Raw genomic sequence first — 116,987 nt, 5'->3', positions numbered from 1 at the left:
ACTCTTTATCCGTCTAGATAATAAATAATCTTAACTAGTTTGGTAATTGTTAATTAATCCCTGTGGATACGATAATCTTTTATACTACTTCTGCGCTAGAGTACACTTGCTCTAAGTGTGTTTTTAACGCAACAAGTTTTTGGCGCCGTTGCCGGGGATTAATTTAACAATATTAGACGAAAAAGATTTTTTTTATTAATTTAGACATTGTACAGTTTTTGTCTATTTATTTTGTTATTTTCCATTCTTAATATCACTTCTGCGTACTCACCTGCTCTCAAGAGCCTGTTTGTAGTTGATTGTATTTTGCAGGAAAAGAAAAAGTCATGGCTGAGAGAAAAACAATGAGAGATTACATCATAGAAGCTAAATTGGATGCTATAATAGCTAAATTGGAAATTCTTCAAAGACAATGTGAGATATATACCTCTCTTCCTTGTGAACATTGTGATTTAGTGGGGCATGAAAGTGAAAAATGTCCGACAAGAAGTATATGGGATGATGGTGAAATTGTCCATAATGGGGAGCAACATGATCCTCACCCTCCCAAGCGGGACATTAACTATATACCACCTTGCTTGCGACGTTGGTCGCAGGAGCAACATGATCCTCACCCTTTCAAGAGGGACATTAATTACATACCACCTTGCTTGAGACGTTGGTGTCCAAAACAAGCGGAAGAGCCATATGTCAATGAGACACTTACAACCTTGAACCAAAACACTCTTACTGAGTTATCTCAAAAACCTCAAGACTCAATATCCACACATGTTGAGCCCAAGCAAGAGGAAGAATACGAAAATGTCACTCTCATTAGTGGTGTAGACTTAAATGAAAAGCTTGAACATGAGGGACTTGTATCAGTAGAATGTGAACAAGCTCTTACTGAAGAGAGCAATTGTGAAGAAAAATACCTTGTGGTTCAAGACAAAAAAGAAAGTCTAGAAGCCCCGATCATTTTGGGTCAAACTCTAGTAACCATTGGTGATGTGGTAATTGAGGTTCAAAAGGGAAAGGTAAGCTTAAGGCATGGTAAGGAAGATGATGTTTTGAAAGCTTTAAATTCTGTTGAAAAATTCTCTCATTTTATTTCTTCCTATTTTGACAATCTGGTTATTACTAATAATTTTAGTGATTTAAGGATGCAGGACCCTTTGGAAAAGACTCTTATTTTGCAGGATCCTAGCATAATGGTGGATGTTGTGGAAGTGAAAACTTCACTTTTTTTTGAAGCTCATCCACCACATGGAAAAAGAAAGAATAATATGAACCACATGATTAGAAAGTTAAGAAGGGGCAATGCATTAAAGGTGAAATTTGCCCTTGGAGAGCCACCTGATTGATTATTTGGCTCTCGTCAAGCTCAGGACGTTAAATAAGCGCTTCGCGGGAGGCAACCCGTGTTTATTGTTTTATATTTTAGTTTATTATATTTTTATTATGTTGGTATGTTTAATTTTATTTTGAAGAAAATCAGCATCTTTATCCCGAAATGTTGCACTCAAGATGGTTCAGACGTTACACTGTCACTGGAGTTCTTCCTCACGGAGCACTTGAGGTTTCTAAAGAAGATGACACTACTTTCAAAGTTAATGGGCAGTTGCAAAACATTATGATGAAGGGTTGCTCCAAGTGAGATATGTCGCTCGCCTCAATGGTTGAAAGCTTTCTCAGGGAAGCTACTTTTACTCTCTCTCACTTATTTACTTTTGTGTCTAGTTGAATATTTTGTTTTGAATTTTGACCATGTTCTGAACTAGTGTGGGGGAGGGTCTATATTTTGGCACTTGACATTTGCTAGTTCTAGTTGATTGCATTTTTCTGGCTTGTTTTGATTGAAATTATGCTGAACAATTGAAAAATAGAGATTATGCCTTTGAGGGCCTTTGAAAATTTTATTTGACAGACTTGTTCAATTGAGATAATGGGGTTGTCTTTAGGTAGCTAATAATTAGCATAATGGTTCGTCTTGACTATCTTTTTGTGAACCAACTTCTATATGTGAGATTTGAGCCTTTATAAAGGGGATTACTTGTTAAGTATATGTTTTGACCCCTTCTTTTTGTGTGAGTGTGTTTCCCATTTTGTCACATTCTAGAACTTGTCTTGTGACCGTGCTAAAGCGAAAATTGATCTGCATCATGTGAAAAATGTTGGGGCATTTGTAGGTATTTTTTCTGGCCTTTAATTTTATTGTTTTAAAATCATCCTTAGTTGCCCACTTTGAGCCTATTGATTATTTATTCCTTGGTACCTAGATATGATTAAGTATATTTTATTTTTTTTTTTTTTTTTTTGTGATAACCATTTGAAATTGAAAGTGGAGTAACTATTCAAAAGAAAATCTCCTATATTTGAGATGTTCAATTGTATGTGCATGGTACTGTCAAAAGAAAATATGTATGATGAGCAGGAAGGAAAGAAATAAAAGAAGTAGGTTGTGTCATTATAGTGAACATTTCTCTCAAAAGAATGAGAATTGCAAAACAAAAAGTCCAAAAAGAAAAGAAAAAAAAATAAGAATTTTCATGTTTGAGTTGCTCAATTGTTTTATGAGCATGATAGAAAGAAAAAAAATAATAATAATAATAATTGAAAGAGCACACTTCTGTAGAAAAGAAAGGAAGAGGGGTTGATTTGGAGTTTGAAGCAACAGTTAAAAGTAGATATAGGAGCTCCATTTTTGTTTCAAAGGTTGCTATTTGTTTCTTGTATTTTTACCCCTTTGATTATCCATTTCTTCTTATATCCCACCTTGCACGAATTAACCATGGCCCCGTTACAACCCGTAAGACCCCATCTTTTGCATGCATATGGACTATTTAGTGGAGATTTGGTCAAATTACAAGCTTATGGTAATGTGCATTTTGTGGAAACTTGAGTGCTTATTTTCCAAAGTCCCTAAACACTTAAAAGAGATCGTGAGAGAGAGCTCCTGTTCATTTAAAGGTAGTCTTCATGGACATATAAAACTCTAATTGGGCGACCTTTTGACTATTCCATATATTTTATATTGTCTGTCATTGTTGATTGTAATTTTTGGTCTCTCAATTGGCTATCTCTGTTATCCTTTTTGAAAATGTATTGAGCCAGGAAATTTGCTTGAGGACAAGCAAAGGTTAACTGTGGGGGAATTGATAAACTCCAATTTAGTGTATTATATGTAGATACTTTTTGTGGTATTTTAAAATAATTACTTATTATTATATAAATTACTAGCTTCACTTAAGTATTTATTATTACTAACTATTATTATTATATATATTACTAATTATTAATATTAAATCACTTAAATATATATTACTTAATATTATTATGTTATTTGTGTAGATATGAATGGCCCAATTAAAATACCTCACGCTGGCCCAATTTATATGAAAGGGAGGTTATGCAAGTTGGAAGGAAATAAGCTAACATTAAGTTACTGAGGCGGCAACATCAGCCAGAGGGGATTACAAATTAAAAAGGTCTGACAGCTCAAGAACAAGTGGTCTATGGCGGTGAAGATTAAAGGAGAAAGAAACTTAATGCATGAGGAAATTGGAGACCTGTATCAACAAAGAACAGAGTCGGCAACTGAAGCTATAAATAGAGCTTCTTGGTTTCAATTAAAAAATCACTTTTGTACATAGAAGACAGTTTTGGAGAGGCAGGGATTGAAGAACATAGAGGAGAATACCAACAACAATTGAAGCATTTTTGGGTTATTCTCTTCTCTTAATTTCATGAATCATTTAGTGTTCTTCATGATTATATGTAGCTAAATACTCTTTTAGGGTTTATGGTAGATCTTGTAATTGAAATTCCTTATACTATGTCTTAGTTTTATGTTCTAGTTTCTTGTTTGAATTTCTATTTTTAGTTCAATTAATTTTATCCTATTGATTTTATCACATGATTAGGAATGATCAACCTATGAATGTTTATAATCAATTGATTGATCAGCGACCGTACTGCAGTTAATTGGTGGACCTATAGGATAAATGAGACTTAGATTATTGCATGACCAAACCTTAATCTTAGTCTTCCAATCATTCAACCTTTTTGCACTTTATGCTTTTCTTGAATTTAAACTCTTTGCATGACCAAACAAGGGGTTAATTTAGGAAAAAGAATATTAATCACGAATGACCAAACGGATTAATAGTTTTAGTAAAGGGATTGGTAATTGAGTTAAAATAATGGAATTCAAGTGGAACTAGACATAGGGAATCAATGATTGCGAGTGAAACCATGACCCTAGACCTCTCTCTACTAGTTTACAACTTCACATTTTTATTCTTGTTCTTATTCGTACTCGTCATTATTTTCTCTTTAGTTATCATAAACAACTCAACTCTTTATCCGTCTAGATAATAAATAATCTTAACTAGTTTGGTAATTGTTAATTAATCCCTGTGGATACGATAATCTTTTATACTACTTCTGCGCTAGAGTACACTTGCTCTAAGTGTGTTTTTAACGCAACAGCACACATTTTGGGTAAAATTGGAATTATGACATTAAACATAATAATTGCAGTAAACTTTGGCTAATATTTGAGACTAACAATTTTTTTGTTTTGTTTCTTATATTCAAGACCGGAAGGGAGTACTATTTAAAATATTCAAATAGTATTCCGACACTTTTAGGGTGTCATCGGTAGAGGTGAAAAAGAAGAGAGGTTTGAAGAAAATATCACTTTTTCTCTTGTTTGGTTGTGGTGAAAAAGAGAGTTAAAACATCTGGGACCCATTAATTTTTTAGTCTTCTGTCTTATGAAGAGAAAAAGGCGAGAGAATAAAAAACTTTATTGCATTCCAATTCTGCCCTTGTATTCATCTATTGCCAAAAACATGAAAAGTGTTGTGCTGGTGATAATTACTTAAATACATGCACAAGGGACTGAAGATTTTATGGGATGAGTATTATTTTTCTTCTTTTATGAAATTGTTGGACCGTTATATTTTATTTTTTTTCGTCAATTTTTATTTTCTTGATAGAAAATGCTGATGGAAAATTATGTTTTTCTTTTTTGTTTTATTTAAGGGTATTTATGTCCTTTAATAAAAATTACACTACTCTCTTTTATTTTTCTTATCTTTCTCTTCTATCAAACATTACATCAAATCTACTCTATTTCTTATCTTTTCCTCTTCTCATACTCTCTTTCATATTTCTCTCTTCATAATTTCTCTTCCGAACCAAACACACCTTTAACATTTTTATTTTCTTTTTTATTCCAAAACTCGAAACTGCATTCGATTCCCCGCTAATCAGAAATCCCACTATGTTTGGATGCCAAAGAGATAGGGAAGAGAGAAACATTGAAGAGAGAAATAAGAGAGAAGAGAGATAGAAGAGAAATTGGATAAAAAATTTATATGGTTTGGATGAATAGAAAAGTGAGAAGAGAGAAATTAATAAAAATGAGAAAATAACAAATTTACCCTTTTCTACAAGAAAATAAATTAGTTGAATGAGGGTATTGTTGTAAAATTGTTTATTTCACTTCTTGTCACACAAATCTCTCCTATATTTTTGGCAGTTATTAACCCTTATATTTCTCTCCTCATCCAAATAGGCATGGCAATGGGGCGGGGCGGGGACGAGTTTTGCCCTCCCCAAACCCAAACCCATAAAGTTCGGGTTTCCCCAAACCCATCCCAAATTCGAGCGGGGATAAAAATGATAACCACAAACCCATACCTAACGGGGATCGGGTATCCCCATCTGGTTTCGGGTATCCCATTACGCCTCTTTCCACATGAATTTAGATTATATTTTAGTATTTTTTTTATTAAAAAAAAGTTAAATGTCCAAAATTATTTTCTCTCAACAATATTTTTTTAAATAAAGAAAAAAAAATAGAGAAAATGGATTGTTTATTACTCAAATTAAAATAAAAAATAAATATATGAACGTAATTTAATAGATTGTTTAAACGTTTCTAATTTAAAAGAGGTGAAATCTAATTTTTAGTATTAGCGGGGCGGGTTCGGGGTGGGTATAGTGTACCCATTACCCGCCCCAAACTCATCTTTTGAAATCGGAGAAAACCCAAACCCGAACCCAAACTCAGTCAACTCGAATTTTCCCCGTCAAAACGAATATGGTTTGGGTGAGTACCCACGAATATGAGTTTTATTGCCATGCCTACCTCAAAACCATAGAAATAGTTAATTTATTTGCTATCTCTTTCTTGTTTCTCTCTTTTATAAATCTACCTAAATAAACATAGTGTAAATTTCCCTCCTCTTTCGCCCTTTCTCAGGCCCGGTTTTGGGCCAGGGCAAGCAGGGCCCGAGCCCAGGGCCCCCACATTTTAGGGCCCTCAAATATTTTTTTTTTTAGCCCATCATAGCTATTAGAGGTTAAGTCTTTCTGAGGAGTCTAAATATCAGAAACTGACGGTTTGCTCTGGTGGTATCTTTGCATGCCTATTAATTACTTCTGCAAAGAGGGAGTCTGTTCAATTCCCACTTGTGACATTTTTTGTTTTGAGATCAGGTTTAATTTCAAGACATGACAATAAATCAAACTATTTCAAAAATTCTTTCCTTTTACAAAATGATGATTTTTTTCTATAAATAAATAACTTTATAACTAACTTTACTATTTTATTTTTTAAAAAAAACTACATTATGTTATTTATTTGAAAAATTTCTTTTTTGTTGGTAATCTTTAAAAAAATTATTTTTTGTTGGTAAGGGTTTGAAAATAAAGAATTAATTTCTAAAAATTTCTTTTTTGTTGGTAACTTTACTGCTTTTTTATGTTATTTCATTTTCAAAGGGACTCTTTGTCGAATTTGCCCGGGGCCTCCAAATACTCGGAGACGGCCCTGCCCTTTCCTCTTCACTTCGAGCTCCTCTTCCACCACCGTCGCCGTTTGCGCCACCTTCAGGTAAACCGTCGTTCCTCCTTCCTTTCATATAGATAGATTCTCAGTGTTATTCCCCCAATCTGCACCCTTATCACTGCTTTTTTCTCAATTTGTTTCAATTCTATGTTCTTCGTTTTCATTTCTGATTTTGCACTTAATTTTCATTCTTTTCATTGTATTCAGATTCAGATTATTTGCATATCCTTAATTGATTCTGTATCACACAATGCGAATAAGATTTTCAATCTCTTGTTTGCTTCGTCTCCAACACTGTAATAACAACTTCACATCTAACTTCCACTTCTCTTCAACAACAGCAACAAACTTCAACGCCGTTAATAACAGAACCCAGCTCTTAAATTCGATCAGAACCCTATCAAACGTTAATGCCGCCGTCACATTCTTTCACCAAATGCTAACAATGAATCCTTTCCCTAACACAAAAGACTTCAATTGCTTATTCACATTTTTAACCAAAACCAAACACTACACAACAACCATTTCCCTAATCAAACACGCGCATTCGTTTGGTGTCAATCCTGACATATACACACTCAACATTGTAATCAATTGTCTTTGCCATTTGGGGCACACGAGCTTGGGTTTCTCCGTTTTGAGCTTAATGTTCAAAACGGGACTAAACCCTACACTCGTGAGCCTAAACACTGTCGTTAATGGGCTTTGTGTTGAAGGTAAAGTGTCCGAAGCTTTGAATTTTACTCGCCACATGGAAAATGCGGGTTATGAACCAAACGGTTACACATTTGGAGCGTTAGTTAACGGTTTGTGTAAAATTGGTGACATGGTTAATGCTGTCGTTTGTGTTAGAAACATGATTGAGAGAAACTATGAACCAAATGTTGTCATTTATAATGCAATCATCGATGGTTTTTGCAAAGAAGGGTTGGTTTCAGAGGCTTTGAATTTTTTCTCAGAAATGAATGATAAAGGTATTAACCCTAGTTTAGTTACTTACAACTGTTTAATTCAAGGAATTTGCAACATTTGTGAATGGAAAAAAGCTTCTTTTTTGTTGAATGAGATGATGGAAAAGGGAATAATGCCTGATGTTCAAACATTTACTATTTTGGTGGATGGTTTTTGCAAAGAAGGGTTGATTTTAGAGGCTAAAAGTGTAATTTGTTTCATGGTGCAAACTGGTGAGGAACCTAATGTTGTGACTTATAATTCCTTGATTGGTGGTTATTGTTTGATGAATCAAATGGATGAAGCTATGAAAGTGTATGATTTGATTTTTTTAAGGAAGTGTTTGCCTAGTGTTGTGACATATAATTCATTGATTAGTGGTTGGTGTAAGGTTAAAGATGTAGATAAAGCTATGTGTTTGTTGAATGAAATGGTTAATGAAGGTTTCTGTCCTGATGTTGTGACTTTGACAACACTTGTTGGTGGGTTTTGTGAAGTTGGTAAACCTTTGGCTGCTAAAAAGCTGTTCTTTACGATGAAGGAATATGGTATGGTTCCTAATCTTTTGACTTGTGCTGTTGTATTGGATGGTTTAGTTAAATGCTATTTTCGTTTCGAGGCAATGTTGTTGTTTAGGGCTATGGAAGAAAGTGATTTAGATCTTGATATTGTTATTTATAATGTTATAATTGATAGTTTGTGTAAAGATGGAAAGTTGAGTGATGCAAGGAAGGTTCTTGCACGTCTGCTTGTTAAAGGGTTGAGTTTCGATTCATACACTTATAATATAATGATTGGAGGTTTATGTAGAGAAGGATTGTTGGTTGACGCTGAAGACTTGCTTAGGAAAATGGAAGAGAATGGATGTACACCTAATGCATGTTCTTATAATGTTATTGTCCAAGGATTGCTCCGAAAACGTGATATTTTAAGGTCAAGGAAGTACCTTCAAATAATGAAAGTCAAAGGGTTTGCAGCGGATGCTACTACCACAAAATTGCTTATAGGATTTTACTCTGCTGATAAAGAAAGCAGTGCATTTCAAGAGTTTCTGCATAATTGATGTTTGTTTGGATTTGATTGCCATCTATTCATTATTGGATGTGAATTTTTCATATCATGTTTTAAGAACCTATATTTAAGGTCGAGAAAACACCTTCAAATAATGAAAGGCAACAATAGATGCTACTACCACAGAGTTGATTTTATAGGATTTCACTCTGCTGATAAAGAAAGTAATGCATTTCAAGAGTTGCTGCAGAACCGATGTTTGTTTGGATTTGATTGCCGCCTATTCATTATTTGATGTGAATTTTTCATATCATGTTTTAAAAACCTATTTGATCAGATGGTATGCTATAAAGGACCAAGGCGACCATGTTATGATGTTTGTATATGAAAATCCGAACTGAATGTTGATATTGATGATGTTCTCAATGGTAATTGATCAAAGTGTTCAGAGCCGACTTTTTTGGCCAAGAGATCAGTACAGTTAAATCTATAAACAAAATGAAGGTATGTTTCGCATGACCTAGAATTCTTACTTTTCTGAAACAATATTTACTGTATTGCTTTTTGCTGACCTAGAAACTAAAGGAATAATTTTCCTTCAAATGTAAGATTTTACAACCTCATAGACACAAGCAGATCATGGAATAAAAAATGGCTCTCATGTTATGAAAAAAAATAAAAAATGCAGCTAGGTCACACATATACACTCACTCCGGTCTCATGTTTTGAAGGCTTCCTCAATGCCAAGTCACCTAGACATTCCATTACTTGATTATCTTAGTTCATCCATTAATTAACTAACTGTGATAAGAGAGTTCATAATAGTGAAGAACTTTTTTTAAACCAAAGGGGGGTTAGAGTAATTTAGGTTAAATAAACGACAAAATACACATTCTTTCAATAATAAATGTGTGGATAAAATTCAGGAACCTGTTGTCATCCTGTTAAAAACTGCTGGGAAATAACATAAGTGCACATTAATAGGTAGGATAGACAGGAAAAGAAGACGAGAGCAACATGCGTTTAGATATATCAAGTTTGAGTTAAAGTCCCACATTGGATGGAAGAGTTGAGGTTGAACAACATATTATAAGTGAGAGGATCCATAAATTCATCGCCTTAAGGTTTTGGGTGAAGATGTAAGTGTCCAACCTAGTGAGGCTTCCCCTCATAGCCAAAAAAAGATGGAACTAAGGAAATAATGAATTATTGTTTCAACTATAAAGGGAGACCTCCATTTGTTGCATCTGTTAAGGCCCCGTTTGGATTAGCTTATTTTTGAGCTTATGCAATATAAATTAGGTTTTATGCTATTTTATAAGTTCACACTAGTGAAAATTATATTTTTATAAGCTATTTTATCATAAACTACCTTGACAAACTTATAATAATAAGTAAAAATTGCATAAGCTCAAAAATAAGCTAATCCAAACGGGGCCTAAGAAAGATTAACACAAGCTTAAATACAAGCTTGCTGCTACAAAGATTTGCAAAGCTTGCTAGTGTTTCATTCAACAACTTTGAAATCAATTATTTTCTTTCAGAGTAATGGACACTGTAAAGGTCTTTGTAGTTTGTTCAGGTTAATTATATGCTTATTGTAACTGTCAATTAGACACTTCTTTTTATATGCATATATTCTTTGACATTGCTAGAGTTTTTTTTTTTATTCTTTTTCATTGTTGAGCTGTTCATATTAGAGTTTTATAGTAATTCAATGCTCTGGCGTCGTATAGGAAGTTATGATGAAGGTGGTTTTTCTTCTGAAAGGTGATCTTGTGGTAATAACACGAGCTCGACAACATTGATTACAAACAAAGTACAATGCAGAGGTCAGTTTCTAAAAAGTGTATTATGAGAGGCCTATCTGTCCTATAATTAAAATTTGTTATAAAAAACTAGTTACCATACATGTTTCACTTATTTGACACTTTGCTTCCACTAGTTACCATACATGTCTGAGCCTTACTTAAAAGGTTATTTTTAGAGAATCAAGTATTATCATATTTATCGAAGACAGTAATTATACAGAAAGAAAGATAGAACGCCTAACCCACAACTAGAACAGTCACATTCCTTATCTTTTTTTAATGAAAAGAGTGCAAAACACGATATCCCAACTAAGTTGACACCCCTTAGCTGCCAACATGACAAACCAAAACATCACATTTGCAGCACTTTAAAAATATTATTAAATAAAAAGGAAGATACAAAAGTACTTGGGGGGATTAGACCAAAACCCAAGTCAGAATAACTAAGAGAACTCAACATCTGCCTCATTAAAAACCTTTTCAGGAAAACCCAGAGGGATAAAACCTGGCAAGGAAAAAAGAGTACAGAGCAACCAACAACAAAAGCATGGAAAAATTGAAGTCTCAACAACCATAACTTTCGTGGAAATATGACAAACATAGCCTTCGGCACAAAGTTCAAAATAAAAGATATCATTACAAGCAACACACACATAAGAAAATATTGCGACTTATTATTGCTTCCTAAAATCTAGGAAATGATGATTTTAAATTTGCAAAGCCTTCTTTTGCCAAATCCCTCGCATGCTCAGCTTCTCTTAGGTCGACCTCTGATGAAGCAAGTGCAGAAAAGAATTTTTTACTTTGTTGGACCAATTCTGTGCATTCGGCCTTCAACTTCATCTTCTGAACATCACATTTGTTCGCCACCGACTTCAAACTATCTCTTTGATTCTCAAGATCTGCCAACTTTTTTGTCAGTTCATCAATTTGTAAAGAGAGCCCATGTATCTGAGCATTGGTAGTTGAAGTTTCACTATCAATGTGGGTTTGTATACTCTTTACACTCCAAAGCTTGTTCATGAGATCAGTTTTCGAATCAAGAAGTTGGTTGTGCTTCTTGAGTACTTGTTGAGCAGTGGCGTGTCTGATAATGTTTTCATTGAAGAAGTTCTGAACCTTCTCAACAAAGTCCTTCAAGTCAGAAGTTAACATCCCTTGATACTGATTCAATCGATGAAAAAGAGAATTCAATTTCGAAATAGACTCTTGGTTAGATACAAGATGGTCAAGGTCTGATGATGAGTCCATCAAAGTCTTCAATTCTTGAAGTAAAACTCGAGCAGAGGAATTCGAGAATTGTCCTGTAAGAAGCTTCTCAAGTGCAAGAAGTGCAAGAAGTGGGTCTTCTTCGATCAGCATGTTAATGTCTTCCATTGCTACAAGAGTTAATTTATTTTCAATTATATTCAGCTTACTCTCATGGAAGCATCATCAAATTTAACGAAATAAACACACGGTGGAAGGAGAAACCTTAAAATTTAAAGAAGAATAATAAAACTCACCAATAATTTCCTGCGAGTCTCCAATATCAACATATTTGGTGGCAGGAGGCTTTGTATTGACAGTTGAAAAAGAGGGTATGGATATTTTGCCATCTCCATCTTCCTAGAAATTGAAATCGATAAACACATGATATCATTATCTCCAATGTAGGGAAGACAACATAGGTTTTCGGTGTATTGATTTATTTATTTTATGGGTTTTCGGTGGACAAAGTTTCTGCTGCTACTGTTTTTTCTAACGTTGAACCCTCCAACTAATTGCATATCATGAAAATGTAAATTAGTTGCCAGCATATTTCTACGTAGTAGTTGAAGTAAGCTTTATATGCAGTATAAGGCAGTACTATATTAAAAGGATGTTTATATGCAGTATAATGACAGTTGACTGCCAAATTATAAATAAGTAGGATCGACCCAATAAATACATACGATAAACTCACCGGTGAAGATGTTTCCGACTTAGAAGTAGTTGATAAACCTGATGATGAACTCACTGATTTTGAATGAGTTGATGATGTTATTGTCTTGGCATTAGCTGATGTAGTTCCATCTTCCACACTTATCTTCATACCCTGCATTAAATTAAAAGGATGTTTAAGTTGATAGTATAATTCAACTCTTGCATTGAAAATTGTCTTTTGTTTAGGAGCATATAATTGTACATCTGGCTCATTCTTTAGTTCTGAAGTAGTAGACATGGTTGCTGCTTCTGTTGTTTTTTCTGATGTAGAACCCTCCAACTAATTGCATAGCATGAAAATACAAATTAGTTGCATCATATTGATATAAGAAGCACTTGAAATTAAATTAAATTATGTCAAAATTATGCTTGCGGCCCTTTAAGTTTAACTTTTTTTAGAAGTGAAGGGAGAAAAGAAATAGACATATATGACATGTTCATGTGAGGTTTCTCGGTATTTACTTGTGAGTTTGTTGGTGAATATACTGCTGATGGCATCTCTAAACCAGAAACTATTATTCCGTCATCTTTATGAAACTGTTGTTGAATAGTTGAGCTTACTTGCATGGCAGCATTATCATTTAGAGAAACTGAACAACATGTGAAAAACGAGTGTTCAAAATTAAAAGGGTGATGACGTACAAAAATCAAGGAAAATATTAATTGATCCTAATAGTCTTCACCTTGATTGTTAGTTTGAGTTGTTTCGTGTGAGTCTCCAAGATTAACATCTGCGATGTTAAGACAATCTGTAGTTGAAACTGGAAAAGGTATGCCTATTTGGCCATCACCATATTCCTAAACATGTTAAAATAATTAAATAATATCAACATCTGTAGATTGTTAATATTTGTAGGATTAGACAAGTGATGGTGATTTCACTATAGAAACAAATGAAGGAAATTTTTGAAAGCTTGGTTCCACTTTAAATCCATGTAAGTAATGGATCTGACGATAAACTTACTGATTCTAAATGAGTTGATGATGTTATTGTGTTGGCATAACTAGTTGATGCAGTTCCTTCTTCAACGCTTACCTGAATACCCTGCTTAAAATTAAAAGCATGTTTATGTTTTTCATATAATTCAGTTCTTGAAATACTAGCAAAGTAGGGGAAATGCCTTTTGTTTAAGATCAACTAAATGTATAGGTGGCACATTCCTTGTTTCTGAAATGGTAGACATAGAACCTTCCAACTAAAACCATAGAATGAAAATGAAGATTAGTCGCGAGGTATTGTTAACTAGTAGTTGGAGTAAAATTAATTTTCTGTATTACATAGTTTACCTGAGAAAGTTTGATGGTATTATCAATTTCTTCAAGTAAGTGTTGACTTGTTGATTCTTCACTTGTCAACTCCTGCGATAAGTACAGAAGCATTAGTGATATGAACATACTAAGTAAGAGAATTTTCATTGGCCCTGCAAATTACTTGGGAATTTGTTGGTAATGTTGTCACTGATGGTATCTCTAAATCAGGAACATTTTCAATAAATTCATGCTTTGTCTCTGGTGTTCGGTTCATTTCTTTCTGCAAACAAAAAAAAAATTAAAAAAATAGCTTCATTAAAAGAAATTGTCATGGTGATTGTATTTTATTTGGGTGTGGTTAGCTCGAATAAATTGAATTGTATTCACCTGTGAAGATGCTGCCATCATGTTTTCTAATTGTTGAAATAGACCAATCAGATTCACATGCACATCAAAATCTACAGAAACATATTATTAATTACTGTAACATTATTAGACAGTAATTCATACACAAGTGACATATCCTTCCTTCAAAAAAAAAAGAAAAGTGACATATCCATTGCCGTGTGCATGTGTAAACACATACATTCCTACATTTTGAGAAGCATCACAGGGAATAAGCATATAGTGTGTACCTATGCCATCTATTCTAAACGCGTGCCTGCCGAAATTTCTGCTAGATGTTAACGATGTCGGAGACAATTCTTTACAATTCTGTATGCAATGGTTTTCTACGGCCTGAAATTGAATTCCCTGGACATGGCACAAGCTTGGTAGGTTGACAAATACTACAGATTTCAGATTTGGAATCTCAACTTTCTGATTATCACCACCTACACTTTTGAATATTTCTTTCAGTTCATGTGCTTCACCTATCATCATAACCTTTAACTCAGGAGGAAGCTCTTTCTTCATGGAGATCGGAAAGACACTTTTCAACTTATTGCACATTGCTACTGCAAGGGTTTTTAGCACTGGGAAGTATGTCTTTGACATTCCTTGATTCTCAATATCATCATCATCATCATCTTCAATGATATGCTTCAACTCATTGCATTCTTGTATTCTTAGATGAGACAACTGTGATAGGCATCTTAGAATAGAGGTGGAGAAAACTATTTCCAATTTTTCACATTGAGAGATGGTTATACTTTTAAGGTTTTTGAGGGCAAATGCATTTTTAGGACCCATAAAAAGATATATCATCATAGGTAGATTATGCAAAATAATGTTTTGCAACCCCAAGTTTATCTGCCACTCACTTTCTTCACTGAGACATAATATACTTTCTACATTGGATTTAGATACATTGAGCATTTCCAAAGCTAGAAGATGTTCCATGTTCCCACTGAATTCCTGCAACAAAAGATGGGAAATAAAAATACATGCATAAAATAAGAGTAAATAAATCGTGAAAAAAGGATTTGTGCTAATTAAGCACTCGAGTACTTAGGTACTCTTTTGAAAGCTAATTACCTAGTTTATGGACTGAACCATAAATTTAAAAACATCAATTAACTAAACTTAAATAAACTAAACAGTTTAAATGAATTGTTTCTGAACTTTTAAACCAACCGTAATAAAACTTGTGCAAAATCATTGAATAAATAAAATATTTTATGCACTAAACAATATAAATAGAGAGATGGGAGGGAGAGAGATAGAGATAAAGAGACTTTACACTATCCTCTTTTCTTATGTTAAAAAATGGATGAACACTTAGTTACATATCTTTCTTTTTTATTTACATATCTTATTATTTGGATATGTACCAATATACAACTCAGCTGAATAATTCTAATAGGTCCAAAAATTAATAAATATTATTTGTGAGCCTATCAAAATTATGCACGTAAGTGGTGTACCAATACACATCTAAATAAGATGTGTATCGGTGAGTCCCATGTTTTTATTTTTCTATATTTATCAATAAGAACTAATTGTTTCGCGGTTGTTTAAAAAAACTATTTGTTATGTATTTTTTTTACATATCAGGGATCAACTTTTGACAAACATTCATCCCACAATTTTTTTTAATATTTATCGATACATTATTCTTGTATTCTTCATATAAGAGATAAAATTCAAATAAGGATAATGTTTTGTTTATTTAATGAAAAAATAGTAAATCTAGGTCTAGTTGAGTTATTTTGACAAAAATATTCCATCTTTTGCTTATGTGTCCATTTATTTAATTTAATTAGGTTGGTTTGGTAATTATTTATATTATATGTTATTTTCTTAAATATATAAATAAAAATATAGTAGAATTGAGTGAAAAATAAAAATGTTGTTTGTTGCAAATTTGAGGAAAATTCAAATAATGATAATAAAGTGTTGCATGTTTGACGATTAAATAGGACCATTAAATTAGAAATTTAATTGAGATTATTTGAGATAATTTAGTAAATTTAATAGTAATTAAATTTATTATATTAATTAATAGTAAATAATACTAATAAGGGTCTTGATAACTAACTAGTGTTCCAACCGCACTAATTAAGGAATTAAAAATAGAAATAAAAGAAAAAGATTTCAGAAACATTAATAAAAAATACATTGAAAGAAGGGTAAGTACCTTGATAGGTGTACTGTCCTGATATCTTGAAATTGAAGCAAGGAAGGTAAAATCACCAATAGATTTAACATCAACCTGAGAGCATTCTTTGAGTTCAACTTCTTTCAAAGGTGAAAATGTTATGTGATATTGTTTGGGCGACATGCCGATTAAACTTTTGAGATCAACAAGCTTGAGAGTTTTCAATGCTGGAAGATGAAGTTGAATCTCATTGCTGTTATGATCATGATCATCACTAGCATTAATGTGCCCAAATATGTATTTCAATTTCCTACAATAGTCAACATTGAGTTCTTTTAATTTTGGGAAGACATTGCCCAATTCAATTCCATCACTGCAATCTCCACAATCTACTACTATGTGCTCCAATTCATAACAACAATATATAGTCAAGCTCTCCAACAACATTTTTGGTGCAATAGACAACATAAACACCGATTTTATCTTTGAAACATTGGCCAGTGTTATCTTTTTAATATTGCAAATGATATGAGATAGTCTTGAAAGACATTGAGCACGTTTCCATATGTTAGGACAATATGAACTTGTTTCCTGTCATGTAACCCCAATAAAAAGGACGTAAATCAAACCAAACAATCCTTTAATTAGTATGCATATATAAAACTAAAGTCTTAGTGATAGAGATATCGCATATATTATGCAGAAGTCGGGATTCAAACCCCGGACACTGCACTTATTCACCTAAGGTTACTAGACCACAAAAAAAATAAAAATAAAACTGAAGTGAATGCATTCTATAGAGCTTTAATGTGGAGTATATAACTTTTCTCTTTTCATTTCATCTGTTTTTTAAGAGTATTTCTTATACTCTTTTTCTTTTTCTGTATTGGATTAGATCCTGTTTCTTCTCCTTTTTATTCTTATACATTCTATAGTATTTTTTACACTATGTTTTTGAGATAGATAAGACTAACGGTATTCAATAAAAATGCATAAACCATTAATCTTTACCGGTTTAAATAACATATCAAACGATTTTAGAATTTTGTAAAATTTAATATGGATGATCTATACGATATAAGCTTTCAATCCAACGGTGGATTTTATAAAATTTGTATTCGTTAAAGCGTTATTGAGCGGTGTAACATTACTCAAATGTTACACCGGTGTAATTTGATCCCTCCCCTATATATATATATATATATATATATATATATATATATATATATATATATATATATATATATATATAGGGGGCTGCTAATTTAGACCCAGTTGGGTCTAAATTAACAAAGTGCACCTTTTCAGTTGGACCAAAATACCCATTCTTTTTAATTAATTAACCAAATTACCATCAATGGACGCGGATCCAGTGTCGCGCGCGTACCGCAGGACAATGGTTACAGGCCGTTGATTTCCATCAAACAGCCAAGATCTGATCTCATCAAGACTGTCTGATCAATCAGACAGCCCAGATCATCCGAATCCATCAGATTCCAGCGCGTGCACCACACTGGATTACACCCTGGAGAGAGAAGAATCTACTTTTTAAAAGCAGGACACGTGTCGCTGTCTGATTGGCTGGGCGTGGTTTTTTTCCATTTAATACTTTGAACTCAATTATTTCGTTGTAAATTAATTTTTTAATTTTTTTTTATACCAAAATTCATAATTTTTTTTTTCTACAAATAGAGACTTGGTTCGTTTGATTTGGACACAGAAAAAAAAACCCAATTTTTCACTACCTTAATCTCATTTTTCACTACCTTACATCAACTCACTGAAACCATTATACCAGGAAAATGGTTTCAGAGTACAAATCTCTGAAACCATTCTACCAGCTAAATGGTTTCAGAAGCAAATAACTAAGAATCAACTTACTGAAACCATTCTACCAGCAAAATGGTTTCAGAAGCAAACACAATTAATAAATTACTCACTGAAACCATTCTACCAGTAAAATAGTTTCAGAGTACAACTATGTGCAACCATTCTACAAGCTAAATGGTTTCAGAAGCAAATAACTAATAATCAACTTACTGAAACCATTCTACCAGCATAATGGTTTCAGATTACAACTCTCTGAAACCATTGTACCAGATAAATGGTTTCAGAAGCAAACACAATTAATAAATTACTCATTGAAATCATTCTACCAGTAAAATGGTTTCAGAATACAACTATGTGCAACCATTCTACCAGTAAAATGGTTTCAGAAGCAAACATTAGTTTTTAATTACCGTTTTATCTCATTTAATTAACTAAAAATAGTTTCAGGTCTCCAAAAATTTCATAAAATATACCAAAAGTTCCAGAATATTATCTACTATTTTCCTGGTATAATGGTTTCAGTGAGTTGGTTGAGTGGTGCGTGTTAAATTACAACACACAAGTAACGTATTTAGTAGACAAAAAATGAGATTAAAGTAGTGAAAAATTGCATTTTTTTTTCGGTGTCTAAATCAAACGAACCAAGTCTCTATTTGTAGAAAAAAAAAATTATGAATTTTGGTATAAAAAAAAAAATAAAAAATTAATTTACAACGAAATAATTGAGTTCAAAGTATTAAATGAACAAAAATCACGTCCAGCCAACCATTGTGTGACACGTGTCCTACTTTTAAAAAGCAAATTTTTCTCTCTCCAGGGTGTAATCCAGTGTGGCGCACGCGCTGGAATCTGATGGATCAGGATGATCTGGGCTGTCTGATTGATCAGACAGTCTTGATGAGATCAGATCTTGGCTGTCTGATGGAAATCAACGGTCTGTAACCATGGTCCTTCGGTACGCGCGCGACACTGGAGCCGCGTCTATTAATGGGTATTTTGGTTAATTAATTAAAAAGAATGGGTATTTTGGTCCAATTGAAAAGGTGCACCTTGCTAACTTAGACCTAACTAGGGTCTAAGTTAGAAAACCCCATATATATATATATATATATATAACCTTCGTCGTATATATAAAATTCAAATTAGTAAATGTAGAATTTACAAACAAACATTTAACACAATCACTTAAATTCAAAAAAATTTCCGGCTTAAATGTGAAAAATAATATTATTTTCAATATATAAATAGCATAGTGTTATTATAATATTTTTTCCCATACATACATTAATAATGTTGTTACCCAAATAATGCAATAACTAAGTGTTTCAAACACTATTGCAAGAAAAAAAATAAAATAAAAAGTGTTACAAAGAGTCTCCATGTGAACACTATGATAGGGATGGCAATTTGACCCATACCCAGTGGGCACTCGCAAAAAATACCCATAACTGGTAGGGTAAAAACCCGCATTTTGGGTACGGGCACATGTATGAGTAATTACCAGCAAAAATGAATGGGTATGGGTGCGGGTACGGGTACCTTAGTACCCACCCCGCCCCATACCCACATAATATATTTATTTATTTTATATATGTTAATAACATATGTATATCAATTTAAAAAAATACAACAACAATTAAATTATTAGACGTTTAAAACTGTTTATTTATAATATAATACAAACACAATGTGACAAAGAAATGAACTTTAACATGAGAAATGAACGTTTAAAACTGTGTATTTATAATTATAATAAATTTTTTGTTTATAATTTTCCTGAGTCAACATTAAAATCTTTTAAAAAAAATAATTATATTAAAACGATATGATATTTTATAATCGATCGATTTATTTTTATCAAAAATGCGGGTAACGGGTACGGGTATGGGTACTTACACATAGGGTATGGGGACGGGGACAAAGATCGTTACCCACGCGGGTATGGGGATGGGTACTATAGTAACCTACCCATACCCTACCCATTGCCATCCCTACACTATGATGGAAAATATGATGGAACATTAAATTTATCCAAATTAATTTTAAATTAATTTTAATAGAAGGAGTGAACTTAGAAGGATGAATAACACAATCAAATTTATCCTTCAAAATCAGACCAAATTGACTCATCCAGTGTATAACAAAATTACTCGAGCACCAAATATGTGTTAAATATATAGTGCCATTAATTTTTTCAACGAAAACATCAAATTGATTTCCGTTTGGATCAATTAGTGTAGCATATGATTTACATTGTCATGGAAATCCGATGAAAACATTTTTGGCAACATGACCGCGCCCTAAAATAGAATCAATAAAAGTGTTAAATCGTTACCAATGTGAACTGACTTATTGCAAACAAATACATTCATTTGATATAAAAATGGGAGAAATAACAAATAAAATGAGGTAATTTGAATTTGGATTACATATATAAAATTGGATTTGTAGATAAAAAAAAAAAAGGATTTGTATCTAAAAAGAAAGAAAAAACACTTGGCCGGTAATATAAGACAATAATTATATAGAATAAAAAAAATTGTGCATTTACGATGTTCTGACATTATCAAAAGTTAACGGGAAAAAAATAGAGAAGATTACCGTGGAGATTGAGCAGGCTTGTGGCTGATCCTGAGAAACCAATGGGACTTTAGTACTTGTGGCACCCTTCAACTTGTATCTATAACAACATATATGACTCCAAGAGAATATAATATTGGATTTCAATGGCTTCACCTGCAATTGTGTTTGTGGCTTTGAAATGGAATTGGATGAGGATGACCCTTCAATGGAATTATATGATTTTGGAAATATGTCGATGAAATTTGACACATATTCTAGCTTCAATTCTATAAGTGAAGTTAGTTTGACTTCTTGGTCAAATATATAAGTCAACTTGTTACAACTTTCTATTTTGACAACTTTAAGCTTTGGAACTAATATTTCTTCAATCGTCCTTTCACATGTAAATATGTTTTCCAAGTTACCACATTCACTTATATTCAATTCTTCCAACAACGGCAGGCTTGCAGAAGTTGACAGATGAAAAACAGAAACTAATGTGGAGCATCTTTCTATTTTCACAGTCTTTAGATTGCAGAGATTTAGATTGCCTTTGAACAAACTTCTCAAATTTCCGCAAGACTTGATAGTTAGTTCCTCTAAATTGTTCATAGAGTCAAAGGAGATGGGACCATTGCATAATTCTTCTAAATTTTTCATTTTGATGAGCTCTAGTACAACCAACTTGGAAAATACATTTGGTACTTGAGAACCAGTATGTTTAGTGTCTATGAGGAACTGTAGTTGTGAATCATCATTCAAATGAAGCTCAATTAGATCATTCATACCTTGATCTATAGGAACAAATTCAGGCATAATATTTCTCCATCCCTTCTTAATTCTTACCAACTTAAGAAGCTCTGCTGTTTGCATCACATGCTTAAATGTTGCTTCTGACAAATAATCCTTTTCAAGAATCACACATTTTGATAGTGAAGAATCGCAAATTATACCATAAACATCAGTGAGATGATACCTTTCCAATGTAGGTAAGGTTATTTCCTGACAGAAACCATTGAAACTTTTAAAGAAGTACAATTCTTCAAGGGATGGGCATATCTGGATAACTTCAAATGGATTATTACTTTTAATTCTACAGTATTCCAAGTTCAACAATCTAAGTTCCTTCAACTTTGCAATTTCTTGAGGAAGTTCATCAATTGTACAATGATTCAAATCAAGTGTCTCAAGACTTTGCAGGTTTCCCAAAACAGAGATGTCACCCAAATCGGCACTTTCCACTAATAGAGAACGAATATTTGTCAACGACTGAATTGATTGTGGCAATGATATAGTAATTTTTTTACCCGCTATTAAATTCAAAACTCGAAGACCTGCAATATTTTCAAAGAATGAATCCACAAAGCAACCTGTGACCATGATTAAAATCAGAATCCTTAGTTTAGAACCATCAAACATAGGGGAACACAAATCATTTGGACTGCCATCAAATAACAAATATTTGATATTATTCCTTCCAACCAATGAATTTTGATTTTTGTTAGAAACATTTACTGCTAAAATCTCTTTGTTCGCTATCCATTGGGCTACTTCACGAACCAAGTCATGCATTTTTACATCTCCTTTATTTGTCTTCAACAGTAAACATGAATCAAGTAGTTTATCTTTTGCAACAACTACTAGATTTCGAGCATTGTTGTATTTGTCATAACTTTCCCCAAAGAGGCCAACTCCTATGCCAAGTCTGGTTAGAATTTGAGTACGGATTTCTGCATCTTCTTGGAATATAGAACATAAGAGGAACAATTCCTCGGCATTTTTGTTCTTGAGATAATCATAGCTAAACTTCAAACATTTATAAATATCAACCAAATCTTCATCAACACCGCGAATGGACATATGCTTCTGCAAGGAATTTAAGGCCACATCCCACTTTTCCTGACGTTGTTCGCCTTTTAAACTACTAGCGATAGCAGCAATTGCAATTGGTAACCTTTTGCATTCGTTTACAATTTTACGGCCCCTGTCAAGCAAATTTTTTGTTGAAACTTTGCTTAGACCAGCATGCCTTTGGAACATGATCCATGCATCCTCTTCAGATAAGAGATCTAGTTGGATTGTTCTACTGCATCCTAGTCTGTTGCACACCTGCAGATTGCGTGTGGTTACAAAAACACGGCAGCCTTTGCGATTGTCACTTTGTGGAATCCCTATTTCATCAAAATTGATATCTCCCCACACATCATCCAATATTATAAGAATCTTCTCACCATTGGTTAATCTGCTCCATAGTTTTTTGGGTCGATCTGATTCGTTACAGTCATCAAATTTCAATCCCAAGGGTCCAGCAATATCATCTTGAATCTTTTTAATATCAGGAGAAAATGACACCGTCGTATCGATAACATGAGTAAATTGATTGGACCGCTTAAGTTCCTTGCCCACTTCTTTGGCCAATGTAGTTTTTCCTGTTCCCCCCATCCCTTGCAACCCGACTATATAATTGTTGTCATCATACAATGCATCCAAAAGCTCTTTGTATTTGGATTTCCTACTTTCAAAAGGAATATAGTGTTGGGATGAATGACGTTCAATATCTGGAAGATAAGCAGGGAGTCCAATTGCAAGTTCCTTTCCAGTTTCCATCAATTTTTTGATTTGCTCCTTCTTATTTGCTAGTTCCTTTCCCCTTTTATATCGCCATATGCAGTCACAACAAAATCCAAAAAAACAATTTTGTTTTGTTTTGGTGTCTTCTTGAATGAGCTCTTCAACTTCTTTTTTCCATAATAGAGCATTAGCTTGAACATTTTCCCCTCTTCTAGTTGCCACATCAATGCGTTGATCGAAAGTTGTCCTTTCTACTTCCAACCTAATTTTTTCATCTTCAAAATCCTTAGCAATGCACGTGAAGCAACATATATAACTTGATTCTGTGATTGCCCCATTTATCAATTTCTCCACATATGGCTTCACCAAATCAGTAAGGAAACTCGCCATCTAAATAAGTTTCAATAGTTCAAAGTTAGGTAGTATCAAAAGAATAGGACAGTGCAGGCAATAAAAAACAGAAGACACTACATAACAGCGCTGTTTTGTTTCTTAGTTCTCAATGCTCATGCATCTTATCTTGTATAAGTTGGTTAGAAGTTTGTTATAGTTTATTACATGTATAGGTTCATTAGAACTTGCTATATATAGCTTGCAATAGTGATTGTAATAGTTAGATGAATTGATCAATAAATAATCTCTCAACTTCCTTTCTAAATTTTCATACTATTCAAATTTAGTTACATCTAAATTTTTAATGTATATATCATTGTTCAAATTGAAGTAGAAAATTGCTTGGAGTATAGTTTGGCCATATTGTCTACGTATACCAAAAATATATGATCTTGCAAATTATAAAGAATTTTTTTTCATATACGATCTTTCACATCATTTACTTTCAAGCTCTGTTATTTAATCAGCGTAGCGTTAGTACTACAAAACTTTTGGCACTTTCTAAAATCTTGACGTTTTTAATATTTAAATTCTTTCATTTGATCTTCTATAAAAAGCATAACTTTTGTTACCTATAGAAGATGCGTGGTGTTGGGCCAGCGTGCTCTTGAACCGAGTTCGACGCCTAAGTGGGCCAAATTGAGCCTGGGCACACTCTAGAATAGTATCAATCGCCATTACTTTTCCCTTTTTAAAATTAGAATGAAGCATATGAGTATGGTTATTGTTACCTTATTTCAGCGCATGCTCAAGTAGGCAGCTAGTATCTATGAATAATTTTCCTGATCACCAATTAATTAATCTGCAATAGAGATGGCATTAAGAGAATAAGTAAACAAGCAAAACTCTTGTAATCATGTCTTACTCTTGAAACACTTTTAATTATAGTAAATACCTATTTCCATCTTAATATTGTCTTGAGGTGTTTAATGTGTTCTAGATGGTAAGTCAAGAGAAAAGGAGTCGTTAGACATGGTTATTTGACATGGTTTCAGAGTCATTATGACCACTCACATTCTAATTAAAAACTGGAATTTAAGTATATGGTAGGTGGGCATATACATTATTCACGCTTCAAGCCCAAGTGGGCTCTTGTATGAGGGGTGTTAGAAATAATATAAAACTATTGATATGGCTCTATCGTAAGAGCTTAAGCTTTTGAGATAATCGGTTATTTAACAAACGCATCAGCCAACAATAAAAGGACAGAAAATTAAAGTTGAAAAAAATATTGATTGAAATCATGTAACTAACTCAAAGAATATTACCTCGTTTTCGTTATGTTCAGCCATTCCACTGCACACACAAACAATCTTTCTTCCCCTTTCTTTCTTTCTTTCTCCAATGGCAGCAGCACAGAGAGAGAGAAACTATACCATTTCTAAGCTCAATCTAGGCTTTAGAAATACCAACCATTAATTAATAATATCCCACGATTCTTTTACTTAATATTGTAACTACTCAACACCGACAAATATAAGGTCAAACTTACTTTTAATATTAATTAATCCCATTATTTCAATTTTCACAGCTTGCAATTCATTGTTTAATAGTACCATACGTTTATAATATACACAATGCATTTTATAATATGTACACCCATACCATAAACCTTACAATTTGTCATCAATTTTAAAATGTATTAAGTCCACTCTCCGTTTCACATGTGAAGCATATCACTTGCATCGGAAACCTCACAAATAGCCGATAAAACATAATCACGTGTAAGGATTGGATGACTCTGTGGCTTTCTTTCTATTTGTGAAGCCCCGGTACATCGGCGAAGTATCGTGTCTCATATGTATTCGATATCGATATTCGTTTGATATTTTCTGATGCACGTATCGGAAAAGTATCATAAATTAATATTATTTTAAAAAAAAATATAAGCAAATTGTTAGTATATTATATTGTTATGTTAGTTTTTCTCCTTGTCAAAACTTAAACCCTGAATCTCCAATTCCTTAACTCTTACTTCAACTAATTAACCATTAAGTTATCCATCTCACTCTTCTTTTTGGGTAGTGCTTAACTTAAGATATGTAATTGTTACTTGTTTGCTCAAATTGAGTAATTTGAATGTTAATTTTTTTATCATTATCGATTTTAGTTATATTTGTATATTGTGCCTTTATCGGTATATATATATATATAATTTTAAATTTAATTTTTAAATAACGTATCGCGGCTATATCATATCGAGAATTTTGAAAATTTTTCCGTATCGTCGTATCGGTGTCGTATCGTATCGGTAACATGTCGCGTATCAGAGCATCATAGCTCTCTATCTTTCTCTCCTACTTCCTCGTCCGAAAATGAGTGACCCATTTTAGCTATACACACTATTTACATATCTTACTTTGACCTTATTTTTCTACTAATAAATAAAAACAAATATCTATTATTTATATATTTAGGAGTTTCTCTCTCATGGTCTAATTCCTATGTGGCACAATTTCCTTGATCCATGTCTTATGTGGCATTCTAATATTTCTCCAATTCCTATGTGGCTAACTATGAAGGCCTTTGCAATTTCTCTAATACATGATGATATCATTTTACTTAGAATCTTTGGCTAATTTGGAAATTCAATCATTTTTCAATTATTGTTTATAAATCGAATTTAATGTTCTTCAATTAAATCAGGATATATTCAAATCATTTGATTCATTATATTACATATTAATTCGTTAATATATTATTAGTGTCAATCACGTATTATTATTATTATTATTATTATTATTATTATTATTTTTGTAGCAAAATTTTTGTGTGAATAGTAATTATGCTCTTTATTGACATTAATTAAGTTTTTTTATTTTGAGAAAATCCTCATTGACTTATAAAAAGAAAATTCTAATCATGATTAATATCATTTAACAGCAAAAACGTTTTAGTGTCTGGGATCAATATATATGTATAGTTTTCACCATTATTTATCACATTTTGTTTTTCTTCCATTTTTTTTAAAAGGTATAGCACACTTTTTTTTTTCTGTTCACTTACTTATTTTCACGTTTATATTGTTCTACTCTAACCATTTTTGTACATTTTTTTTTTTTTTTTGTTTCAGCTAACATTTAAAGGTACTCTCTTTCTCTATTCGTCTATTTTGTGTGAGTAGTATATTTCATTTTCATCTGCTTCATTGTTGGCTTATTTTTGTACTACTGTTTTTATACATCTCTATGACCAATAAAATACTATGAGCACTTATTTATGAATTTATTGAGCACTTATTTATGAATTTATTTTCTACGCAGATTAGACTATTTACAATGCATATGTCCTTAATATAGATAATTTTGTTTTGTTGATTGTAATTTTTTTTGTTGATTATAATTGTTTTCATTGTATATTGCAGATTCATGATCCTTGCAAATATTTGTGATCTTTGCATGTTAGAGACAAAAATTACAACACAATATTCACGTGTACAGCCGCATCGTAACCGCACCACAACCTCATCAGAAGTCGCATCAGACATTTTCGACGATGTTGGTTCAAATTTTCTCACAAAAAAATAAAATTTATGACATTTAAATCATAATTTGTGTTAAATCTAATGAAAAATCTTACTTTTAACCATCTCTCAACCGTGTATTTTAAGCACATTCAAATTAGTGTTTATGGAATAAACTAAGACTATGCAATGATGAATAAATAATATAGTTACATAGTAGTTTCATTTTATATAGCTTGTGAAATGTCAAAATGATTTCACGCCGCAATAGCCGCATTGCGCGTTGCAGCGACCGTAATGACCGCATTCGCAACAACCGCAACCACATCCATGACCGCAACCACAATTTAAAACCTTGACATAGACTAAAAAGATGGTTTAACTTTTTCATGATGACTAAATTGGATCCTTTATTGAAGGAATTGTGTCTTTTTTTTTATATCAGAAGAAATTATGTCTTTACTCCAATAACTTTTTAACAATTATATTTATTCAATTCAATATAATGACTTATTTATGCATTGACCATATTTAAACTTTCTATGAATAAGATCATCCTATTAAAATTTAAATTTCATATAATATTAGGGCAATAAAAATAGGAAATATGCTTAACTGTATTATAGTAATTATTGTAATACATTAGATGTTAATACATGTCAAAATGCATTTGAATATTCATATGTTGTATATCAATCAAATAAATCACTTGATACCAGAATTAACCCCGAATCAAATTAAACTGGCTGTGAAAACAGAAAAAGAAAGAAATAATTTAGTGCTTTTTTCTGCAATTTATAGAATTCTTTCTTTTGATGTTCAAAAAAATATGTGTAGATCCACATTATTTGTAGTGTTTACTATTATATAGTACAAAGTTTCCACATATATGTTACTTGACAAAAAACACCATGAACATGTTTATGAATAAAGAAGGCCAGAAACACTATTTTTTTTAACACTTTCAATTACTCGGCTCACTCTTTAAGTGAGTGACACTCATGTGAGTCTCACCACTATATATAGAATATATTAAGAAAATGTTATTAACACTCTTCTCAATTTTATTTTCTAAACAAGAGAATCATTTAAAAATATGGTCACGGGGAGGTTGATCTTCATATGAAAAATAATATAGAATTTATTTATTCAATTTGTTATGTTCATGAGATCCTTGCATTGTAGTAAAGACCAGTGAAGATGGCTACAAGGGAGAAAATAACACGTCGATCGGAAACGGAGAGTGGATGAGTTTCACTCTTCGTCAGACCATTCCGCCCTTCCCCTTTAAAATCTCTAAAATCTGTATCATTTTTCATATTTAGATAAATTACATTGAATATATCAAATAAATTTTGTTAATTAATAAATCACAAAATATTATTATTAATATTTTAATATTTTTCAATGAAAATTAACCCGTGCTTTGCACGGGTCAGTTATACTAGTTAACATATAAGATGTTGTTAGATTCATCTCGATGAACATTTTCAAAATATCATATTTTTATAATTTTTACTATTATGCAATTAAAAATATTAATCGTCAAAGTTATGCATTGACATGCGTGACGCAGTCAACTGAATTACTCATTGTGGTACGGAGAGAGTATATTATTTTCTTTCTCATCTTAATTATCAATTTTTTTTTTCATTTTTCTCTCTATCTCTCTCCTAGTATATTAGTTTCTTGGCTTAAATGCAGTTTTACCACTGTTTTCAATAAATCGGAATTTTACCGTCCTATACTTCAGAATTTTACCCACTCTATTTTATACCCCTGCAAAATATGCCAATTTTGCGTTACCCCCTGAAATTTTTATTTTTGAGATTATATCACTGCAATGTGAAGAATCCTGACGTGACATGTTTCGTGGAAATTTTTTTAATATTTTTTTTAAATGCCAACTCAGTGATGATTGTGTATTATATATTTTTTAATAAAAAAATTGAAAAAAATGTTTTTATTTAATAAAAAAACCTATTTACCCTTTATAAAATTTTAATAAACATTCTTTTTTTTGTCAAATTGTTCGGTGACAGAAATTTCACCCTTAAAGTAGATAAATGTGATGACTGAGGTTCAAACCTTGACTCACTACATATATAATGCAGTATCTTACCACCCGAGCTAAACTCACATGACTTATTAAACATTTTTTTTTATTAATTTATTCAAATATAAATACTACAACGACTTATATCAACAAATAAATCCACATAAATTCAAAATATGATCTTGTTAACGTCTGCATATGTTAAAAATCCAAAAGTAGAAACATTATCTTAAATTTTGTATAATTAACAAGGTTTTAAATTGCGGACCGCATCACCTGATGCGGCCGCAATATTGCGGATGCGGTAGGCACTGCAACCGCATCGGACCGCAATTGCGGTGTGAACTAAAATCACACGTGATGCCGCAACGCAACCGCAACGCAACAGCATTTCACCGCAACACAACGGAGTTTTGACTGCAACGGCCGCAACGGTTCAATCCAATATTCCTTTTCGTAAAAATTCAGAGAATCTCACCTTTATTTTTTCCTTTATGTCCTTTCATTTTAGAGTTTCTGTCTTCTTATGTCTCGATGACTTAAAAATGAATTAAAATTTATATAGAATTATAAGTAAAAGATATATAAGGAATTACAATAATTATAGTATTTTTTCTGTGTTTGTGCGGATAAAAAATTATTTCACGTCGCAACGGCCGCAATTGCATCGCAGTGTCTGCATTAGCCGCAATCGCAATACCTGCAACCGCAACCGCATCCACGACCGCAACCGCAATTTAAAACCTTGATAATTAATTTATTATTTTTTAAATCATTAACATATGTCATTAAGACATATTAATGTGTGATCAAGTTAAAAAGTGAATTAGATACACGGTAAAACATTTCAATTTTTGAGTGTTCTTAGGGCTCTGTTTGGATTGATGGTACGTAACGGAACGGAGCGGAATGAAACGTAATGGAATAGAGTGGAGCGGAATGGAACATAAACTTCGTTCCTTTGTTTGGATATTCAGTGATGGAATGGAACAAAATTACCACTTCAAACATTTACTATTTTGGTGGATGGATTTTGCAAAGAAGGTTTGATTTTGGAGGCTAGAAGTGTAATTTCTTTCATGGTGCAAATGGGGGAAGGACCTAATGTTGTGACTTATAACTCATTGATTAGTGGTTATTGTTTGATGAATCAGATGTATGAAGCGTGAAGGTGTTTGATTTGATGATTTTAAGGAAATGTTGGCTAGTGTTGTTATTATAATTCGTTGATTAATGGTTGGTGTAAGCTTAAAGATGTTGATAAAGCTATGTGTTTGTCTCTTTGTTGAATGAAATGATTAATGAAGGTTTGTATCCTGATGTTGTGACTTTGACAACACTTGTTGGTGGGTTTTGTGAAGTTGGCAAACCTTTAGCTGCGAAACGGTTGTTCTTTACAATGAAGGAATTCGGTCAGGTTCCTAATCTTTTGACTAGTGCTGTTGTGTTGGATGGTTTAATTAAATGGCATTTTCGTTTAGAAGTGATGTTTTTGTTTAGGGCTATGGAAGAGAGTGATTTAGATCTTGATATTGTTATTTATAATGTTATGATTGATGGTTTGTGTAAAGATGGAAATCTGAGTGATGCAAGGAAGGTTTTTGCACGTCTGTTGGTTAAAGGGTTGAGTTTCGAATCATACGTTTATAATATAATGATTGGAGGTTTATGTAGAGAAGGGTTGTTGGATGACGCTGAAGACTTGCTTAGGAAAATGGAAGAGAATGGATGTACACCTAATACATGCTCTTATAATGTCTTTGTCGTGATTACTGCGGAAATGTGATTTTTTGAGGTCGAGAAAATACCTTCAAATAATGAAAGGCAAAGGGTTTGCAGCAGATGCTTCTACTACTGAGTTGCTTATATGATTTTACTCTGCTGATAAAGAAAGTGCATTTCAAGAGTTGATGTAAAATTGAAGTTTGTTTGAATTTGATTGCTGTCTATTCCAAGGCGAGCATGTTATGATGTTTGTATCTGAAAATCCAAACTGAATTATGACAATGATGGTGTTCTAAATGGTAATTGATCAAAGTGTTCAGAGCCAATTATTTTGGCCATGAGATCAGTACAATTCAATCTAAACAAAATGAAGGTATGTTTCACGTGACCTAGAATTCTCACTTCTCTCAAAACAATATTTACTGTTTGCAATTTTACCTTCTGAACTCATTAGTCTCCTTTGCTTGCCTTCAATATGTGAAGTGATCCTTTGCAACTTGTAATATGAAATGTGTGAATAAGTTTGTTTCACATGATTGTGAAATTGTCGATTGGTTTTGAAGTTCTTAAGCACTCATTAATCCGTATTGTTTTTTGCTGTAACATTAAAATAGGGAAGCATGTGTTTTGGCCATTATCGCCACTGTGGATATAACTGTGCTACAACTCTGTAGCATTAAAGCCGATTTTGATGAATTCACCATGAAATCTGTGATACTATCCTAGTTTTTCTCTCACTAGTTTTGGCTCATATACAGTTTCACAGTCAGATCATACTCCAATATTAACAAAGCTAATGAAGTTTGATGTTGAAATCAATTTAGCCACTGAGATTAGAAGATCAACTAAATTGGACGAGTTAAAGGCTCAGTCTCTATCTCTCAAAACTAGCAAAGAGCGAGAAAAACCAATTTAATGCTAATTTTTAGGCATAAACCAATCCAGTATAATGTGTGTTTATATAAGTTGTCATCATTGGGCCAGTCTGTGTAACCTGAGTCATCATTAATAGGTAGGATGGGCAGGAAAAGAAGATGAGAGCAAGATGGAACTAGTCTCTCATTTATTTTGTGAAAACTTGTTAACAATTGTCTTGCATATTTTTACTTTTTCATTGTTGACCTGTTCATATCAGATTTACGACAGTTTTACTGTAATTCAATTGTCTGGTGTTGTCATAGGAAGTTATGATGCATGTGGTTTTTCTTCTGGAAGGTCATCTTGTTGTCATGTCACGAGCTGGACAATATTGGTTGCAAATGCAAACAATGTGCAATACAGAGGTTAGTTGCTAAAAACTGTATTATTTAATAAACCATGCTTTTACTTGTTGATTATTATTAGTATTTATTATGATTATGATATATTTAAGTTTCCTATTTATTCGGATAGTTAGTTTACTTATTTTATGATTCTCTCTTGTATATCTCATGTATATAAGTTTGAACCTCATTGTGAAATACAAGTTTTCATTATGTTATTCAACTTGGTATCAGAGCTGGTTCAAAATCCTTGTTTTATAAAAACCAGTTACCATGCATATTACTGAGTTGAGATTTTAGACGCAAAAAGTAAGTTCTCTTAGTATGCAATTCTAATGTGATTTAGCTCATCATGTTTCACTTACTTGACTTGAGTCATGACTTAGCTACAACTCATAACTTGAGCTAATGCAAAAAAAAAAATGTTATTATTTTTAGAGTTAAGTATTACCATATTTTTTTATCAAAGATAATAATTATACAAAGAAAGAGAGAACACCTAACCCACAACCACAACATCCATTCACATTCTTTTTTGTTTTTTTTTGACAAAAAGAGTGCAAACGCATCACATGACAAACCAAGAGGCCACTAAGTTGGCACCCCTTAACTGCCACCTATCACTAGCAGCACTTTAAAGATGTTATTAAATAAAAAGGAAGATACAAAATCACTTGGGGGGACTAGACCTAAACCCAAGTCAGAATAACCAAGGGAATTCAACATCTGCCTCATTAAAAACCTTTTCAGGAAAACCCAAACGGATAAAACCTGACTAGGGAAAAAGAGTACAGAGCAACCAACAACATAAGCATGGAAAAATCAAAGTCTCAAAACAACCGTAACTTTTGAGGAAATATGACGAACATATCCTTCGACACAAAGTTCAAACTAAAAGATATCACTACAAGCAACACACACATAAGTAAATATTGCAACTTATTGTTCTTTCTTTTGTTTTCCTTCCTAAATGTAGGAAACGATGATTTTAAATTTGCAAAGCCTTCTTTTGCCAAATACCGTGCACGTTCAGCTTCTCTTACGTCGACCTCCGATGAAGCAAGTGCAGAAATGAATTTCTTACTTTGTTGGGCCCACTCAGTGCATTCAGCCTTCAACTTCATCTTCTGAACATCACATTTGTTCACCACCGACTTTAAAGCATTTCTTTGATTCTCGAGATCTTCAATTTGTAAAGAGAGCTCATGTATCTTAGCATTGGCAGTTGAAGTTTCACTGTCAATGTGGGCTTGTGTACTCTTTGCACTCATGAGCTTGTTCATGAGATCGGTTTTCGAATCAAGAAGTAGGTTGTGCTTCTTGATTACTCGTTGAGAAGTGGCTTGTTTGATATTATCATTGAAGAAGTTCTGTACTTTCTCAACAAACTCCTTCACATCAGAAGGTAAGAGTCTTTGATGCTGATTTAATCCATGAAGAAGAGAAATCAATTTCGACTTGGACTCTTGGTTAGATACAAGATGGTCAAGGTCTGATGTTGAGTCCATCAAAGTCTTCAATTCTTGAAGTAAAGTTTCAATTGAAAAACTTTGCACTCCAGTAAGAAGCTTCTCAAGTGCGAGAAGTGGGTCTTCTTCGATCAGCTTGTTAATGTCTTCCACTGCTACAAGAGTTTATTTATTCACTAATATTCAGCTTATTACTCTCATTATCCTTTAATTTAAGAAACCTTATTAATATTTAAAGTAAAAAAAAAACTCACCAATAGTTTCTTGAGAGTCTCCAATATCAACATCTTTGGTAGCAGGAGGCTTTGTATTGACAATTGAAAACGAGGGTAGGCATATTTTTCCATCTCCATCTTCCTATAGAAATTGAAATTAAAAAACAAATAATATCATTATCTCCAATATATATATATATTCCGGCATAAAAATATTACGGCATAAAAATATTGTAGAGGAAGATAAACCGGAATTTGACATGGCATTCAAATTACTTCTGAATTTGTTGGTAATAATGTTGTTGATGGTATCTCTAAATCAGGAACATCTTCAACAAACGTGTGCTTTGCCTCTGGTGCTTTTTTCATTTTTTTCTGCACAAAATAATAGCACTTGTTTGATTGAAATAATTTGTTATGGTGATGGTAATCAGGTGTGATTAGCTTGAATGAGTATAGTTTGATATTTGACCTGTGAAGAAGTCAACTTGTGTCCTAATGTTGCTTGAACTTCAATCCACTCTGCAAATTCTTTAGTGGTTTGTGCATTTGGATTCTCATTACCATCATCGTGATATTTAGACTCTTGAAATTGTCGATAGGCACTCTCCATTTGCAAATACAAATCAACATCTACAGAAAAATATTATATAGATTAGCACATTATATGTAAACATTGAAATATAGAAGAGAGTTTGAAAAATTGATCCAAAAAATCTTCACCTTCATTATTAGTCCGAGTTGTTTCCTGTGAGTCTCCAAGATCAAAATCGTGAAAACTTGACTCAGTTCCCTGCATAAAGTGAAAAAGATATTTAAGTGTGTAGCATAATTCAATTATACTTATGTTGAAAGAATGAAAAGGGGAATGCCTTTTGTTTAAGATCAGCAACTAATTGTATAGGTGGCTCATTCCTTGTTTCTGACGTAGAACCCTCTTCAATACTTCGATCCTCAGTTTCTTTTAAACACTATATATCATGAACATGTAAATAAGTTGCAGTACATATCGAATAATTAACGCCTTAGAGTAATATAACGAAGAGTTTGATAAGGAAGGGACATGGCTTGAAAATTACATCTGAATCTTCTATTGAAGTTATCTCTACTATACGAGGAACATTTACAACATATTCTTGCTTTCCCTTTGCTGATTGTTTCATTTTTGTCTCTAAACCATTAATGTTTGAGTCAATGTCATTTTCATGTGAAAAAGTTAACTCATGTCCAGATGTTGCTTGAACTTCAATCCCATATGGAAAACCTTTATAAGGCAACTGAGATGAAATAACAGAGAGTCTTGATTTGGAAACTATTTGTTCATCATCATTTGGAATTTGTTCCTCAATAGTTGAGCTTACTTTCATAACAACATCATTTAGAAAAACTGAACAACACATAGAAAAGAAGAGTTCAACTTAATTCAAAACGAAAAGAGTGATGAGGTAAATTTAAATGAGTAAATTGATCTTGGAGTCTTACTAGTTTCGTGCCAGTTTCCAACATCTACATTTTGAGTGGTAAGAGGCTGTATTGTGACAATTGGAGGTGAATATATGACAATTGGGCCATAAGCATTTACCTACACAAATTCAAACAAACATATATATCATCATGTAGGTCATAATATTTGTTGCTATAGCCTCATCATATACTATATAATTTTGGAAGAGCCTAATTATAGAAAAAACGAAAGTATCCAAATGTCAAAAACAATTAAATAATAAGTTGATCAAAGCATCTATTCTTATAAATCCAATCTCAAGACAATTAAATAATAATTATTTTTTTTTAAAATCAAAGGTATTCTCCGCGCACAACTGGAGAGACTAATCTCCTCGAGGTAATTGAGATCTATTTAAGGGGTTGATCTCTCCCAACAAATGTTTCTCCATACGCATCGGCCAGATAACGAACCCAGAATCAAGTGATTAAGGGACCCAAGTATCTACCACTTATGCTACACTATGTTGATACACATTTTATTTGGACATGTATCGCTATTCAAGTGGACAATTTTAATAGGTCCACAAATATTATTTAATATAGAAAAATAATAAACACTATTTGTGAACCTATCACAATGATCTACCTCGGTCCAATCTAAATAAAATGTGTACATAATAATTCACCATAATTTTAAAACACAACAATATTTTTTTTAATAAAATAAAATTAAAAATAAAAAACACAACAATACTTATAAGCATTAGACAATGTTAATTTGAAGGTTTTATTTTGTTACATATCACAAACTCACCAATAAAGATGTTTTACATTCAGAAGTAACTAATGGGCCTGATGATGCTAATGCTATTGTGTCTGCATTAGTCGATGTAGTTCCTTCTTCAACATTTATCACCTGTGAAAAAGTCAACAAGTCTCCTGATGTTGCTTCTGAACTTTGATTTTCACTACCGGTATTGTGCTGTTTGGACTCTTGTTGGTGACGTTGTTTGGACTCTTCTTGTACCAGTTTAACTATGTCTTTTAAATCCCTTATCAATTTATATTCTATATCAAAACATTATACAAATCATTAACATCATTAAATAGTGAACTTTGGTCTTTTTAGGATTTTAATTTTGTCCCCAAAACCTTAGTCCTTTTAAAAAATCAAGAAACAATTACACATATTATTTCATTTATACCCTTATAAAATTATTAAACAAAATTTATGTTTACTAGGTGGAGGCGTGGAGCTAATTAGAAAGACAAATTGCAAGCAGTTGCCGTGTATTGGGAAAATCAAGTGAGCAGACAATCCAAACACACTTAATGCAAGTGTATATAGTATTAAAAATTTAATAAACAAATGTAAATAAAAAAATAAAAAATAATGAGTGGCAAATGAGTCTATACAATTTAGGAAAATGTTAACTTGTGCCCTCAAGGCACATTTTAATGAGATAAATATGGAAATATACTCTTGAAAATTGTGTAATCAACTCTTTTAACATTTAATATTTTGTATCATTAAATGCTAAATTTCTATATTTAGGTATCTTATCATGTGCCCTTAGGGCACATGTTAACATGACCCTACAATTTAAAATCAACTATTTCTTAATCTTTGTGCCCAAGTCTTAAAAGACTAACGTTCTGGGATGGAGGTAGTAACTCATAAGCACGCTATACTAATAAATAAAAATGTTCACTTTCAATTGTAATTCATCATTTTCAAGTTTAAGATGTATGGTTGTTAGAGGTGGGAATAGGCTAGGCCGGTCTACATGGGCTTATGGCATAGTCTATATAGGTTCTGGCCAGATCAATCTATTTCTTTAAACAGAGCAAACCAAAACTTTTTTACAATCTATTTGGTTAAATGGGTCGGACGGCAGGCCATTAAAAAACTCTTTTAGCCTATTAGGCCAACCTACTTAGTTAATATGAGTAATATTTTTACTGCTGTTATTGTTTATATATTAAAATTTGTAATTTGATTAAATTATAAATGTATTAACTTTTTCAGTAGTTTAAACTTATTAATTTACATTAGTTTTTCACATATATAAATCTATTATTATAAATTAAAATTGAAATATGATAATATATATATATATATATATATATATATATATATATATATATATAGTCAAATTCTCTAAAATATCATGTTAAATATCAAAAGGACATTGATTTATTAGTTTATAAGTATATTTAAAAATAAATATAATTATTTATTTAAATATATTCATTTGAAAGAGGCTTTTAAACTTACTAATGAACCACATTAGGTTTTCAAAATACCAGACTCAAAGCCTAAAAGATAAGCACATACTAACAGACCTCTGATGGTTGTTAACTGTCTGCCGAACAATAGATTTTATAGCACTTAGAAAGTGGCATATGCAGTATGCATGTGTAAACACGTACATTCATAACTTCTGAGAAGAATGATAGAAATAAGCACAAATTTGTTTGTTTTTTTTGTAAATATTACTACATGATATGAAATTATATATGGCAAACATGTAAAGATTTTGAAAAATATTGGATAAAGTGTGTACCTGATGAGTTAAAACCTAAATATCTATTGAGATCATAGCCATCGACATCGGTTGGTATAGTTGAAGTCGGAGAGAGATTTTGACAATTCCATACAAAACAGAATCGTATTTCCTGAGATTGAATCCCTTGGGTACGACGGAGGCTTGGTAGGTTGACAAATACTATAAGTTTTAGATTTGGAATCTCAACTTTCTGATCGCCGTCGGTTCCAAATAAATCTTGTAGTTCATTTGCTTCTTTTATCATCATAGCCTTTAGCTTAGGAAGGTCGTTACATATGGAGACATGAAACAAACTTTTCAACCTGTTGCACTTTACTACAATAAGTACTTTTAAATTTAGGAAACATTTTTTTGAAGAAACAACATTTGACAAGTTGTTATTCTCTGTATCATCTTCAATGATACACTTCAACTCTTTGCATTCTTCAATTCTCAGATAATACAACTGTGGTAGACACCTTGATATAGAAGTGGAGAAGACTATTTCCAATTTTTCACATCGCACAATTTCTATGCCGGTAAGATTTTTGAGAGAAAAATAGTTTTTGGGACCCACAAAAAGGCACATCATCATAGACAGATCATACAACTCAATGTCTTCCAAACCTAAATTCATTTGCTGGTCATTTGCTTCATTGAGACAAAAGATATTTTCTACTTTGGAGTTATTGTTTAGTGTGAGTCTTTTCAAAGCGACACTACTAGAAAAATCAAAATTAGAGAGGGAGCAAATCCGTCACAAAATCAACAAAATCCGTCACAAACCAGTTTAGCGACGGATTTAGCTAGTCCCCAAAATCCGTAAAGAAAACGAGCGTCGCAAAATATTTGTGAGGGAATTTTATACCCGTCACAGTTTGCGACGGTTTTTGTCTGTCACAAGCAGAATATCCGTCACTAATGGTAGACCAAAATTTAATTTCAGAGCCAATTTCCGTCACTAATTGTGAGGAATTTTATGACGGATATATTTGTGAGGAAATGTTTCCGTCACTAATTTCAAAGAATCTATTTTTTGTGAGGAATTGTTTCCCTCACTAATGTGAATTTTTTTTTAAAAAAAATTAAATAAATTTAGTTGTATCCAAAAGCATCTCATATTAATAAACAAAAATACAGCTTATAAAAAAAAAATTTTTTTTTTGATAATCAACAAAATACAAAAATTTGATTCATATACACCATAAGTGGTTTTAGTACATATACTACGTTCTTGAAACATTTACATCCAAATTCTCAAAACAAAAGTATCTCACAAATCTAAATAGTGAACATACAATAGTTGAAGACTTGAAGGATAATAAAACTTGAACTCTTACAACAACTATACAAGGAATGCTCCCACAACCTTACACATTCAACTCAAACCATACAAATTGAACTTTTTACAATGCTGGTTCCTTGAGCTTTGTCTCAATTTATTCCTAGAAACCTCCATCTTTTAAGGCTCTTAATCCATTATCGAACCCCAACATATTAGCTTCCCTTCATTAATTTTCATTAGCTGATATGCATGTTGAAAGTAAAGAATAATATAAAAGTCAAAGGCATACTTGAAAAAATTAGTAGGATTATACAAAGAACCATCCAAGTTCTTAACCTCCAAAGGCTGATATAAAGAGACTTGAGCTTCCAGTATTCATATTCTTCAACCTTCACATTGCAAGAAAGGTTTAATTGTCATAGAGGATAAATTCATGAACAATATTACTACACATGGCTTCTCAATTATCAATTAAGACTTGCAACACAAAACTGAAAACACCAAAGTTCTTAAGAAGCATGCTTACTCTGCCTCTATTTTTATAGCAGTTAAGAGAAGGAAAAATAACAACTTTTAGATTCAATCGTCTGAACATGAGGCCAGTAGTGAACCTGTGGGATCCCATTTGATATGATTTACTTCACTCTGCAATAGCAGAACAATTTGTTATCAGACAGTAAAGACTTATTATAAAAAAGCACAATATTGTATTTAGCATATCTTAATTTAATGCAGAACCGATAAACTCGTTAAGTAGAATTCAGTAAACCAAAGCATGTTACTAATAATGCTAACTTTGGTACCTCGCTTAAGTGTTGTACTGATTTTGAAATGAAATCTACCTATGTAGTCATATATACCTTAAAAATTTGGGATTCATCTAGAAAGCATCATCCCAAGGTTATCCAGCGATTTGTTTAGTTAATTCAGCAACCCGTTTTTTATTGGACCCTTTTCCCTCCCAAAAAAGGTATAATCGCGGCATCAGTGTTTCAGTGCAAAGCATAATAATTCAAAACAAGATAGGGTGTACAAACCTGGTGCCCAGCAAAAGTTTTTATCGGTTCGTCTTCTCCAATCTTGCAGACATGTATCAAGGTGTCAGTGGAGCATGTGGCAAATGACACATTATTGCGCCAATCAACACCAAGTACTGGACCTAAACAAAGCCCAAATTTCAAATATAAAAGTCCATAAACATGGCTTTCTTACCAGAGGAATCCTAAGGTGAATCTCTCAAACACTCTCCATTGGAACACTCTCAGTTATTGGACCGCATCAATTTTTTAAAACCTTGACACTGGAAACCGGCTAAGTCGTTTTAAACGAGCTTAGCCGTTTAAAGAGTGACTAAAGTAGACTAGAGTGTTCGAGAGACTATCCTTAGCATTCCTCTTCTTACAAAGAGTTCTTTTTAATAGAATTCTTCCTTGATTAGAGAATATTATAGTAAAAAATTTAATGAATGTGGACCAGATTTCTGATCACACCAACCTGTAATAAAATAAAATTCAATGAATGTGCACAATAAGAGAAGTGTAAAGACCAAACACAACAGTATTGCAAATTAAGAATATATAATTAAGGTTACACTAGTAATACCGCTTCATAATGAATAGCATTATATACATGTAAAATAAAAGTGCGATATATTTATTTGTTCAACATCTATATAGAGCATTTAACTCACATGTACATCCAATAGTTCTCACAGAAATATAGGGATGAATTGATATCAATCTGGAGCCTGAAAGTCATGGATCAAACCATACTGTGAATATCTCTTAAGTTTGCTAAAACTAACAAATCATAACTTCCAAAAGTGAACATAAATATTTACATAAGATAGTCTATCAGTTTAATGCTCTGCATGTTCACATATGAAATATGAACTTAGAGAATTCAGAGAAATAAAATAACAATGAATTCATATTTGAAATGAATACAATTTCTACATAAATTTAAACAGTTCATTATTGAACATTTGCAAACATACACTTATATAACTTAAAAACTAATTGAAACATACACTTTTATTGCACTAAAATCAATTCAACACCACAATCAAAATTCCATGCAAGTTTTTTGAGGTGAAGCAGAGCTATAAAATTATCCACCTTACCGTCCTTACAGTGCTGATGAGCTATCCATCCACTTCCAAACTCAATTTCCATCTTCTTCACAACTTCTTCAACCTATCATAACAACAATTTCATAAAAACATGTTCAACGCTTCAAATCATAATAAATAACTAAAATACATTACCTTGTTAGATTGATCAGTATCCAACAAGAAAATAACTCTACCACTCTCATGAGAAGAAATAATCCTTTCGTTACTCCAACCCTAAAACAACATAATCAAATCAAGAACATGAATAAAGAAGAAATTGACATTCCTAGTGCTCTCACAATGTTTAGAAAACATTCAAAACTAGCTAAACACTCCAAATTTGAACCCCTTCCTTCTCCAACCAGATCCGTAATGATGATTCAAAATTAGCTCTCACAACCTCTTCGAAAAAACATCACAAAATTAGATATTCAAAATTAGAAGCAAACAAAATACAAGATGAAAAATGAAATGAGAAAAGAACCTGAGTAATGATGATTGATTGTTGCAATGAAGAAAAATCCGATTAAATTGAATGAAGCGCGAATCAAGCTATATAACAATGAATTTGTATCCAAAAGCGCATGAATCGGAACTAAAAATTCAAACCAAATTGGGGAAAATTACAAGAACGGAAAAAGCCTAATCAGAGATTATCGATCCAGCGTTGATTGTGAAATGAAGGAAGCGAAAATCTCGATTGAGTTGAAGGAAGAATTATTGTTGTTGAGGTAAACTCGGCGAGCAGAGAGAAGCGCTACCGTTACGAGTGGTTTTGTCACCGATGAGTGGTGCGTTTTTTATATTAAGATTAAGAAACAACTTTAAAATACTTGAAAATTAATAGAGCAATTTGTGACGGAATATTTAAAGAGAATTTTGTTCTCCAAATCCCTCACTAACAATTACTTTGTTAGGTTTTGTGAGGGAATTTTATGACGGATTGTTAGTGAGGGATTTATTCCGTCACCAATTTTGTCGCTAAACCTTAATTACTTTAATTTATTAAAAAATATAAGATTCCGTCACTATTTCCGTTACAAATCGTGGGGGATATATTTCCCTCACAAATTTCCGTCACTAAAATGTGTTTTTCTAGTAGTGCGAGAAAGGGGTCCGTGTTCCCACTAAATTCCTACAATAAACAAATGAGAAATTAAAACATACACATTAGTTGTTGTGTTTTCAATTAGTTGAGGTATGCTTAGTTTACTTAATGCATTAAGTTATGAGGCAGTTATGTAGTTAGTTAGTTACAACTAGATTACTTAGTAGTCAAGTAGTGTTTGTGTTAAATATGTTTGGATCTCATCCCCAAAAGCAACATATTCAACATCCACCCTCACGCCTAGCGTGGTCCTGGGTCAAATGTCCACATTGCAGTCCTTAACCCGACTCTGATACCATGTTAAATATGCTTGGATCTCATCCCCAAAAGCTAGCTCAAAGGGTGAGGTTACCCTCACATATTTATACACTTAACCGTCCGGGAACCTAAGCAATGTGGGACTTCAAACAAACTCAACACAACAACATATTCAACAGTTTGTTAGTTACTTGATGTATAAATACAATGTAATTATGTTAAATTACCTGTGAAAATCAATATAAGTTGAAAATAGAATAATACTTATGAATTTTAACCATTAAAAGAGAGTGTGGTAAAATGAGTGTGTTGCTAGCACTCCTATAAGCAACAATTTGATCAAACGGTGTGAAATTCTTCCGGAGTTCACCATGCCGAAAAGCTAAGACTTGGGCGGTTTTGTAAAACCAACATCAAAACTTTTTTTTTTTTTTTTGACACAGCAACATCAAAACTTTATGAAATGCACAATTGGGTATAGATCAGGAGGTTTGAGATGTGGAGGTGGCGCATGAAGTAGATATGACACTAGAGGCACGAGTAGTTACGATGAATTCGGTGGTTCCGACTGTGGTCGCCAAACTAAGTACGTAAATATATAATGCAATGTCACCAATCAAGGTGAGTATCTGGGGTTCTAACACCAACCTCTAAACTAAACTCACGAGAACAAATAAATTCTACCTCTAACTTAACTATTTAAATTATTTAGTTAATCATAATTTAACTCTATCAAAGTCTAACTATCAATAATACATAAAAGTCTCCTCTCCTGATCGTCAACAACAACTCGGCTCAAAGATTGGACCATAAAAGAGCTTCGGTTAATAATTTGACAAACATTAATAAAAATATATGGCAAGAGCGGTGGGTACGTACCTTGATGGTTGTACTAATTTCCTGAGATATTGAAATCATCGAATAATTAGTAACCATGAAATCACCAATAGATTTGATAGCAACTTTTGGGCATTCAATGACTTTAACTTCAATCAAAGTTGGCAACGTTGTGTGATAGTTTTTGGTACACATGCCGATTAAACTTGGAAGACTGTGAAGATGGAGTTTTTCCAAAGCTGGAAGATGAAGGTGAGTCACCTCATTATTGTGGTTTTGATGATGATGATGATGATCACTAGCATCATTGTGTCCAAATATGTATTCCAATTTCTCACATTCTTCAACCTTGAGCATTTTTAATTTTGGGAAGACATTTCCCAATTCATTTCTATCACTTCCATCTCCAATGTCTACAACTATGTGCTCCAATTCATAACATTTTTTAATCGTCAAGCTCTCCAATGACATTTTTGGTGCAATAGACAACGTAAACACTGATTTTATATTTGAAACCATCACCAGATCTATCACTTTAATATTGCTCAGGATATGTGATATTGATTTTGAAAGACATTCACCGAGAAAATTTGAATTCAATACCTATAATGTCATCCAAATAAAAAAAAAAAAAAAAAAAACTAAATTTGAGCTTACAATTTAGAAAAAAGATATGTTTCCTCCGTAAATCATATTAAAAACAGAAATTATCAAAAGTTAACATGAAAATGTAAGAGCATTACCTGGGAGATTGAACAGTCTTTTGGTTGATTCTCAGAAACCGATGGGATTTCAGCACTTTTCAAATTTTTTCTATGACAACATATATGACTCCAAGAGAATTTATTGGATTTTGTTTGTGGCTTGGAAATAGAATCATATGACCCTTTAATAGATGAAGGCATGTTGGGATGATAAGATTCTGGAAATATGCCAATGAAATGTGACACACTAACAATCAGTAATTGTTTAAGTGATGGAAGTTCGAGATCTTGCTGTGGTTGGTCAAATATGTATTCCAGATTGGGACAATGTTGTATGCCGATAGCTTCCAACAACAAAAGGTCTTTAGCAAAAAGAAGTCGAAATATAAATTGTAATTGGAAACAATTTATGATATTGACAACTTGCAGCTTTGGAAACAATGAGTTGCAACTCTTGTTATTATCATTATCACCATCAAATACGTATTTCAGACTATCACACCGATGTATTTTGATAACTTTCAATAACAAAAGGTCTTCAGCAGCAGAAAGAACTGGAAATATGTATTCTAATTGGGGACAATTCTCAATATAGACAACTTTTAGATTTGGAAACATTGAGTTGCAACTCTTGTTATTATCATTATCACCATCCATTACCCTTTCTTCATAAGTAAATATGTTTTCCAATTTCTCACAATCACTTATTTTCAAGTCCTCCAGCATCAACAGGCTTCGAGAAGTTGACAAATCAAAAACAGAAACCAATGTTGAGCATGCTTTTAGTGTCACCGTCTTTAGATTACGGAGATCTAGGCTGCATTTAAACAAGCTTCTCAAATTTCCACAACTCTCGAGAGATAGTTCCTTTAAATTGAATAAATAACCAAAGGAGATGGTATTGGTACCATTGCATAATTCTTCCAAATCCTCCATTTCCTTGAGCTTTAGTACAACCAACTTGGAGAAGACATTTGGTACTTGAAAACCAATCTGTTTGGTGTCTATGAGGCATTGAAGTTTGGAATCACATTTCAAAATAAGCTCAACAAGATCATTCATACCTAGATTTATAGGAACTATGTCAGGCATGAGATTTCTCCATTTGTTAATTCTAGTTAGATGAAGACCCTCTGCTGTTTGGATACAATACTTGAATGTTTCTTTTGAGAAATTATCCTCATCACCCCCTTTTAAAACCAGATATTTTGACAGGGAATCATTCATTACATCAAAGCCTGTACATATATGATACCTTTGCAACTCATGCAAGGTTATTTCTTGACAAAAGTTATTAAAACTGTTTTTGAAATACAACTCCTCAAGTGATGAACAACTTTTAATAACTTCAAATGGATTTTTCATAATAATATTACAATCTGTCAACTTCAACAACTTAAATTTCCCCAGTTTTGTAAATTTACTTGGCAATTCACTGATGGTGCACTTAACCATATCAAGAGTCTCAAGACTTTGCAGGTTTCCCAAAATAGAGATGTCACCTAAATCGACTGTATCAAAGAACATTGATCGAATATTTGTCAATCGCTGAATTGAGTCTGATAGTGATAAAGATTGTAGATAATCATCACCTACAAAATACAAAACTCGAAGCTTGACAATATTTTCAAAGAAAGAATCTAGGACTTCAATACATGTGAGATCTCCATATTTTCCACCCATATCCACAATTAGAATCTCAAGTTTGGAACCATCAAACTTACAGGATATAAAATCAACGACCTTCCCTTCACATAATAAATATTTAACATTTTTCTCCTTTCCAAGCAACAACTTTTGATTTTTGTCAGACAAATTTACACATTGAATCTCTCTGTTCGCTATCCATTGAGCAACATCACGAACCAAATCATGCATTTTTACATGTGCTTCATCTACTGGAAACAACATGCAAGAATTTATGAGTGTGTGTTTAGCTACGGATACTTTGTTTCTAACCTCATCATAGCTGCTATTATCAACCTCAAAAACACCTGCTCCTATGCAAAGTCTGGTTAGAACTTCAATATGAATTTTTTCATCTTCTCGGAATAGAGAACATATGAGGAACAACCCCTTGGCCTTTTCATCCATCATATTTTCATAGCTAACCTGCAAAGATTTATAAATTCCAACCAAATCATCATCAACACCATGCATAGATCCAATCTTCCTAAAGGATTGTAGTGTACCCTTCCACTTATCCACATGTTTCCCCATTAAACTGCTGGCAGTAATTGCAATTGCAATTGGCAATTGTTTGCACTCCTTTACAATCAAACGTCCATAACCAATCAAATCATTTGCAGAACTGCTGGATATACTGGCACATCTTTTAAACATGATCCACGCTTCCTCTTCAGATAAAAGATCCAATTCTATTATCTTATCACACTTCATTTGGATGAGTACTTGTTTACTACGCGAGGTTACAAGAACTGTACAACCTTTACGATTGTCCCGTTTTGGAATTCCTATTGGATCAAAATCAAAAGGTGGCTTTTGTTCCCACACATCATCCATTATCAGAAGAATTTTCTCACCTTGTGTTAATCTACTCCATAGTTTTGTCGATCGGTCTGATTCAGTACATTTCTCCCATTTCAATCCTAAAGGTCCAGCAATTTCATCTTGGATCTTTTTTACATTAGGAGTAAAGGAAACTGTTGTATCAATGACAAGAGAAAATTGTTTAGATTGCTTTAGTTCTTTACCCACTTCCATTGCCAACGTAGTTTTTCCTGTGCCACCCATCCCTTGCAATCCAATTATATAATTGTTGTCATCTTTTAGTGCATCCAATATTTCTTTGTATTTTAACTCTCTGCTTTTAAAAGAAATGTAATTTTCAGATGAATGCTGCTCAACACCTGGAAGACGGCAAGGGAGTTCAATATTTACAAGTCTGTTTTCCTCCTCTTCTTTTAGTTGTTTAATCAGTTCCAGATTTTTTACCAACTTCTTTCCCTCTTTATATCGCCATATGCAATTAGGACAAAATTTAAAGAAACATGTTTGTTTGTTTTTGGTGTCCAATTTAAAGAGCTTATCAACATTCTTTTGCCAAATATCAACCTTAGCTTTAATATCTTTATCTTTTCTTTTTGCTACCTGTACACGCTCCTCCAATGCTGTCTTTGATGGTTCCAACGTATCCCTTTCATCTTCGAATTCCTTAACAATACATGTGTAGCAAAATACATAACGTGCTTCTCCTATTGCCTTATCTACCAATTTCTCCACATATGGTTTCACCAAGTCACACATGAAACCAGCCATCTAAAACAATTTAAATAAAACAACAAAGTCAGGCATATATATAAGGGGTTTTCTAACTTAGACCCTAGTTAGGTCTAAGTTAGCAAGGTGCACCTTTTCAATTGGACCAAAATACCCATTCTTTTAATTTTTGAAAGAATAGAGCAACAGGGGCATTTCTGTAATTTTACATAAAAAAAAAAATACTGACACGCGCCCCCACCTTCTTAAAAATTAATAGACGTGGATCCAGTGTCGCGCGCGTACGGAAGGACCATGGTTACAGACCGTTGATTTCCATCAGACAGCCAAGATGTGATCTCATTAAGGCTGTCTGATTGATCAGACAGCCCAGATCATCCTACCATCTTGTCTGCGCCACACTAGATTATAAGCTGGAGAGAGAAAATTTTACTTTTGAAAAAGGCAGCCACGTGTCAGCATATGAATGGGTCTGCGTGATTTTTTCCATTTTATGCTTTAAACTCGATTATTTCGTCGTAAATTAATTTTTTATTTTTTAATTTTTATACCAAAATTCATAATTTTTTTTTCTCTACAAATAGAGACTTGGTTTGTTTGATTTGGACACCGAAAAAAAAAACGCAATTTTTCACTACTTTAAACTCGATTATTTCGTCGTAAATTAATTTTTTTTTTTTATTTTTTATACCAAAATTCATATTTTTTTTTTTCCTACAAATAGAGATTTGGTTCGTTCGATTTGGACACCGAAAAAAAAACGCAATTTTTCACTACCTTAAATGAGATAAAACGATAATTAAAAACTAATGTTTGCTTCTGAAACCATTTATCTGGTACAATGGTTTCAGAGAGTTGTAATCTGAAACCATTTTGCTGGTAGAATGGTTTCAGTAAGTTGATTATTAGTTATTTGCTTCTGAAACCATTTAGCTTGTAGAATGGTTGCACATAGTTGTATTCTGAAACCATTTTACTGGTAGAATGGTTTCAGTGAGTAATTTATTAATTGTGTTTGCTTCTGAAACCATTTATCTGGTACAATGGTTTCAGAGAGTTGTAATCTGAAACCATTTTGCTGGTAGAATGGTTTCAGTAAGTTGATTATTAGTTATTTGCTTCTGAAACCATTTAGCTTGTAGAATGGTTGCACATAGTTGTATTCTGAAACCATTTTACTGGTAGAATGGTTTCAGTGAGTAATTTATTAATTGTGTTTGCTTCTGAAACCATTTATCTGGTACAATGGTTTCAGAGAGTTGTAATCTGAAACCATTTTGCTGGTAGAATGGTTTCAGTAAGTAGATTATTAGTTATTTGCTTCTCAAACCATTTACCTTGTAGAATGGTTGCACATAGTTGTATTCTGAAACCATTTTACTGGTAGAATGGTTTCAGTGAGTAATTTATTAATTGTGTTTGCTTCTGAAACCATTTATCTGGTAGAATGGTTTCAGAGAGTTGTAAACTGAAACCATTTTGCTGGTAAAATGGTTTCAGTAAGTTGATTATTAGTTATTTGATGAGATTAAGGTAGTGAAAAATTGAGTTTTTTTTTCTGTGTCCAAATCAAACGAACCAAGTCTCTATTTGTAGAGAAAAAAAAATTATGAATTTTGGTATAAAAAATAAAAAATAAAAAATTAATTTACGACGAAATAATCGAGTTTAAAGTAGTGAAAAATTGCGTTTTTTTTTTCGGTGTCCAAATCAAACAAACCAAGTCTCTATTTGTAGAGAAAAAAAAATTATGAATTTTGGTATAAAAATTAAAAAATAAAAAATTAATTTACGATGAAATAATCGAGTTTAAAGTATAAAATGAAAAAAAATTAACGCAGCCAATTAAAATGTGACACGTGGCCTGCCTTTTAAAAAGGCTTTCTCTCTCCGCGTGTTCCTCTCCACCACGCGCGCCTGTCGGCGCGTGTGCTGCACGCGCGCGTTTTTTGTCAAATGAGAAGCTGCCACGTGTCTGGGGGGGGAAAAAGAAGTGGGGGGCCCGTGTAAAATTGCAGAAAATTACAGAAATGCCCCTGTTGCTCTATTCTTCCAAAAAATTAAAAAATGGGTATTTTTGTCCAACTCAAAAGGTGCACCTTGCTAATTTAGACCCAACTGGGTCTAAATTAGCAGCCCCCTATATATAAATGCCTAAAAAGGTGGTGATCAATAATAGAGATGAGTTTTCCATGTTATTTTTTGGTTTTTTTTATGCTAGTAAAATACCCGTGTATAATTTATTTTAATTTGCCATTTTGTTCAATAGCATTCTTCACTCTTATCCATGTTGCCTCAAAAAATAACAACATCAACTTATATACATCGTAAATGTTCATTTTCATCGGTGACAATTTGTCCCATATTTTTTTTACTAGTGCCAAGTTTCGAACCAAGTACCTCTAGGTTGCAGAGTGACTCCTCAGTCCTCAACCAAGTGGCTACTTGGGAAACAAGCAACTTGTCCCATATTTATAATACTTATTATAATTTTTTTATCAATGCAACTTGTATAGTGGTATAATCGTTATTTTTAATTTTTTTTTTATCAAGAATATAATAGTTATTTTTTTTGGGTTACCATGTTATTTGTACGAAGTTTTCATCGTTATTAGCGACGACTAATCTCCGTCGGGGAACCTGTGGGGGACACAAGGTGGTTCTCCCCTCCCAACCGAATTTTCTCCATACGCATGAGCCATAAATCGAACTCCTGATCACATGCTTAAGGGGATCAAGACCATTACTACTTCATTGTTGGTACTTTACCAGCACCCCATTTGCTTCTCCGGTGATTATTGAGAAAATGTTCATGAGCAACCATCCAAATAAATATTTGAGACATTGCTCTTAAACTTGACATCAATAAACTTCTAGAGGATCGCCTGACATCTGTTGAAGTGTAATTCAAATGTGCTAACAAATGATTGAGCATCTGCAGAGTACAGATGCCCACAGTTGTGATACTTTGTTAGTTTGGATGTTAGTTTAGTTTGTTAATAAGTTTGTTACAACAAACTGTTAGTTAGTTAGTTACAACCAATTGTGAAGTTAGTTGCTTTATGTGTAAGTGACTTGACTCACAAGTTAGTTAGTCTTTAGATAGTATAAATAGTGATCATTTGTACTCTTTGTAAACAACATTCACATAGATTACATTGGCCCTATGTGGATGAATAAAATTTTTACTTTTCTTTAATCATCATCTTCATTCTTTCATCATTCACAATTTTCTGGTGTTACTTATCTTGCCCTATATTTTCCGCGTTCTTGCTCATAAGAGCGTCGTGAGCCTATAAGCATCAAGCCTGCAACATTGTACAGCTTGCTAGTTTTCCTTGATTGTTTTGCTGTGCTAACAATTGGCATCGAGAGTCTGGTTCAATCAAAGGGAAACACGAGTGATTTGTGAGGGGAAATCAATCTTTGGGAAACACTGAGTGAGGTTTGTGATTCGATTTCTTTCTTGATAAGCAAGATGAATGGTGGTGGTTTTTCAACCAATATTCTAGTTCTTGATAACAAGAATTGGGACAAATGGAGTGCATTGATGAAATCTTTGTTTGGTGCTCAAGAAGTGAGTGAGATTGTGCAAAACGGTTATGAGGAATTGGGTGCTAATCCAACTAAAGCACAAAGAGCAGCATACAGAGAATCAAAGAAGAAAGATTGCAAAGCCTTATTCTACATTCAGGAAAATGTAGATTCTCAACACTTTGAGAAGATTGCAAAAGCTACAAAATCCAAAGAAGTATGGGATATTCTTGAAGGTTATCATACTGGTGGTGATAAAGTGAAGAGAGTGACGCTGCAAGCATATAGAAGGCAATATGAATCTTTGCAAATGGAGGAAGATCAAAAAGTAAGTGATTACTTCTCGAAACTTCTTGCAATTATGAATCAAATGCAAACATGTGGAGAGACAATCACTGATCAAATGGTTGTAGAAAAGGTATTAAGATATCTTTAAATCCAAAATTTGATTTTATAGTAGTGGCTATAGAAGAAGAAAAAGATATAACCACCGTGAAAATCAAAGAATTGCAGAGTTCATTAGAGGCACAAGAGATTATGGTAGTGAATAGAGGTTCAGAAAGATCCAACCAACAAACACTGCATGCTCAAACCAGTAAGAAAGGGGGGGTAACAACAAGAATTTCAAGAAGAAAGGAAAGGGAAAAGGTAGCTGGGCAAATGGTGACAAGTCCAAGGTAGATGACAAACTTGAAACTTCTAAAGGAGGAGGGTTTGTCAAGAACCAAAACAATAAGAAGAGGGAATTTGATAAGAGTAAGGTAAAGTGCTATAATTGTGAGAAATATGGTCACTTTGCTGATGAGTGTTGGTCAAAGAAAGATCAACAAGAAGCCAACATTACTGAAGGCATTGAAGCCAATGTTGTGTTGATGATGGCTACTACCTGTGATGATAATGTGAAAAGTGAAGAATGGTATCTTGACTCAGGATGCTCTAACCATATGACTGCACATCGAGAATGGTTAACCAACTTTAATGCAAGCAAGAAGACAAGCATATAAGGTTGGATGATAGTAATAAACTTGCAGCACAAGGTACTGGTAACATTGTCATCAGAAGCAAGAGTGGTAGAAAAATGATAATTGAAGAGGTGTTGTATGTGCCAAAGATGAGCTGTAATTTGATGAGTTTGGGTCGATTAGTGGAGAAAGGGTTCTCAGTAACCATTGAAGGTGATTCAATGAATCTGTTTGATGCAAAGAAGGATTTAGTGCTCAAGTCCAATTTGTCAAAGAACAAGACCTATAAATGCAACATTACAACTGATGATATGATGTGTTTGTCTACAACAATGAGTGAAGATGTTGAAGTATTATGGCACAAAAGGTATGATCACTTGAACTTTAGGAGCCCGAGTGATTTGAATTCTAAGGAATTGGTGATTGGCTTACCTAATATTAATATCAGAAATGAAATCTGTGAAGTGTGTGTGAAGAGTAAGCACAACAGAAATTCATTTGTGTTTGATATGCCTAAAAGAGATAGTGTAACCTTACAAGTGATTCATTCTGACATATGTGGTCCATTTGAGGTTCCATCACTAGGTGGAAGCAAGTATTTCATCACTTTTGTTGATGAATATACAAGAATGTTGTGGTTGTATACAATAAAGCTTAAGAGTGAAGCTTTAGATGTGTTCAAAACATTTAAAGTCTTAATTGAGAAGGAGTGTGAGAAGTCAATTAAGATTTTAAGGCAGATAGGGGTGGTGAGTACACATCAAAGGATTTTGAAAATTTCTGCATGAGTCAAGGCACTGTGCATGAAGTTACAGTTCCTTACACACCACAACATAATGGACTTGGTGAGAGAAGAAACAGAACTTTGTTGAATATGGCTAGAAGTATGCTGAAGCAGTAACTACACAAGTTCTGGGGTGAAGCAGTAACTATAGCTGCTTACATCTTGAATAAGTGTCCAAATAAGAAGTTGAAAACAATGTCAGAAGAAGCTTGGTGTGGAAGGAAACCAAGTGTGAAGCATTTCAAGATTTTTGGTTCATTGTGTTATAAGCATGTGTCAGGTGCTAAGAATATCAAACTTGATGATAAAAGTGAGATTATGATACTTATAGGGTATCATCCAACAGGTGCATACAAGCTTTACAATCCAATGGCACATAAAGTGCACATGAGTAGAGGATGAGAAATGGAAGTGGGAGACAGATCCTGTGTACAGAGATGAGATTCAATATAATCATGTCCATCTAGAGTCAAGTGATGAATCAGATGGAGAAGATGGTTATGAGGAAGAGGATACTGTACAAGCAGAAAATGCAAATGTGCTAGATGAAGCTGAAGCATCTGTGAGGCCTCAAAGAACAAAGCTTGTACCAACTAGATTGAATGATTACAGTGTAGTTAATGATGAAGGTGGGCTAATTCATTTTGCACTACTAGCTGATTATGAACTAGTGAATTTCAAAGATGCTTTGAAAAACAATGTGTGGAAGAAGGCTATGGAAGAAGAGCTTAAGTCAATTGAGAAAAAGCAGACTTGGAAGCTAGTTGCCTTGCTAGATAAGAAAAAGAAAATAGATGAGAAATGGGTGTTCAAAGTGAAACTGAACCTGATGGCACAATTTCAAAACATAAAGCAAGGTTGGTGGCAGAGGATTCTTGCAAAAGAATGGTATTGACTACAATGAGGTGTTTGCACCAATAGCTAGACTTGAAACTGTGAGACTTGTAGTAGCTCTGGCTTGCAAGACCATATGGTTAATGTACCATTTGGATGCTAAATCAGCATTCTTAAATGGTCCACTTGAAGAGGAAGAAGTGTTTGTGTCACAACCTCCTGCATAAGACACCGAATATGGTGTACAAACATGATTTAATACCTTAATTAAGAGAGATTATCTTTGTATAGTGTTCATTCATCTATTACTAATATATTAAAATCGATTACCACCAAAGTTACTAATTTATTCTTATTACTTTTAACTATGTTGCAAGTTTTATATCCTTCATTGTAATTTCACTTAAAAAAATAAAATAAAAAAACATATAAAAAGAATATAAGATAAATACAAAAAAAAATATGGCATGCTTAAAAATAGAAACAAAACAAATTATAGATTGGAACAAAACAGAATAATCTATACTTATAAAAATATCAACAAAACAGATTAATATGATCAACTCAAAAATCTATTAAAACAAAAAAGAGAATAACATAGTCAATAAACAAAAACTATAGAAAAAATAATAAGATGAATATGTATAAAATTAGGAATATAAAAATAGAAACATAAACAATATTTTTCATAAAAAATAACCAACATACTATTAACTATTAATAATAATAATATAATAATAATAATACAATAAAATTAATTACTATCAAATTTACTAAATTATCTTAAATGTTCTTAATCAAATTTCTAATTATTTATTAAAAAATATAAACGAGACTATTATTTGTGACGGATACATAAAAAATTGAATAATTTATCATTGATAATTATAGTCAAATTTATTCATTTAATAAGTTTTACAAAAAATAGCACAATAATTTTACTTATATTTTTACAATATTATATAACAAATAGTTATATATTTTATTCTAAATAAATTTTATACCATAATATAATGATAAACTTAAATATTGAATGAAAGTCAATGATCCGTGCGAATGTACAGGTCTTTAAACTAGTTAAAAATAAAGATCAAACTCGGTGCTCTTTGAAATCACATAAATGAATATAATATACACATGAAAAAATAGATGTAAAACCTGTCACTGCTCTTTGAAATCTTGAAACTTGTTCATCGAGACTCCATTCACCTATATTTGGTATTATATAAATAAAATTAGATATATATATATTTCAACATGTATTTATATAACAGTCTATCAATTTAATAGAGTAGAGTATATCAAAGTTGATCACTTTTATAAAATATCACTTCAATCCCCTTATCTAACAAAAAGTTAGTCAAATTAGTCCCCAATATTAAAACTCTTAGGCAATTTTGTCATCTATTTGGGTCCTATAAAACTTAAGAGATTAGCATTTGTATTTATTGAAATTCAACGATTTTTTTAAAAGTTCGTCGTACGTTCAATTGAAGTTATTAGAAAAAGTATCAAACGATTTTGAATTTTTATAAAAATTTGTGGAGTTATCTACTCAATGAGATCTTTGAATTCAACGTTTGGATTGAAGAAATATAATAGCGATATCAAGTTATTAAACAGAGTAAATCAATAGAGACTTACTCTTGGAGTCAACGGATCCCTCCTCTCTTTTAATATATAGTTTGGAACCTATATTTTGGTAAATTTTCTTAGAAATGCCACATCATCATAAAGAAGGCCTAAGAGCAATTCAAGTTTCTTTTTAATAATAAGTAAATATATAAATAAAAGATATCTAATAGCCGGCCATTTATTTTAAAATCCAATTATTGATCTGACCGAGGTTTATAATATGCATCTCAAAGTCTTGGTGTTATAATTTTATTTCACTGTGCATCAGATACATACAACCAGAAGAAAACGTTTTTCTTTGCAAAAAAATTCTTTGCTTTTCCAGAAAAAAAAAACTTTGCATTACATATATAGGGACAAGAGTTCGAACTCCAATCATCTCATTTATTCATTTTAAGAATAGAATTTCAAGCCACTAGCATATAAGTAAAAAAAAAATCTTTGCTTTTAAAAAAAAAAAAAAACTTTGAAGGAATTAATATGTTGGATTACAAGCCAATTGACACTCATTTGAAGGGGGTGTCATTTCCTGATCCGGGAAGGTAGATGATTTAGAAAATGTTAATAAATGTCGTCGTGGTACTCTTTAATGATCTCAAGTAGCTAATGATTTCTCTCTAGGATGAATTCTTTAGGAAAGTCTGATTTTAAAATATTAGTCAGATTTTAATTATTTTACGATCAAACTTTGAATTATCAGGATTAAAATTCGAAGAGCTAAGCTCTCAAGTTACTCGGTACTAAAACTTGATTCTCAAGTACAACTACATAAATTAATATATAATGACAATATGCACATAATAAAATAGATATAAAACCATGTACAATATATATATAATATAGTCATATCAAATGACACTAAATAGTTTGACATCAAATGTTACACTTCTCAATAACGTTTTAACCGATATAAATTTTATAAAATTCACCGTTGGATTGAAAGTTTATATCATATAGATCATTTGTGTAAAACTTTAGACAAATCCAAAATCATTTAATATGTTATTGAGATACATCAAAATTAACGGTTTGAGTATTTTTTTATATGCCGTTAATCTTTATGTGTCGCAATAGCATATCAAATGATTTTGAATTTGTCTGAAATTTTACTCAAATGATCTATATGATATAAACTTTCAATCTAACGGTGAATTTTATAAAATTTATATCGGTTAAAACGTTATTAAGAGGTATAACATTTGGTGTCAAACTATTTGGTGTCATTTTATCCTCACCCAATATATATATGTGTGTGTGTAAAACCTTTCTTAGTTGTCAAGGTGTCATTGATCTTTGAATTTTGAGATTTGTTCCGATTCCACTGATCTTTCGAAACTATTCACCTAAAGTTTGAAAACTAAAATTAGATATATAAATTAAATAGAATAAATAATAAATTAAATGCAATTTATATTTAATTTCATAAAAATAAATAAAAGAAAATTTTTAAAATATTAAAAAAATTGTCTTTTTTACTTGTATCTTGAAGAAGGAAAAAAGTAGATTTGGTACATGGACAAAGTGAGACATTAAGATGGAATTTACTCTTAACAAATAAACAAAATAGAAGTATATAGCAATCAATACCAGCAGAAGAACTGATCAGAAAAAGTTGAATCAAAATCCGTATATATAAGATTAAGAACTGATGAGCTAGCAATATATTAGAATTAATTAACATAAAGAATATTACCAGCAGAAGGTCGTTACTCGTTATGTTCAACCAACCATTGCAAAGAATCCTTTATTTCTCCAATTGGCAGCAGAGAGAGACTATACCATTTCTAAGCCAAACTATGGATTTATAAAACAAAACCCACTTAATTTGTGTACTATACTCTCCATTGTTGAATTTAATTTTAAACGGCGATTCTTTTTTTGTTTTTGTAACTACTGATTGATATATACGAGGTCAAACTTTTTAATATTAATAAATTAATCCCATTATTTCAAACTTCACAGCTGGTTAAGGGTCTTTTAAAATAGTATGGATCTCGGTATATCTCCCACATTTTTTTTTTTATTTTTTATAATTGTTCGGTTATAATGATAACATCAAATTAATAAAGTGAATTTTTGAACCTTATTATCTTCCTATTATACGGCTCATCTTATTAGTTCACCAATAAATTCCTTTTAGTTCACCTTGTTATCATATTATGTTTTTGCATCTTATTAGTTCACCAATAAAATATATTTATTGTTACACAAAAAAATATATTGGTAACAAATTCTGTTTAAATTTGAATATAACAAGGAAGCAACAAACTTTTCTATCGTAAAAAAAAGAACAAATTTTCTTTTTTTTTTTTTAAAAATAAATTTAGTTTTTCAAATATATATATAAAAAAAATTATTGAAAAAGATAAGAATAGTTGACAAAGAGTATAATTGACAAATCGTATCCTTAAAACACAAACTGAACAGTTAATTAGATAGGCTAAATAAGATGAAACTGGACAATTATAAAAAAACGGAGGGAGTATTATAAGTCATAAGTCGTTATATAATATCAATAACATTTCGTCTATTTGATAAAATTGCACTATGTGCAAAGTCATCAATGGATAGTCCGCAAATCTTAGTTCGATTGATAAAAATAACAAAATTATTAGGTTAGACGTTATGATCGGAATTCAACCCTTATCATTCCACTTTATGTGTGTGAATACGGAGAAGAGTATGAGAGAATGTATTGTTCTTTTTTGAGTTGGTTATCGTTAAAAATATTATGGTTACTGATATGTATAGGAGAGGTTTGCTAGGGGTAATGGTTGGAGATGGCGTAGACATCTCTTTGCGTGGAAGGAGGATCTGATTAAAGTGTTGTGCTGGTTTTGATTTTTTTTTTTTGCAGGTTAATGATTTAGATAAATGGGGCGTTCTGATCCTTCTAACAGATACTGAGTCAAAAGTGCATACCATCTTTTAACGCGTATCTGGTTCCAGTCATGATGACATCACACAATAAAATATGCGTTTCCAAAGTCTTGGTCTTTTTTTATATCTTATTTTTTGACGCATCTTAGTCTTTTTTAATTGTCAAAAAACAATAATTGAATGTCTTGGTCTTTATTTTTAAATTATTTATTTCGTTTTCATGACTCCAAGACAATAAATTACAGCCGACTATCAATTTAATAGTGAGTTTTTATTTTTTGGGTACAATAGTCTCAACTCCCATGGCTTTATATTCGAGTCCGATTATTTCATATATATATATATATATAATATAAGGGTTTGTTAACTTAGACCCACCTAAAAACATGAAGGTCTAAGTTAGCAAGGTGCGCCTTTTTACTGACGCAGTACGGAAGCGCTAGGTTAGCAAAACGCTAAACCTAATGGATAAAGACAAGCCGCAAACACAAACTTCGAATATTTTATTGAATAAAAAACTGCCCCTCAAGGCTACAATGGTTTGGTTTAAATAGTAAGGGAAATAATAAAAATAGCAAATCTAGAATAATAAAAATAGCAAATCTAGAATAATAAAAATAACAAATCTAAATAAACCCTCCTACATCATTTACTTTAGACCAAAACACCATTTTTTACTATTTTAATATAGTTTCAAGTCAAAGGAAGTTTAGTAAAACTGATTTGATGTTTTAACATGAAGGTCTAAGTTAGCAAGATGTACCTTTTCAAAGTTGAGTAACATGTTTTCTTAAGTTTTTTTGATTTCCTATGTTGTTTATTTAGATTGCATATATTTATAATTAAGTGGTGTAAATTAGCAAATGAGTGCACCAACATTTAATAAAATTTACCTAACTAACCCTCAATTTTCTAGTGTAAAATAACTAAATGTCAAAGTTTTTTTGTCCAAAGTCAAAAAGTGCAACTTGCTAACTTAGACCTTCATGTTTTTAGGTGGGTCTAATTTAGCAAACCCTTATATATATATATGCGTCAATTTAAATATAGTTTTTTGTCCCTAGATGTGTTAGAGGTGCTTTGTTTGGGTCCCTTCCCAGTTTTATCTATGGTGTTGTAATTTTTTGTATGAATTTTGAACACATCATTGTGTGACGCCTTTGCAACCCTTCGTGGAAGGTGGATAGAGTGTCTTCACTTTGATGTTGGGTCTGGACCTTTCATCAATGAAGATCTACTTATTGAAAAATTTTCCTCCCACCTCTACATTTAATCGTTTATCCTACAAAAAATCTAATATTCCCCTTTTACCCTTTTATTATTTGACTTCATCCTACATTTGTTGGAACAAAATTGACTTTTGTAAATTTTCCAATCACTTTTAAAGGTTTTGATGATAACAAAGTATTAAATGTACAATTGGAGGAGGTACTTGACGGTGGTTCTGCAAGTGCACAGAATCGCTACCAAGTAATAAAGTGATAAGTTTATCGTTCTCCACAGGGATTGTGCCAAAATTACTAGTTTTGCTTAGGAATATAGATAGTTGCCTTTGCTTTGTTTGTTTGACAGGTATCTTTGCAGGTAATAGTAAATGACAGGAAAGTAAAGACTGAAATTAAATGACAGAAAAAGAAAATATTGTGTGTGTGACACGGGGTGGTTAAGTGTCATAAGCCATCACGTGTGCCTCTAACTAGTTCTAACTCTGTTCAGGTAGAAATTATTGTGCGTTCTAATCCTATACTAAGACCTCAGATACTGAATTTAATGGTCTCATATTGGCCATAACATATCGTCCTTCGTTCGGGATTACTAGCTTCGTTTACTATGTGATATCCACTAGGTCCTTAGATTTTATTCTAATGTGATCAATATTAAAATAAATATAAAATCGGACAATAAAAGAGTTTGCAATCAGAAAGCAATTGAATTTATACCCAAATTGTACAAAATACAAAAGCAAGCATTAGTAAGGGAGTTCCTCGACTCCACCTAACCTAGGAAAAATAAATTACAAAGACAGAAAGAAAAGAACCTTGTTGTCTTTGGAGTTCCTTGGCCTCCTTGCCTCCTCCTTAGAGTTCTCCTAACTCTAGAGTGAATATTCAATGTCTCTGAATATTTTGGAATGAATAATAGTGGAGGAGGAAGACTCTATTTATAGTTTTTCAGCTGAGTTTGAGCTTTTTCTGCGCGTCCATCGCACCCATCATGGCCACGATGGCGTGTATTTTTAACTCATCGTGGCCACAATGGATCAAATCGTGGTACGATGGAAGATTTTTTCAGGATTTTCTGCGTTCTTTTCAAGTCATCATCGTGCCACGATGACAAACCATCGTGGTATGATGGCAAAGATTTGTTGCAGATTTTCTTCAATTTAACCACTGATCAGTGCATATTAATGCACATTCTTCTATTATTGTAATTAAGTATTCCTATGGTTTATTTTATTATTTTCACTATTTTAATGTGTTTTTATATTTAAGTTTATTTCTAGCTTTATTTTATTTTCGTCACTTATTTTCTGAATTAATAATAACTTGACACTTTCTCAGTCTGTAGGTCATAACTGGAGGTACGAATATCGAATTGAGGCGCGGAAAGATGCGTTGGAAAGCTGAGACAGAGAGCTACAACTTTTGTGTTGAAGCCTAAAGTCAATTCGGAGCACAAATAAGTCGAATAATTACGTTTATGTTCCAGACGTGAATTAAATTATTAACTTTCAGCACAACTTTATGTTTTCGGCCCAATTATTTTAAGACCCGTTTCCATGTACTATTTAAACCGAAAGTAAAGCAGCTAGGAAAGGCCTTCATGATTCACGAAAATAAACCCTAGCAGCCACTGTCTCATGGAGAACTAAACCTTAATTTTGATCCATTGGTGTAAGGAATTTTGTTCTTGATTCTTGAGGTTCAGTTTTATTATCAATTCATATGTTTATGCTTATCATATATCAATTTTCGTGTCTCCTTCTTTATGTATGAGTTTGATACAATTGATGCTTAATTATTCTGTTTCATATTCATATTATAGAGACTATTCGAATTCGTTCATCGCTTTTATAAATTAATTTGAATAGAAAATAGATATATATATGCTTTTTCGCTTGTAAAAAGGGGCTGAATGAATTATTGTTATGATTTTATCTATGTTATCGGTGACGCTTAATCATCCCCATAGTCAATTGAACACGTTGGTGCTTAATCAACGATTCTTTATAGAATTGATTTTCGCTTGTTAAATTAGTTCTATAATCAGCCCAACATAAACTAAACGAACAATCTTATGAGAACCTAGGATAGATGATAAACAAGATTCCCTAAAACCAATGGATTGATTGCTTTTACATTGATTAAATTCGTCATCTTTGTTACTGTTTTCAAAACCGAAAACCCCCAATTTTACAACCTTAAAATTGATTCTAACATTGTTAAACTGATTGTGAGTCCTTGCGAAACGACCAAGGTTACTACCTTATACTACCATTCTTTTGAAATTATTTTGATCAACCGCCTTCTCATCGCGCCACGCCAAGATTCATCGTGGGTACGATGGCTGCGCTGCTTTATTACATTTTTTCCCTTTTTTGCTGCTTTTTCCACTTTTCTTGCTTCTGGGCCAAGTAACTTCACTTTTCCAGGTATTTGCTTGCTTTTGGGCTTCAATTGCTATTAAAACTACCTAAATTACTACTAAAAATAACATATAATTGACTGTCATCACAACCCCACACTTAAACTGTTGCTCGTCATCGAGTTACACGTCTGCCAAACAAAATTGTCAGTGAAACAACATATAACTCAGATGACAGGCAATTCACAACCTTTTATATTTTGTCGGAAATGGTACCACCGATCTTCACTGCAGTGATCATGCTTAATCAGCACTTGGTCCAAGAGACGTCAATATAGCAAGTATAACAGATGTCCACAAGAGTCCATGTTCAACTTTTTCTCTCTTCTCACATTTTCGCTCGAAATTGAAAGGGTATCTCTCAATCAATGTGAGACTTGCCATTTTACTATAGGCTTGCAACGACTCTAAGCAACCAATCAAAGTTCGAACATATACGCATTATAAGAAGTCTTTATGGGTTATAACGTGGCATAGGTAAAGGTAAGATATTTTTTGGAAAGTAGGTTTAAAAATTGGAGTTAAGTATGACTACTTGTCCTTATTTAGGTGCAACCTGTTATCCTGTAGTACCTTTTTGATGAAGTACATGAGAAATTTTTGTTTTTGGAGGACCGGATGTGTCTTTGTGTGGTCCTTATTCTATCACTATTTTTTTTAAGAGACTGTTTTTTTATGGAATTTTTGATGTATTCCGTCTCTTTTTTTTTATTTTATTTTTTTCTTTGTGATAGTTCTCTTGTACACCACCCCACACTTAGATGTTGCTAATTCCAGGAGCAACCCCACACTTATAATGTTGCCAAAACAAGAGAACTAGATCTCTACCTAACTCCTAAGAGGGTAAAAACTTTGTTTTTCAGGTCTTAAGCTTATAATATGGTTTGTCACCGAAAGAAAGACATTTTATTTTTAGGCTCAAAGAGGTTAGCAAAGGATAATAATATATGTGTGGCTTTAAAAAGGCTCTAAGTTAAATGAATAAAATGCCTCAATGCGTATAAGTTAAACCAATTGGTAAGCAGAGAATAATCGCAAGTTCTAGAAAATAAACAAGTACATGGATACTCTTATAAGTATATAGAAAGAAATTGGTAATACCGTGGAAATATTTGGCTCAAATTCTCACTTGGCTTCGGTATCTGGAAAGTCGAACATTTATCTCGTGGACACTATATTCCTTACTCGTCTTGCTGTCTCTCGAACTTTTGCGCTTTCTCGAGCAATCACCTGAGTGTTCTTTTGTATCAAGGTGTGAACTGTTATCATAGAAGTTGTTTCTGTCGTCGCACTGGAACTTTGCCTATAACTTAAAACATGCACTCAATAATAAACAAGCAAACAATTATTTTATTTTTTTATTTGGAGGTTGTCAGCAAATGACATTATTACATAATTGTTTTGCTTAAAAAGAAAATAAAAAGTACATAAATGAAAAATGCATAAAAAATAAGATAGAAGGGAACATCGGGAAAAGATCCGCATCACTGCCCATGGTGGGATGAAGATCCACCAGCAGAAAAGAACTGAGTCGAGGCCTCTGGTGTAAGACTGTCATATGCCTCATCTACCATCTCTCTATCTCTCCATCGAAAGCAAGAAAATGGTGTTTAAAGCTCCTTCCTAATAGGGGGAGCACTATTTTGATCCATGTAGATACCGGAGACTTGTGGGGAAATTGAATTATCTCACCATGACCAGACCTGACATATCTTTTCCAATCAGTGTAGTAAGTCAATTCCTCAACTCTCCTTGTGACAGTCATTATAATGCAGTTATTCGGATAATATAGTACATCAAAGGATCGCCCGGAAAAGGGCTTGTTTTTACTGATAGAGGCAACACCAATATTATTGGATATTCTGATGCTGATTGAGCAGGAGATGCAAGTAATAGACGATCTACATCAAGTTATTGTGTTTTCATTGGTGGAAATTTGAATTCACGGAAAAGAATAAAGCAAAGTGTTGTTGCTATATCAAGTACAGAGGCTGAGTATCGAGCTATGGCTCATGCCACATGTGAGCTTTTGTGGTTAAAACACTTGTTGCAGGAACTTCATTTTTGTGAAATTGACCCAATGGAACTGGTTTGTGATAATCAATCAGCTTTGCACCTCTCCTCCAATCCAGTTTTTCACAAGAGGACAAAGCATATAGAAGTTGATTGTCACTTTCTTAGAGAAAAGATACTCACGGGAATCATCAAAACTACTTTTGTCAACTCCAGAGATCAACTTGCTGATATTTTTACTAAATCTCTACAGAGTCCTCAAATAAGCTACATATATGTGACAAGATGGATGCATATGATATATACGCACCACCTTGAGGGGGAGTGTTGAGATATTTTATATTTATGACTAGGATATTATGGTTTTATGACTTGATACTTATTACCTATTTAGTGACTCATGTATTTGTATATATACAATGTAAATTCCTCTTTCAATATATGAAATAAACCAACCTCAGTTTTAAGAAGTTCAAAACTGAATATTTAGGAGAACAATCCGAAAATTTCTCATCCCACCTACCCACTTTCTCACCCACCCCTTGTTTTTCCATTTTTGCCCTTGGTCAAAAAATTCGGAACGCGTTTTCCGAATTTTTTTTGCCTTTAAAAACAACTTCGGAATGTGTTTTCCAAATTTTTTCCAAATTTGAACTAAAAAAATTCGGAAAATGCGTTTCAAATTTTTGACCAAGGGCAAAAATGGAATTTCCAGGAAGTGGGTGAGAAAGTGGGTAGGTGAGATGAGAAATTTTCGAACAATACTCCCCCCTAGACTAATGAATTTATTCCCCCAAGTCTTCAATTTCTTCTTTAGTTTCACAACATAGGTTCCCAAGTTTCCATACTTCTTGGGTTTGCCTCCACTGGTAGCCCAAGATAAGTGAACGGAATTGTCCCTTGACTACGATTCAGGAAAGTGCTCTTCATTTGCTCTTCCTTAAAAAGTATAATTTTTGTTACTTAAATCAGTATCAATCCTCTATTATTTACCTTTTTTTTTTTTTACTGGAATAACTTTACCGCTATAGCTAGTCAAAGTTTTTGATTGAAACCTTCAATAGATCATTCTCTCAGATGTGGTCATAAGGATTTAATCTCTCTATATAATGTATATTTTTAATATAATTAAATAATATATATGTTTTATGTAAGTGTGGATAAATAAAGTGACCAAATCCATATAAATATTTTTCATTCACCCATATGATGTGATAATGCGGTAGCCTCTGCAATCGTATTGGACCGCAATTACGGTGTGATCAGAAGTCGCATCAGACGATTTCGGCCATATTTATTCAAATTTTCTCACAAAAAAAATAAAATTTATGAACGTCAAATTCTAATTTCTGTCAAATTAAAAAGGGAACAATATAATTATTCACTACCTTATCTCAGGCACTTTCAGAACATGTTCTAATATCAACAATTTTCCTGAACTTTCTACAATTTGCAGTAGCTAGCATCAACAGCATATGAGGTGTAGTATTGACAGCAATTCAAGTTGTGCAGGAGTAACAGTTGTAATCCTTATTTTATTTATTTTTTATTCCTTATATTCCACCTGTGTATTGTATGATGACTTGATTGAATGAAGAAAAGTGATATAAAAATAGTTAAAGTATAAATACAAGTGCACAAGAGCAAGGTTTTAAAACACTGTCATTTACCGCGAAAATGGCCACGACAAAACAGTATAGGTAATTTCCATCTACCGTTTTGACAGAGTGAATAAAAATTGCGGAAACGACTGCAAGGAGCTCCATTATGGCCGAGACCAGAATTTATTAATGGTTGATTTCTTTTATAGAAGAAACAAGTTCAAAAGAAAATAATTACGGTTATGAAATTATCAAGAAACAATAAGAAATTAAGTTATTATTATAGATTATATGATAATACCAATAATTTTAATAAAATTTGTGCAATTGTGATTAATTTACACTGTGACACCACAATATGTAACCACTGAAATGGCAAAATGCTTAACGCAACTGCAACCTTGAACGTGACCGCTATTTAAAACCTCCACAAGAGTGTTTGTATAGCTAATAACCCCAATTTAACTTGTAACTAACTAGCTTATTTCTTTTTTTTGGTTACCATGATATTGATACGAAGTTTTCATTGCTGTTAGCGATGACTAATCTCCGTCGGGAAACCTGTGGGGCACACAAGGTGGGTTCTCCACTCCCAACCGAATTTTCTCCAACGAATGACCATGAGCACATGCTTAAGGGACCAGGACCCTTACCACTTGGACCAGTTCATTGTTGGTATAAGTAGCTTATGTCTAATAGAGGATAAATCAAAACATATATTTGTATCTGCTAATGGAGGAGGCTCTTCCAAATTGAGCAATTCACTTTAGAGTAAGTGAATAACATCAATAGTTGATAAATAAATAAATTTTTTTTGGAGCTATTCTACCATCAGCATTTTGAATTCCACTTTCTAGGTTATGAGGCAATTGTTGTGACTACATGGATAATAATTAAAATTATGAACTACTAAAATAATATTTGAGAGGTTTTGTATGAGCAACAACAAATATTTATATTTATTTATAAATAAAGAGAAAGGATTTGTTATTTACCTTATTTCCAGCCAGAACTTTCGGCGAATAGCAAATAGTGAGGCATTTGAAGTTCTGTTGTGGTGTGCCGCCGAGACTATATATAACAACTTTTTTTTATGGTGCATTCTTCTATTGTGGTTTTGGGACATTGGCTCGTTGATTTTCTCGACACTACTCTGGCCTCTCTAATAAATAGTATCAAAGTCTTGGTTCAGTTTGGGAGGGGGAGGAGGATGAGCAGATCTTGTATTCGATCAACTATAGAAAGAAGATAGTTGGATTTTAAGTGTGAATAAAAAGTCTCACATAGATTTAGTGTCGGTTTGATCCTATTTATTTTTTACTTTTCTACTTCTTTTAATATGGCCAAATACGATTTTGATAAAGTTCTTAAAATAAGAATTGTCTTTTTTTAATGGAAAAAAAAAACACAATATAAGTGACTTAAAAAAAAAATTTAGTAAAAAAAAAAAGAATTTATGATAATTATTTTTTTTTAAGTTGTCATTATTAGTTGTTATTATCTTTTTTTAAGTCTGTTATTAGTAGGATAATTATCTTTTAAATTTAGATGATAATGAATTTATGTTAAGTTAGTTATTAACCTATTTTAACTAGGATTTCTACTGTAAGTCTATTTAAAGGCATTCGGGTTTGAAATAAAGTAATTGAATTATCGTTTATCATAAAATAGTCACTAGGTTGTTTGGAAAACAAAATTGTTTAAGTTTGTGATGATTTATAATTTTAGGGGACTATTTCCTAAGATCTTAGAATTCACGTCTTTTATAATTATGTTGTATATGCATTATAAAAAAACCACGTCTTCCGTCAAAAAAGAATCACGTATCTCATAGTCTATGTTGCATGGGTACTCCATTTTAGACCGAGTACCGGTACCGGGTACGTACCGGGTACGTACCGGGTACCGGTACGCGTATGGTACTCCCCCGGTACGCACCGACGCCGTACCTAATTTTTTTGTTTGTTTTTTGCAATGGGTACACGCGTGGTACACTGTGGTACGCGCGTGGTACACCAATCCAAAAAAACACGATTTTTTTTTCTCCTTTTTCTTTTATTATTAGTTTTCTTTTTATAGGAAGATTTACGTTTTTTATTTGTTTATAATATATAGTTGATATTCGTAGAGATGAATGAGATTTATTTAATATATAGTTGATATTCTTGAAATTGCTAGTCTTACTCGCGGTGAACCTAACTAGAGGTCACTCTTTTTAGTGATGATGAAGAGGGAAATAATTGACTCTTTTTGAGCTAATTGGTTTTTAATTCCATATTTTGATGTTTCGAACAATTTAAATTACATTTAAAGTGTGGTGTGATCTTTTTTATGTTTAATTATTTGTTCTAACAATATAACTATATTATTTTATATATATAATTATATTTTTAAAAAAAAATTATAGGACGTACCCGTACCTTAGTTTTTCTAAAAATGACGTACCCCGTATCGGTACCGGTACCGGGTACCGGTACCGTACCCGCACCCGGGCAACATAGCTCATAGTATAATTTTTTTATTAAAAAAATATGAATTTCATAAGCCTATTATTATGATAAATTTGTATTAAAATATCAAAATTTTTATAAAAATATTTTACTAAACAGATTTAACTTAAATGATAATTAAATTAAAAAAATAATAAATTATCAAACAACTTCAACTTTAAAAATACATAAGATTTTAGGTTTGATTTTCATTAGATACATTATTAAAAAATAAAATAAAAAAACACTTATAAGCTGTGTCTCCAATCATGTCCATAGACATATTATATAGATAAGCGCTTATGATATGCGCTATTGCAATATGTGTGTTTCAACCTGCACACAATGTGCCAATTTTCATTGAGTAATCAGTCAATTTAGTCTCTAAACTATCACTCTCTCATCAACTTAGTCCTTAAACTATTAAAAACAACTAAAAAGTCCATAAACTATATTTACATCCTTCAATTTAGTCCTTTGTAAACATCATTTTATGACCTGTTATAATATCTCCAAGGCACTTCTTAACACAGTAGTATAGATGAAAAAAGCTAGCTCCTACTAGTATTACCAATAACACAACCAGCCTGCAAAGATAATTTACCATATAATGCTTGGAATTTAATAAGACTTTGTTAGCATACTATATACAATGACACTTTTATGCCCTTTATGTCATCATTATACACACTAACACACCCAAAACATTCCTTATAATAACAGAAGAAAAGGAATAGAAGGATAAAAAACTCTCAGACCCGCAAGAAACAAGAGATCACAAAATAAACTTCAAAGGGATAAAACAAAATCACAAACCCTTACAAATTTACAACAGTGAGAACAAAAAACAGATCTGTTTTTAGCGGCAACTAGAGGTTATATTTTCGTTGCGAGCAAAACGGTTGTTGCCGGAGAGTGGAGTGGTTGGCGGCGAGCAGGGTGGTTGTTTCCGTCGAAGCACGTGGAAGAAGAAAGGGTGATAATATTTTAGGGTTTTATAGACAAGTTAACTGAGGACTAAATTGACGGATTGATAATAGATTATGGACCTTTTAGTTATTTTTAATAGTTTACGGACTAAATTGGTGAGAGAATGATAGTTTAGGGACTAAATTGACCTATTACTCATTTTCATTTTTATCCCCAAAATCCAAACTATATTCCCCTGCTGAATCAGAAATCGCCAAATTTCCCTACCTTTTCCTCTTCGCTTCAAGCTCGTCTTCCCTTCACCATCATCGCCGTTTTCACCACCATCGCCGTTTTCTGGTAAATCATCGTTCCTCCTTCCTTTCACATACATAGATAGATTCCCAGTGTTATTCCTTCCCTCTTCGTTTACTATCGTCACTGTTACCCCAATCTCCACCGTTTATCGCTGCTTCTTTTTTCTATATTCATTTGGATTCTATGTTCTTCTTCGTGTTCACTTCTGATTTTGCACTCAATATTCATTCTTTTCCCTCTTATTCTAATTCAGATTCAGATTATTTGTTTTTCCACAATTGACTCTAATTCAGATTATTTCTTCTGAAAGGTGATCTTGTGGTAAGACAATATTGGTTACAAAAAAAGTACAATGCATGCAGAGGTCAGTTTCTAAAAATTGTACGATAGACCTATCAATCCTTAAGATTAAAATTTGTTATAAAAAACTAGTTACCATGAATATTTGTTAGTATTGTTACATTGAGAGTTTAAGGACACAAAGTAGGTTCTGTTAGCATGTATGTTTCACTTATTTGACATGAGGCATAACCTAGCTTCCACTAATATCTTGATTCTCAATAATTCATGTCTGAGCCTTACTTAAAATGTTATTTTTAGAGTGTCAAGTATTATCATATTTTATCAAAGATAGTAATTATACAGAAAGATAGAACACCTAACCCACAACTAGAACGGTCACATTCCTTATCTCTTTTTTAACGAAAGAGTGCAAAAGCATCACATGACAAACCAAGATATCCAAACTAAATTGGCACCCCTTAGCTGCCAACATGACAAACCAAAACATAACATTTGCAGCACTTTAAAAATATTATTAAATAAAAAGGAAGATACAAAAGCACTTGGGGGATTAGACCAAAACCCAAGTCAGAATAACTAAGAGAACTCAACATCTGCCTCATTAAAAACCTTTTCAGGAAAACCCAGAGGGATAAAACCTGGCAAGGAAAAAAGAGTACAGAGCAACCACAAACATAAGCATGAAAAAATTGAAGTCTAGGAAATATGACAAACATATCCTTCGACACAAAGTTCAAACTAAAAAATATTATTACATGCAACACACGCATAAGAAAATATTGCAACTTATTATTCCTTCCTAAAGTCTAGGAAATGATGATTTTAAATTTGCAAAGCCTTCTTTTGCCAAATCCCTCGCATGCTCAGCTTCTCTTAGGTCAACCTCTGATGAAGCAAGTGCAGAAAAGAATTTTTTACTTTGTTGGACCAATTCTGTGCATTCGGCCTTCAACTTCATCTTCTGAACATCACATTTGTTTGCCACCGACTTCAAACTATCTCTTTGATTCTCAAGATCTGCCAACCTTTTTGTCAGTTCATCAATTTGTAAAGAGAGCTCATGTATCTGAGCATTGGTAGTTGAAGTTTCACTATCAATGTGGGTTTGTGTACTCTTTACACTCCAAAGCTTGTTCATGAGATCAGTTTTCGAATCAAGAAGTTGGTTGTGCTTCTTGAGTACTTGTTGAGCAGTGGCGTGTCTGATAATGTTTTCATTGAAGAAGTTCTGAACCTTCTCAACAAAGTCCTTCAAGTCAGAAGTTAACATCCCTTGATATTGATTCAATCGATGAAAAAGAGAATTCAATTTTGTAATAGACTCTTGGTTAGATACAAGATGGTCAAGGTCTGATGATGAGTCCATCAAAGTCTTCAATTCTTGAAGTAAAACTCGAGCGGAGGAAATCGAGACTTGTCCTGTAAGAAGCTTCTCAAGTGCAAGAAGTGCAAGAAGTGGGTCTTCTTCGATCAGCATGTTAATGTCTTCCATTGCTACAAGAGTTAATTTATTTTCACTTATATTCAGCTTACTTTCATGGAAGCATCATCAAATTTAACGAAATAAACACACGGTGGAAAGAGAAACCTTAAAATTTAAAGAAGAATAATAAAACTCACCAATAATTTCCTGTGAGTCTCCAATATCAACATATTTGGTGGCAGGAGGCTTTGTATTGACAGTTGAAAAAGAGGGTATGGATATTTTGCCATCTCCATCTTCCTAGAAATTGAAATCGATAAACACATGATATCATTATCTCCAATGTAGGGAAGACAACATAGGTTTTCGGTGTATTGATTTATTTATTTTATGGGTTTTCGGTGGACAAAGTTTCTGCTGCTACTGTTTTTTCTAACGTTGAACCCTCCAACTAATTGCATATCATGAAAATGTAAATTAGTTGCCAGCATATTTCTACGTAGTAGTTGAAGTAAGCTTTATATGCAGTATAAGGCAGTACTATATTAAAAGGATGTTTATATGCAGTATAATGACAGTTGACTGCCAAATTATAAATAAATAGGATCGACCCAATAAATACATAAGATAAACTCACCGGTGAAGATGTTTCCGACTTAGAAGTAGTTGATAAACCTGATGATGAACTCACTGATTTTGAATGAGTTGATGATGTTATTGTCTTGGCATTAGCTGATGTAGTTCCATCTTCCACACTTATCTTCATACCCTGCATTAAATTAAAAGGATGTTTAAGTTGATAGTATAATTCAACTCTTGCATTGAAAATTGTCTTTTGTTTAGGAGCATATAATTGTACATCTGGCTCATTCTTTAGTTCTGAAGTAGTAGACATGGTTGCTGCTTCTGTTGTTTTTTCTGATGTAGAACCCTCCAACTAATTGCATAGCATGAAAATACAAATTAGTTGCATCATATTGATATAAGAAGCACTTGAAATTAAATTAAATTATGTCAAAATTATGCTTGCGGCCCTTTAAGTTTAACTTTTTTTAGAAGTGAAGGGAGAAAAGAAATAGACATATATGACATGTTCATGTGAGGTTTCTCGGTATTTACTTGTGAGTTTGTTGGTGAATATACTGCTGATGGCATCTCTAAACCAGAAACTATTATTCCGTCATCTTTATGAAACTGTTGTTGAATAGTTGAGCTTACTTGCATGGCAGCATTATCATTTAGAGAAACTGAACAACATGTGAAAAACGAGTGTTCAGAATTAAAAGGGTGATGACGTACAAAAATCAAGGAAAATATTAATTGATCCTAATAGTCTTCACCTTGATTGTTAGTTTGAGTTGTTTCGTGTGAGTCTCCAAGATTAACATCTGCGATGTTAAGACAATCTGTAGTTGAAACTGGAAAAGGTATGCCTATTTGGCCATCACCATATTCCTAAACATGTTAAAATAATTAAATAATATCAACATCTGTAGATTGTTAATATTTGTAGGATTAGACAAGTGATGGTGATTTCACTATAGAAACAAATGAAGGAAATTTTTGAAAGCTTGGTTCCACTTTAAATCCATGTAAGTAATGGATCTGATGATAAACTTACTGATTCTAAATGAGTTGATGATGTTATTGTGTTGGCATAACTAGTTGATGCAGTTCCTTCTTCAACGCTTACCTGAATACCCTGCTTAAAATTAAAAGCATGTTTATGTTTTTCATATAATTCAGTTCTTGAATTGAAATAGAGTCAAAAAGAAAAAAATACTAGCAAAGTAGGGGAAATGCCTTTTGTTTAAGATCAACTAAATGTATAGGTGGCACATTCCTTGTTTCTGAAATGGTAGACATAGAACCTTCCAACTAAAACCATAGGATGAAAATGAAGATTAGTCGCGAGATATTTTTAAGTAGTAGTCGGAGTAAAATTAATTTTCTGTATTACAAAGTCTCCTTGAGAAAGTTTGATGGTAGTATCAATTTCTCCAAGTAAGTGTTGACTTGTTGATTCTTCACTTGTCAACTCCTGCGATAAGTACAGAAGCATTAGTGATATGAACATACTAATTACATCCATTATTACTACTAAGAGAATTTTCATTTGCCCTGCAAATTACTTGGGAATTTGTTGGTAATGTTGTCACTGATGGTATCTCTAAATCAGGAACATTTTCAATAAATTCATGCTTTGTCTCTGGTGTTCGGTTCATTTCTTTCTGCAAACAAAAAAAAAATTAAAAAAAATAGCTTCATTAAAAGAAATTGTCATGGTGATTGTATTTTATTCACCTGTGAAGATGTTGCCATCATGTATTCTAATTTTCTAAATAGACCATTCAGATTCACACGCACACCAAGATCTACAGAAACATATTATTAATTACATAATAATTAATGAAATTTCATACACAAAAAAAAAGATATATCCATTGCCGTGTGCATGTGTAAACACATACATTCCTACATTTTGAGAAGCATCACAGGGAATAAGCATATAGTGTGTACCTATGCCAGCTATTCCAAACGCTTCGAAATTTCTGCTAGATGTTAACGATGTCGGAGACAATTCTTTACAATTCTTTATGTAATGGATTTCTACGGCCTGAAATTGAATTCCCTGGACATGGCACAAGCTTGGTAGGTTGACAAATACTACAGCTTTCAGATTTGGAATCTCAACTTTCTGATTATCACCACCTACACTTTTGAATATTTCTTTCAGTTCATGTGCTTCACCTATCATCATAACCTTTAACTCAGGAGGAAGCTCGTTCTTCATGGAGATCGGAAAGACACTTTTCAACTTATTGCACATTGCTACTGCAAGGGTTTTTAGCACTGGGAAGTATGTCTTTGACATTCCTTGATTCTCAATATCATCATCATCTTCAATGATATGCTTCAACTCATTGCATTCTTGTATTCTTAGATGAGACAACTGTGATAGGCATCTTAGAATAGAGGTGGAGAAAACTATTTCCAATTTTTCACATTGAGAGATGGTTATACTTTTAAGGTTTTTGAGGGCAAATGCATTTTTAGGACCCATAAAAAGATATATCATCATAGGTAGATTATGCAAAATAATGTTTTGCAACCCCAAGTTTATCTGCCGCTCACTTTCTTCACTGAGACATACTATACTTTCTACATTGGATTTAGATACATTGAGCATTTCCAAAGCTAGAAGATGTTCCATGTTCCCACTGAATTCCTGCAACAAAAGATGGGAAATAAAAATACATGCATAAAATAAGAGTAAATAAATCGTGAAAAAAGGATTTGTGCTAATTAAGCACTCGAGTACTTAGGTACTCTCTTTTGAATAGGCATGGCAATGGGGCGGGGCGGGGACGGGTTTTGCCCTCCCCAAACCCAAACCCATAAAGTTCGGGTTTCCCCAAACCCGTCCCAAATTCGAGCGGGAATAAAAATGATAACCCCAAACCCATACCCAACGGGAATCGGGTATCCCCATCGGGTTTCGGGTATCCCCATTACGCCTCTTTTCAAATGAATTTAGATTATATTTTAGTATTTTTTTATTAAAAAAAAGATAATTGTCCAAAATTATTTTCTCTCAACAATATTTTTTTAAATAAAGAAAAAAATAATAGAGAAAATGGTTTGTTTAATACTCAAATTAAAATAAAAAAATAAATATATGAACGTAATTTAAGAGATTGTTTAAGCATTTCTAATTTAAAAGAGGTGAAATATAATTTTTAGTATAAGCGGGGCGGGTTCGGGGACGGGTTCGGGGTGGGTATCAATGTACCCATTACCCGCCCCAAACTCATCTTTTGAAATCGGGGAAAACCCAAACCCGAACCCAAACCCAGTCAACTCGAGTTTTCCCCGTCAAAGCGGGTATGGTTTGGGTGGGTACCCGCGGGTATGGATTTTATTGTCTTGTCTACTTTTGAAAGCTAATTACCTAGTTTATGGACTGAACCATAAATTTAAAAAGATCAATTAACTAAACTTAAATAAACTAAACAGTTTAAATGAATTGTTTCTGAACTTTTAAACCAAACCGTAATAAAACTTGTGCAAAATCATTGAATAAATAAAATATTTTATGCACTAAACAATATAAATAGAGAGATGGGAGGGAGAGAGATAGAGATAAAGAGACTTTACACTATCCTCTTTTCTTATGTTAAAAAATGGATGAACACTTCGTTACATATCTTTCTTTTTTATTTACATATCTTATTATTTGGATATGTACCAATATACAACCCAGCTTAATAATTCTAATAGGTCCAAAAATTAATAAATATTATTTGTGAGCCTATCAAAATTATGCACGTAAGTGGTGTACCAATACACATCTAAATAAGATGTGTATCGGTGAGTCCCATGTTTTTATTTTTCTATATTTATCAATAAGAACTAATTGGTTTGCAGTTGTTTAAAAAAACTATTTGTTATGTATTTTTTTTACATATCAGGGATCAACTTTTGTCCCGTAACGTTTTACGTATCAATGACAAACATTCATCCCACAATTTTTTTTAATATTTATCCATACATTATTCTTGTATTCTTCATATAAGAGATAAAATTCAAATAAGGATAATGTTTTGTTTATTTAATGAAAAAATAGTAAATCTAGGTCTAGTTGAGTTATTTTGACAAAAATATTCCATCTTTTGCTTATGTGTCCATTTATTTAATTTAATTAGGTTGGTTTGGTAATTATTTATATTATACGTTATTTTCTTAAATATATAAATAAAAATATAGTAGAATTGAGTGAAAAATAAAAATGTTGTTTGTTGCAAATTTGAGGAAAATTCAAATAATGATAATAAAGTGTTGCATGTTTGACGATTAAATAGGACCATTAAATTAGAAATTTAATTGAGACTATTTGAGATAATTTAGTAAATTTGATAGTAATTAAATTTATTATATTAATTAATAGTAAATAATACTAATAAGGGTCTTGATAACTAACTAGTGTTCCAACCGCACTAATTAAGGAATTAAAAATAGAAATAAAAGAAAAAGATTTCAGAAACATTAATAAAAAATACATTGAAAGAAGGGTAAGTACCTTGATAGTTGTACTGTCCTGATATCTTGAAATTGAAGCAAGGAAGGTAAAATCACCAATAGATTTAACATCAACCTGAGAGCATTCTTTGAGTTCAACTTCTTTCAAAGGTGAAAATGTTATGTGATATTGTTTGGGCGACATGCCGATTAAACTTTTGAGATCAACAAGCTTGAGAGTTTTCAATGCTGGAAGATGAAGTTGAATTTCATTGTTGTTTTGATCATGATCATCATCACTAGCATTAATGTGCCCAAATATGTATTTCAATTTCCCGCATTTTTCAACATTGAGCTCTTTTAATTTTGGGAAGACATTGCCCAATTCATTTCCACCACTCCCATCTTCAATGTCTACTACTATGTGCTCCAATTCATCACAACCAATAATAGTCAAGCTCTCCAACGACAACATTTTTGGTGCAATAGACAACATAAACACTGATTTTATCTTTGAAAGTCGCTCCAGTTTGATCACTTTAATATTGCAAATGATATGAGATAGTCTTGAAAGACATTGAGCACGTTCCCATATGTTAGGACAATATGAACTTGTTTCCTGTCATGTAACCCCAATAAAAAGGACGTAAATCAAACCAAACAATCCTTTAATTAGTATGCATATATAAAACTAAAGTCTCAGGTGATAGAGATATCGCATATATTATGAAGAAGTCAGGATTCAAACCCCGGACTGCACTTATTCACCTTAGGTTACTAGACCACAAAAAAAATAAAAAAATACTGAAGTGAATGCATTCTATAGACCTTTAATGTGGAGTATATAACTTTTCTCTTTTCATTTCATCTGTTTTTTAAGAGTATTTCTTATACTCTTTCTTTTTCTGTATTGGATTAGATCCAGTTTCTTCTCCTTTTTATTCTTATACATTCTATAGTATTTCTTACAGATTGATCAAGATTAACGGTATTCAATAAAAATGCATAAACATTAATCTTTATCGGATTTAATAACATATCAAACGATTTTAGATTTTTGTAAAATTTTATATGGATGATCTATACGATATAAGCTTTCAAACCAATGGTGAATTTTATAAAATTTGTACTCGTTAAAGCGTTATTGAGCGGTGTAACATTACTCAAATGTTACACCGGTGTAATTTGATTCATCCTCTATATATATATATAACCTTCGTCGTATATATAAAATTCAAATTAGAAAATGTAGAATTTACAAACAAACATTTAACACAATCACTTAAATTCAAAAAATTTCCGGCTTAAATGTGAAAAATAATATTATTTTCAATATATAAATAGCATAGTGTTATTATAATATTTTTTCCCATACATACATTAATTATCCAAAGAATGCAATAACTAAGTGTTTCAAACACTATTGTAAGAAAAAAATAAAATAAAAAGTGTTACAAAGAGTCTCCATGTATGAAAATATTTTAATTATATTTGTTCCTACATGTTCATTTGAGAGTGACTCTCACTATATATTATTTTACGTAGTGTTGTTTACAATTTTCCAGTGAGGTAGAACTATAGTAGAAAATTTAATACACATTAAAGTGTCAAAATTAAATAACCAACAAATTGAAAGTATGATCACTGTTTAGTTTGTAAACAAAGAATCGTAGAATCATATGATTAAGAGATATTTTTTAGTCGATATTTGTGAAATGAATAACATTAACCTTTAACACATAACGACCTACAAATATAAAATTAGTATTTGAACCATGTGAAAAAAAAGAGCATTTGAAAGGGATTTGTATCTAAAAAGAAAGAAAAAACACGTGGCCGGTGATATAAGACGATAAATATATATAGGATAAAAAAAATTGTGCATTTACGATGTTCTGACATTATCAAAAGTTAACGGAAAAAAAGAAGAGAAGATTACCGTGGAGATTGAGCAGGCTTGTGGCTGATCCTGACTAACCAATGGGACTTTAGTACTTGTGGCACCCTTCAACTTGTATCTATAACAACATATATGACTCCAAGAGAATATAATATTGGATTTCAATGGCTTCACCTGCAATTCTGTTTGTGGCTTGGAAATGGAATTAGATGACCTTTCAATGGAATGATAAGATTCTGGAAATATGCCGATAAAATTTGACACACATTTTAGCTCCAATTCTATTAGTGAATCCAGTTTGACTTCTTGCTCAAATATGTAAGTCAACTTATCACAATGATCTATTTTGACAACTTTGAGCTTTGGAAACAATGAGTTGCAGCTCTTGTTATTATCATTATCACCATTAACTTCAATCGCGCCATCCACTCTTTCAGATGTAAATATGTTTTTCAAGTTACCACATTCACTTATATTCAATTCTTCCAACAGCGGCAGGCTTCCAGAAGGTGACAGATGAAAAACAGAAACTAATGTGGGACATGCTTCTATTTTCACGGTCTTTAGATTGCAGAGATTTACATTGCCTTTGAACAAACTTCTCAAATTTCCACAAGACTTGATAGTTAGTTTCTCTAAATTGTTCATAGAGTCAAAGGAGATGGGACCATTGCATAATTCTTCCAAATTTTCCATTTCATTGAGCTTTAGTACAACTAACTTGGAAAATACATTTGGTACTTGAGAATCAATATGTTTCGTGTCTACGAGGAACTGTAGTTGTGAATCATCATTCAAATGAAGCTTAATTAGATCATTCATTCCTTGATCTATAGGAACAATTTCAGGCATAATATTTCTCCATCCCTTCTTAATTCTTTTCAACTTAAGATGCTCTGCTGTTTGCATCACATGTTTAAATGTTTCTTCTGACAAATAATCATTATAAAGAGACACACATTTTGATCCTGAAGAATCGGAAATTGTATCAGTGAGATGATACCTTTCCAATGTAGATGTAGGTAAGGTTATTTCCTGACAAAAATCATTGAAACTACTCCAGAAATACAATTCTTCAAGGGATGGGCATCTCTGGATAACTTCAAATGGATTATTATTTTCAATACTACAGAGTTCCAAGTTCAACAATCTAAGTCCCTTCAAGTTTGAAATTTCTTGTGGAAGTTCGTCAATCATACAAAAGATCAAATCAAGTGTTTGAAGACTTTGCAAGTTTCCCAAAACAGAGATGTCACCCAAATTCGCACATTTAACTAATAAAGAACGAATATTAGTCAATGACCGAATTGATCGTGGTAATGATATAGTTATTTCTTCACCTCTGTATATTAATATCAAAACTCGAAGCCCTGCAATATTTTCAAAGAATGAATCCACAAAGCAACCTGTGACCATGCTTAAAATCAGAATCTTTAGTTTAGAACCATCAAACATAGGGGGGCACAAATCATTTGGACTGCCATCAAATAACAAGTATTTGATATTATTCCTTCCAACCAATGACTTTTGATTTTTGTTAGAAAAATTTACTGCTAAAATCTCTTTGTTCGCTATCCATTGGGCAACTTCACGAACCAAGTCATGCATTTTTACATCTCCTTCATCTGTCTTCAACAGTAAACATGAATCGAGGAGTTTATTTTTGGCTACAACTAATAGATTTCTAGCATTGTTGTATTTGTCATAACCTCCCTCAAATAGGCCGACTCCTATGCCAAGTCTGGTTAGAATATAAGTAGGGATTTCTTCATCTTCTGGGAATACAGAACATAAAAGGAACAATTTCTTGGCCTTTTCGTCCTTGAGATAATCATAGCTAAACTTTAAACATTTATAAGTGTCAACCAAATCGTTATCAACAGATTCAACACCGCCTATGGCCATATGTTTCTGCAAGGAATTTAAGGCCACATCCCACTTTTCCTGACGTTGTTCGCCCTTCAAACTACTGGCAATAGCAGCAATTGCAACTGGTAATCTTTTACATTCATTTGCAATTTTACGGCCCTTGTCGAGCAAATTTTTTGTTGAAATTTCACTTAGACCAGCATGCCTTTGGAACATGATCCATGTGTCTTCTTCGGATAAGAGATCAAGTTGGATTGTCTTACTGCATTCTAGTCTGTTGCACACCCACAGATAGCGCGTAGTTACAAAAACTCTACAACCCTTGTGATAGTCAATGTGTGGAATCCCTATATCATTAAAATCAATATCGCCCCACACATCATCCAATATTAGAAGAATCTTCTCACCATTGGTTAATCTTCTCCATAGTTTTTTGGGTCGATCTGATTCATTACAGTCATCAAAATTCAATCCCAAGGGTCCAGCTATATCATCTTGAATCTTTTTAATATCAGGAGAAAATGACACTGTCGTATCGATAACATGAGTAAATTGATTGGACCGCTTAAGTTCCTTGCCCACTTCTTTGGCCAATGTAGTTTTTCCTGTGCCCCCCATCCCTTGCAACCCGACTATATAATTTTTGTCATCGTTCAGTGCATCCAAAAGCTCTTTGTATTTGGATTCCCTACTTTCAAAGGGAATATAGTGTTGGGATGAATAACGTTCAACATCTGGAAGATGAGCAGGGAGTCCAATTGCAAGTTCCTTTCCAGTTTTTATCAAAATTTTTATTTGCTCCTTCTTATTTGCCAGTTCCTTTCCCCTTCTATATCGCCATATGCAGTCACAACAAAATCCAAAAAAAATATTTTGTTTTGTTTTGGTGTCTTCTTGAATGAGCTCTTCAGCTTCTTTTTTCCATAAAAGAGCATTAGCTTGAACATTTTCCCCACTTCTAGTTGCCACATCAACGCGTTGATTGAAAGTTGTCCTTTCTACTTCAAACCTAGTTTTTTCATCTTCAAAATCCTTAGCAATGCACGTGAAACAACATATATAACTTGATTCTGTGATTGCCCCATTTATCAATTTCTCCACATATGGCTTCACCAAATCAGTAAGGAAACTCGCCATCTAAATAAATTTCAATAGCTCAAAGTTAGGTAGTATCAAAGGAATAGGACAGTGCTGGCTGCAATTCAAGTTGTGCAGCAATCAAAAACAGAAGACACTATATAACAGCTGTTTGGTTTCTTAGTTCTCATGCTCATGCATCTTATCTTGTATATATACAAATTTATGTAGTAACAACTAGGGATGTCAACGGGGCGGGAATGTGCGGGGAAGCTTCCCCATTCCTCGCCCCAAAGTGCACGCAGGGGAGATTTTGCCTCCATCCCCATCCCCACGGAGGAATATTTGTCCCCATCCCCACAGATCCCACGGTTCCTGCGGAGATCCACGGATGTCAAATATTAACAAAATTTCTATATTTTTCGGTCAAATTATGACAGTAGTATGACGTTATTTTTTGTCTTATTTAAAAAACAAATATTTTGCATCTTTCTTTTTTAAATAATAAAAATAACACATAATGCATTCATAACCAAAAAACATTACAAAAACATTTGGCTACTAATAATCATACAAAACCTAACGGCCAAAATATTTCATAGCAAAGTATGGCAGTTCGGGAAATGGACTAATAATCATACTAATAATAATCATACTAAAAACATTGCAAAAACATTTGGCTACTAATAATCATACTAAATTACTAATAATAATATATAGTGTGTATATGGACGGATTCAGGGAATCCGCGGGGACGGATGCTTCCTCCCCGATTCCCGCCCCAAAGTGCCTGCGGGGAGATTTTTGCCTTCATCCCCATCCTCCACCGGATGCAAATTGACAACCCTAGTAACAACTATTCATTAAGAAACATCACAACTAGCTTTTCAAGTTATTGATTTAAACCTTGAATTATTAGTCTCAATTCATTTCCACGTTTAAGGAAATCCAATTGTCAAGAATTGGTGTGGACACTAATTTGTTCAATTGCAATTCATATTTTTTTCTTTACTACCCATAAATTTATTTTTTTTAGTTTGTTCGAGCAAATATTTGAGAAAGTTGTAACATGAATTCCATCACATATTTAAGTTTAAGATACTATAAGGAGGTTTCTAAATACACAATTTATAGTTGAAAATGACAAACAAGTTATGAAAAATTGATGATGTAGAAAAATGGAGTGAAGACCAAATGTGGAAATCATATACAAATTGAAAATCATTATCAGACAAAGAAACCAAAGAAAATGTTTCACAGTTATCGGCACATACTCAAGTCTATTGAACAATCTTTTCCTTTCTCTGCATCAGCTAGCATCTAGAGAATAAGGAGTAAATTTCATTGCAATTCATGTTCTGCATCAAACAGAAGTTGCAGAGACAATAACAATCGTTAATGTATACTTCCCAAAACTTTTGGCACTTTCTAAAATCTAGACATTTTTAATACCTAAATCATTTCATTTCCTCTTCCTTAAAAAGCATAACTTTTGTTACTTAAATCAGTATAAATCCTCTATTATTTTCCCTTACTTAAATTAGAATGGAGCGTATGATTGTTTGTTACCTTATAATTTCAGCCCATGCATGCTCAAGTAGGCAGCTAGTATGTATGTATATGAATAATTATCCTGATCTTTCACCAATTAATCTGCAATTAAAGACAAAATTATGAATAAATGAATGATTAACCATGAGATTCCAATCTGCAAATGCTGAGTACAAAATAAAATTCTACAGCAAGCAAAAGCATCAGATCAGATTGTTCTTTACCTGTGTTATGTAGTCAACCATGAGATTGTTCTTTGCCTTATAAGATTGTTCTTTTATGGTCTACTGTACTATCTTACAACATCCACTACCGTACAGTTTTTAAGTATAATTCTAAATAGCTATCCACAATACAATGTATGGTTCAAAACAAAACTGAGAAAGGACGGTACTACTGACTAGCTAAAGCTAACTAGGCAGGTCATTCATTACTCACAAAATTTACAGCTATAGCTAGTCATACCATTCATTATTCACAACTACTACTAGTTACTCCCTCCATTTTTAATTATAAGCAAAATTCAACTTTTCAGATTCATCGAATAATTTATGTATCTGAACTATAATGTAAACCAGATACGTCACTTTTTCAATGAATCTAAAAAGTGAACTTTTGATTATCATTACTACTACTACTGTGGATGCAGATCTGCTCCGATTCACAAATTGTCCAGTTCCCAGTTTGTTTCACTGATGTGTGACACGTGGCAAACTAAATTTTAACGCTCCAGATCCCAGTTCCCAGTTTGCTTGTCATTATTTTTATTGTTGATGTTATAATCTTTCATCGTTCACTCGAGTTCATAAAAGGGAACTGAGACTCGAGGTAGATGCTTCGGGGGAGAAGCAAACTGTGCTTCAAATAAATAGGGTAGGAGAACGAAACTGAAAATACAAAAAAAGTGCAGAAGCTTAAATGGCCCCACGAGGACGGGTGGAGGAGCACAAACGCTGTATTACATGAAGAAGAGGAACAGTGAATGTTGGTTGCAAGGGAGAAGGAAGAAGATGAAACGTGTTTCCTCTTATTTTATTATTATTATTATTATTAATATTATTATTCAATTTTTTTTTTGACAATATTATTATTATTCAATTAAACAAATACTTCTTCGGCTTTTTTAAAATATGTGATTTCACCGAAATAAAAATGTGATTTTTATTAAGCTAATTTATTTAATATTTATTTTATTGCTTAAAATAAATATTTAAATTATGAAATGTTAAAATTATTTTAATTAAACTAGGACCCGTGACCCGTGCGTTGCACGGGTTTGATTAAAATATATAATTAAAATATTTTTATAAATAAAAAATAATAATTGTGATAATTATAATCGCATATAGTTAAATAATAGATATTATTTTAAAATATGATTATATTTAATATTAGTATATGAGTAAAAAAAAGTTGTTTAAAAATATTAGATTTTTTATTAATTTATATCGTAGTTTGTTTATATTTTAATGTAATAGATCTCTTATAATATTTCATAAATTTGAAAAGATGTATAATTTTTTATTTTATTAGTGTTATCATATAAGATTTTAGTTTTCTTTATATGAGTTGAAATTTTATAGTCAAATGTCACTTTGTTTTTTATTTTTGATGTATCCCTTATTTTATTATTTTCAATAAGAGTTTGAGGTATACCTAATTATACTTGTAGACAATATTGCTCATGAGAAATGTTAAAATAAGTTTTGATTATAGAATATGATTCATATATGGTGTCTTTGACTATTTGTTCCACGTGATCTCATTTTTTGAAAATTATGTATCAAATAATGTATTTGCTTACTACGTTTTATGCAATTTAAGGTTCTAAATAGCTTATCTACTTACTGATCTCTCGTTCTCTTGGAGTTTATTCTCACTTATTCACTTGGTGAAATTTTATTCCAACTTTATTAGTCCCAATTTTTTAGTCTATTGTTTGGTTCATTTTTTTTTTCTTAATCCTTTTGTCTTTTGTTTGTTTTCTTTTTTCTTGGTGAGGTTCGCGTCTCTTCAAAATTATTGTAAGCTGCCATTCATTTTGATTGAAATGTTCTTGGCCGACTGTCTCTCAGTGCTCGGGTTTCTATTGATTGTCGTCCTGGTATGTGACTGAATTCTCAGGCACTGGAATTTTTAGCTCTTCCTTTGGATGGTGTGCATCTTGCAAAGCTGCTGTTTTTCATATGATTTTGTTTTTATTTTGTAATTAAGGACTTGGTAGTTAATAGTTATGGTTCCTTGTAGTTTTTTTTTTTTTGCATTGAGGTTCCTTGTAGTTTTTCCAATAGTGATTACTTCTCACATAATTATATTGGATTTTGTATGTTTTTTGTTACAGAGAATGCTTGAATAAAAATTTGCTGATTCTAAAATAATAATATTTGGTCTAAATTAGAGTGGATGGCTATGAAACCAAAAGAAGGATAAACTAAAGGAGCCAAAATAATTTATTTGAAATTAATTAAAGAGATTAAAATTGCACAATTAAACCATTAATTAATGATAATTTCCTCAATTTTTACAACAACAAAACTTAGTGTCTTAAAATCACTTACAATAATTCTCAACTTTAAAATATCCTCTAGATTGTGGTTGAAGTGATCAACCACATATTTATGAGATATATGAGTAAATATTGAGTTCAAATCTCAACATTTCTCTCATCAACTATCAACCACATATTTATGAAATAACTAAATATTTATATCATATATTCATTATTTATTAGATAAGTAAATATTTAGTTCAAATAATAACATTTCTCTCATCAATGTTACTAATATCAATTGAAAAGAAATCTCTCACAATACAAAAAAAATGACATAAAACTCTTCATGTATATATTATATATATAAAGAAGTGACCAGCGGGTGCTACCTAATCACCACAGCTACTTTGCAGACCAATAAAATAAAACACTGGCCTTTCAAAATCACATTGCAAATTTTTTTCAAGAATCATACCTATAATGATACTTTTTTTTTTTTGGGTCTGCAATGGATGAATAATGAACTTACTACATAAACAAACTTTTTCATATTATAAAGTCTAAAATTGAGCTCCTTGAAAAGTTTGACCAAATTGCCAATTGCCTGGTGCCACATTAAAACTTGTCATAGTTCTACCATCACTTGTTGTAACTTGAAATGAGAGAGTTTGTCCATTAAGATAAGAGTTACTTTGCCAATTTTGTCCCCAATTTCTTGACATGGGTTGCCACCCAGTTCTTGATCCTTTGATGGAAACTGAATGAACATCCCCAGCACCACCCACATTGGTGACCAAAACTAGGTTGAAGTAAGAGTGGCCATTGATTGTGAACCTTATTCCTCCCTTTTTGACACATGGTACCCTATCATTATCACAAAAATAATAAAATTATTAGACACATAAACTAATGAATAAAATAGGACATACAGATTAGAAGTCGTAAAAAATGAATGTGATTTTAGTTTTACTTATCAAAGATTTTTATGTCTCTCTAACAGTAATTGAAGGAACATTTGACTGCATTTGATCCTCCATCTACTTTATAAATATATATTCAGGTCTTCTTGTAACTGATATGAGACTTTACCATTTTAATTAAGATGACTATTAATACCATTAAGGGGCGTCTTAAAAAATTTCCCCATCCTCATTTTTTTTTTAAGAAAAATGACATGTTACCGATGAGGGAGAATTTGTTTTCAACATTTAATCTCTTCACTTTATAAATTAGGTAACTAATTAATTGTAGCTTTAAGTTTGAGAGAGCAAAGCCAAATTTAAGGCTTAACTAACCTTCTAAAGGCCACAGGCACAATTCCAGCTCTATATTCAGCAATTTGAAGGTAGGCAGGTTCAGCCATATCAAAATGTTGCAAAGGAGGGTTACACCAACCACCATTGTTGTTAGCCAAAGATGGATTTGGTGGACAAAAATTTGTAGCAGTAACAATAATTGAGCCAGGTTTGCACCATCTTGGATCATCATTGCATCTCATTTCATAACAAGAACCACAGCTTAAGCCATTGTTGAACAAAGCAGTGCTTAGTGCTGCTGTGTTTGTTCCATATCCTTGGCTATACAAATTTCCATATCCACATGCTCCTCCTGATAAAACAAAGGAATAAATTTCATTTCAATTCTCAATAGCCACACCGTTTTTTTGTCCTTAAAGATGAATAAGTTAATTGTTCGGGGTTCGAACTCAGTTAATGCATAATACGAAATATATGAGATGTCCCTACCAACTGAGCTAAGCTCATGGGGACAATAACCACATTTTCTATGACAAAGTAAAAATTTATATTTTTCTTAACAAAGATAAAAATGAAAATATATATATATATATATATATATATATATATATATATATATATATATATATATATATATATATATATATATATATAGCTTTCTTTACAAAGATAAAATAGTGGTTTATTTTTTCTATTTGTTTTATAATGAAAATAGTGGTTTGCTAGTGTTGACTTTGTTCAACTTGAATTATTTAAGTGATGTTTCTTTGTGACACATAGGAGAAAGGAAATATACATACAAAACCAAAAACAAAAAAACACTACTAAAAACATTTTGTTAATTATAGATGTGTATTTATACTTAAAAAAAAGGAAATGGGAAATTATATTAAATTAAAGTGATAATGATCATTATACAAATGCCTACGAGAGAATTTAAACTTCGTCCTTGAGATTATAAGGTCAGCACTCAAACTCTTACTATTGACTGAACACTTCATTGGTAAAAATAAAATTATAAATGTGTATATTTTAATTATAATTATGAATTTTATGTATAAAACATTGCACCAATATAACACAAAAAAAAAAAATCCAAAAAAGTTACTTGCATAACCATCACAAAATCAATTCTTCTATTGGTTGTCAATATTGTGTGTAAATTTGAACTAAAATATATGGAATGAAACATAAAAATAAATAAAAAATAAAAAATATGACTAAGCTAAACTCACCCATTGTGCCAGAAGCATCACCCCCACCATAGAAAGTAGCATGAGCACTCTCCCAACCACCATAATCAGCCATAGCATCTTGCATATTCATGTTAATACATAAAACAACTAAACTCACTAGAGCAATGGAAATTTTTTGGTGTGACATTCTAAGCTTTTGAGCCATTATGTTAAAAATAAAACAGAGGAAAAAACAGGGGAAGTTGTACTTTGTTTTCTATGTTATGTTTGTGTAGTGTTGTGATGTCATAAGCTAAAAATGGACCTCTATTTATAAGCAACATTTTGTAAACAACATGCACATATTCATGCTTCTTTTCCCAAAAGCCACATAACAAGTGACAAATGAAGTGCACATGCGTTTGTTCTAATTGGGGTTCCCAACCGCTAATATTGTGGGCCATATTATTGCACATGGATCCCCAACTATCTTTCTTCCCAACTTTATAGACCAACATCAATATCATTTGATAGTAATAGTTTAATATTTTTTAATTTTATTTTTTCCATTTGTTTATATTGGATAATTTTGGATAAGAGCTTATGTATGATTAGCTAGTGTTTGGTGTTTAGAATTCCAATAATAAAATAATCAAAAGCTAAAATCTTTTATGTTTAAATATCCTTTTGGTTTCTTAACTTGTCTTTTAACTTTCAAATTGATTAATTTCGTTCTTTAATTTATGTAACTTAATACAACTATATGTTTTTGGTTCTGTGGTGGATAGAATTGATTTTGACATAATTGAATTTGACAGAATTGATTTTGATAGAATTAAGTTTGATAGAATTGATTTATGTTTTGATATATTCACACAAAAATTAGTTGAACAAATAATTTAATTGTAAAAATCAATTTTATAATTAGAAACTACGATTTCTAGCTTCAAGTAGAATCAATTCTACTTTTGAGAAATCAAACAAGCCAGAATCAATTCTCAACGTCTAGAATCAATTCTGACTGTTTCAAAATTGAAACCAAACATACACAAGTCTCTTAATATTAAATTGGGTTGATTTGGTCTTTCAACTTACAAGTTAATGGGAGTTATAAGGATTGAAAAATGGGTCAGGATCAAATGACACCAATTAGTGTGACACAAAAGGCCACACCTCTCAATAATATTTTAACCGATATAAATTTTATAAAATTCACTGTTAGATTGAAAGTTTATATCATACAGATCATTTATGTAAAACTTCAGACAAATCCAAAATCATTTGATATGGTATTGAGATACATCAAAATTAACGGTTTGACTCTTTTTTTATATGTCTTTAATCTTTATCTGTCGCAATAGCATATCAAATGATTTTGGATTTATCTAAAGTTTTACATAAATTATCTATATGATATAAACTTTCAATCCAACGATAAAATTTATAAAATTTATATCGGTTAAAATATTATTGAGAAATGTAACATTTTGTGTCACACTAGTTGGTGTCATTTGATCCTAACTCTTGAAAAATTTATTCAAGTTAAAGGACCAAACTCATCTGTTTAAATCCAAACTGAATTTTTAAAACAAGTTATGGGATTAAATTGAACAATTTTAAAGTTCAAGGACCACTTAGGTATTTAAGTCTATCTTTTATTTTGTGAAAATAATTTATTCTCTTTTTCTATTTAAAAGTTTGTATTAATTTTATTTTCTAATAATAGAATCTTGAAATTAATAGTTATATGTATTTCTAAAAACCAATAAAATTGTGAAAATAATTATTTTATTATTTTTTAAAATGCATTATCTCTATCTAATATTTCATTGTTTGTCCATCACAATAATGCAGATAAAGAGTCTTTCGTTTTATCATCAAATTAAAAAAATATATATTAAGAATTGAAAACAAAAAATGAACTGTTTACAAAGTAAAGAGACCCTAAACTGCACTTTCAATTGAAATATGTAGGGTCTTAAGGAAAAGATAAACATATCTTAGCACATGGAGGATTATCATCTCTATAAGAAATCCTTAAGCAGATTTTAATGATACAGCTCCCCTGTCCAATACTAAAGACTCAAGTGGGGGAAGGGAAGGATAATATCTTGTATGTGCTTGAAAATTTGCCACGTTGATATATAGGAGTACAACATATGCATGTTAATTTATTCAGTTCTTAAATGTAATTTAAGTGTTTGGTTGATAGTTTAAAAAGATACAGCTTTGCTTCTGGTTGGACAAAGTTATGCATGTTATGATTGCAGTGGTTGATAGGATTATACAAAAGTAATCTCATCAAGTGTGAGATAAATGTATTGATGGTAGTTTTTGAACAATCGAGTGAAAAGATAAATATACTTCTTCTATTTTAAAGTAAATAGTTAAGATTGTCCTATTTTCTACCAAGATCAAAGATAAAATAAATTTTTACCCTAATACATATATTTTGCTCGAAAGTGAGTCTTCATCGAGTACTTTTATTAGCATCCCGCCTTTTCTAGCCTTATTCACTCGGAATGGAATCGAACCACAAAAAAATTTTAGTCCTTTGCTCTAACCAGTTGTGCTCCAGTTCTCCAAAGACAAGGTTCAATTCTTTGTTGAGACCACTTGTGTAAGAAAGCCCACAAAGAGGCTTTTTCGAGTGAAAAAATATAGTGAAATCTTCGAACAAACAATTCGAATATGTACGCTCGTACTTTTCAGAAAGGTTGTTATTCCTTCTCCAATTAGCATCCCGGTCGATCGTCCGTTGAAAAATATAGACAAGAGTAATTTACTCTATCATGTTTAAATTTGAGTATTTTTATAAGTTGACACATAATTTCTCTTCTACTTTAAAATTAAATTAAATTTGTATAACATTTCTAAAATAATATATAATTTGAGTAAAACAAGTGGAATATTAAATAAAGCTAAATTACTTCATTGCATTGATGTGGTAAGTATTTTTTGGTGGAAAATAAATGTTAAAAGTAATTGCATATATTTTTGCAAACCAATGTATGTATTGAGGAGTGCTAGTAACATACTATTTAACACACGCATCTCGACACATTCTTTTTTTTTTTTTTTGTTAAAATTTATATGGGTCCTATAAAATTTATATGAGACCCACATTTTTTTTATAGGATCCATATGAATTTGAATTTTGAACCAATAAAAAAGAGTGTGTTGAAATGTGTGCGTTAAAGAGCGTGTTCCTAGCATTATTCATGTATAATTTTTTAAAAAATTCAAAAATAAGAGACCATTATATTAGAAAGGTCTATGTAGTTGTCCCCGTGAACATAGGTTAGATGGCATAGGAACATTACATGTAATATGTAAGAACTGGGGTTCGTATCCTGATACTTCCACTTATTCACTTTAAAGAGTGCAATTCTAGTTAAAAAAAAATAAAAAGCTCTTTGTAGCTTACTTGAAGTTTTTTTTTATGAAATGCTTATTTGAAGTTCTTTTATAAAAAAAGAAAAATAAAAGGAAAAACCCCTAAGACACGACTATAGGAGAACAGACTCCTCTTAAATCCTTAACAAGAAGAAGACTAATACTATTACTATAAGGGATATCATATCTAGCATTACAGGGGAGAAACCAACACCATTTCCTCTAAAGAAGACTTCATAAAGAAGAGTTTGGAGATGAATGATGGAAGTAAACCGCTTCTGAATCATATTGACAACATGAGTTAAGCCAGATTCTAGGATAACACGAGTTACTTCCATTTCTCTAGCCATTTAACAACCAAATAAAATACTCCATAACTCAGCAATTAGGGCATTTTATGTTCCAAGATTACATGTGATGGTGGCTCTGCAAGTGTATAGAATCGCAACCAAGTAATAAAGTGATAAGTTATCGTTCTCCACAGCGATTGTGCCAAAATTACTAGTTTCGCTTAAGAATTTAGATAGTTTTGCATTCGCTTTGTTGTTTAGAGATAATTGTGCTGATAAAAATAAATGGCAGGAAAGTAAATGACAGATAAAAGTAAAAGGGTGTGTGTGTCCACACAGGGTGGTTAAGTGTTTTCGAATTCCTCTCTTACTTCTGCTTGGTGGTTAATTACCTGTGTCCCCCTCTATTAGGATTAGTCTTATAAAATAGGTTCGAAAGCACTCTTTCCCTATTTCTATTACAAACTGGTTAGAGCCTAGTTCAGGTTACCTCTACTGCTTATATGTATCCTCGCCCCAGTTGGTTCCACTTTATCTTTTAAACTTAGCTATCCTTACCCTTAAGGCTCAATTTCGTCGCAAGTTGTCACGTGTGCCTAAACTAGTCCTCACCCTAACGTCAGGTAGAATTTATCGTTCTTGACTTAGCTTTAATCCTACACTAAAACCTCAGATACTGAATTTAATAGTCTCATGTTGAATCCTAGTGTACGTCTTTCGATCGGGACAATTAGCTTCGTTTCCTATCTGATACCCGCTAATATCCCTTGAGTTTATTCTAATGTGATCAGTATTAAAATAAAGAGTAAAAATCGGACAATAAAAGAGTTTATATAAGAACAATTGAATTTAACACTAAATTATACAATACCAAGCATTCGTATGGGAGTTCATCGACTCCACCTAACCTAGGAAAAATAAATTACAAAGACAATAAAGAAAAGAACCTTATTGGTCTTGGAGTTCCTTGGCTCTCCTTGCCTCCTCCTTAGAGTTCTCCTAACTTTGGAGTGAATATTGAATATGTTCCAATATTTCTAAATGAATAACAGTGAAGGAGGAATGCTCTATTTATAGTTTTTCAGCTGGGTTTGGTCTTTTTCTGCGTGTCCATCGCACCCATCGTGGCCACGATGGATCATATCGTGGTACGATGGAAGATTTTCTCCAGATTTTCTGCTTTCTTTAACCGCCTTTCATCGTACCACGATGACAAGTCATCGTGGTACGATGGTAAAGATTTGTTGCTGTTGGAACATGATGAGAATTTGGAGGGAACTTGGTATTGAAATAAACACAAAGTGTTAGAACCATGTATAGTGTGAATTGAAAAAAGACTCTTTGAGTCCCACATTGGAAAGATCACACTACTTGGTAGTGTTTATATACCACAAAGTGGCAACCAAGGGTGTACCCTTGGGGTACCACTTTTGTAAGAAAGGGAGACCGCACACCATGTTGAATATCACACACGCGCGCGCCGCCGCCATCCGACCGACCGGCCGGGCTTGGGCTTGGGTCTTGGTGATATATTAATTTTTTAATAAGAAAAAGAAAAATAAAAGGAAAAACCCCTAAGACACGACTATAGGAGAACAGACTCCTCTTAAATCCTTAACAAGAAGAAGACTAATACTATTACTATAAGGGATATCATATCTAGCATTACAGGGGAGAAACCAACACCATTTCCTCTAAAGAAGACTTCATAAAGAAGAGTTTGGAGATGAATGATGGAAGTAAACCGCTTCTGAATCATATTGACAACATGAGTTAAGCCAGATTCTAGGATAACACGAGTTACTTCCATTTCTCTAGCCATTTAACAACCAAATAAAATACTCCATAACTCAGCAATTAGGGCATTTTATGTTCCAAGATTACATGTGATGGTGGCTCTGCAAGTGTATAGAATCGCAACCAAGTAATAAAGTGATAAGTTATCGTTCTCCACAGCGATTGTGCCAAAATTACTAGTTTCGCTTAAGAATTTAGATAGTTTTGCATTCGCTTTGTTGTTTAGAGATAATTGTGCTGATAAAAATAAATGGCAGGAAAGTAAATGACAGATAAAAGTAAAAGGGTGTGTGTGTCCACACAGGGTGGTTAAGTGTTTTCGAATTCCTCTCTTACTTCTGCTTGGTGGTTAATTACCTGTGTCCCCCTCTATTAGGATTAGTCTTATAAAATAGGTTCGAAATCACTCTTTCCCTATTTCTATTACAAACTGGTTAGAGCCTAGTTCAGGTTACCTCTACTGCTTATATGTATCCTCGCCCCAGTTGGTTCCACTTTATCTTTTAAACTTAGCTATCCTTACCCTTAAGGCTCAATTTCGTCGCAAGTTGTCACGTGTGCCTAAACTAGTCCTCACCCTAACGTCAGGTAGAATTTATCGTTCTTGACTTAGCTTTAATCCTACACTAAAACCTCATATACTGAATTTAATAGTCTCATGTTGAATCCTAGTGTACGTCTTTCGATCGGGACAATTAGCTTCGTTTCCTATCTGATACCCGCTAATATCCCTTGAGTTTATTCTAATGTGATCAGTATTAAAATAAAGAGTAAAAATCGGACAATAAAAGAGTTTATATAAGAACAATTGAATTTAACACTAAATTATACAATACCAAGCATTCGTATGGGAGTTCATCGACTCCACCTAACCTAGGAAAAATAAATTACAAAGACAATAAAGAAAAGAACCTTATTGGTCTTGGAGTTCCTTGGCTCTCCTTGCCTCCTCCTTAGAGTTCTCCTAACTTTGGAGTGAATATTGAATATGTTCCAATATTTCTAAATGAATAACAGTGAAGGAGGAATGCTCTATTTATAGTTTTTCAGCTGGGTTTGGTCTTTTTCTGCGCGTCCATCGCACCCATCGTGGCCACGATGGATCATATCGTGGTACGATGGAAGATTTTCTCCAGATTTTCTGCTTTCTTTAACCGCCTTTCATCGTACCACGATGACAAGTCATCGTGGTACGATGGTAAAGATTTGTTGCTGTTGGAACATGATGAGAATTTGGAGGGAACTTGGTATTGAAATAAACACAAAGTGTTAGAACCATGTATAGTGTGAATTGAAAAAAGACTCTTTGAGTCCCACATTGGAAAGATCACACTACTTGGTAGTGTTTATATACCACAAAGTGGCAACCAAGGGTGTGCCATTGGGGTACCACTTTTGTAAGAAAGGGAGACCGCACACCATGTTGAATATCACACACGCGCGCGCCGCCGCCATCCGACCGGCCGGCCGGGCTTGGGCTTGGGTCTTGGTGATATATTAATTTTTTAATAAGAAAAAGAAAAATTAAATTTTTCTTTAAGTGTGTGAGTTTTTAATTTCGCACATGTTAATTGTGCATGAAACCAAGTCTTCGAAGCTGTGTCAGCGCTTATCCGTTGCTCAGTCAAAAGAAAAATCCGTTCCTACAAAACAGGTCACGTGTGATTTGTTTTTTGAAATTCAACTGATTCCTCAAATGTAGAAAATCAGTTCCCCACTATTCAAATTCGTTCAGAATTACATTATAAATAGCAGTCTTTGGTTTCATTATTTTTCATCAGTTCATACAGTCTCTGAACAATTATTTTCCCTTCTATCTCCTTGCTTTCTTTCACGAAAATATTTCCTTTCCTTGTTGTTTCATCGAGTTGATACTCTTGTATCAATTATTGAATTGATTCATCGAATCAATATAGAAGGGTGTACTTCTGCCCGAATTCTACAGTGCAGTAGCAATTCAGTATTTATATTTGTGAAGGCTGTTTTATCCTGGAGACTTCACGGTTGATAGTCTACTCTGCACGTACAATTTGAGTAGTACCGTGAAACGTCTTAAAGAGAGCGTATTCACCCGCGACTCAGCCGATAATATTTTACAGTAGTAGCATTTTTTTCGAAATTTTTAAAATCAAAAACAACAGTTGCAGATTTTTTTCAATTTAAATTGTCTTCTCATCACCCCACGCTGGATCTCATCGTGGGTACGATGGCTTGCGCTGTTTATTACGCTTTTGCCTTTTTTTTGCTTTTTTTTCCACTTTTCTTGCTTCTAGGCCAAGTAACTTCACTTTTCTAGGTATTTGGTTGTTTTTGGGCTTCAATTGCAATTAAAACTACCTTAAATTACTACTAAAAATATCATATAATTGACTTTCATCAACATGAAAAGCCCTTCACGAAGTGAACATGGTGGTTTCTAATGAGGTCTCCACAAGTTGTTTCCCCATGAATGTAGGATTTGTCTGAGTTTACTTTAAAAAATGCAAAAGGACGCTTAGCCCAATGAATATTATGCCTAGATGTATTTTCATCTCGAGATGCAAGAGGAAAAGTTATTTCCTTCTTAATCTAATAAGCCATGTTGACGACCTTGAAAGTAATGTGGTTACCAAATTCAATTTCTCTAGAGAAGACCATATTATTGCGGTCCTTCCAGAGAGTCGAAACTAAAACTCCAAAGAAAGTAAGCCAATCACATTTGCTAACTTCAATGTTCTTTGTTGTGATATTTCATTGAGGCCAAGAATATATGCCAAACGTAAGTAATTTAGCCCAATTGTCTTCGGTGATGAATTGAATCCAATATAGTTGAACATCTTGACAATGTCAAAGCATATGCATAATGGCTTCAGGTTGAGACTAATACTAGAGGCACATGTCATCATTTGTCATCTTTTGGTGAGCTTTCAGTGTATTTGTAAGTAAAGATCCATGAGCAAGCTTCTAGAGAAATGAACGAATTCGAGTAAGACCACTTCATTGTCAAACCTTATCAAACAAAGAATCGTTATTAGTAGTATCACTATTTGAACCACTAATGACATTATAAACAGCTTTTAAACTAAAGCTTTCATCGTTTCAATGGTCCCAATTGGGGATAACACTAATGGTTTAGGATATGACCGCATTAATGATTTTATATTATTTCTAGCAATCACATAGATAGAAACAAAAAACTCTCCTTCTTTGGAGGGATGGAAGACGCTAGTGATCCTCTAGAGCACCACAATTAGGGATCCAATAATCTCTCCAAAAGTGAGTTCTGTGACCGTCTATTATTCCCCATATGATATGAGACTTAACTTTTTCCCAAGCATCTAGAAATAGCCCTCCAAATGTTAAAAGACTTAACTTTGGCTCTCATCACATGCATCCAAAGCTTTGTGGGTTCCGTCACCAATTGTCATGTAAGTTTATAAATTAACCGGTTAATTTTGCTTCCTACGAGTAGTTTTAAAAGCTTCAGGCAATGCATCATTTTCCATATTTATATTTTTACTCATTCCACTAATTTGTTTTGGCTATAGCTATAGCGTCAGTGTTATTTATTATTCTTTCATTTACAATTTTTTATATTATTGGTGCAATGGTTGTTACTAATAAAAATTTAATTAATTAATTACAAACTAAATTAATAATCAAATCAATATTTAAATAATAAACAATGGACTGATGCCTTATTATAAAATATTATATAAATATGTACCATATATTAAAATACATTTACATAAATATCTCTTTTTTTTAAAATAAGGGTAATTATGTCAATTAATAAATATATATACATTTATTTCCTCTCAATTTCTATTCATTTTCACTCATACCAAATAACCAAAAAATCACTTTACTTTCCACTCACTTTCCACCCACTTTCATTCCTTCAACAATCATTCGTCTTATTTTCTTTCCTTCTACTTTCTCTTCGCATCCAAACAAAGCATTAATCTCACCCAATTTTCTCCCAATTTTAAGACGCACAATAATTTCATGTCTTGAATTTCAAAAAATAAAAACTTTATGTTTATCCTTTATCGTTTGCATACTATGTATCCAGACTCAAAACAAAAAAAATCATGTGGGCAAATATTGCTTAAAGTAAAGTCTAACAATAGATTTATTAAAATCCTTTTTCAGTGTGTCAGACATTATTAGAAGAAATCTTCATCTCAAATGTTTCAAAATATATGGGAATTTATTTTTTAATAGAGCATTGTATCATGTGTCAGCATTTTGTTCATGAATTAAAATTAAACTAAACTTTGGAATATGGTAAAACTATTATCTGAGGATCTCCATTCTTCATGATATCTTCAATAAATAATTTTAATATTTTTTTTATTTTCAAAGAGATTTTCTACTGAAATAATGGAACAAATTTGTGTTACACATGTGAAGAGACACACCTTGTGTATATTTTGCTGAGTCATTGTTGTATATAATGTTTTGTTAGGTCACGTGCAATGCCATGGCCATGCATAATCTAGTAGTCTAGTATTAAACATGATTCATTTTTCATGCTTGAAAGCTTACATCGCCGACCAAAAATCATAACCATGTGTGTGTTTGGTTAGCAGTGACAAATTAATATTTAAGAAATTCATTATGTAAATTTGATTATGTTAAAAGTGATCCTGTTTGACATTTTTTTTATAATGAAGCTGATGATCGAACCTACAATCTCTAACATACTATCAAAATCTCTTACCACTCGACCAAAACCAGTGACTTGATCCTGTTTGATTTTTGCAATGATAGACCTTGATTTTGATTAAATTAAAATTATGTGAAATTAATCCTCATTTATATGTGTATACGCGTTCATATAAAAATAGATTGAACAACAAAATTAAAGTTAAAACTTAAAACTCAATTGCAAAGGCAACCTCCAAATTCAGGGTAAAATTAATTTTTTGTCGAAGCATCGAAATTAATTCTCTATATTTGGTTGGACTCAATTTTGTCTCCTTTTTAAGTGTTTTCTATTTTATTTTTTATCAATGAAATTTCAAGTCTAAACTTTATTTTCTATTTTATTTTATCACATTTTTCACATTTTGTGATATTTATTTTCTCTTTTTATTTCTCTCTTATATGCCCCTTTCCTATACCTACATTTCAAGAGTATCATATTCATGAATAATATCGAATAAATTATAATTTTAGTTATTAAACTATCATTCTCTTCGATTTAATCTTGAAGCTATATAAATATAATAAGTGATCTTTAAAATACTCCCTTCGTCCTTTTTTTATAACTACCCGTTGTATATTTTACATATATTAAAAAAAAGACCATACAATAAATGTGTACATTTGAGTATAACTATTACTTATAAATTATCTTTTGTGTGTGTGGAAACTTTGCATCTACAAATTTTAAATGGGCATATATTTAAGTATTTTCTTTTCATCCATTAAGTGTTTAACTTATAATTTAAAACCGAGGGTGTGTATGAAATTTTCGATTTAATATCTACTAGTCTCACACCCGTGCGATGCACAGGTGTTATGTTGTGTTTTATATTATAATGTTGAAAAATTATTTGTATAAATTGTAACAATAAGTATTATAAAATGAAAATTATAATAATAATAATAATAATAATAATAATAATAATATAAAAGTGATGTACTTATCACTTCCTCCAACCAATATATATATACCTATATATGTATAGAGAATGAGTACGGACCATCAAAATTGAATGAAATATGATAATGATAATGGTTATATATTTCAATCCCATAACCCAACTTTTTGCATAACCTTCACTCTTCTCTACAATTATAATGTAATTAAGTCAATAATGTATACACTCTTCGTATTTTTTTGTGTGACTAAATTATAAACTCTTTGTTGTTTCTATGAAAACGGTTGACATTTAAATGAGATAAATGTTGAAAGAGAATCCAACTATGCTCATCTTCATTGTCACTAAGGAATGTTATAATAATGTAGAAAAGTGTAACATCTTGTGACATCAATTTTTGAATAATTGGAGAGGTATAATTCAATAATCTATATATATAATTCCTAGATAGTTCTCCTACTATCCATCTTAACCCTAATCCACATCACTCATTTACATCCAATTAAATCACACAATAATGCCACATCACTTCCTTATATTATATCATTTTCATCTCTATTTTTTTTGTTTCCACATCACTTCCTTATATTTTTTTTCAATATAATCAATATTATATCATTCTCATCTCTATTTTTTTTTTATATTATATCAGTCTCATAATAAATAATAAAGAATTATGCTACTCCAATTATCCAAAAATTGATGTCACAAGATGTTACAATTTTCTACATTATTATTGAATTATACCTCTCCAAAAATTGATGTTGTGATGTTACATTTTTCTACATTATTATAACATTTCTTAGTGACAATGAAGATGAACATGGTTGGATTCTCTTTCAACATTTATCCCATTTAAATGTCAACCGTTTTCATAGAAACAACAAAGAGTTTATAATTTAGTCACACAAAAAAAATACGAAGATATATATTATTGACTTAATTACATTATAATTTTAGAGAAGAGTGAAGATTATGCAAAAAGTTAGGTTATGAGATTGAAATATATAATAACCATTATCATTATCATATTTCATTCAATTTTAGTGTGTCGCCTATGCGTTGCACTATTGCATTGGCTGGCACACCCCACCAAAAAAATAAATATATTTCATTCAATTTTGATGGTCCGTACTCATTCTCTATACATATAGGTATATATATTGGTTGGAGGAAGTGATAAGTACATCACTTTTATATTATTATTATTATTATTATTATTATTATTATAATTTTCATTTTATAATATTTATTGTTACAATTTATACAAAAAAATTTTCAATATTATAATATAAAATACCACATAACACCTGTGCATCGCACAGGTGTGGGACTAGTAATGTAGAAAACTGTAACATCTTGTGACATCAATTTTTGGATAATTGGAGAAGCATAATTTTTTATTATTTATTATGAGATTGATATAATATAAAAACAAAAAAAATAGAGATGAGAATGATATAATATAAGGAAGTGATGTGGAAACAAAAAAAATAGAGATGAGAATGATATAATATAAGGAAGTGATGTGGCATTATTGTGTGATTTAATTGGATGTAAGTGGGTGATGTGGATTAGGGTTAAGATGGATAGTAGGAGAATTATCTAAGAATTATATATATAAATTATATGAAAATTGTCAATTTAGTCATTAACATCTTAATAACATAGACTAAATTGCCTAATAGTTTTATATGTTTTAGATATTAAATTTAGTCATAATATCATGGACCTATCACTTTTTATTCAAGGAGATGTTTTTTTTGGATTATGATGGACCAATTACTTTTGATTCGAGATCGAAAGTTAGTGTTTTGTGGAAATTTTATGGGTCGGGTTGATGTTTTCTCTCGTAGTTTGGAAGTTGAAGAGTCTCTTTCTTAAAATGAAATTATAGAAGTAGACCTCTATTAGGTGGTGTCTATTTTGGTAGTTTCATCTCATTTTTTACGGGTTTCTGTTCGTTTTGTACCTAGACCTGATAATTATTAATAATAACATACACTATAAGAAAACATGATATTATTAATAATTATTTAAAAATTTTCAATTTAGTCATCCAACAACTATTTATTGTCAAATTTTATTCACATTAATATTTCTAACAACATGTTAAAAATTAAATTTGATAGTAAATAGGAGTAGTTAAACATATGTACCGTAAATTGTTAAATTTTAAAAATTAATTGATATATAAAAATAATTTAACAATCTAAAGCCAAAAACGTTTTTTTAAAATTTTCATAATCTTAAAGCCCTATTTGATAGCGAAGAACAATTTTTATTTTTTCTGGTTTACTTAAAAGGATTGGGATGAAAGCCAACCTAAAGTAATTGACATATGTCACTTCTAACTATAAAAAGCAAAGAAAGAAAGAGCCCATGTACAGTGTTTTAAAAACCGGACCGGACCGGCCGGTCGAACCGGTCGGACCGTGAACCGGAGGGGTCACCGAGTTGGTTCGTTAACTGGACCGGACATGTAATCAAACCGGTGTGAACCGGACAAAACCGGAAAAACCGGACAAAACCGGTGACTCGGCGGTTTTCAAACCCGGCCGGTTTAAATGCATATTTAAAAAAAAAAAAAAAAAAAAGTATAACCCAAACATTTTTACGGTCAAAACATGGAGAAGAAATTAAATAGAAAATGAACAAAGGAAGTGAAGATTTAGAAGAATTTTTCAGTTTTCTAAAAAAAGAACAATATATGAAACTGAACAGATCTAGAAGAAATTAAATAGAAACAAAGAAAGTGAAGATTAAAACTGTAACATAGATTAATCTTGTAATTTTAGAGTCAAAATTCTCTTTGTTTCATGATGATTTTATTACTTCTCATAAGTATAATAATGTATGTTATGGGAACAGAAGTAGAAACAGGGAAGAGAAAAGTGAAGAAGAAAACTGATGGACCAGAAGAAGTGGTAGGCGGCTACAAGAATAATAATGATTATTAGGGTTGTATGACTTGTCTCAATTGGTGGTTTTATTTCAAGGCCATTGGGTTCTTTTTTTTAGGCCCATATATTATTTTTTAAGCACAGCCCATATACAATAATGAGAGAAGTGGGTATTGAGTTGACTTATATTACTGTTCTTTTTTATTAGAATGAGTACTATTCTAATACTCACACTTATCATTGAATTTTTTTTATAATAGAACGTGGGGATATTTAAAGTTTTAAACCATAGAGTGGGGGAAATTTAAACCATTATTAGGGAGAAACAAATTACTTAAAAACTTGCTCAACTTTCTTACACCATCTACTTTTTTATTAAAATAAATTAGAAAATAGAAATGACTTTATTCAAAACTTATTTGTATTTGTATTTTATTTTGTACTATATTATTGTAAGTAAAATGACAATGTTTAAAATTTGAATTTAAATAATAAACTTGTGAAATTATGACATTTTAAAATTTTCATAACTTTTTAGAGTGTGAGTCATCCGGTTCGACTAGTTTATTAACTATATAGTTTTATTATAGATACCGGTTTATTCAACCGGTTTATCCGGTTTTATCCGGTTTAGTCGTGCGGTTCGACCAGTGACCCAGTGGTTCGACCAATGAACCAATGAACCAGTACTCTTACCGGTTTGATGACCGGTCCGGTTTTTAAAACACTGCATGTAGCTGATGAAATTATGCTAGACCCTACCATGTTAAGGGCACATGCAAGTTTCGGTTTTGGCTCTCTCTTAAATCTTAATCCATGTCGTTTAGCCCCCTTTTTCTTCTTTGATGTTATGTACCAATCAAACATACAAATAAATTGCTCTTATTTTTATATTACAAAATCAATCATATATATGAGATACTCTTATTATACTATACACATACACCATGAACTAATTAGTATGTACATGAACTTGAAAGATACTATAATCCTCCACTTCAACTCTAGTAATATTTGTTTTCCCTTACAAAAAATCGAAATTTTGTCTCTTCTTTGAAGGAATATATGCTCTCTTGGCCGGTTTGGATATTCTATGCAGTACCTTCCTAAGGTTATGGACAAGGGTAATCATATCTAAATTAAAAAAGACATGCAGATAACTAAAAAAATTATAAATAAAAATTTGATTCCTTAACAAAATATGATATGAACCTTCTATGTTGTAATGCTACTATTGGCTTTTGTGTAAGGTAGATATGGACAACTTTGAGACACCAACGGTAGAGGTTTTTCACTTGAAAACAAGTTTCCACTTTCACACCCTCTAATTATAGGCAAAATTACTATTATGCCCTTTAATTTAACTTAATTTTGAGTTCTAAAATATCTTTTATTTTTTGTAACAAATTACTCTTATAACTTTTTTTTTTTTCGTAAATCAGATATCCTCTTCGCACAATTGCAGAAACTAATATCCCTTGAATCTTGTGGAACCCAAATGGACAACAAACTCCCGAAGAATTTTGACGTTGTTGCATGTTCGTGGCACAGATTGAACTCATAATCTTGATTATGCTAGAAGAGACACGCACCATCTTCGAGTAGTCTAGTAGCTAGAAATACACCTTTTTAAAGTGAACAAGCAGGTGTACCATAGTTCGAATCCGGTCTCTGCATATTACATATGATATCTCTATCAACTGAGTTATACTCTGAAGGTGTGAAAACACAAAAAGGGGGGTTGAATTGTGTTTTAAGACAAACTAAAACTTTTTCAAGTTTAAGCGTGGTTCTTGGATGCAGCGGATAACTCAACACAATATCAAAGATAAAGAGATCAGGGAGAGAAGATGAACACAAGCAATTTATACTGGTTTCTCTCACAAACCGAGAGTAGTCCAGTCCCCTTGCACTTCTAAGGGATTTTCACTATAATCACACAATATTACAAATGCTCAAGCATACAACAAGAGACTTCTCAATCTAAAGTATAAATAAAGATTGTTGTGATAATACAAAGCACTAATGAAACCTTTAGAGCTAAAATACAATGAGTTGAAATAGACTTCAAAGTGTTTTTTATGTGAGTGAAATTCAAAGGTTCAGAACTTGAGTGCTTGTAGTATCGAAGTGAGTGTGCAAATGGTAGATAACTTATTCGTCAATGATCGTCACAATGGAGTGTTGTTTATATAGTCAAGTATTACGCTCCATGTGTAGATGACCGTTGTGCAAAGACGTTGTAGCCAACTGATTTGGACTGAGCGGTGAAAGCAACTTGTCATACCAAAGTGGTAATGAGTTTCTCATACTTTGTGTCTTAAGAAGTTGTTTATACCAAACAGAGAAACTTTCACAGTTTGCTCCACGCTCCTCCAAACTTGGAATGAGGTTGATAAGTTTGATTGTCCTTTTTAGATTCCTTATGTCAAAACAGAGAAAGATCCTTTTAGCTTAATCACAACGTTCTCTGAAACTTCTGGCATGAAAGTTACTTATCAACTCAATGTGCGCTGATCAGCTTCTGATGGCTTCTTGTCTTTGATAGCTTCTTGCTTCAGAGTCTTCTGAGTGGACAAGAGTCTTTTGTTCATCTTTGCTTCTGAATCCCTTTCAGAACTTGTTTCTTTTCTTAAGAACTTAAGAATATTAGAATATGCTTATAAGATCCTGCACACTTGAATTAAATGTTAGTACTACCAATTGCGCATTTTAATACTTATTGTTATCATCAAAACTTATAGATTTTATTTGGGACTTTAGAACCAATTTTGTTCCAACATACTCATCGAGACACTCCCTTTATTCTTTATTATAAAGAGTGTATATTTTTTAAGTTCATTGATGTATTTAGTCTATATACATCAATCATGAATTATAAAAACAAATTTTATATATTCTCAATTATAAGAAAGTGAACCACAACCACAAGCCTAATTAAGACAACAATATTAATATTTGAGGACATGTGGAACTAATTTGTTAAAGTGAAATTTAACCAATTTGAAATAGAAAATTATATTTTTTTTAATAAAGAAATAGTAAATTATTTTAAAATAACCTAAAGTTTAATTTTGGCATTAAAACAAAATAATAAAGAGGTAAAAGGGTAGGCTAAGGAGCAGGGGATAGAGACCACACGGCAAAGTCTAATATTTTAATTGAAATAGAAACTCAATAAGATATACCAGATTTGTTTGGTTTCTGCTGTTGGTTTAGGGATCACTGAAGGTTCCCTTCACAAGGGATTGTCCCAAATTTGGTCCCATTGTTTTGAAAAGGACATTAATGAGAATGAGTTTGGATGGTCGATTCTTGGTATAGGACAGGTGAATTACAGAACACCCACTTGGAACCAATTTGTGAGCCTCTTAAGGGCAGGGCTACTTGCACCACACACAAACCCCAAATACACGTATATACTCTATATATATTAATATTATTTTCTCTTAAATACACGTTTATTTTTTATTCTTTTTAAACCAGTTATATTCTACGAGTAACTGCATAGACTAATCCTTCAAATTTTGTAGGACGCAAATGAGCAGCAACATTTTAACGTTGTTGCATGTCCAATACAGAGATAAATACACATTTATATTTTCTATTAAAACTAACTTGTGGTAATAAGGCATGTCTTGTATTCAAAAGAAGGTAAATGTAAATTATCTTTGTAAATGATTTTTGAACGCTAAGATATTTTTTTTATCATGGATTGAAGTACCATCATCTCATTCTAACTTTTCTTTGTCAAGAATAATAATAATAATAATCTTGTAAGCACAACTTAGTGATAGATGCAAAAATGCTGATATGTATGATTTTTGGATTTAACTTATTTTTTAACTTATGCAAATAAATAAACTTCTATATAAATAAACTTCTATGTTAATTTATAAGTTTCACCGATAAGTTGTATCTTTAGAAGTTGTTTTCTCGTAAAATACCTTAAAAAGCTTATAATAATATATAAAAGCTTATTTATTTGCTTAAGCTGTTTCACATAAACTCAAAAATAAGTCAATCCAAACAGAACTAAGTATCCATAAAACATGATTATTTTAGAAAAATACTACCACTAATTCTTTTTATAAGAGACAAATTATTTTTTTATTCATTAAATAATTAATGCATCTGCAAGCTTGTAATAAATGTATAATGGACTACAATTAACTTAAATGATAAAATGAATGAATAATTCCCAAATAAATGTAATTTACAGCAATCAATAACTCTACCAAAACACATTCTCTACAGTTTTTACCCCTCAAATTCTTTCCTGCAAAGAATATGTAATTCAACATTTTAAATTCAACATACTATATATTTAATTTAACAAAAACTTGGATAAAAATTGGATTGCATCTTAAAAGCTGCTGGATCTGTTATGACTTGCACAGATTTGGGAGCTGCTTCAGCATCCTTCATATCTGTGTTGCAACCCCATACCCGAACAAGTAATCTCCGACACTTGGGAGACGATTGTTTCAAATATGTTTTGTACCACTCAATAACATCATGCTTGCTTATGTTTTTCAGTTCTTCGGCTTCCTTCTTTGATATATCAAAAATGTACCTGAAAATTTACAACATTTTATCATCATAATAAATCATGATTGCATGAACAATGCGCAAGTCAAACACTTCCAGAAATAACTTATTCAAACTCTTCCGTAAATCATTTTTATATGCTTACGGCCAGTTTGGATTTGGCTTATTTTTTAGCTTATGAAAATAGCTTATGCAAATAAATAAACTTTTATGTTAATTCATAAGTTTTCACTAACAAAAAGTGTATCTTTATAAGTTGTTTTCTCATAAACTACCTTGAAAAGCATATAATAATACATAAAAGTTTATTTATTTGCATAAGCTATTTCGCATAAGCTCAAAAAAATAAGCCAATCCAAATGGGCCCTTTGTCAAACAATTCACAACTGCTTATATATCATAAGTTAAGTTCGAAATAACTCATTCCAAAAGAACAAAAGATGCTCCAACATAGTAGGATCAATTACGAAGTCATAACTTCAACAAGCCGAGCCATGTAGGAATAATTGCTGGTGGTTATGATACTTTATCACCAATAATAGACAATTTCAACAAAAGTCTAAAGTACCTTTTATCAACAATCTGATTCCATAATCTATTGCTTTCATATGTGAGTGATGGATCTTTCTCCAACAGCTTACCCATTAAGCCACTTTTATAATTCTCAAAGGAATCATCATCAAGGCCACCCTGCAATACCAAAACATTTCTTCAAAACACAAGTCCTCATTTAGAAAAAACCATGCATTGCAACAAATATTATAACATGAGAATCCTAAAACTTGGTGAGAAATTTCCCTTGATAGTTGATTATCTAAAATGTATTTATCAGGCTACAACTATTTTAATGCCGTCATGCGATAAGAATAGAAGATTTTAGATTTGGAAGATCACAAATTTGAAGCATTTTATTATTCACATGACCGCATCCTTTTCCCTTTTCACAAAAAAGAGCACGATGGGCACATTATTTTAGCACACAGCGCACATCAACTTTATCACAGTTCATATGGAATCAGAAAGCAAAAGGACATAAAAGTTGACGGAAAAATGAACACTTACCAACAATTCTTCCAGGTCATTTATGAAGCTTTCAACTCTACCTTGCAAGTAAATAGGATTGTACTCAGCTGACTGAATACAGAAACAAAACCCAAAAACACGGTATGTTACTCGTGGGCTACATTCAACAACATAACCAAGCTGCTCCTTTGTCCTATATCGAGATAAATATCAAGAATTTCAAGAATTAGAAAGCGTTTAAAGATAAGTTTTTCGACGTAGAACTACAACCAGGAGAAAAAAGGTGAAGAGAGAACCCTCTTCATCAACAAATATCACATGTTAAAAATAAGATACTTCTAGCATCAGATTGTCACCTCAGCTGATTAAAAAGGGGCTCCTCGACAATTTCATCAAAAAGATCGATCAAAGCTTTCATCTTGGTTGATCCCAATCCAAGATCTTCTTCGATTTGAAAATAAAGCTGCATAAATAGAAAAACCAAAGCACTAAGTGGGAAAATTTTGTCGGAGAATTTAGAAAACAAATTATCTACGGGACACATTGATGAAATACAAAAAAAAAAAAAAAAAAACCAATCAAACTAAAATCACCTCAATCACAGAGTTTTTTTCCAACTTGTTCTTCACATTTATATCTCTAACTAAATTGGCACTTGAAGGGAGGCAAATTACACGCTCAGCATGCCTCGAATTGATAGGGAGTGGATTTACGGGAAAATTCGTCTTAAATATATTTGATATGTTAATCGCTTCTTCTTCTGACAAATTTCCATGGCATAGACTCTCAATATATAACTGTACAGAGTTAAGACAAAAGAATGAATATCCAACAATATCATAACAATAAATTAAAAGACAAAACTAACCAAATAAAAAATCATCATAAAAACCTCGGTTGGCTTATACAAGTTCATGAAGGAACTCTTTTACAAATCAACTAATTGCAAATAATATAGTAAAATGGCAATATCAAATATTTCATTTAAACCTGTGAGCGAAGCTCGGGTATAAATGCCTTCAGATCATCAAGCGACAAATCATTTAGATGATGCAGCTTCTCGTCAACGTCATAAAAGCTCTGACACAAGACTTGTAATCTCAAATACGATGAATGGCTTAGAGGTTTCATGTTGGAGTTCTTTAAAGCTCTCTTCACGTCTTCTTTTATTACCTGTTTGAATAAGCATTGGTCCATCACAATACAGAATGAAAACAAAAAAATCAAGAAATCAAGAAAAATTTGTGAACGTTAATATTAAATCTGTGATCTTCCTCAATTACACAAACCTACCCTTTGTCATGTAAAATAAAAAGAGTGCTATTTAAATAGAACTGAGGGGAGATAAAAAGGGGTCTGTGCTATTAAAGCATGCTTCATGGAAGGTGATAGCACTCACCTGATATCGATCATCGGTTGGCATAAAAGATCTGGCAGCAGACAAAACTTTTGATAAGAGAACAGGAAGCTTCTCATTGAAACCATAGACTTTTAGCTCAAGCATATCACCAACATAAGCGACGGACGTTTCTAACTTGGCAACACTAGCCTGCACAGATAGAAATTTCTTAATTGCACTCATAAGTTTTTAAGCCCACACAGCATTTCACACACTCCACTAAGTGCATATTTAATTGAAATTTCTTAATTGCACTCATAAGTTTTTAATTCAAGTTTTTTTTGACACAAACACAAACTCATGAACAAATATCTAAATATAGAGTAGGACCATTATCACTCCTGCACAGCATTTCACACCCACCACTAACTACGCTTAATTGAAATTTCTTAATTGCACTCGAATAATATTTTAATACAAGTCAAATACTATGGCAAAAAGTTTTCGTATTCTAGAGTTGAGAGAAATAGAAGGGAATTATAATCTGAAAATCCTGAAAATGTTATTCACATAAAAAATATACACATAACTACTTATTAACTTGTAAGCTTGCTGGGCAAGCTTTACACACATTAACTGAATAACAAACTCTTGACACACTATGAACCTTCTAGAATATACCAAAAAGTGCCAATTGTAATATAGAGGTGCACAATTTAGGAAACGGCAATTAAATGTAGCTGGATGGGAGTGTCACTGGCTACAACTCTAATGATATTGTTCCCTATTGATCGGCTTATATGGTGTAAACATACATTGACTAAGCCGTAATTTAATCTTGAAAACTTATACTAAAACTCTATACTTGTACTTTCTTTAATAACATTAACTTAACAAGCTTTCTCAAAAAAAAAAAATATTAACTTAACAAGTAAATCAAAGAGAAACTCAACTGTAGTGAAACTATATAAGGATTAATGAATTTGCAAAAGTCAGACATTAGCTTTAAAAAAATTCAACAGAGGTCCCGGATTTTTTTAGAAGTGATACCAGAGATTAGTTCCCAGTGGCAATAAGCTAAAGTTCATGTTTAATTAGAGGAGGAAATATCTTCATTTATTGTCATGTTCTGTTTCATATAAAAAGATAGATGATTAACCTGATATACGATTTCATTCAACTCATCTTTAAGAAGATGAATGAACAATTCGGACAGCACACAACTCTTCGCGTTATCATATCCACCTTTCAAGTTGATTCGAAAATATGTATTGGCTCGTGGAACTTTGAAAGTACTATCCAGCTTATACCAAAATTTCATCAAAGCTTCATCAACTATACATCTAGGAGAGGTCGTATTTTCAAATTCATCATGATCCGTATCACCAGCCCGTATAGAAAAGTCGCTTGGAATAAACTCATTCTTGGATGGAAGGTGCAATGCCGCATCAATTTCTAGAGGATTTCTCCATAACTCCAACAAATCTTGAGTGATATCTTCTTCAACATAACGTGAACCAAACCAAGGCTCATGCTGGAAATCTGAAAAGTAGAGCAACAAGTAGTTCAATCATCTTTATGAAAATAGAACTTGCAGCACTAATTAGGGTTACCACAATTTTTTCACTCACGATGGCATTAATGAACATGCCGTTTGTGACTACAGTAGCAACAAATCATGGAGTAAAGCCATACACAGAAGTTAATTACAGTATCATCATTATTGAATAAGAATTATTAAAGCACAGGATCTTAGCCACTAACTTTGACCTTAGTCGCTTATTTAATGTGTTAATGTCCAACTCCAAATTACTTAGTAAGTTGAGAATAGTTAGGATCAAGTTAGCGAAGCATGTTATGATCTATATATATAACAAGAGAGGTTTGTAGCGAGACTATCTAGTCGTTTGAGAAAAGTGTTGGGTCTTTTGCGCAAAGATATATGCATTTTATTCTGTAATCAAGAGATTTTTCCCAATATTTTATAATGACATAGCAAGTTTCTAACACAGATTCACAATGATATAGGTAAAGGGTTAAAGACATATGTGTAATTGCAAATTAGACAAGGGAGAAAAAATAACTCACCTTCTGACTTCTGAATCAACTTTGAGACAACGTCTACCCTCATATTTTCGGGAACGAAGAAACCAAGAATTTGTTTTACCAATTGCTCATCCCATGTCTTGTACACATAGTCACCATAAATGACATCTTCTGATGGAAAGAGCTTCAAATTTTCTGCACAATAGAATAAGTCAATAAGGACAATGAATAGCAGTATTTTTCAGAGGAAACAACGACAAGTAAGAAAGTGCGAGAAGACTCTTCGATTTACTCTCATGATATCATATAATAGGTTTGAGAGCATAACAAAGAGACCTCCAAGGAAACAAATTTAAGAAATTAACTTAGAAACCTGCAAGCTCTGCAGCATAATCATCCTGAGGCTGCTCTTCTGCAAATCTGAATTCCATGTTTCCAATATTTTGAAGTTCCTTAAATATCCATTCTTGTGGAGAATTTTGACGCAATAAATTAAGGTATTGATAGACATAACCGATAATATCGAAGATCTGGAGGTGAAGGAAAAAAAGTTAAGCTATATTGAAGAAAAAAAATAATGTTGACACTTGAAAGTAAGTACTAATCATGAAATTAATTTTGCAAACAAATGATCAATAATGTTTCCAAGATTTCACAAAACTCACATTTATGGCTATTAATGAAAAGTTTAAAATCACTAAATGTTAATAAAATTGAACTCATCAAATGCAAAGGAATACCACCACCATTGCTATGAGTTTGACTAGTGATAGCTCATTAAAAACACAATTTCACTCTTTAATCTGAAGGGCCTACTACGCAAGTTAAGAAAATGTGATTACCTTTTCTACACCAGAGTCAGTAAGGTGGATGGACATAACAAAGACATAAGCTATCGATGACCGAAAAACTCCATCATCCCCAACACCAGCAGATAGAGATGTAGCCCATCCTTTTGCCTTGAGAAAGGCAAGCAAGCTTCCCCTTCCCTCTGAAAGGTTAATTAAATTTTTATTAATAAGCCAACCATAGAGGGTTCAATAGTAGACTTCTAGAGTTAAGTAGACTAGCACTTTTAGTAAAGTTAAAGATACACACAATAGAAAAGTCATTATCATTGAAATTTAGAAAATGCAAAATACTCCCTAGAAAGCAACATATATTATCATTAAATCAGAACCATTTTCCACTACATATAGAATGATTTATCTTTGAAACACAACTAGGAAAGATATGAAAAAGTTTAAAACAGAAAACAATTCTTCAGAAACTTATCAAGCCTAAAAGTGGAGAGTAAATTATTATATTAAAAAAAATTGGAATGTGGGAGTGTGTAAAAGACCGGCTTCTGCTTTCTATTATTCACCATATAGATGAGAACTTGCAATTTCTTTGGAGGAAACTTGTTGACCAATTTTGAAATATCACATTAAGAAAAGAGAGGAAAGGATTGTTAAAGAAATAAAAGAAGCTCTCCTACGCCAATTGTCATACAATAAGATGCATAAAAACAAACTTGGTATTACGTTTTTCTGACCAGAGAGATGCATAAAAAATGCATGATGATATAGAAATGAAAATATACATTTCAAGTCTCAACCATCTAAAATTCACTCATAATGAGATATCATACCATGCCCAAGGAGATGAGCCAAATAATCTTCTGGTTTCTTTAGATACTCTTGATGTAGACAAGGCAGGGTCCATGATAAGTCAAGGATATGAACATCTTTGACAGCTTCTAGCCGATAAATTTTACCGGGTTTCCATATTGGACCTTCCACAGTGAACTTCGGATTTACTTGAGGCCCCTTTTTAACAGCACCAAATAGTTCCACAACCCAACTCTCGAGCACATCCAGAGACTCTGTATTATTTTGAACATGTTATTAAAACCAAACCACAATATGTTGGTTTTGATCCTACTAATAACAAGAGAGATTAGAATGAACCATTTGTTTCTAAGTAGTGAATTGGCCAAATTATGTGCATAACATCATTTAATTTGTTAAAATTATGTGCATAACATCATTTAATTTGTTAAAATTATGTGCATAACATCATTTAATTTGTTAATAATACGCTGACCATTTTACAAGGGTAATTATTTAGGGAAAAACCCTTATCAACATTAGCAATATATAACCTTAACTGTGTCATCATATTAACTCCTAATTCCTAATTCTTAAGACAGCTGCAATAATTTCTCCACAACTAATATAAATCAAGAATGATTGCAAACCTAAATATCATGTTTGACTTGTAGGAAAAGCACAGAACACCCAATTGCTTGGTAAAATATGGCAAGCAAAATTTTGGTAAACTTCTATCTGAATCGATCAATTGATTAACCATTTTAAAGATAATAATGAAACAGAGTTCACCTCCACCAATAACAACAAGCTTCATTAATCCACCATGGTAATAATCCTTGTATAATTTCAATATTTGGTCCCGCAGATCAATACCCTTTTCCATTGCATCGACCAGGCTCTTTTTATTCCCTTCAAGGACATAAAAAGTAGCATTTTAATTTATACAAAATAAACTAAATAACTAATTGACCAATAAACGAATGAGTAACATAATACAACATACCCCAAAAGAATTTATTCAAAGGATGATTAGGTGTAGAAGTATGGCACTGAAGTTGTTGAAGACGGCAAGCATCACTTTGTAACACCTGGTTAAATTCTATGGTATACAATAATAAAATACAGTTCATCAGCAAACTGGCAGATATGCATTGGAGCTTTTTTCAAAAAAAGAAAATCTTAAAAAGAAAAGCTAAAATGGAAATACCTGAATCTACTGCTTGTACTTCTCGCTCCATGGCCTCCGCTTTTACAAGAGGAGATATAAAAAATTGAGAAAATCTGACGGAAAAAAAAAATCAATAAAGGTTAAGCAGAAATCTAGCATATCAAGGTGGACAGGAATGCCCAATGGTTTTAAGTCTGAGCTACACATTATAAAACTGAACCATTACATTCATCATAGCTAAATTCGGTGCAAATGTAACCAACAAAAAGTATTTATAACCAAAATAATATTATGCCACAACTTCACAAGAGCTCCCAATTTTCAATAATAATTTACCAAAGACATCAAGATTATTAAAATCAAAATCATTCATATATATAACCAATGTGAGTGGATTGATAATAATCTATATAACATAGGTCAAATATTTCAACAAATACTGAGATGACTAAAATAACAGAGAATATAGGATCAAATTTACAAGAATAATAATAATCGGAAGGTATTGTATTTTAAAGCATACTACTTTTGTTTCATGCTTTTTCTGCTTTACAGCATATGTGGCGTGTAATCTAATAATATAAATATTAAAAGAGAAAGAAATGAATTATCTTTTATACTTCTATAAAACTGCAGTAGCTAAAATTCGTTACATAACCAACACATCTTACATCAACATCATCACCGCATAGTATGAAATTAAATGCCAATTGAAAAGGGTAGTGGAAACAAAACCCTCTGCAAAAAGTATTGCGTGAAATCATGTAATAGACAGTGCCTAGCATATTTTACCTTCTCAAGGCGCCCTTGAGAAACTCGCGCTTCACTTCAAAATGGTAGCAGGTATATTCAGTTTCTGTGTATGCATTTGAAGAGCCACCATGCTTCGACAAATAGCTATCATACTAACAAAAGAAGAGACTGAATGTCAGATTTCTAAGCCAATTAACAGTACTTTATGTCAAACAAATGACGAAATTAATCAAACTCATCCCAATCAATGTTGAAGTTCTATAAAGAAGGAAGGGAGAATAAGTTGGGGTTAAGAGTAAGCTGAATTGGCCAAACCACAAAAAGTAAAATCTGATAGGTAGAACCGTAGAAGGAATAAAAGAATAACTTAGGTCATTATAACTATATTAATAATAATGATGATAATGCAAGAACATTGCATAAATGTATCATTTATTTTATATTTTATCAGTACCTATTGGAAGTTGAAAATTCAAAAAGACACTTGAGGGCAATGTGGCATTCAGAGATGGAATTTCAAGATTGCTACCAGCTATAAGATCCTTACATAAAATGAAATATGTAATGTTTTTTCAAGAGAAAAATTACTGACAGAAAACATGTAGAATTCCTAAATTCAAATTTAGGCACATGACAAAGAGAAGTGCAATAACAGTTGAACTGGTGCAAAAGTAACATCAATGTATCTCTATCTTATTATATAACAGTAGATTTCCAGGTTCAGATATTATCAATTGTTTGTAGACAATTCTACTAATACATGACATAATAAAAAATACCTCATTTTCATCTGGAAATTCATCACTCCCCATGAAGAGCATGTGTTCTACAAAACAGATACAAGGAATTCATAATCGAATATAATCATCCCTCGATAAATTAACAAAATTTATACTTCTGATTGAAAAAGTTAAATAGCCAAACCTAAAAAATGAGCTAGCCCTTGTGCTTCATTCGGATCAGAGAAACTGCCAATTCCCACGCACATAGCTGCTGCAGCCTGAAAACAAAACACATAAACATACCCACAATCAAAATCAAACATATATACTAGAGAATCTTTGACTAAAAAATACACATGTCATGAATGAAAAATAAAAAATCAAACATATTGACAAAGCAAATTGCACATAACATAACTCCTAGAATTGGGAGTTGAGTCTAACTCAACCTTACAAAACCGCCTCGTAAGATGATGATTGTCTCTACTTATAAACTCATGTTCAAACCATCTATCAACCAATGTGGGACTCTTTAACACACTCACTCACGCCCAGCATGACCAGCATTGGCAATTGGTCCGATAGTGAAAACCTAATAGCAGATAGTCCAACGAATCTTAGAGAAGACTCTGATACCATCTTAGAATTGGGAGTTCGGGCTAACTCAATCTTACAAAATCGACTTGTAAGGTGAGGATTGTCTCTACTCATGTTTAGACTCTCTCGACCAATAATGGACTCTTTGACAGTAACTGTCTTCGAATCTCCTCTCCTCTACATGAGTACATTTTCACACACAACCTAGACCCCATCATACCCCTAACACCATTCCTACTATTTCCCATCAACACAACAAAAAAAAGCTAAAATCAAAATGGGTATTGGTCAAAAATCATTAACACAAGACAAAACAACATAAAAAAAAACAACCTTTTTACTCTGATTTGCAGCAGCCTTGCCTCCTTCTCTTCCATCTACATCCTCATCATCATCATCCATTCCATCTTCTTCTTCGTCCTCCTCATCATCATCATCCATTCCATCTTCTTCATCCTCTTCATCATCTTCTTCTTCTTCATCTTCCTCGATTGTTTCAGTTTTGGGAGGACCTTCAGGATAAATCTCAGGATCGTGAACAAGCAAAGCTTGAAGCCCATTTTCCAAATGAATGAGACGGTAAAGACGACTGTCGTTCGGAGACTTGAGAACGACGTCGTCAGATGAAGATAAAGTGGCGGCGGCGGGAGCACCCTTCAATCCCATACTGTCGTTGGTCGAAAACTGGAGAAGTAAAGGTGAATTGTTTCTAGTGACACTAGCAACAAAGGTTTTGTTTGCCTTTGTTTTTTGGACTCTAAATAAGTGCTTTTTTTGTTTTGCGGCTTTTGATTCTCGTTTGAAGCCGAGAAATGAAGAGGACGAACCGAAATTAAGGGTACTCCTTTCTTTTGGTATAGAAGACCAAGGGAAGGGTATTCTAGTGTTTACACTCATTGCGGCCCATGACTCAACCATCTTGAAATTAGTTTTAAGAATAATTTAATTGTATTTTGGTATAAATCACGATGTTGTGTTGTCGGGTGTAATTAGTTTTTCTATTTCAACTAAAAAAACTCTGAAAATGTACTCGTGAGTTTAACTCAATTGATAGAAACATCACATGTATTATGTAAAAGTTAGGGTTCGAATCCCGGACACTCTATTTATTCACCTTTAAAATGGAATTTTTAGCCATTAATCTAATTGACAAAAAAAAAACTCATTAATTTGTAATTTTGATATATAAAGTTAATTATGTTAAAATTTTAAAAAAGTTAGGTGTTCTGAACGAATTTCTTTGGTGTGATTAGATGTTTCCAACCGTGGTAGTAAAATTCAGTTACGGTGGCAAATGATACCTGTAAAAAATTTAACACATCAATGCTCAAGTCTGTTATGGTTCAAGATTTTTTTCTTTTATAAAACATTAGCGTGCATAGGCATCACATGATAATTATGACATCCCAACTATGTTGGCACCCCATAATCATCACCTATCATTTGCCTGTTATGGTTCAAGATGAGTCTGTATGAAATAGTGAAATCTATGTACTTTGAGGATGAGTGCAATAACATATATTTAGGAGATATAGGGAATAATCGTCTTGAGTGTTCCACAATGTGAGTAGAATGAGTAGCAAATATCTCATGACGGAAGTCATTTATTTCTTGGTTAGTTCACCATAATAGAGCTGATAAAGGTCACTCATCCACTATGGATATTGCATTGTCGGAGGGAGATGCATCTTAGCTTGGGATGAGGATGAGTTGTCTTGGGCCTAAACCGTAAATGGCCTGCCAACATAGTGAGCCATAGTTCAGTCTGGAACAGTTGCCCCTCAAGTCGTTGCTATGCAATATAGTAAGGATTTGAACGTACAGCAGGCTGGAACAAGGATAATGTGAAGTGTCGTTCTATCATGACTTGTCTAGATGTACCCTGAGTGGATTCGTTGTGGTTTTGTGTTGAGTGTTGTTCTATCACAATGTCACAAGTAATGTTACTTTAGTATCACCCTCCATGGTCGTGTAGGCGATTCTCATATGTGTAAGTGACTGTATTTTCATATTTCAGCCTATCTCTGGAGGAATAAGATTAATGACACCTGGTTTTTTCATATTTCAAGTTGTTTTTCAACTGTTTCGATCCT

General features: G+C 32.3%; 7 protein-coding genes across 21 annotated transcripts; 1 reads left to right on the top strand and 6 right to left on the bottom strand.

Annotated features, from left to right (window-relative positions):
- Positions 1-6,222: 6,222 nt before the first annotated feature.
- Positions 6,223-10,841, top strand: LOC123916145 (putative pentatricopeptide repeat-containing protein At1g12700, mitochondrial). 2 transcript variants are annotated; one of them, XM_045967525.1, is made up of 4 exons: positions 6,223-6,241; positions 6,826-6,886; positions 7,049-9,307; positions 10,540-10,635. In XM_045967525.1, exon 3 carries the CDS (start codon positions 7,092-7,094, stop codon positions 8,853-8,855), a length of 1,764 nt encoding a protein of 587 aa, XP_045823481.1. In that variant the 5' UTR covers positions 6,223-6,241; positions 6,826-6,886; positions 7,049-7,091; the 3' UTR covers positions 8,856-9,307; positions 10,540-10,635. The 2 variants fall into 2 exon arrangements, with proteins under 2 accessions (XP_045823481.1, XP_045823480.1); XM_045967524.1 differs by lacking the exon at positions 6,223-6,241 and having other exon boundaries at positions 6,826-9,307; positions 10,540-10,841.
- Positions 10,842-11,298: 457 nt separating this feature from the next.
- On the bottom strand, positions 11,299-25,114 carry LOC123916144. 2 transcript variants are annotated; one of them, XM_045967523.1, is made up of 16 exons: positions 24,994-25,114; positions 24,298-24,527; positions 20,801-23,722; positions 16,409-16,960; positions 14,466-15,186; positions 14,218-14,288; positions 14,012-14,110; positions 13,867-13,938; positions 13,701-13,775; positions 13,544-13,624; positions 13,263-13,377; positions 13,042-13,169; positions 12,782-12,859; positions 12,560-12,691; positions 12,120-12,222; positions 11,299-11,993 (listed from the first exon to the last, which is right to left on the bottom strand). In XM_045967523.1, exons 3-16 carry the CDS (start codon positions 23,720-23,722, stop codon positions 11,299-11,301), a joined length of 5,844 nt encoding a protein of 1,947 aa, XP_045823479.1. In that variant the 5' UTR covers positions 24,298-24,527; positions 24,994-25,114. The 2 variants fall into 2 exon arrangements, with proteins under 2 accessions (XP_045823479.1, XP_045823478.1); XM_045967522.1 differs by having other exon boundaries at positions 24,457-24,527; positions 24,994-25,066.
- Positions 25,115-32,855: 7,741 nt separating this feature from the next.
- Positions 32,856-57,106, bottom strand: LOC123916351. 4 transcript variants are annotated; one of them, XM_045967790.1, is made up of 16 exons: positions 56,898-57,106; positions 56,440-56,547; positions 54,728-54,778; positions 44,255-47,494; positions 43,554-44,114; positions 42,416-42,443; positions 37,929-38,627; positions 36,176-36,429; positions 35,398-35,497; positions 34,995-35,302; positions 34,788-34,886; positions 34,639-34,708; positions 34,388-34,548; positions 34,192-34,290; positions 33,955-34,057; positions 32,856-33,855 (listed from the first exon to the last, which is right to left on the bottom strand). In XM_045967790.1, the coding sequence occupies exons 4-16, from the start codon at positions 47,492-47,494 to the stop codon at positions 33,062-33,064; spliced, it is 6,516 nt and encodes a 2,171-aa protein (XP_045823746.1). In that variant the 5' UTR covers positions 54,728-54,778; positions 56,440-56,547; positions 56,898-57,106; the 3' UTR covers positions 32,856-33,061. The 4 variants fall into 4 exon arrangements, with proteins under 4 accessions (XP_045823746.1, XP_045823747.1, XP_045823749.1 ...); XM_045967791.1 differs by having other exon boundaries at positions 56,468-56,547; positions 56,898-57,080; XM_045967793.1 differs by having other exon boundaries at positions 32,856-33,852; positions 56,468-56,547; positions 56,898-57,062.
- On the bottom strand, positions 39,081-42,125 carry LOC123916352 (F-box-like/WD repeat-containing protein TBL1XR1). 6 transcript variants are annotated; one of them, XR_006812112.1, is made up of 7 exons: positions 41,793-41,904; positions 41,462-41,542; positions 41,318-41,390; positions 40,886-40,942; positions 40,233-40,354; positions 40,056-40,146; positions 39,779-39,840 (listed from the first exon to the last, which is right to left on the bottom strand). XR_006812112.1 is itself a non-coding variant. In XM_045967794.1 (6 exons), the coding sequence occupies exons 3-6, from the start codon at positions 41,367-41,369 to the stop codon at positions 39,775-39,777; spliced, it is 297 nt and encodes a 98-aa protein (XP_045823750.1). In that variant the 5' UTR covers positions 41,370-41,390; positions 41,462-41,542; positions 41,793-42,125; the 3' UTR covers positions 39,081-39,774. The 6 variants fall into 6 exon arrangements, 1 of the variants encoding a protein (XP_045823750.1); XM_045967794.1 differs by lacking the exon at positions 40,056-40,146 and having other exon boundaries at positions 39,081-39,840; positions 41,793-42,125; XR_006812113.1 differs by having other exon boundaries at positions 40,056-40,354; positions 41,313-41,390.
- Positions 57,107-69,790: 12,684 nt separating the features above from the next.
- Positions 69,791-83,230, bottom strand: LOC123913720. Of its 5 annotated transcripts, none has more exons than XM_045964556.1 (17): positions 82,426-83,230; positions 82,220-82,303; positions 81,925-82,008; positions 77,744-80,710; positions 75,866-76,423; positions 73,306-74,014; positions 73,090-73,160; positions 72,918-73,016; positions 72,746-72,826; positions 72,589-72,663; positions 72,407-72,487; positions 72,126-72,240; positions 71,905-72,032; positions 71,645-71,722; positions 71,423-71,554; positions 70,983-71,085; positions 69,791-70,856 (listed from the first exon to the last, which is right to left on the bottom strand). In XM_045964556.1, the coding sequence occupies exons 4-17, from the start codon at positions 80,708-80,710 to the stop codon at positions 70,162-70,164; spliced, it is 5,892 nt and encodes a 1,963-aa protein (XP_045820512.1). In that variant the 5' UTR covers positions 81,925-82,008; positions 82,220-82,303; positions 82,426-83,230; the 3' UTR covers positions 69,791-70,161. The 5 variants fall into 5 exon arrangements, with proteins under 5 accessions (XP_045820512.1, XP_045820511.1, XP_045820509.1 ...); XM_045964555.1 differs by having other exon boundaries at positions 77,744-81,025; positions 82,426-83,202; XM_045964553.1 differs by having other exon boundaries at positions 77,744-81,025; positions 82,220-83,202.
- Positions 83,231-85,022: 1,792 nt separating this feature from the next.
- On the bottom strand, positions 85,023-87,453 carry LOC123916331 (expansin-A10-like). The gene is made up of 3 exons (XM_045967767.1): positions 87,184-87,453; positions 85,988-86,300; positions 85,023-85,556 (listed from the first exon to the last, which is right to left on the bottom strand). Exons 1-3 carry the CDS (start codon positions 87,347-87,349, stop codon positions 85,253-85,255), a joined length of 783 nt encoding a protein of 260 aa, XP_045823723.1. The 5' UTR covers positions 87,350-87,453; the 3' UTR covers positions 85,023-85,252.
- Positions 87,454-105,259: 17,806 nt separating this feature from the next.
- LOC123918377 (nardilysin-like) lies at positions 105,260-115,869 on the bottom strand. The gene is made up of 19 exons (XM_045970402.1): positions 115,228-115,869; positions 114,500-114,575; positions 114,355-114,401; positions 113,615-113,727; positions 112,862-112,935; positions 112,658-112,753; positions 112,444-112,563; positions 111,693-111,926; positions 110,902-111,050; positions 110,433-110,589; positions 110,102-110,254; positions 109,173-109,555; positions 108,074-108,223; positions 107,665-107,847; positions 107,268-107,471; positions 107,031-107,137; positions 106,714-106,867; positions 106,220-106,341; positions 105,260-105,676 (listed from the first exon to the last, which is right to left on the bottom strand). The coding sequence occupies exons 1-19, from the start codon at positions 115,810-115,812 to the stop codon at positions 105,433-105,435; spliced, it is 3,351 nt and encodes a 1,116-aa protein (XP_045826358.1). The 5' UTR covers positions 115,813-115,869; the 3' UTR covers positions 105,260-105,432.
- Positions 115,870-116,987: the final 1,118 nt, after the last annotated feature.

The sequence above is a fragment of the Trifolium pratense genome, linkage group LG3 (genome assembly GCF_020283565.1).
Source record: "Trifolium pratense cultivar HEN17-A07 linkage group LG3, ARS_RC_1.1, whole genome shotgun sequence".
NCBI lineage: Eukaryota > Viridiplantae > Streptophyta > Magnoliopsida > Fabales > Fabaceae > Trifolium > Trifolium pratense.
The sequence above is the reverse complement of the archived record's forward strand: the minus strand, read 5'-3'. Positions and strand labels throughout refer to the sequence as shown.

Bases quoted from the DNA above. Each gene is read 5' to 3' on its own strand.
- LOC123913720 (XM_045964556.1), bottom strand. From the start codon at position 80,710: ATGGCGAGTTTCCTTACTGATTTGGTGAAGCCATATGTGGAGAAATTG. The intron at 73,017-73,089 runs GTGAATAAAATA...TTTTGTTTGCAG, and splicing joins TGATGGCAACATCTTCACAG to AAAGAAATGAACCGAACACC. The intron at 70,857-70,982 runs GTGAGTTTTATT...TAACTCTTGTAG, and splicing joins AGACTCACAGGAAATTATTG to CAATGGAAGACATTAACATG.
- LOC123916331 (XM_045967767.1), bottom strand. From the start codon at position 87,349: ATGGCTCAAAAGCTTAGAATGTCACACCAAAAAATTTCCATTGCTCTA. The intron at 86,301-87,183 runs GTGAGTTTAGCT...TTGTTTTATCAG, and splicing joins TGATGCTTCTGGCACAATGG to GAGGAGCATGTGGATATGGA. The intron at 85,557-85,987 runs GTTAGTTAAGCC...TGATAATGATAG, and splicing joins GTGCCTGTGGCCTTTAGAAG to GGTACCATGTGTCAAAAAGG.
- LOC123916144 (XM_045967523.1), bottom strand. From the start codon at position 23,722: ATGGCGAGTTTCCTTACTGATTTGGTGAAGCCATATGTGGAGAAATTG. The intron at 14,111-14,217 runs GTGAATACAATT...TTTTGTTTGCAG, and splicing joins TGATGGCAGCATCTTCACAG to AAAGAAATGAACCGAACACC. The intron at 13,378-13,543 runs GTAAGTTTATCG...TAACATGTTTAG, and splicing joins CATCAACTCATTTAGAATCA to GAATATGGTGATGGCCAAAT.
- LOC123918377 (XM_045970402.1), bottom strand. From the start codon at position 115,812: ATGGTTGAGTCATGGGCCGCAATGAGTGTAAACACTAGAATACCCTTC. The intron at 114,576-115,227 runs GTTGTTTTTTTT...TTTTGTTTTCAG, and splicing joins CTGCAAATCAGAGTAAAAAG to GCTGCAGCAGCTATGTGCGT. The intron at 107,138-107,267 runs GTGATTTTAGTT...CTATTTATGCAG, and splicing joins AAAAAAACTCTGTGATTGAG to CTTTATTTTCAAATCGAAGA.
- LOC123916145 (XM_045967524.1), top strand. From the start codon at position 7,092: ATGCGAATAAGATTTTCAATCTCTTGTTTGCTTCGTCTCCAACACTGT.
- LOC123916352 (XM_045967794.1), bottom strand. From the start codon at position 41,369: ATGGAAATTGAGTTTGGAAGTGGATGGATAGCTCATCAGCACTGTAAG. The intron at 40,355-40,885 runs GTGAGTTAAATG...GGCTTTGTTTAG, and splicing joins GAGAACTATTGGATGTACAT to GTCCAGTACTTGGTGTTGAT. The intron at 39,841-40,232 runs GTTTGTACACCC...CTGCTATTGCAG, and splicing joins AAACTTTTGCTGGGCACCAG to AGTGAAGTAAATCATATCAA.
- LOC123916351 (XM_045967790.1), bottom strand. From the start codon at position 47,494: ATGGCTGGTTTCATGTGTGACTTGGTGAAACCATATGTGGAGAAATTG. The intron at 38,628-42,415 runs TCGCACTACTAG...TTTCTAGTAGTG, and splicing joins TGGGAACACGGACCCCTTTC to TCGCTTTGAAAAGACTCACA. The intron at 35,498-36,175 runs GTGAGTTTGTGA...GAATTTGTGTAG, and splicing joins AATGTAAAACATCTTTATTG to GTAAATGCTTATGGCCCAAT.